Source organism: Petaurus breviceps, unplaced genomic scaffold, assembly GCF_028583685.1.
Source record: "Petaurus breviceps papuanus isolate PSGF00001 unplaced genomic scaffold, PetGlider_PUasm1.0 90977, whole genome shotgun sequence".
NCBI classification, from domain to species: Eukaryota; Metazoa; Chordata; class Mammalia; order Diprotodontia; family Petauridae; genus Petaurus; species Petaurus breviceps.
The window spans coordinates 34,100,066-34,226,125 of record NW_027187391.1 but is presented as its reverse complement, the minus strand read 5'-3'; the positions used below and the strand labels follow the sequence as shown (position 1 = coordinate 34,226,125).

General features: G+C 37.8%; 2 protein-coding genes across 5 annotated transcripts; both read left to right on the top strand.

Moving 5' to 3' along the window:
- Positions 1–26,838: 26,838 nt before the first annotated feature.
- Positions 26,839–94,570, top strand: DSE (dermatan sulfate epimerase). Of its 4 annotated transcripts, XM_069077007.1 has the most exons (6): positions 26,869–27,015; positions 39,324–39,792; positions 81,097–81,350; positions 86,523–86,762; positions 88,314–88,521; positions 91,330–94,570. In XM_069077007.1, the coding sequence occupies exons 2-6, from the start codon at positions 39,377–39,379 to the stop codon at positions 93,095–93,097; spliced, it is 2,886 nt and encodes a 961-aa protein (XP_068933108.1). In that variant the 5' UTR covers positions 26,869–27,015; positions 39,324–39,376; the 3' UTR covers positions 93,098–94,570. The 4 variants fall into 4 exon arrangements, with proteins under 4 accessions (XP_068933109.1, XP_068933108.1, XP_068933111.1 ...); XM_069077008.1 differs by lacking the exon at positions 81,097–81,350 and having other exon boundaries at positions 26,839–27,015; positions 39,324–39,788; XM_069077009.1 differs by lacking the exon at positions 26,869–27,015 and having other exon boundaries at positions 39,651–39,788.
- Positions 94,571–120,067: 25,497 nt separating this feature from the next.
- On the top strand, positions 120,068–123,046 carry LOC138153242 (calcium homeostasis modulator protein 6-like). Its single transcript, XM_069077375.1, has 2 exons — positions 120,068–120,712; positions 122,497–123,046. Exons 1-2 carry the CDS (start codon positions 120,170–120,172, stop codon positions 122,839–122,841), a joined length of 888 nt encoding a protein of 295 aa, XP_068933476.1. The 5' UTR covers positions 120,068–120,169; the 3' UTR covers positions 122,842–123,046.
- The last annotated feature ends 3,014 nt before the right edge of the window (positions 123,047–126,060 follow it).

Here is a 126,060-nt window from a genome sequence, read left to right as displayed (position 1 = left end):
GTGTGTGTGTGTGTGTGTGTGTGTGTGTGTGTGTGTGTGTGTGTGTGAGAGAGAGAGAGAGAGACAGAGAGAGAGAGACAGAGAGAGAGAGACAGAGACAGACTCACTCTGACTTTTCAGGTTCATTTTTCCTTAAAGGAAACAGAGACTACATTCTTGCCCCCCTCTCCCAACCCCCAAGCAGGGAGAGTGTATTTTCAGAGAATTCTTTGTGAAATTAATTTAAGATTGGTTTCATTTCTGAAAAGCATCTTAAAGTCTGGATTTTGTTTATTACTGCTAACACTTTGAACAGGAAATGCCACATTTCAGTTTTTCGGGAGAGGCGGTTAATAAAGTCTTCATTTATTTTTTGGACTGTGACTGCTTCGAAGTAACTAGTTGATGTTGCATTAAATTGGAAAAAGAAAGTTTTCACTTAGAGATTGCTTCAAAAATTGTTTTAAAAATTTGAGTTTATTTTTCAGATTAGCAATTTACTGTGTCAAAAACAAGTCCTTTTCCCCTAGTTTTCTGCTTATCTTTGTTCTCTAAAATTGGAATGCTGAATCTGTGGTGATTAGCATGCTTTAGTACCTCATATTATACTAAAATTTATGCTATTGTACAACCACAGGTCTGCGAAAAAAATTGCTCATGATCCTAGAGGAAAGATAGTGGATCTGTCTTAAGAGTAATTTGGTCCCTTTGTGCTAGCTTTTAATTATATTTTTTAAATTTACCCCATCAACTGAACTTTTAAGGTCACTCCAGTAAAAAGGTGAAGTAAATTAAGGTTGATGTGAATAACCATCACCAAATGTCTAGCTGTAGCTGTTTGTTCAATCAACAAATATTTATTGTTGAATGCCTGCAATGCATAAGGCACTATTCTAGAAATTATAGGAGATATAAAAATGATTAAGACATTCTCTTCATTCAAAAAGCTCAGAGCCTAATAGGAGAAAAATTAAGATAAGATTGAGTTGAATATTTAAGTAAATAGAAACACCCCCCCCCCCAAAAAAAAAAGACCATAGGAAAGGGAAGCTTAATCTTGAATTTTATTAGTTGGTGTCATGACCATTGTAACTAATGTATTAGTTACATTAAGTTTTGGGAATGAGGGTAAGGACTAGGCCTGCAGTTTTCATTGGTCAAGGTTGAATTTGCCCAGAAGAAAAAACTCCTTCTACTGATGAAAGTAGTCACCTTCTCTGCAAGGAGTCTTAGTGACATAGAACTCTTTGAGGTTAAGTGACGCAACCAGGTTACTGTGCCAGTATGTGTCAGTCAGAATGGCATCTGAACCCAGATCTTCCCGACTTTGAGGCTAGCTCATTAACTACTGTGTCACACTGCTTCTCCTTAAATATTAAGTTTAACTAAACTAAATCTGTGATTTTCAAAATTAAGGTTGGCATTCTTTTTAAAAACCATCGATATTTCCCTGAAAGTACAATGGAGTTCCCCAAAAGAGACTTTAAAGGAAGTGGGAACTTAAAGGCAGAACACATCATATGTTCTCATCAACAAAGAAATGAAAGATTCTGTTTTTAGCCTTTTTTTTTCTTAGAACCTATTTCAGGTTCCTCCTTTTTAGGTGGGGGACTAAATATAAAGAAAGCACAATATATTACCAGGTTAGATATTCTGAAAGTCTTTTAGGAATGTAAAATTGCCACATAGTCCAGTTGACCTGACAGTTTGTTTGACAAGTATTCCATGATGAAAGGATTATTGTCCCTGAAGCAATTCTTAAAACACTTTCTTTGATCCCTAATTTTCAGCTAATATTTCAGTCTCAGATATTAAATCATTTATAAAGGAAATCATTAGATAAAAGCTGCACCATACAATCATTAAAAAATAATATATTGTTAATTTTCAGTATTCCTTTAAAAAAACTCCTACTTCTTTATTTAGTATTGTTTTATAATACCTAATTAAGATCATGTTGTATTGCATGAAAATAAATAAATGGCCCTCAGTTCATCATTATGATTTCAACTTAAGAGAAAAAGAGGAAGAAAAAAAAATTGTGAAATACATATCAGTGATACCCAACAGTTCTAAAAAGTGGAAAAGAACTTCTAAAATAGTATTTTATAATTGCAAAATGCAAATAAATATTGGATTCATGATGTCTTGATGCAAATATTTTATCCTTTCTGATTTTTTAAAAAAGAGAAATGAGCAACAAAAATGTTAGTTACAATTAATGTTATTAAAGCTTTTAAAGATTAAGCATTATTAAAGCTATTAAAACTTAAAACTATACTAAGACTTTTGGGACATTCTGTATAAGCTTTATTTATTTATTTATTTTTAGTTTTCAACATTCATTTCCCAAAGATTTTGAGTTACAGATTTTCTTCCCATCTCTCCCCTACCCCCCATCCCAAGATGGCAAGCATACTGAATACTCCTTCCCCCAATCTGCCCTCTCTTAATCCCCCCATCTCCCCCCCTTACTTTCTTGTAGGACGAGATGAATTTCTTGTATAAGCTTTTCTAAGATAGATAGACAATATATTATATAATGTATGTATGTAATCTATATATCCAAGGAATAAAAGTTATATTTTGTGAGAGCTGATGAATTTTAGCATTTTTAAAAACTGAAGGGCCTGATCTAAATGGTGCCTTCCAACTCTATAATTCTATGACCCCAGTTATCTATTTAATGTCATTCTTGGGAGCAAAAGTTTTCATTGGCTGGGCTGTAGAGAGGAGTTGTAGAAACTGGCCAGGCAAAGAAAATGAGATGGAGAGCATGAAAATGTTGGTAGAGGACTGTGACTGTGTGCTAACAAATTCTCCTTCTGTATAATTCACATGTGTCTAGGCATTTGACATAGGGAAAAAGAAAAAAAACCTCTGCTGGCTATATTCTATCATGGAAACTTTCCAGAAATAAATAATATCCAAATGTAGTTACTGAAATGTAAAAGCTATAATACACATTATATGTATGCCTAGGATTTAGTGATTTATATTTGTCAAAGTTCTTTAACATAGCACAGCTTAATTTAAAATGAAAATAACATTCATGGTAGAAGTTGAAATGAGTGGCATTGTCTGCATTTTACACATAAGAAAACCAAGGCAGAGAGAAGTTAGCAGACTTACCCAACCAAGATAACCCAAGTAGTTAGGCCAAACATGAAATTAACTAGTAGAGGACACTTGGTTATGGAATAACTGCTTTAATTTAGAATCTTGGCGTCTTAAATCTGAAAGGGACCTTAGAGTCCATCTAGTCTAATCTCTTCATTTTATTGATTAGGAAACTTTAGCCCAGAGAAATTAAGTGACATGCGTGCACAAGAATGGCTACAAGGCACTGGGTAAATTAGCACCTAGCTTTCTTGACTGCTAGTTGAGTCTGCAGCCTCTATACCAAGCTTCCTTCCTAAGCATGCAACTGTATCACCATGTCGACATTCAAAATCAAATGAATGAATGAATTTTTTTTTATTATTTCTAAGTGTTTACTGTATGGCCAGCACTGGGCTAAACACTGAGGATAAAAACAAAAAAGTAATTCAGACCTTGGTCTCAAGGGGCTCCCACTCTAGAAGGGAGAGACAACACTTTTAGCAGTACCAAAACCTGCAAGTCAAATAGAAAGTCTTCATCATCCTTAGGGCATAACCACAAAGCAGATGGTAACGGATCTTCAGCATCATTTGCACTAAGACCATATCCTTTTCTGATGCTGAACCATTTGACTGTGCCAAGGTCTTTGATGGTGAGAACTTTGTTCCCATGGTCTACACTAGCTGTGTTGGTGGAGATAGGAATTGGCAGGCCTCTTTTCCTTGATGATGCCTGTGTAAACTTAACTATTTTATTGCTGTGATTAAATGGATAACCCTGTGTGAAATCTTTGTTAGTCTATAAATCCAGTAGCTGCAAACTACACTTCATTATTAAGTTGATCACATAGATAGAGAGGATATACCCATAATGCAAGAAACTAACTCCTTAGAGAATTCTGAATTGTTTGCCAAGTTACAGAACTGTATTTAACACTTACTTGTTTTATGTTCCTTAACTATAATAATACCTTTTTTTTTCCTTGAATGCTGTCAAAATACTGAAAATAACTCTAAAAAGTTACTCCATACTAAAGGAAAACTAGAGGAAATATAGTAGAGGACACTATATATTAGAGGAAACTCCATACTAAAATAGAAAGGAAAAACCTCTAGGGAAATTTAATTATGTCAAACAGTAATATACACAGTTATGAAATGTACAGGTAGGTGAATAGAGTACAGGGCATGAAGTCAGGAAGACTCATTTTTTGGAGTTCAAATCTGGCCTCAGACACTAACTAGCTATGTGACACTGGACAAGTCATTTAACCCTGTTTGCCTCAGTTTCCTCATGTGTAAAATGAGCTGGATAAGAGAAATGGCAAACCATCTCAGTATCTTTTTTTTTTTTTGCACCTTTTGGAGGGCAGTTGGGGTTAAGTAACTTGCCCAAGGTTACACGGCTAGTTTTTTTGTGTGGGTGTTAAGTGTCTGAGGCCAGAACCAAATTCAGGTCCTCCTGACTCCAGGCTGGCACTTTACTCTCTACGCCACCTAGCTGCCCCAGCTCAGTATCTTTACCAAGAAAAACCCAAATGGGGTCATAAAGAGTCAGACACAACCAAGAAAGAGTTCTGATGATGTCATGTAGCATATTGACATTCCAGAAACATTTATTTAAATCTGAGTAATGTTTTTTTTTTCCAAATGCAACTGCAGATTCTTTAATTTCAGCTTAATACACATACATTATCTTGCTTTTTCCATATTAAATATTGAATCAGAGTTGGGATAAGAATACAATAAATTCACTGAGATTTTGAAGAAAGCAAATATATTCATGGTCACCGGAAAAAAAAGTTTTTACAACCTTCATTTATTTCATTTCTCAAGAATTCCTGAAGTTGGAATTAAGGGGAAATGAAAAGTTTGAGTTTAATTCCTACAGCTAATTTATAGAATCATAGTATGTTAGAATCACCAGGGACGTCAGATGTCATCTAGTACAACCTATACCTGAAACAAATCCCCTTTTTAGTATCCTACTGAGTGACCATCTAACCTCTTTATGAAGACTTATAATAATGGTAGACTGAGAACTTGTCAAAGAATTTTGGGGCAGCCCTGATATTGAACTAAAATCTTTCCCATTTTTGTCACCCTCCCCTGATGTGCTTTAGGTTATGATGGTCCCTCCTAAAATCTGACACCCATAATTGTATCCTGTGTTTAAGATGTGGGCTAACTAGAATAACTAGTCCTCCTGATTTCCATCTTAGTTTAGCTACACTGAAATTTCTCCAATGGCCAGGCAGTCAAGCATTCTCCAAATTAATTGAGAAGAACTAAGCATTACCTACTTGATACAATAACGATCCCCTGTCCCTTTGTATTTGTTCTATTAATAAAGAATTGACTGATGTAGAAATCACTCATGGCTATTGGCAGCGGACAGTAAAAAAAAAAAATTAGGAAAGACTTCACAAGATTGGTTCATAGAATATCCTTGGGGCATTTTGCTGCTTGAAAATAAATGTAAGTTACGTTCCATCATTACCATCCTTCACCTCCCTTCCCCCAACGTTGCCTGCATCAAAACAGGATATCAACAACTTCATTAACTAAACTTGGTAGAGAAGATGATCGGTAGTGATATTTAGGCATTTTTGCACCCAGGCAAATCCCATATACGTACCAGGTAAAGACTAAAAGATTAGGTACACAAGGAGACCTGAAGCCAGTGAATCTTTTAGTAATAATAAGTTATTATTTTAATAGCTAACATTTATATAAATGCTTTAAATTTTGTAGAGTACTTGACATGTATACTTCAGGCAGGCCCTCACCTCCTCTCTCCTTGATCATTTCACAATAGCCTGCTAACTGGCTCCATGCCCTCCTTTCTCCAATCCATCCTCCAAACAGCTGCCAAATTGCTATTTCTACAGCACAGTTCTGACCATGACACTCCTCTGCTTAGGAAGCTTTGGTGGATCTCTATTGTCTCTGGGTTAAAGTATAAATTCCTGGATTTAGCATTTAAAGCTATCATAATCAGACCCTGACCTGTCTTTTCCAAATGATTTCACATGATACCCCTTGACATGTTTTGCATTCCAGTCAAACAGGCCTAATTGATGTTTTCTCTACCTCACATTCTGTGTTCCACCTCTAATCTTTTGCACAGACTACCCTGCCATGCCTGGAATGCTTTGAATCCTCAGTCTCATTCTACCTCCTCAGTGCCTATCTCCTTGAAGGCTAATCTCAAGCCATTTTCTACATAAGATCTCTCTTCATTCCCCGAGTTTGTTAATGTTCTCCCATCTCCCCATTACTTTTTTAAAAATTTACTTATCTTTGTAGCTGTCATTTATTCCCTGTGGAATATAAGCTCATTGATAAGAACAAGAACTCTACCACATAGTACCTGTAACAGTCATTTCTTTCATTCAATTAATGAATCTCCTTTGAGCCTCACAACAACACAGTGACATTTCTTTGTATACCCTAAACTAGGAAATGTTCACTAATATTATTCTTATTAACATATATTATCTAAGCCCTGAAAATCCAGTCTTTTATTTCCTTGTCCCCCTCCCTATTTCCCTTTACTTATCCTTTGCAATAGACCAACTCTATAGCATTTGTACATTCCTCTTAGGAAAAATATCCTACCTCGCCATTTTCCCAACTTCTCCGCTGATTAATTTACCCTGACCTCCCTTGCCTCCTCCTTTCCTTGCCGTCAAGCTGAATTTCATATTTTGTTTGCTTCTGACAGATACAGGCAAGCGCCAGCCTGTTCATTGTTTAGAATTCATGTTCACTGAAGGCTTCAGCAGAAGCATCTGTTAAATCAGCAGTGAGAAGAGGGGCCCAAGGAGCCTCTGGAAGTTGCTAAGAAGGAATCAGCTGAATTTGGAAACAAACAAACAAAAAAAGCCAAGACAGTCTGCTTATTACATAAAATATAGCAGTTTGTTCCACCCATAAATTCAGGATGACACTAAGAATTTAAACTAGTGTTGATTGTTGCATTGGATTGCCTACCATTTGTTTGGGTTCTTTTTTAAAGTTTCTTAAAGTCTTGTTCATTTTATCATTCATTCTATCAAATTTTTATTTGGGTCTTTTTAAAAAGTTTCTTAAAGTCTTGTTCATTTTGTCATTCTATCAAATTTTTATACACAGTTCTTGAGAGAATATAATTTTCTTCCACAGAGATACTATGAAACTGTGGTGATCATAAAATTGACTTAGTGTGCATCCGCCTGTTATAGTGAGAATGACTTGTAATCATTTGTTGTGATTTTGTCCATTTGCAAGGACATATGAAATGACATGTATGCAGTCCTGCTCCTTATGCCCAAGTGTTATCTGCATTTTGTAGGTGATCTTTGACCACATTGTTTCAATATCAGTGTGGTAGAATATGTGTCTCTGCCCCAAAAGGCCAGATGTGTATTTTGCTCTACCATTAACCATTTGGAATCATCAGACATAGGTTTATATGCTTCTACTTGTTGCTACCAGGGACCTAGGGCAAATCACTGACTTGTTCTGGGTTAGTATCATGGGCAAAATTAGGGGGTTGGACTAAAACGATCCTGACCAGTTCCAAATTCTAAATTCACTGAATTGATTACAGCAATAGCCCCATAAAGTGTGTTCAAGTTATTACTATACTTTATATTCTTTAAGTAATGATTGCATTTAAGCTCTTTTTCAAAAATAAACATGTCATTTAAAAAATGCAAAGTACTTAATAAAACTCAATTCAAAGATTTATTTGTTGAGTAAATGAAGACATTTTAAACATTCTCACATAACTAGCTCAGTAAATTGGATTTTTTTAAGTCTGCCAAACTTATGTCCCCAGAAAAAGCTGCATGTTCTGCCTCTAAAAATGGAATTTTAAAGAAGGATGAAGAAGATAAGGATCTGCTGCTATTGACATGAGATACTCACGAAAGATATTGGATTTACTACCTTAATTGATGACTTTTCAGGAAAAATGTATATATTTGGTTACAAATCCTTTTTAAAAAATGCAACATTACTATCTGTTGATATTGTTTAAATATTGAATTGATATTGTTTAAAATGTAAGCCTGACTGCAAATTCAGAGCCCTAATGTCTAATTTAATCTTTGGAACAGTTTTAAAAAAAAAATCAGGTGTCAGTAGATTCTAATTTACTGATTGGGTACTTTAGTGGCCTAGACGTTTCAAACTGATTCTTGCCAAGGTTTATGTTACATCAAAACAGAATGCGAGCCAGATGTAGAGGTCATAATGCTGTGTGCAACACAACACCTGTGTCAGTAGTTTGCTTACCACAGCTCCAACTGCTAGGTTGTTTTTTTCTTCTCAGATTTAATTTTTTTATTATTATTATTATTTGATTTCATTTACCCAAAATAAAATATAAGTAAATGATTCATAGAATTTTATAAATTGCTAAACTATCAGCCTTCCCTGGAATTTGTGTTTGGATTAAACTAGGCCAGTGAGTATTTTAACTGGTTGTTCCCCATGCCTGGGAATGCTTTCCCTCCTCGTCTGTTTCCTGTCTTCTTTCAAGACCCAGCTAAAATGCCACCTTCTATAAGAAGCCTTTCCTGAATGCCCTTAATTCTAGTGCCTTCTCTCTGTTGATTATTTCTCATTGACCCTATATATAGCTTTCCCTTGTTTAATTTGCATATTGTCTCCCATTAGACTGTTAATCATAGAGAGCAAGAGCTGTCTTTTGCCTGTCTTGTATCCCCAGCATTTAGCAGAGTGTTTGGCACATAGTAGGCACTCAACGAATATTTATTGACTGACAAAGGACCAGTTACTCTGATCATTGCTTGCAAATTGTGTACTGTTACAGGAAGAGCCATAGGGACAGGCAACCTGGGATGTCTTCTCAGTGCAGCTTCATGTGAAGCATGAGAATTTCCTCAGCTTGTGTGAGGAGGGCTGCCTAATCCTAGTTGTAAATAATTTGGAGAACGTCCAGAAGACAAATAGGAATCAAAGGGCTGAAAATAAGACCTGTGAGGACCTGGGAGTATTGTACTTAAAGAAGAGAAAGCTGAGGGATATTAATTTTAAAGCAGTACAAGAATGCAAAGGGCTCTCTCAAAGAAGATGGTGAACAGCTGTTTTTCATCTCTACAGAAGACTGAGCAAGAGGAAGTAGACATGAAGGAGTACTGTGAGGGATTTATGTTAGATACAAAGGAGAATTTTCTGAGCATTATTAATGATTGGAGGGGGTGCCTGAGGGAGACTGTGGAAATCTCATTTCTCTCTCTGGAATGGTTTAAGTGTGATCTTGTTTGAAGGGGACCTGGAGGAATCAGTCCCTCAACATAGATGGTATTGCAAACAAGTAAGTGAAGAGGAATTAAGATATCTTTTGATGAAGGTGAAAAAGGAGAGTGTAAAAACTGACTTGGAACTTAACATCAAAAAGAACTAAGACCTTGGCAACTGGCCCCATCACTTCCTGGCCAAGAGAGGGAGAAGAAATGGAAACTGTCAGATTTTATGTTCTTGGGTTTAAAGATCACTGCAGAAAGCAACTACAGCCATGAAATTAAAAGACTCTTGCTCCTTAGAAGGAAAGCTATGGCAAATCTGGATAGCATTCTAAAAAGCAGAGAAATCACCTTACCAACAAAGGTCCATATAGATTTTTTTTTTTTGACAAAGGTCCATATAGTCAAAGCTATGATTTTTCTAGTAGCAGTGTATGACTGTGAGAGTTGGACCATAAGGAAAGCTGAGGAAGAATCGAGGCTTTCAAATTGTGGTGCTGGAGAAGACATTTGAGAGTCCCTTGGCCAGCAAGGAGTTCAAATCAGTCAATACGTAAAAGAAATTAATTCAGTCTCTTCACTGGGAGGTCAAATACTGAAAAGACAGGACTCATTGGAAAAGACCCTGATGTTGGGAAAGATTGAAAGGCAAAAAGAAAAGGTGATAGCAGAAGATGACATGGATAAATAGTGTCATGGAAACAATGAACATGAGCTTGGATGGACTTCAAGAGGTAATGGAACCTAGAAGGGCCTGATGTGCCATGATCCATGGGGTCACAAAGACTGAACAACCACCAAAACATCTGTATTGTCTACCTTGGGTACCTCAGTCCTCTGCATCCTCAGCATAGCAACTCAGTGGTTCAGTGGGAGATGACTGGGAGCCAGAGAGAAGGTGGAAGCCAGGTTACCAGCTGCAAATGGAAAAAGAATGAATTCAATCAAATCTAACAAGCTTTTAATAATCTCCTATTATGTGCTACTGGAAATCCTAAACCAAAAATAACCATCTCTTCCCTCGAGGAATTTACATTCTACTGGAGAACACAGCTTGTGTAAATGAACAAGTAAGCCATCATTACTGAAGAGGGAGAAAAAGAAATATCAGGGTGTTTGTTTATGTTTAAAGATTTTCAGGGGCGGCCAGGTAGCACAACGAGTAAGAGCACCGGCCCCAGTGTCAGGATGACCTGGGGATCAAATCCGGGCTCAGATACTTAGCACCACAGCCAGAAATAACTGGCCATGTAACCTTGAGCAAGTTACTTAACCCCAATTGCTTTAAAAAAAAGATTTTCAGAAGTAAGGACCTTCAGTACTGAAAGATATGTAGATCAGTAAAAATTTGGCACCCTGTCATTGGTAAATCACTGAGCTAGGCAATTTCACCACATGGCTTCTAATGTTATCTCTTTGGTTCAGAATTGTGAAATAGCTTCATTATGAGAAAGAAGAGAAGGAAGTAGATATTTGGAATTTGAGAGATTTTTTGCTCCAGTTTTAACCTTCTGATATCCAGGATTTCATATAAGTAGAACAGATAGCACGCTGTCTAGCTCACTGTTAATCAGAGGAGTCAGTTGTCTTCGGAGCTTTTCCTTAAGAGCACATTTCAGTAGCTTAAAGTTCGGCAATTTTCCTCTCTGTTAACCTTTTGCCCCCCTCCCCCATTGGAGGGGGATGATTTCATTAGTATAGTAAATTCCCAGTGATGGAACTCCCGTACACTGAAGCAGATCAGCACCAACTCTGACGTTTGTCATCTTAAAGAGGGGCCTAGAACACTGAGAATTTGTTAATTTGCCCAAGATCACACAGACAAAAGCATGAACCTTATTGAACTTTAAAAACCTTTAGCTTCACTGGGCAGCACCAAACTCTGACTATGGCACTCCATTAAGGTTTTACATATAGTCTGTACAGTGATCAGAGTGTTGGAACTGAAGTCTGAAAGGCTCCTCTTCCTGATTTTAAATCTAGCCTCAGATACTTCCTATCTGTGTGACCCTGGTAAGTTACTTAATCCTGTTTGCCTCAGTTTCCTCATCTGTAAAATGAACTAGAGAAGGAAATGATGAGCCACTCCAGTATCTTTGCCACAAAAAACCCAAATAGGATCACAAAGAGTTGGACACGTAAAAAAAATGACTGAACAACAAGACGTTAGATCATGGCCTCTCATATATGGGTGTATTCATCAGTCACATAATTATGTCATAATCTGTGATAGTAAATATTGTTCAGAATGCATGGGACTTCAACTAGAGCTTGAAAATCTTTTTTTTTTAAGAGAATTTCCATTTCTCTATAATTCAATTTGTGGTTATAAGTGGTGGTAGGGTTTCCATAGCAGGAATTGGCCTGTATTGTCACCTTATTCTTGCTTTTTAGCGAAACTATTAACACTACCATGTTATTAATCCTTCTATATTTCTTCTAAGTTCTTTTCAGTTGAAATTCTTCTCTTCCTTCAAGGCCCAGCAACAGTGCAGTGATTCTCTCTTTCTCTCTGTCTCTCTCTTTTTCTCTTTCTCTCACCCTCCTTCTTTCTCCCTACTCTTTCTCTGACTCTCTCTGACTCCCTTTCACTGTCTGTCTCTTCCTCCATCACACTCTACTTTGTACCATACTGATTTATGCACATGTCAATCAATCCATCAATAAATGTTTAAGCACCTATGTGCCAAGAGTTGTACTAGACACTGATACAAATACAATAATGAAACAATCTTCATGTTCAGTCTTCTTGTTATATTCTATTAACTGAAACAACTAGGACATGCATACACAAGTATATGTGTGTGTGTGTGTGTGTGTATATATATATATATATATATATATGTAGAATAAATATAAAAAGAATAAATACAAAATGGTTAAATACAAGGTGGTTTGAGGGAGAGGGTCATACCTCCTCTATTACACTATAATCTACTTGAAGGCACAGCCTGTGTGTCTAATTCATTTCATATCCTTCTCACACATTATTCACCCCCTGGAATGTTACCTTCCTGAAGAGACTGGTCTTCTTCTTCTTTCTTTCTTCTTCCTTCTTCTCCTTCTCCTTCTCCTTCTCCTCCTCCTTCTCCTTCTCCTTCTCCTTCCCCTTCCCCTTCCCCTTCCCCTTCTCCTTCTTCTTCTTCCCCAAAATTCAACATTACACCTAGCACATATAGAAAGTTCTCAACAAATGCATGATTTGTTGATGACATACTGTTAAAAGTATTCTATACTGAGTAGACCCCCTGCATTGTGTATGGAATGCATTTCTGAGAAAGTGAGAGAGATTTCTTCCAGCTGGAATAAACAAAAAGTGTGTCTTAGACCAGGTGACAGTTGATCCAGGTCTTAAAGTGTGAATAGGATTTTGATAGCCTTTGGAGTTGTTTGATAGGTTGGAAGGAAGGGGAGAATAGACCATTCCAGGTAAAAGCAAAGTCATAAACAAAGACATCATTGCTAGGTGAAGATGGGAAAAGTGAGTTATTCACTATCATAGAAATGTAGAGTCTTATTCCCCTTTCTGCACTCAGTTACTCAGCCAAACTGTTGTTCTCTCAGTTCCTCACATATGTCACTCCATCTCCCGTCTCACTGTCTTTGTACTGACCATCCCCATGGCCACAATGATTCAGTTCTCGCCTCTGCCTCATTCACTTTTCTCCTTTATGTGTCATCTACACATGAACCTCTCCTGATTCCCCCCATACTGCTAGTGTCCATCAGTTCCTTATTGTTCATTTGTTTTGGTAGTGTCTTGACTCTTCATGACCCCATTTTCTTGGCAAAGATAATGGAGTGGTTTGCCATTTCTTTTTCCAGCTCATTTTACAGATAAGGAAACTGAGGCAAGCAGAGCTAAATGATTTGCCCAGGGTCACATAGCTAGTAAGTGTCTGAAGCCAGATTTGAAATCATGAAGACAAGACTCCCTGCCTTCAAGTGCACTCTATCCAATGCACCACCTATCTTGTTTTTAAATATGTCTCTCTCTTTTTTGCTTCATATTTGGGGTGTGTGTGTGTGTGTGTGTGTGTGTGCGTGCGTGTGTGCATACTTTTTGTGTCCCCAGATGGACTATAAATACTTTAAAGTAGGTATTGTTTCATATTTTTTGTATTTTATTCCCAGGACCTAGCATAGTCCCTGGCACTTAGTAAGTTCTTAATAAATATTTGTTGCTTGATTGAATGCAAGATTCTTGTAGTAAAATAGTTAGAAAATAAGGCTAAAATTTGGGACTATGGCCACAAAGTTACTAAACTATGTATATTCTTTCACTTCACAATATCTTTACTAGACCTGTATCCCTAGAGAAAGCAAAGAAAGAGGAAAAAGGACCAATATGTACAAGAATTAGCAGCTCTTTTTGTGGTGGCAAAGAAGTGGCTACTGAGGGAGTGCTCATCAATTGGGGGGTGGCTGAACAAATTATAGTATGTGAATGTAAGGGAATTGTTTTATAAGAAATGATAGATGAGATGTTTTCATAGAAACCTGGTTTTCCTGTGGGAAGTGAGTACAACCAGGAGAACAATTATAGAATATCAGCAGCATTGTAAACAACTTGAAAACACTTGAGAACTCTGGTCAGTACTGTGACCAACCAGAATTCCAAGACATCTTACCCATCTCTTCAGGAGAGTGATTAACTCAGGATCAGTCACTGAGGAAAAAAAAATTTTTTGGAGGTGTACAATGAAGGCAATTTTTTTTTTGCTTGACTAGGTATAGTTCAGGGGTGGAGAACCTATGGCCTTGATAATGGCCCTGTAGGTCATTGTGAAGTTTAGATTCAGTCAGAGGCAATGCTTGAGGACCTAGAGGCCTCTAGGCCACAGGCTCTCCAACCCTAGTATAGGATTCACGAGTCAGGGAGAGTGAGGAGGGAGGTGAGAGAGAAAATGGGTTTTTAAATGAGAAAAATATTTTTAAAAAGAAAGAAGAAAATGCCAGGAGAAAAAAAAAAGTAGATGCCAGATTTTTCCAGGCCAAGAAAATTAGATGTTGTCCTTCAATGAAAAGAGCTTTGGGAGTAGAGTTAGAAGCTCTGGGTTCAGATTTCACCTCTGAAACTCTGTGACTTTGAGCAAGTCAGTTAGCCTCCCTAGGCCCCAGTTTTCTCATTTAAAATGAGGGTTTGGGTTAAATGGCTTCTGGCATCATTTCCACTTTGGATCTGTGGTTCCATGATCCCTCCTTGTAGTGAGTGGGAAGCCACTGAAGGTCTTTACATCTTCAAAGATGTCTTTTGGAAAGATTAATCTCATAGAAGTATACAGAATGGATTGGGAAAATAAAATTACTCAAGGAAGCCAGGTGTGGTTACTGTACCCTTAAAATCGCTAGTTTTGTTTTTAATAACCTCTTTTTTTGGGTGTGTGTGTGTGTGTGTGTGTGTGTGTGTGTATATGTGTATGTGTGTACACTAGAGGAAGTTGAGTTTTCTTTGAGTTTTTGAAATTCTAAGCTGTAGTAGAGTTAAGGCTGATGGAGTAGACAATGAGCTCCTGGGACACTAGGCTGACTAAGGCGGGGTGAACTGCCCCAGGTTTTAAACAGTGTAGGTCACAGTTTCCATGTGGAGCAGTAATGGTTTTAGGCTGTATGTCTAGCCTGGGCAAGATAGGGAGACTCAGTCTCAAAAAAAAAAAAATTTGTAAGGGAAAATGGCATCAGGAATAAATTTATAATCAGAACCATCCCTTACTCTCATACTCTTGAGTTTTCCACTGAGCGGATTCAAAAGAGCATTAACAATAGCTGGCATTTATGTAATCCTTTCAGTTTTGCAACATTTTACATCTGTTATCTTATTTGATCCTTACAAGAACCTGGTGACCTAGATAGTTGTTATTATTGTCATTTTACAGATGAAGCCACTGAAACTAAGGTGGGTTATTAAAGTGACTTTTCCAGGATTTTTCCAGGAGAGTAAGACCTGACCAGCATAATCTCACAGTAAAAGAAAACTGTCTTAGAGAAATTCCGTGAAATGTGTTTTTGAAGACTACCACTCCATTTCTTTATTATATATGTGTGTGTGTATTTATATATAAATAAATAAAATATATATTCACATATATATATATATATATATATATATATATATATATATATATATTTTTTTTTTACTTTTGGAGGGCAATAGTGGTTAAGTAACTTGCCCAAGGTTACACGGCTAGTATTTTTGTGTGGGTGTTAAGTGTCTGAGGCCGGAACTGAACTCAGGTCCTCCCAACTCTGGGGCCGGCGCTTTACTCACTGCACCACCTAGCCGCCCCTCTTTATTATTTATATTAATGTCACTTCTACTGATTTCTCCCATCCCAACAGAGTCTTCTCTTATAATAAATGTTTTGTCAAATAAAACCAATCGGCACATTGGCTGTTTCTACCAACATATTCCTCATTCCATGCCTAGTGACTGCTGAGAGGCAGAAAGTGTGCTTCCCCAAACATCTTCTAAAATAATAATTCTACCATTGCCATTCCTAATGTGTTCTCCCTTGTCCCTTGGCTTTTGATTACTGCTGTGAATTCCTCTTTGTACCTTCAGTTTGATTCTTGCATGAACTTGAAAGTGAATCAACACATTTAGTTATTCTTTCAGAGCCACTTTTCTTTCCTTAGAAGGGTTATTTCTCTTAGGCTATACTCGGCCCCATCCTATGTCTAGTAGATAGAGTTTTGCTATGATGCTGGGGAAAGTTGATTGTTGAATTTGGAATAGAAAGAACTGAGTTCAAATGCTAACTTCATCATCTACTACCTGTGTGACCTTGGGTTACCTCTCTCGACCTTCTTAGTTTGCTCATCTGGAAAATGAGGGATTTGAACTAGATGACTCATAATGTTCCTTTTAACTTCAAATCTATAGTATTATGAGCTGTCTCTAACACTCCTGCTTTCATAGTTCTTCCACACTCCACCCCCAGAGAGAACTGGAAAGGATATTTTTTTCCCTTACCACCACTACCAAATTTGACCTCTGGGTAATTTTTTAGTAAATTTTTTGGTCATTTAAGACTAGAGTTCAAAAGACAGGGTAGAAATGGATATATAGACCTGGGAATCATCTGCATAGGGATGATTATTCATCGAAATCATATAGAAAGAGAAGAGTAGGGGGTGGCTAGGTGGCGCTGTAGATAGAGCACCGGCCCTGGAGTCAGGAGGATCTGAGTTCAAATCCAGTCTCAGACACTTAGCACTTACTAGCATGTGACCTTGGGCAAGTCACTTAGCCCCAATTGCCCTGCCTCCCCCCTCCAAAAAAAGATGAGAAGAGTACCTGGGAAAGACCCGTCAGGGATACTCACAGTTAGTGGATGTCACCTGGACGAAGAACTGTCAAAGCAAAAGAGAATTTAGAAGGCTTGCATATTATTCAGGTTGTATAGAAAGGCAGCATCATATAATGTATAAAAGACCAGCCTTAGAGTCAGAGAGATCTGGGTTCAAGTCCCACTTATGATACTGGTGTATGATTCTGTGTTCATTGCTTAATCACTATAAGCAATGCACTAGGCAACTCTTAAGTTGCAGAGACAGTACCAGCCTACATTAGTAGATGGAGTTTCCTTTATCTGGGAATGTTCTATGCCAATGAAATCACAGGATTAATATCTGTCTGTCTCTATGTGTGTATGCATATGGATGTATACATACGTGTACACATATACATACATGTAGTGTGTATATGTATGTGGTGGTGATGGTTGTTGTTTAGTTGTTTTCAGTTGTGTCTAACTCTTCATGGCCCCATGTGGAGTTTTCTTGGCAGAGGTACTGAAATGGTTTGCCATTTCCTTCTCCAGCTCATTTTACAGATTAAGAAACAGGCAAACAGGGTTAAATGACCAGTCATTTTCAGTTATGTCAAACTTTTCGTGATTCCACTTGGGGTTTTCTTCACAAAGATACTGGAATGATTTGCCATTTCCTTCTCCAGCTTCTTTTACAAATGAGGAATCTGAGACAAACATGGTTAAGTGACTCGCCTAGGGTCACATAGCTAGTAAGTGCCTGAGGTCAGATTTGAACTCAGGAAGGTGAGTCTTCCTAACTCCAGGCTCATCATTCTATCCATTGTGTCACCTAGCTGCAAATAAAAGATATGAACTAGGAACTACTGGAGAAAATAAGAGCATTAGGTGATTTGGCACACTTAGGTTCATGTTTCCAGATATTAATAAGCATGATGAGCCTGGAGTCACCTTGTCTCTCTTTATATGTGTATGTTTGTGTGTGTACATACATATACACACATGTATACATACATACAATATATATACACATACACATACATACATATCCGTGTGTGTGTATCTTCAGTGACTCCATGAGGTGGATTGCTTAAGGATTATCAACCTCTTTGTGGAGAAGTAAATTGAGGCTTCAGGTTATTAGTTAATCAACCTACCAAGAGTTACACAACTTGAAGGGAGTAGTGGCAGACCAGCCCAGGCCCTCTGGTTCTAGAGCAGGTGTTCTTCCTGCCTCACCAAACAATTGCCTCTGCCAGGAATAGCTCCCCCTCTCATCTCTACCTATAGAAATCCCATCTATTTATAAAGGCCCATCTAAAATGCCTCCTCTTTCCTGAAGTCTTTATTACTGGTTGCAATTTCTCCTGCCTATACACTCATAATCCTTTATATCCCTCGTATATTGTCTACCTTATTCTGCAATAACTTATGTAGAGGACCGGTGTGGTATATTAGAAAGTGTCACTGGACTTGGATCCTCCTGTCCATGCTCCCATCATTTGCTACTGATGTGACCTCGGGCAGGACAACCTCTCTGGACCTCAATTTCCTCATCTGTACAATGGAGATAATGATACGTGAGCTAGATAACTCATAAGGTTGTGAAAAGCAAAGGAGAATGGATAGAGAAATGCATTGATAAGCAAACAGGGCTTTCTACATCTTAAAACAATAAATAACTGTAAATATTATTCCTTGGGGTCAGAAACTGTATTTTACTAATCTTTATATTCTTGGCAGTATTTAACATAGTAGATACATATGGGTGGCCAGGAAACATTTGTTAAATTTAATGGAGCGCTTTAGGAATATTGTGTCCACCTGCCATAAATATCATGTATCTGGCTTTCCAGATGGTTTCATCGGTGTTATCTATGTAGCATGTTTCATGGAACTATGGAAAGATCTAGGATTATCGGGGTAGAGACTTGTCCCCACCAAAGCAGATCCCAATTGGAATCACAAATGGGTTGACTGTTGAGTGACCACAAGGAGGATTAGTGATTTGCTGGGGATAACATGGCTAGTGTCAGAAATGAGACTTGGAACCCAGGTATTCCTGACACTGACAAGAACTCCATTGTTATTAACCACTGCTACCTCTGTTTAATATAAAATTTCAAATCAAGGAGAATTAGAGTAAGGTTTAGGAACCAATCCAAACACCAAACATAGTGGTGAGGTCATGATGGTGAAGGTATAAGTGAGAACATATTTAACAGTGGTTAAACCAAAGCATCAGCTAAAGGTTGAACTAAAGTATAGGTACTGGTAAGTAAAAGAAATTTCATGGGAATGTGCTTGAGCCACAGTTCCCAGAAATGTGACTTATCTGTGGTGCAGCAAGAAACGACGGGATGTGGTTGATACTCAGTTATCAAAGAAGGAGCATCCCCTCCTCCCTCTTTTTTTTCTTTAGGCAGAAATTCAAAAGCTGTGTGGTCAAAAAGACAGAACCACAACTGGCAACAGGCCCTGTAAATACTGGCTAAAGCCACAAACCAAAGCGTGGTCGTGTGTGGGTGCTATTTAGAACAGACTGATTTACTGAGCCCTTCATTTTGAAATGGACAGCACTCGTACAGCAGCACAGGAGTCATGTTTATATGTGTGCATACTTGGAGGAAAGAGATTATTTGTGGATAGAGCAAGGAATATATTTTGCTACAAGTGTTTGTACCTTCTGTGTGTATTTGCTGTGTCTATAGTAAGTGAGAACAAGCTCATTGATTTGTTTTCTGGGTCATTAGGCTTGTATGAAATGCTGTAAGAAAATCATTGCTTTGAGTCTTGGGGCCTTTAGCTTTACTATTTCCTCATTTCTTTTATCTAATCTTTGTGATCTGTGGATTTTTAAGGGTTTACATTTTTACATACTGTTTTCATGTAAAGATAATATCTTACAGATGAAGCTGTTAAAGACAAAATAGAACCAATAAGCTGAATTCTCAGTTTTGGCAAAATTCTTCTCCCATTTTATCCCCAGCTTAATTTGACAGCAGAAAATTACATTTCTGGGTTACCTATTCTTGGGATATTGAGAGGTCTCTACAAAGTGCCAAAATAGGTAGTGTCCAGCCTTAAAATAATGTCTAAAGTTCCTAATACTGTGAGTCCAACATTTCCTGAAACATGGCATAAGTTTAGACATCAGCATTCTTGGCTAAATTACCATATTGGTCCCAATATAGGCCCACACATATATGATTTGTATAGAACTTGAGTTCAGCCTAAATTCATTTCAGTTTGTAGTACATATAAGATTTAGTGGGGCAGAGGATCGTTATCTCAACTCTCATTTATACCGATGAGTGGTCCCCCAGAACAAGGCTGTCTTCATCCCCTTGTCAAGGTTAAAGGGCACCACTGTGGGACAGCAGGATTTCTTTCTAAACTTTGTCAGCTTGCTTCTGCATTCTGGTGCGTCCTTAGTATAAGTTGCTAGGCAGATACATAGAGCATTGGATGGAGAACAGAACCTGCTCTCCATTCCTATAGTCACAAAGACCTGAGTTCAAATCATTCCTCAGAACTGACTAGTTATATGACCCTGGGTAAGTAATTTCACCTCTCTGTGCCCCAATCTTTTTTTTTTTTTTTTGGAGTAAGAGTTGTAGAAGTGTATTGATACGCTTCTATGAAGCGGGCAAGAGTCCTTTAGGGGACCTGCAAGTAAGAGGGGTACAGGCTTTTACTTTTAAAAGGTAGGGCTGCCATTGTCAGGGCTGACAGGATGGAGGGAAGGGACCTAAGTGCATAGATAAAGGTTAGAGCTGACTGAGAGGAACTTGTGACTTTCGTGCATAGATAGTTTAGATGAGATTTGGGCCAGACGGGAGGAGACATGAAGAGATTAAGTAAGAACAAAGGAGTCACAAGTTGTTGCCTAGGCAGAGTGAGGATGGGGGGGAAGGGGCAGAGTTTGACAATACATATTGCAGTTACAATTGTACAAACTGGTTTTACAAATTGGTGTTACAAATTGATTTAGACCCCAGGTACCCCATCATTCCCCCCTTAAACAGATTGGGCCCAAATTCATTTGGGGCAGGGTGACGGTCTCAGGTCTCATCTTCTTGAACTGCTTCCAGCTGGGAAGGGATGTAGAGCTGTCCCTGCCTCTCAGGGTCCCATCGTTCAAGGGGTGGGGTTGGTGGCCAATGTCAGGAATTTGGCCAATGCCAGATCCAAGGGGTGAGGGATAGTGACTTCGGGTAACGGTTGATATCCAGCCTGTACAATCAACTGCAAATGGAAAGCACTGAGCCTAGAAGAGACAAACTTAGCAAGGAGGTTAAGCAGACAGGGACTATGATTAGGAGTGGGACCAGGAAAGGGGCCAGTATAGGGGAAAGCCAGGACCACCATGAGGAAGAGGAGGAACCTGGTGCACTTAGGGCTTCATGAATTTCTTCCATCCAATTGGCCTTTTCCAGTATATTTTTGGTGTGGAGTCGAGAATTATTGACATACATGCAGCAGGAGGAGGAGGTGTTAGCTAGGGCACAAACACCCCCACTAGAGGCCAGGAGATAATCTAAGGCTATGCGATTGTCCAGGACCACATTGGCCAGGGAATCCAGAGACTACTGGATTTCCCAAAGGCTAAATGCAGTCTCAGTTGCCAAGGCATGAGATATTTTGATCCTTTTTGAAGATACCAAAGAACATTGTCCCAAAAACCCCATTTAACTTGTTTTAAAGAAGAAGTGCTGGGCTTAGTGATGTTATAAATAGTCAGAGCAGGAGCAAGAAATCCCAGGGAGCACATACCTTGTCCCCAGAATTCACACCCTCTGACCCACCATCCCACAAAGAAAGGAATATCCTCGGGGAGCACAAATGGGGCCCATTCGTAGTAGGCCTTGAACATGGAGTCTCCATGGGTTAGATTGCTGTGCCCCAAATTCTTCCTCTATCAAATGGAAGTAATAGTTCTTGTTTCACAGGGTTGTTGTGAGGGTTAAATGAGAGAACATCTGTAAAGCCCTTTTGATATTTTAAAGCTTTGAGTGCTAAGCTGTTGTTAGCAATGAGCACTTACAACGGGATTTTTACTTAGAAAGTACATCAAGAACAGAAGTACAAATGTTTTCCTGCCCACACCCTGTGCATATGCTTCCTCATCAGATTAATTTCTGAGTGTAGTATGGACAAGTTGCTCCCTCTTGGCTGTCATTTCCCTGCTTTGCCAATCAGGTCGCTTGGGGCTTCAGATTCTATCAGGATCCCTGTCACTCCACCTTTAGAGGCTTGCTTTTCTGTCCTTTCACAGGTCACAAGATTGCAACCTATTCTGTTCCTTCTCCAATATTCTTACACTTTTGGCAGATGAGATTAGACACAAAATAAACAGAAGCAAAAGTAGGGCCATGTGCATGTGGCTTTATGTTGACCCAGATGGGGATAGCAGGCCACTGATATTAGCTTTTTCTCCCCACTTATGTCATTGCAATGAGACTTCATATAAATGAATCCAGGACAGAGAGAAAGTGAGAGGTTCCCTTTGGCCAGTGACTGTCTTTTGAATGTACTCCCAACTCTGTCTCTGCAGCTAATCAAAAATCTATTTCTTCATCAAATAGTTAGCAGATAATAAACAGTGATATCTGTGCATGTTTTGTAATGGAGAGCTGGGCTCCTTCATTAAGTGCTATCCAACGCTGTCAGAAGCAGACTCATCAAACATACATGATGCCAGAATTGAGCTCTGGTTGACCAGGCAGTCCCCCATTATAAATTCAACAAACATTTATCAAGATCATTACTGTGTACTAGATGCTAGTGATACAAAAATGTTTCCATCTCTAAAATTCTGTGATTCTTTGAAAAGTGGTATAAGTTCATCAAGGATCAAAAAGTGCGATACAAGGTAAAATGTATGAAGGAGCTATGCAGATTACTAGCAGAACATTTCAGGAAGGGCAGTTAACTCATATGGGGAAAATCAAAAAAGGTTTCATAGAAGACATCCTGAGCCAGGTATTAAAGGAAGAGGGAGGACTTCAGTAGGGGGAGGTATGGAAACCGCCTTCTAAGCATAGGGAATGGCTTTTGTGAACATAAAAAGACAGAAAAGTCCATGATGGCACCAGGTAGCAGCCTGGTTAGAATAAAGCATCATGTACTTGGAGATGTTATATAAAGCTAGAAAGATTGATTGGAGGCAAATTGTGGAGGGCCTCCAATGCCAGGCTAAGGAGTCCTTAATGCCACAGGTAGCTCAGCAGAACCTTTGAACGCCCCACCCCAGCATCTCCAACAATGATAGAGAAGCAGTAACTACAACGTCTGTACCCACTACATATACGATGGACATGAGGAAGCTTGTGGTGGAGTCCCCACTGCTAATATAAGAGTAAAGGAGGTAGATTCTTCCCCCTTGCATGGGCCCTGCTATGAATGTCTGCATCTCTGGCCTAGGGGGATATTTCTGTAAATCCCTTCAACTCCCATCTTTTTCCCCCCCAATTTCAGGGGGTGGAGATTTCTTTTTGTCATTGTTCATCCTCCGTTCTTGAGGAGGACCAATGACATCATGAGGGTGATGTCTTGGTTTGTGAGTAAATTGGATTTAAGTGAGGCAGAGCTCCCCAAAGTCATCAGCCTCACTCTTTCCTCCAGAGTCATTGAAGTACAGTGGCATGATTTTTTTAAGGGGGAGGTCTTAGGACAAAATCTGGACTTCTTTCCTCAAAGAGTTAGTGCCTTGTCCGCAGCCTATTAATTTGTAAATTGCTGACCTTTGGGCTATAACTCACTGAGGCAACTGAAAAATAGGTGGGATACAGACATGGTAGATCCCATGGAATAGTGGGAATTTCAAGCTGTACTACTATCACAGGTAGCTGTTCTAGATATAGTATGTGGGAGAAATAGAACAAATCAGAGTGACCTTACTATGTTAGCCTGTTGCTTACAGTCTCAGAAAGCCTGATGAAATTCTCTAGTTCAAGTATTCTCTCCCCAAATACAGAGCAGTCAGTCATGCAGTGTATTTGTTTTTAGGCTATACAAACATTTTTTTTTTCAAACAGATCTCCTTTGAAAGGTACTAGAGTTACCTATAATACATAGGATATTTTTCATGGTTGTTTTGTTTTATTTTTAATCCATTGTCCAGGAAGAGAAAAACAGAGGTCCGTTTCGTTTGTTTTCCTATCATGAGAAAGTATACAGAGAAAATAATGATTAAACTAAAAAGAGGAAGAAGGATGTTTTCAGAATTGCAAAATGTCAGAAAGGACCTTAAGGTCCAATCTGCTCCAACCCCTTCATTTTATTGATGAGATAACTGAGGCCTGAGAGGTCAGAGGACTTACCAGTCAGGGGGAATGCAGGGTTGTGAACAACAGAGAAATTGGTGTTTTGGTGGATAGTGAGTCCATGAAATTCACTTTGCCAAGATGTAATTGAGAGAGGATGAAAATATAAATGAGATCAGAAGGGCTTTTGATGACTGGTAGTTATGATTGCTGAACTCCTAAAATGGAAGAGATACCAACAAGACTGAAGAAGAATAAATTATATCCTAATTTTCAAAAACATACAAATACGATATGTTTCTACATGCAATACAATGCACATGTGTTTGTACAAATAAAGCATGCATATATGACTGAGAAACATTAAATTTGGAAATTGAAATTTTTAAAGTTTCTTTTTATGCTGAACTTAATCATCACCAAATAAATAGTGAAGATGAGCTTTAAAAAAGGATTATATAAAAAGCTGATTCATAGATATAGTTTTAAAGGATACATATATGTACAGAGAGAGAAAGAGATACACACGCTTTAATTTTCTTCTCAGAAATATTCCATTTCCTGAATGTTGTTGACTAAGAAGCGCTAAATACTTGTTTTGCATTATGTAGCATAAGGATAAGGATAAAGGAAAAGCTATTAATTTCAAGTGACTTATGTTTGCCTGCAATTTAGATTCATCTTTGTTATATTAAGGAACTTGAATAGTGTGGGAGGCTTTGAATAAACAATAGACTATACATGTCCTTAAAATAACTTTCTTTGACTGATAGAAGCCATGTGAAAAACAGGTATAAACAGTTGTCTTTAGTCCTGTTTTTTGCCCATTTCTGACTTTGTCTGGACTTAGTTTGCCCTCACACTATCCTTATTCTTACATGAACAATTGGAGATGTTGGGCAGGAAGAAGAATGCATCTACTTTTTATTTTCATAATTATTCGTAATTTGAATTACTTCATCTGCTATATAAGACAAAACTTTTAAAGCTGGAAAACCAGTACAGGGAAAAAGCTACCTCTTGCATTAGGCCTTTCCTGATAGCTCTTGTTGGTAGCAACATTTTCCTTCTTTGACCTGCATTAAACATAGCACTTAGCATGTTTTATTATGCATCTTAGTGAGGGCAGAAACTAGGCACATGACTTCCAACTTTGAATCTCTTGCACTGATTGCTTTCCTCTCCTCTCACTTTTAGAAAACAAAATTATTAAGTGACAAAGCTGGAATTTTAACTTACATTCTTGTTAGTGGAATCTAAGATCTTCCCCACCCATTAATAGGCCTCAGGTGGAGCCCATTAAGGGAAGTTTGCTTAGGGGAGGCTTGCTTATAAGAAGGCTTTCACACCTTTTGCTAATTTCTAATTAGGCACTGAGTGAGGAGGGTTGTGATGCTTTCTGGCTCTGAGAATTGTATATATACTCTGAGTTGGTATTTTGCTTTGGGGGCTTGCTTATGAGAAGGATCTTGTGATTCCCTGGTTGAGATTCTGAGTGGCTTTATTTATGTTCAGTGCTCCCAGATTGCTCAGATGTAGCAGCTCTCTCAATTCAGGGATGTATGTAAAGTGTATAGTTGATTCAGGCAGTCAGAACCCTGTCTGTTGGTCTTTATTTCTCTGCTTGTATTTTCTCTGAAGTTCAGGGTGCTGACTTTTCCACTGAGCTAGTGAATGTAATTAAAGAAGATTGACCCCTTAAATAGCTCACTTTCCTAGTAAAGCAGATCTAAGAACCTGTACTAGCTGCCATCCTGAGTATGCCAGGGTGGTTGTTGCTACAATCCTCAAACTCCAAATACAGTGCTTTTGCCACTGAGCCCAAATATCTTCTCTAGTTGGAAGTCCTATTGACATCTCAAATTTAACATGAATAAAACTGAGCTTATTATCCTTTCCCTCTAACTCAGCTCCTCCTTATTGATTTCTCTCAGTGATACACCTAGTCAGTCTCCCATGGTTAAAAACTTCACTTCTTTTTCTCTTCCTTCTTCTCTCATATCCCATCCCATCCACATTACCAAGTCCTGTGAATTCTACCTCATCCATTTCTCTCAAATCCACTCCCTTTTCTCTAGTCCAGTTGTCCAAAATTACCATAATATTTAGTATTATCAGTGTTGTAGGGAGCCTGATCCAGGACTCAGATAAAATCTCTACAGCCAGCTCTAAAGGGAATCCTTTGAGATGTGGCTTTCAAAAGCTAGCTCCTGGAAAATCCTTTTATGATGAACTGTATTCAAAAAGATGTTACCTGAATTTTGAGATCCAAGTCTCTACCCTAAGATTTTAGTCACCTAGATGTTAAATCCTTATTAGATTAGAGACACTTTGTGACATCCAGGATATTGGTACATTACCTGAACCTCCTGTTCTAATAGTGATAAGAAAACTAGAGTTACATTTTTTTCTTGTCTCATTGCTTTATAAAAACCTTGTCCAAAGAATCAATAAATGGAGTTCTTCTTGAACTACCCACATGGCCTGGTTCTTTCTTTATCACATCTCCAACCACACTTAGTGCTGGACGTTGAGTGGCTGGTGGCAAATGTAGCCTCAATCTCTCAGTTGCTGGACAGGATTATTTCACCACGTATAATACACATCATTTAACCCTACTTTAATGCTTTATAATCTACAGTAGGATTCTTTAATGCTTTGGGGTTATCACTTCGGCATAGTGATTAGAATTCTGGGCTTGGAGTCAGGAAGGCCTCACATCTTAATTATCTTTGTACTCCAGAATGATGGTTTTCACATAATAGGTGCTCATTGTATGGTTTCTAACAAGTAAGTAATTCAAAGATTCTAGGTTGTAGATAAACAATAGAGAGATTGCTAAATAAACCAGTTGTTAACTGTAGTGGGAGAGAGAGAGAGAATGAATATGAATGGATATTATTGTGAAATTGTACCCATTTACTCCTTTCTGAAACCCTAGAGAAATGAATACTTCAAGTCTTATCCTTGAATTTTGAAGACTTTCCTTACCCTTGTCTTTTTTTGTGGCAGAGGAAGTCATGATCCTGCGATCTCATTTCTAGGGTGTCAGCACCTGGCCGCTAAGCCCTGGTTTCCCTGATAAGCAGTTTACAATTCTGTTTTGATCATACAGACTTGGCTGGAGAGTGAATTTAAGGTAAAATTTACTTATTCTTGCAGGTTAAACTGATGAACACTGATATTTTGTACAAAATAGTTTTATAGAATCACTGAACTAAAAAGTCAGAAGGAACTTTAGAGGTGACTTTCAGGCCACACCCAAGATAGAATGCCCTCTACAGTATGCCCAACAGCCCAAGCGATCATCTGTGTTCTGCTAGAAGCCCTCAGATGCAGAGAACCCACCACCTTCAAGGTGGCTTTTCAACTTTTTAATATGTTGTACTTACTAGAATTTGTCAATTTCGTAAATTCCTCCCCATATAATATGAATTACTTGAGATTTTGCCTTAGTATCCCCAATGTGTAACACTATAGTTGGCACTAGTCAGCACTTAATAAATGCTTGTTGAATTGAAATGAATCATAAACACTGCAGGGTCTTGTATGCTGTTTGTTGAAGAAGTAATTACTTCTTCCAAGTTAATTGGATGGTTGTAAGGATGTGGTCTGATATAAAAAAAATTTATGAAAGTTTGTATATTCTTTTTCATAGCATCAGATACTCATATATTTAGAGCTAGAAGCACCCCTCAAGGTCATCTAGTACACAAGTGTCAAACACATAGCCTGAAACACTCCTGAGTGTTGCCGGAACCAGATTAAAATGTAATTAGGAAATATTTAACAAAATACATTTAAAAAACACAATAAAATATAGATACCACTGCATTTTGAAACTAAATCAACTTTTTACTCGAAGAGATCCTTGTGTGTGGGTCCCCATTCCTATTTATGTTTGATACTATTGATCTATCAGACCCCATTTTTCTCATCTTTTCATCAAGGATCCAATCCAATAACTCCCTAATAAATATTTATTAAGTGCCTATGTGCCAGACACTCTGCTAAGCATTGGGTATACAATTAATAAAAAGAATGACAGTCCCTGCCCTCAAGGAGATTATAGTCTAATGGAAGGAAACAATGAACAAGAGGAGGCAAGAAAGGGGAGGGGGTGTTGATACCAGCATAGGAGTATCTTGTTCCATGGAGGTGAAACCAGGCAGAGCAGCACATACAAAGTAGAGGATAACTTCTATACCTGTATAGACCAGTCTGAAGTGTTTTATATACAGCAGGGAAGGAGGCTTGATGACTGTACAGCTTCTTACTGGGGTTAGCTTCAGATTCCATTTGCCTTGGTCCATGATAAACAAGTCGAGGCCAAAAATCAGAAGTTTTTGCCAACAACAGGACATCCAAGACCAAAGGAAACACTAATTCTCATGAATTTGAGTTCTCGCTGGATCTGGAGTTTCCATACTACTGGTTTGTTCCAAATCCAGAATTTCTGGGGCCTCACCTATGAACTGACCCTACCAGACGTACAATTGATCCAACATCCTAGAGGCCATCTCTTGCTCTTCTATTATCTCGGGAGTACCAAGAATCTGCAAGACAGAGACATTTGACTGAGACAAAGCCAAGAAGACTACCTACATTGCCAAGGCATCTTAATAACCAGAAGGAACTCAGACTTAGATCAAAACAGAACCAGCTAGCCAGCTAAATCTAGTATTTCTTTCTTCCCTGCAACAGATTGATAATGATCCCTCAGAACAGATAAATTGCCTACCATAGGGAAGAGTCTTTCAACCTATTTCTGCCTCTGTCCTGGATGGGCTCACTGTATTTGTTTGTGATTTTATACAAAAGGGCTCTTCAGTTCTATTTTTATTATTGTTCTATTATTGTTTTATTGTTGAAGAAACCATATTGACCACCTGAATTTGTTTCTAAAGTAAAAGCTTTAAAGACTGACGGAAAGACTACTGATTCCTAATGATATCAACCACTTTGAGAATACAAATAAGGCCTTCCTTCTTGGCCTCACTATAGTTTCCATTTGATAGAGATGTGCCTCTTTTTAAATAATGGGTACTCTCTTTGTAGAATATAAGTTCCTTGAAGTCAGAGGGATGGTTTTGTTTTGATTTTGTATCCCCTGAGGCCAGGATGATGCTTGGTACTTAGCTATCCATAAATCTGATAGATAATATTATAAACCGCCGTTTTCAAAGGAAGAGATACAGGCCATTTGAAACAGTCCTACAGTTAGGCGTGAAGGTGATTGAAGCAAGTGCTACAGAATGCTTAGAGCTTGATCAGTCATCAAAGACACCAAGGTCATCCACTGCATCCTGGACCATCACAGGTCATCCTGACTTTTGTCCTAGCACTCAGCTTAAAGGACTCAGGAAAAGAGTGAAGCTGAGGACTTTGCACTTAAATACAATTCATCACAAGTCAAGGTATCACCTGTGATGTCATTGCTCCTCTTTGAAAATGAAGAACCAGGGGTGGCTAGGTTGCACAGTGAATAAAGCACTGGCCCTGAAGTTAGGAGGATGTGAGTTCAAATCCAGCCTCCGACACTTAATGCTTACTAGCCGTGTGACCTTGGGCAAGTCATTTAACCCCAATTGCCCTGCCTTCCCCCTCCAAAAAAAGCAAAAAAAAGAGAAGAAAATGAAGGACCAACAATAACAGGTACTTAATAAATACTGGTTGAATTGAATTGGAAAGAAAACAGGTCCAAGAATCAGTAGTAGCTGATGTCATCTTAGTCCCCCCCTTTTTTTTTTCCAGGGGGCAATGCTAATAATATAGGCTGGTATCATTTTCATTCTGTTGAAACCAACCTCTTTAGGAAACCTTGAAAATCAAGCCAAATGCCTTTATAATTATACAGTCAGCATAGATTACTACAGTGTGCATCTGGGAAGGTATGGCTGATTTCCCAAATCCATCTTAAGTGCCATTTCCTTCTCCTCATACTGCTGTCTGTCACTGAAGAATTAGAATTTAAATTTGGTATAGTTCTTTGTCATCTATAATGAGACTCTGTTGCTCTAGAAATACTGGCAAAGTTCCTATCTGTAGTTTCATCTATAAATGCTTATGATGTGAGTCAAAAATCTTTGTGTACAGATTTCTTATTTCTGGAAAGGATCATTTAACATTGTGTGTTTTTGTTCATAATAACCTTTATTAGGATTTGATTTTTATTTGTTTTGTTTTTTGCTTTATGGAGGGCATTTAGAGTTAAGTGACTTGCCCAAGGTCACACGGCTAGTTTCTGTGTTAAGTGTCTGGGGCCGGATTTGAACTCAGGTCCTCCAGATTCCAGGGCCGGTGCTTTATTCACTGTGCCACCTAGACACCCCAGGATTTGATTTTTAATTGTCCTAAACAATCTTTGTGAAATTTTCCTCTTCACCCTTAGAAAAGCGATAAACTGCACATAAGAAGTACTCGTTTTGATTGAAAGTTGTTTTCTCAAATGTTAATATTAATTCAAATTGGTGTAGCAATTTAAGGTTCACCAAAAGCATTCCTCAGAACAATCCTTCATCCCTATTTTATAGATGGTATACTGAGGTTTTGAAAGGATCAGTGACTTGCCTACATTCACTCAGAGTATCTGAGCCAGGATTTGACTTCACATCTCTTGGGCCACCTCCAGTTACCCCAGCTTTTGTACTGACACTGAGATGACACTAGAAGAGAGAGGCTGAGGACTTTGTTCAACTGCCTCACTTAAATCCAGTTCACACACAAATCAAGACATCATCTTGTGATGTCATTGGTCCTCTTTGAAAAGGAAGGATGAGCAACAAGTATGACCTCATGTCTCTTGTTCAGGGTAGCATCTCACCTTCAGTAATGAAGATATTTCATACACAGGGAGTATTATTTCGTGAAAAGTCGAGTGCCACTTGTATGATGAACGTGATTCATTTGCTCTGGATATGTTAAAACATATAAAAGCAGGATCAGATTATTTTACTATATATTTAATTTATTCCAAAACCATAGTAATAAAAGTCATTGAGCTTTATTTGAGAATGTTGGAAAGAAATGTTTACTTAGAGTCATCATTTGGGATATCAACATTTGAGAAAGGTTGAAGCAGAGGAATAAGAGTAACGTGGGCCTTTCTGAACATCTGCCTTTGATTTGTACTAACTTGTTCTGGAAATAATGAGGTAGTAAGAAGGTGTGACTGATTGGTGATTAGTTAGTAGTGGCCTTGGTAAGCAAATAAACTCAGGAAATACTCTTTTATATTCTGTCTCATCTGTCTGGGGAAGAAAATAGCTGAACTTCTTCAAAGGTCATATGGATTTCCTTTGCAGGGAGAGCTCTGTGTGGTGGACAGAGCAGTGCACTGAGCATCAGTAAAACAAATTCCCATGTGTTTTACTTGCCACTGTACAACTAATTAAATGTATATCTTATAGTGAGTCCCTTCACCTTTCTGAACTCTTTATTTTCTAATTTATAAACAAGTACTGTAAACTAGATTGTTTCCAAGTTCTCTGCCATCTGTAAAATTTCCAAAATCTAATTTAATTTTTTCTCAAACTTTTCTTTTAATTAGTACATAAGCAGGATGGATGCCTCTTAATTTGGAAACCCTCTTCTGAAGATCTTCTCAACATCCCTTCTGCTCTTACATTTTTGTGATTCTGTGATATATTTCACTTTTTAAGTGCCCCCCCCAAAAAAATTGAAGTGATGTTTGTGCTAATGTCCTTTTCATTCTAAAAATGACCACTAAGCATTTGGAAAAGCATAGTCCAGTTATCTTTTCCATATCTCTGGGGTTAGGGGTGTGGCACCCCTATGATCTGGAAAATCCATGTAAAAATTTTTTAGCCCTCCCATTGTACCAGAAAAGAAGTCTAAATTTTTTCTTTTTTGTCCTTTCTTTCTTTTTTATTTTTACTGTACCTTATTGTAAAAATTGGATTAAATATTTGGTCATAGGCTCTGTGTCATCTGCCAGCCATCATAGGTCATCTGTGGCTTCTACAAACTACCCCCAAATTCCCATTTAATTTCTTGTGCTGCCCCATAATATATTGAAACTGTGATGGGAAAAGTCATCCCGTGGAAGGGATGACTGTATTTGAAACATCATGTATGTACTGCCTCTTAGTTCCTTCACATCCTTTTAGTATACTCCTTCCATGTGCTTGCATTACATAAAAGTGGCTGAGACAGATTGTAGAGTATATTTGGTTTAAAAACAAATACGGTCTCATAGAAGGAGCCCTAACATAGGATTTACTATACTTGGATTCTGGTTTTGACTCAGCAGCTGTTTGACTTGGGAATCTATCATGCTAACTTGTTTGTGCTTCTGTTTCTCAATTCATAAAATGGAGTTGAATAATGGTGCCTGCATCTCTCTACTTCACAGAGTTAGTACAAGGATAAAATATTGTCAGAATCTTAAAGAAGAAAAACTGCTAAATCAAATACTGTATTATTAGTGTTGCTTTTATTGGAACAGGGCTTAAAGGCCTGCCTACCTTTTAATGTCCTCTCATAATGCATTGTTAATTCAGCGCCCCAGTGAGTCTGTGATTCCTTGATATGGGCAGATTGCAACCAAACCCTACCTTCTCATACTGCGATGTGGTCTCCTATCAGTCCTCTTCAGAACCAAGTACTTATTTCTCTGGTTTATGCCTCCACCAATGGCTTCATGGTACAGTGGAAAGGAGAACTTGGTTTCTAAAGCTGCCTCCTCCAGGTACTATTTGTATTAACTCAGGCAAGTCACTTAACCTCTCTAGGACTCAGTTTCCTCATTTGTAAAATGAAAAAGTTGAGATAAAGGCCTTTCTAGCTCCAAACCTATTATCCTATGACATTATCAATGCCCCACTTTAAGTAATTATGAATTGTTTCAACTTGTTATGCAATTATTTTTCACATCACGTAAGCAAGAATAAGTCCTGTGCAATGAATATGCTACACAGAGGAAGCAAGGTATACACCCAAGGAAATAACTATTTGGATAAAGCTCCCTGAGATCAGGGAACATCTTTTTTCTTTTTATCCCCAGTGTGGAGGAAAGTATCTGGAACATAGTGTTTAATTAATGCTTATTGATTGACAAAATTTATCAGCATTATCTTGTAGGTCAGAAGAGTCTAACATTTAGTTGACCGTATTTCCTTAGTAGTTCAATGGGTCTGGCATTTTGTCTTTCCAGCTATTTTCTTCATAGACGTAAATTTCCTTTTTGAATGTCAGCTGGTCCTCTAACAACTGGCACATCTTCCTTTGCCAAGGCCATTCATCAAGTCTTTCCTGCTTGGTAGGGCCTGCCAGAACTTTAGTTCCATGTAGCCCTGGAGAACACAGGGACATTTCCACATGATAATTAGTCAATAGAGTATGACTTTAGTGGAGAAAATGACTTTTTTTGTGGCAGAAGGTCTTGGACCTCTGGTTTCTTTGGCTTAGGGAATTCTTAGTGAGGAAACTCCTTTTACCATTGCAGATCAGCAAGTGCTCTACAATGTTTGGTCTTAGAGAGTTGCTTAGGCCACTGAGGGCCTTGCCCAGGGTCACTTGGCTAGTAATATGTCAGAAGTTAGACGATTGCTTCAAGGCTAGCTTTCTATCCAGGATATAATTAAATACAAACCATGTTAAACAATTGTTATTCTTTGTGCTATGTTATAATGAGAGAGGAAAAGAGATGTAAGGCCATATAAAACTAGAGAATCAAGAGAATTATCATTGCATCATTTGAGGAATTGGAAGAAAGAATTTTTTTGATACGCTATGTCTGAGGATTATTGAGCCCCATAGACTTTAGGAGAGTTGGATTATGGAAAGAAAATCTATCACATTTATATTAACAGATTTTACAGCCTTCTATGGTATAGGGCCCCGGGGTGGAGAACCTGTGGCCTCCAGGCCATATGTGGCCCTCTAAGTCCTCAAGTGTGGCCCTTTGACTGAATTCCAACTTCACAGAACAAATCAAAGGGCTGCACTTGAGGATCTAGAGGGCCACATGTGGTCTTGAGGCCATAGGTTCTCCACCCCTGGTCACTATACGCCATAATTTTACCATTCTGAAAAGGCCTGTCCGTGAACATTTGGTCAAAATGCCACAGCCCAGAAAGGCTTAACAATTTGACAGATGCCTTTGCTGTTGAATATCTCTTTTCAATGATCAGTGACCAAATGGAGATTGTAGGGAAATGACCCCTGACTCTCCACGAGACAGGAAGAAATACCTGCTTTGCATGGTACTAATGTGACTGGGTGTAACTCTAATATGTCTTTATTTCTCTAGAATAAAGGGAGAGAATTGGGAGGGTATAGACCTATTAGATTTAAGCAGTTTATTATCTCATCTGACTTGGACTAGTCTCTTGGGGATGGGAAGTGGTACTCAGTGAGGAAGCCGAAGGAGGAAATGCCCAAGTTCTAAACACAGGGACTTTAGGAATAGTATGATTTAGTTGAAGAGAGGGAGAGAAACTAGAGAATAACTGAATGTCCTATAAATCATACAGTCCAAATCATCCGTGGCTAGAATTCAGTGAAGTGTGAATCAAAAATCTGTGCTCTGAAAAATGCATTTGTGTTTATGTTTTGGTTTAGGTAGAGGAAGGTTTAGGTTTTTTATGGGGTATTTTTTCGGATTTAGGTTTTAGGAAGGAGACAGAAGAAGAGGTTTCTTCTTTGGTTTCTTGGTCAAAGTTTCTTGTGAAAAACTCCAAATAATTTCTCAGCTAAACTAAGGAGGGTAACAGTTTATTTCCTAATATAGGAAAAGTTGGTTCCCATTCAACTTATGGTTGAAAAAGTACCTCCACACCCTACCCCTCAAAAACCCTAAGAGGTAGGTAATACAAGTATTGTGAGGAAACTGAAGTTCAGAGAGCTGAATTCACTTACCTAGGGTCACACAGGCAGTAAGTGAGGGAGCCAGGAATCAAATTCTGGGCTTCCAATGGTGCTCTTTCCATTCTGTCACTAGGATCAGTAAACTGGAGTTAGATGTGGTAGTGATGTTGACCCTTCCCTCTCTAGAGTCCAGGAAGAACTAATGGAACTGGGGACATAGAGAAAGTGGAAGTAGTGACATAGAGAGAGAGAGAGAGAGACAGGGGCAGACCTAGGGTGAGCTGTGGAAGCTGGTTGGCATTATGCCTACCTCAGTGAATTATGACACAGGTAACTCTTCTACCCTAGCCAGCTGAAATAATAATCAGGGAACTGGCCCAGCCTATCATACTTATATCCAAAACAACAGTTGTCAGGTTTTAGAGGAGGCTTTCAAACTATGAGAACTGGCAGCTCTCATGGGAAGAAATACATTTACATTATGTGTAACTGGAAACATTCTTGGCAGAGATGGTTAAGCTCTGATGTTAATTAGTTAAGGTTAATATCAATGATTCCACAGTTTTAAGGATACTCTGTAGGAAAAGAGTTTTTAACCTGTGGTCTATGAACTTGTCTTTTAAAAATATTTTGATAACTATATTTCTATATAATTAGTTTCATTTGTATTCCTCTGGATTTTATTTTGTGTATTTAAAAATTTTATAAGAAGGGGTCCAAGAACTTCACCAGGCTACTAAAGGGATCCATGACACAAAATAGGTAAAGAAACTAATCTAGAGACATACCCATTGGATCTCACAATGCTTCTGTAGGAATGATATGGAAGGATCATAGGACCTCAAGGGACCTCAGAGGCCATCTAGTCCTATTCTAACCTCTTATTTCTTTTATTTTTTTATTTTTTAAGCAATCCGGGTTAAGTAACTTGCTCAAGGTTACACGGCCAGTTATTTCTGGGTGTGGTGCTGAGTATCTGAGCCCAGATTTGATCCCCAGGTCATCCCGACACTGGAGCTGGTACTCTTACTCACTGAGCCACCTGGCTCAGGCCGCCCCTGAGCAATTGGGGTTAAATAACTTGGTCAAGGTTACACGGCCAGGTGTTTCTGGGTGGATGCTAAGTGTCTGAGCCCGGGATTCGATCTCCAGGTCATCCCAATACTGGAGCCGGTGCTCTTACTCGCTGTGCTACCTGGCCGCCCCTCAAAACCTCTTATTTCTAAAAGAAAGAAACTGAGTCCCAGGAAGAGTAAGTGCACTGCCCAAAGATGAAGGAAATAAGTCATTTCCCTTTGTTACAAAATTTTCATGGACCGTTCAGTGTTTAAGTTAGGGAGGAGTTCACTTTCATCAGGATAACCTTTTCCCCAAATACTTACCACTGGTCCAGATGTTGAACTGTTACATTTTTTAAAAAAATTAGTTCCAAGAACTACAGTAGAGAACAGAAGAGCCCTGCTTTTCCTTTCAAGTCCCAAGCAGTCAACTGAACCAGGAGTATAGGCAACACAAAGAGACACACCACAATCTCCTTCGTCCTCTTCATTCGTCTTTTCCTTTGTTTTTTTCTTCATCTTTTGTCTTATCCTTCCTTCTCTTTCACTTGTTCTTTATTTTCACCTTTACCTTCTTCCACTTCTTTGTTCCTTTTTAGACATCTAAATTCACTCTAGGCATCATGGGCCTAAGATGGCCATAGACTAGGTAGGTTTAGGTCTGAGAGTTTTCAGGACTTCATTTCATTATTCATATCTGTGTAAGTACTTTCTTTTATCATTAGCACCATTTTCTGGTAAAAATGGCCATACGGGGTGGCCAAGTAGTACAGCAAGTAGGAGCACCGGCCCCAGTGTCGGGATGACCTGGGGATCGAATCTGGGCTCAGACACTTAGCACCCACCCAGAAACACCTGGCCGTGTAACCTTGAGCAAGTTACTTAACCCTGATTGCTTTAAAAAAAAAAATGGCCATACAGATAACTAGACATAACTAGATGTAAGCCAAATCTTTTTTATTTCTGGAGACCATAACCCTTTTCTCTACTCCCACCCCCATTCCACTAGACTTAGCATAAGGTACGATTTCTTTTGCCGTATGACTTTGGGACAGCCAGCCATATTGAAGCTTTGGATGCTAGAAACAATAGGGGTTGCATCTAGGATTTAAATTCTATTTAGTACAGTTATCCCAAATTTTGTTCATTAAGTGAATCACCGATTCCAATGATTTTTATTTTCTTTTTAATCTCCAATATTCAAAAATGTAGCAAAATATTATATATTTGTAATGTATAATTTATATACACATATGATTTAGCAGAATTTAATCTAACATCCTTGTATGATTTTAATTGCTTTGATCTTAGAAATAAGCCGAAAGGAAGATGTGGATTAGGCTACATTGTATATTTAATTCTTAGTGTTCTTTCTGATTATGAAAACCATTTTTCCTTACTCCATCAGCCTCTCTTTTTTAATAATTGAAAACTACTGTTCATTATTTACACAAAACTGTCTCTCTGGTCTGCTTTCTATAACCTTTCCCCTCTTAGGAATTTTAGGAATTCTCTGACTTTCCTCTGGGGAGATTGCATGCCTGTTTTATCCCAGATGTGGGGCATAGTAGTATGAGATTTTTTTTAAATGTTACTACATTTGAACAGACTCTCTTTTAACCAAAAGTAAATCCACCATTAAAAGCAATTTTTAGAATATCAAATATTTAAGAATATATATGGGTTGGTTTAAATTTTTGCCTTATTAAATTGCACTCAAACTCTGTGTGCAAAATGTAAATTACTATAAAGTAATCAGAAAAAAATGCTTGTATATTCTTTGGCCAGTGTTTTCATATATATTAATATATATATATACACATGTATGTATGTGTGTTTATCTATTTCTACATCTAGATATCTATCTATCCTTTTCAAAGATCTTTTGGAATAAGAAGTAAGTAATGACAATTACCCTAGGACAAAACCCCAGTATTCCAAATCCTTTATTGCATTGATTCTATTATCTGCCACTGGGAAAAAGTTTTGAGAGATGTTGATACCCTTTTTGTTAATAAACATTTGTTAATTGCCTTCTGTGTGCCAGGCACTTTGTTAAGTACTGGGGATACAAAAAGATGCAAAAAACAGCCCCAGCCCTCAAGCAGCTTATAATCTAAAGGGGGAGAAAATATACAAACAAATATATATAAAGAAAATTATCTGCACAGTAAATAGGAAATGATTAGTGGAAAGGCACTAGAATTAAGCAGGCTTGGGGAAGGATTCCAGTAAAAGATAGGATTTTTGTTGGGACTTAAAGAAACCCAGGGAGGACATTTGGATGGAGAGAGGTTGCAGGCATGGGGAAACAGCCAGAGAGAAGAGTGAGAATGAAGAGATGGAGTATCTTGTTAATGTAATAGCCGGGAAGTCAGGGTTACTAGATCAGAAAGTACATGTCAGGAAGCAAGATGTTAGAAGACTGGAAAGTTTTCTTTCTTTTTTTGTCCCTTTTGCTCCTTCTTCTCAACTGGTCCTGCTGCTGCTTCACTTCAAGTGTCATAACACTTCTGCCTATTTAAATTTTTAAAGATTTATTCCATTCATACACTTAGTATAGGAAAAAAAAAAGTGAATTGGAGAAGGGTCACTTAAAAAAATATTTCCCACTTTTTCTTCTTAGTCATTTCTATTCCCATTGAAATAGCATAATATTTTATCATAGGAAAAAACCCAATATTATGTGATGACCAACTTTAATAGGCTTAGCTTTTCTCAGCAGTGCAATGATCTAAGACGATTCCAAAAGACTCATGATGGAAAATGCTATCCACATCCAGAGGAAGAATTATGGAGTCTGAATGAAGATCAAAGCATACTATTTTCTTTTTTGTTGTTTGTGTTTTTTCTCTCTTTTTTTTTCTTTTGTTCTGATTCTTCTTTCACAACATGACTAATGTGGAAATATGTTTAATATTTATATCAGATTGCATGCCATCTTGGAGAGGGAAAGGAGGGGGAAACATTTAGAACTCAGTCTCATAAAAGTGAATCTTGAAAACTAAAAATAAATATTTTTAAAAAGGAAAAAAAAAACCTGTGTGAGAAATTATCGAAGGGAAAACAGGATTACCTTTCCTCTTTTTGTTTGTGCTTTGTTTTCCTTATTATAGATTGTGATGTCTTGAATGAAAATACCTGCATATGGTTAGTGTGTTTGCTTGACTCTAGTTTTTAGAAACAGGATTCATCAGTAAACTTCCTAAATATTCTTTATTTCTAATATGATTTTTATAAATATTAGCGAAATCTATATTCATAAAATTTTCTATTCAAAACTCAGAACCAAGAAGTACTACTTTTTTTTTTTTATAAAGCAATAGGGGTTAAGTAACTTGCTCAAGGTTACACGACCAGTTATTTCTGGGTGTGGTGCTGAGCATCTGAGCCTGGATTTGATCCAGGTCATCCCAACACTGGAGCCGGTGCTCTTACTCGCTGAGCCACCTGGCCACCCCTAAGAAGTACTACTTTTAAAAAGTATATAAAGCCCTGTCTTCTGTTATGCTTCCTACCACACCATGCTGATTTATCCTTTTTTTTTTTCTCCCTTCAGGACATTTCAAAGATGGTTTGGCTGCCTTTGCGACTTGGAGATCTGATGCCATAATGAGGACTCACACACGGGGGGCTCCCAGTGTGTTTTTCATACATCTGTGTTATTTTGTAGCAGCCTACATCACTGACGAGAACCCCAAAGTTATGATTCCCTTCATCAATGCCAACTATGACAGCCACCCCATGCTGTATTTTTCCAAGGGGGAAGTGGAAGAGCTGCAGCGGAGGGCAGCCAGTACACATCGGCACATTGCCACACGGTTGACAGAAGCTGTGCAGACCATGCTGTCTAGTCCTCTGGAGTATCTTCCTCCTTGGGATCCCAAGGATTACAGTGCAAGGTGGAATGAAATCTATGGCAACAACCTGGGTGCCTTGGCAATGTTCTGTGTGCTGTATCCTGAGAACATCGAAGCCCAAAATATGGCCAAGGACTACATGGAGAGGATGGCTGCTCAGCCTAGTTGGTAGATTTTTGTCCTTTTTTTGTCCTTTTTGTATAAATGCTGATACTTGCAAAGGAATGAATGAATTTGGGCTCTAGTGAAAGCACTATAAACTGGATTCTCACATGTCTTTTGCCAACCCTCAAAGCTGGTACCTAACATTTATAACCCTAAGCAGAGTTTGAAAATTGCACCCTGGCCCTAGTATGTTTCACTCTGACGTAATAAATAATGTTTAGTAATTCCACTTATGCTCCCACTATTGCTCCCTGAATGGATAGCTGCTCCATTCACTACTGGTTGCAGCCCTTCCTGCCATGTGAGTTCATCAATGTTCCTTGAGCTGTTAACAAGCTTGAGACAGTTTGACATTTTAGAAGTTTTTCTTATTCTTATTTTTGTGATTAAAATTAACAATCTAGCCAAGTGGAGCTGTATGATGGGGTTTAAGCACCAAATGTATATGATCTCATTTGATTTTCACAACAACCCTGTGAAGTAGGTGCTATTATTATCCTCATTCTATCGCTGAGGAAACAGGCTGAGAGAGAAGGAAGGGACTTGCCTAGGGCATTTCAAATGCCCTCAGGCGGGATTTGAAATCACATCTTCCTTACTCCAAGTCCCACTTCTATCCACTCCTTACCTCCCTGCCTCTGAAGACAGTTGGCTTGTAGTCAGGAAGACCACACTCCCATTTCTTATACATATTTGCTATGTGATCCTAGGTCAGTCACTTAATCTTCCCGACAGACAGAGCATTTATTAAGCACTTACTACTTATCCAGGCACTGTACTAAGCTTTACATATACAAATAAAAGCAAATAAGATAGTCCTTGCTCTCAGGGAGCTTTGATTCTCACTGGAGAAGACAACACATAAAGAGGTGTTGGGGTAAGGGTACCTCTGCATGGAGAAGAGACTGCAGAAGCAGCCCCAAGGCCCAGTTCCCTGTAAAATAAGGCAAAAAGGCTCATCTATTAGAGTCAGGAATGCCAGGGGTAGAGGCCAAGTTTCCTGTGGAGTAGAGAGAATCAGAGAGTAGGGTCATGTTGAAGGGACTTCAGGAAATGTTGTGGAAGCTTGGATCCTGGCAAGAGACCAGGCAAAAGGCTTTCTTTATCAGAGACTCAGGCAGCACTTACTGTGAGTTGCAGATGAAATAGCCATCTGCATTGATGGAGGCAGTTTCCAGTCGGCTGTTAACCAAGAAAATCACAGTTTGGAGAAAAAAAAGGAAAGACAGAATGACAGGAAGGAAGGAAGAAGGAAAGAGAGAAAGAAAGGAAGGAAGAGAAAGAAAGAAAGAAAGAAAGAAAGGGAGGAAATGAAGGAAGGGCCATGTAGGAGGAACATGGACAAAATTTTCAGAATTAAATATATAAATATTGTAATATTTAACTAGAATACTTTCGCTTTTTTGGTAACAGGCATATTTTAGGATATCATGGATCTCATTTGACTCAATATATATTCCATCTGGAATACTTGAGGATCATTTTGTTAGTAGGGAAGGCTGACAAGTCTTATTTAGCTTTTCTGAAATTAGCAATGAGGAATTGAAAGTCACTATGACTCAACAGACTGTTGCTTTATCATTAAAGGATTAAACAGTAATATAAAAACTATCTAAGCATATACATGCACTCATGTATGTGTATGCTTCAAAAGATGGATCCCTATTATGTAATTTACCTTCTAAAATTCATAATTATGAATGAACAGCTTCTCCCTTGTTTGACTCAATTAAGAATGGCATAGATTGCTTTAAAAAGTACTAAAATGACTTCACTTAAGCACCAGTGTTAGTAGTTCAACCAATCAATCAACCAACAGGCATTTTTAAGCACTTTCTATGTACTAGACACTAAAGATACAAATCTAAAATAGTGAAATAAACCCCACTCAATGACTGTTGTAGGGAATATGACATTTCCCTTTAGTGATGAAATTATATCTTGTCACTTGATAGTACCAGGAATGTGGACTATTTTTTTTAAACATTTTTTAAAAGCCAGCAATACATTTAGGTTTGTGACAAAAAAACATCTTGCCAGATGTCAGAAAGGTGAAGGGGAGTATTATGCAAGTTTCCTGACTAATTTCTGCCAATATCTGGTTAAGAGCCGTGTTTGCCCATAAATCTGGAAGGGTTTCCTGGAACTTTATGAGGAGGAAAAAACTTATGGTAAGATTAACTTGAAATTCAGATCAGAGACAAATAGTTTAGACTGTTTTGTTCATTAAAAGCAAGACTATTTTGAAGGGTAGAGTTATTTTAGGCCTCAAACATATGATTTGGTTGAATTCAATGCTTATGGACAGGTTTTTTGGTTCTGCAACATTCTAGTACTTCCCTGAGAAGAAAGAAAGAATATACTTTCAATCTGGATTTGGAGCAAACACTTAAAATATACAACTTAGTAGAAGCTATTTCCACTTGGGGAAGTCAGTTAATCAAAAATGGCAACCAAATTTACTCTTGCCGTGAAAGAAGCATTTGTCATTCTTAACTGTCTGTAGCCTTTTTTTCAGGCTCCATTTTACACAGATATTAACTTTCAGAGAGTTTATAAAAATAAATAATTTAGCGGATGACTGACTTCTTAAAGACAACAATGAAAACATTACAAAGTAATAGTTGCAATAGAATGTTTTTTTTAATTTCAGCTAGTAAAAAGAGAAGACTGATGTGAAAGATGTTTTTTAAAGCATTTTTTATCAGTACAGCAAAGTCAAGACCATTTTATAAAGCAATGTGGTTTTATAATATAGCACAAAAACATGAAAGTATATAAACATTTACTTCGAATGTATGTTCTCATTAGAGGAGTAGATACTTCCTATAGTATGAGTGAAAGCAAATAATTTGACATAAAAAGTGCAAGTTTTAACCTAATTGCTAAAAGTTGATACTAGAGGTACATTGCAGTTCACTTATGAATAAGAAACAGGGTTGGTGACCTGCTTAAGGAAGACTAATGAAAGTAGAAATCATAAGGAACTTCCATGGCCAGCTGATCCAGGCCATACCCTTCCCCTCACCTAGAAAAAAAAAAAGCCAAAAGCAACAAATGGTCGTCCAACCTTTGTTTGAAAACTCCCAGTAAGGGAACTCACTATTTTCCAAGGAAGCCCATTCCACATGGGGCAAACTCCAATTGTTAAGGAAGGAGTTTTTGGTTTGTTTGTTTTCCGATCTCAAACCCAATTCCTGGTCTGGTTCTGTCCTTTGGAGCAAAGCAGAGTAAGCCTGTTCCCTTGTAGAATGTAGATGTGACTTTATGCTTTTATCCTTTGTTTTAAAAACAAAGCAATGGCATGTTAGTATCAAGTTAGTACTCTTTTCCTTGACCTTCCTTGTGAAAGTTCTCTGTCCTTGGCTTGTGTCAGAAATTAATATTATCCTCACGGAAGGTGGTGTGCTTATGGATGGATAATCAGCTCTCATTTCCAGCTTGGGAAATGATTGAAGTACACAGAATGTTGTTTACTAACCATTTTGCCTTGGTTAGCACTGCTATGGGGTTGTATTTTTAATAACATCATGGAAATTTTAGAGAAGCATATGGCGTAATAATAGAACACCTTCTTTGGAGTCAGGGAGAACTAACCTCTGACTCATACTAGTTTTGTGACCCAGGACAAGTCACTTAATCTATCTGTGTCCCCAGTAGGTTTCTAAGCTCTTAAGTCATAGTGTATTTGTTTGTCTACTTTGATAAAAAGAGTTTCCTCACCAGGAGTTACAGATGCCTGTGAAATGACAATTCTGTAGAAAATAAAACAGGCAATTTTTTTAAATTACCATGTCTATAATTCTTTTATATCCTATTTTGCAATTAAGACCTTTTATTGAATAATCTTTTATCATCCCAATAGATGCTATTGCTTATGTTTTTAAAAGATAAAAAGATGAATAAGTGACTCACCATGACTAAAATATAAATTTTTATATGCTTTTGGTCTAATTCACCATGGGCATATATTAACTTTCTCAGTCTATAGCACAGGTGCATACAGGTGCTGCCTGTCTCCTTTGATGCTAGTTGTAGGATATGGTTCTATAAGATTTGACTCCAGAATGATAAATATGAAGCCCTACTTCCCTAAGAGAAAATCAATTCTCTATTTTGGAGCAAGAGCATAAATAATTTATATTAGAAATGCAGGATGTTCCAAAAGTCTTAGTGCAATCTTAAGCTTGCTGAAGCTTAAAACTGCACTAAGTCTTTTGGGGCATATATTGCCAGGTATGGTGGTACAAGACCATAATTCCCTCTGAGGAGGGAGTTGTGGGAGTCAAGAGCTGAGGCTGGCAAATCTCCTGGGCTTAGTTCTTGATTGCATAGAGTAAGCCCATCAGACAGGCAGCTAAGTCACCCAGTGGATAGAGCACTGGAGTCAGGAAGACCTGAGTTCAAATGTGTGACTTCAGACATTTATTAGCTGTGTGACTTTGAGCAAGGCATTTAGCCTCTATTTGCCTTAATCTGCTGGTGAAGGAATGACAAACCACTCCAGTATCTTTGCCAAGAAAATCCCATGGACGGTATTGACATTTTGTTGTCCATGGGGATCACAAAGAGTTGAACACAACTGAACAAAAACAGTAACAAAGCCAGTCAGGTGTCCACACTAAGTTAAGCATTGGTAATGGTGAACCCCTGGGAGCAGGGACCAGCATAGTGCCTAAGAAGAAGCAAACTGGCCCAGAGTGAAAACAGAGTAGATCAAAGGCTAATTAGTAGTGGGATGTGGGGAGTAACCCCTACATTTCCAGTCTGGGCAAGAAAGAGACACCTAACCTAAAAATAAATAAAAAATAGAAGTAAATAAATGGATAAGTAGACAAATCCATAAGAAAATAAATAAATGGATGGATAAATAAGCCAATAAATCGGTGGATAGATGAAACTAGCAAATGAATGAATGGATACTTAAATAAGCAGATAAATGCATTAGTATTACTACTGAATTATGGTGACAAACTTGCCTCAAAAAGTTGAATTGAGTTGTTGAATTGAAAGATCCAACCCACTATTTCCAAAACCTAAGACCTCCTCTGTGTTTCTGCAAATGGTCATTTGGGTGGGAAGTACTGGAGTGTAACATGCAAGGCAAGGAATACCTACTCTCATTAGACATAACTGAAGTGTCAGATGAGGGATGTCTAGTTTTGCCATGTATTCTCCTATAAAAAGTCACTTTCATCATACATATAACACTTTCACCCACAGCAGAATACCATTTTGTACATGATTTGATCTATGTATTTTTTTATTTTGTTTTGCTCCAAGTACAAGAATGATTTCATTAGTATGGAGAAGTCCAATTCAGAAACTTTTGATAGTGTTTCAGGTCAGGCACTCCTCTTTCCCTTGTGATCTTAGAGCTTCCTGGCATACTGAGAGGTTAGATGCCTTGCACATTCTCACATAGTCAGTATGTGTCAGAGGCAAAATTGGAGCCCAGGTCCTTCCAACTGCAGAGCCATCCCTACTGGCTTGTGTGCTCAAAGGAGATGAGAATATCTGGTTTGGGAGTATGTATTTTTCTTTGGGAAGTGGAGTCATTTCTTGTCTCATTGTTCAAACATCTGTTCAGCACATAAAAGTTTCACACTGGCTTGGTTTTCTTCAAATTTCCACTAGCGATCCTCTGGGCATTTTCTTTATGAGTATATCGTAATGCCAGCAAGGGAGACAAAGGGGATATACAATGATTTGCATTCTTGACAGGCAAAAAAAAATCCCACCCCACTGCCCCAAAAATACATCTGGTAAATGCATATACAAAAAAAATCTATGAATATGTTATATTTCATTTGGCATTTTGTAATTCCAAAGCTAAAAGGTCATTTCATTTTAGTTGTCATTTTTAAAATCCTCTTTTTAAACACATGCTTTAAAAAGAATTTGAAAGACTGCTGTCTTATTTTTTTATGACCTTTTTATGTATCCAGCTGATAAAACATACACTATAAAGGAAAAAAAGGAATTTATTCTAATAATTATGAAGGTGATAATGATGATTTAAGAAACTACCCTTTCTTACTTGTGTCATAAATGGAAGTGGCTCTTTGTGAATCTGTAAAAGTCTTTGTAATAGGCTATTACAAGCACAAATTATCACTATTTTCCAGAATGATGTCAACAAGCCAGTGGCATCTCTATGTTTTAATCACTGTTTCAAATAGGCTTACTTCCAACTGAACTCACTCTTTCCAAGGATTGCAGTCTTCTCTGTTCCTTTCACTTTATAAGTCCTAATTCACAGAGCTGCTTTATCAGTTAAGGGGAGATGCTACAGAACCCAGTGTAATTAAAAATACAGTATCTCCCTTTTATTTTTTGGAGGGAGTCCAACATTCCTGACACTGTATTCTTTGATATTTTAATGGATTGGTGGTTTCATCCCTGTGAGTACTTCTTTTACCTATGAAAATCAAAACCCCTTCTCAAAGCTTCATACCTATGTAATTCTTATCCTTGTCTTTCCATAAATCCTCCATAGAAGATCCTTCCAACTTTCCAGAGGTCTTCCTCTAGTTCTTTAATGCCAATAGAGTACAACCTATTTTTGCCACATGACTTATCTACCATCTTTGCTGGTCATGCATTCCCTTGGTAATGTCATATGCCATTTCTCCCATACTAACGTAATGGGACCTACTAAGATGCATTCAAAGATAACATGGCTCTCTGTTTCTTTTAGATTCTGTCTTTCTAATCAGGGGTATGTTGGCGCCAGCACCAACTGCCTCACCATTTGTTGAATGTTCAGTGTGAATATTTACGCCTTGGAAATCAGCAAAACCTACAAATCAGGCCTTTGTTTGTTGTCTTGTTGATGGATTAGCCTTAAGAAAGTGATAGAGAAAATGTTAACACTGCAAATTAAACTTAAAATCGTGTTGTGTGCATACTTGTCCACCCCTTCCCAGAGGGTCAGGTAAACAAACATTTGCCAGCATATCAGTGCTTGGAATTTAAGTTTTTAACTAAATAAAAAATGTGTCATATCATTTTGATTTTGTTACCCCCTCCTTTCCAAGTGATTTCATGATGTTTTTGAGGGCTAAATTAAAATTTTAATTTCCTTTCAATTCTTGTCTGTAAAATCATAGATAGGTTGACTAGATTACATTTGAACTGGGAAATAGCATGGTTCAGAGGAAAGACTACTAGCTGTGGTGTCAGAGTTCAAATCCTACCTGTGTCACTTTGGGCAAGTTACTTCAATGCTTTAGGCCCTTGTGTCTAAAATGAGAATGAACTATGTTCTGTTCCTTTCCAACTCTACAACTATAATCCTGAGTAACCATTCTCCTCTGAACTTGAATATACATGTTGAAGCCCATGAGAGAAACCGAGTGCTGAAAAAGAACTGAATTAAGACTTTACAGAAAAAGAAATGAAATGATGACAGAGACTCAAACAGATCTGTGATCTCCATTTCTGATGATGAAAATTATGACTCATACATGCATACTCATCCTTATAAACCCTTGTCCATGCCCTCCCATCAATTTACCAAAGGGAGTCCATTGAAAATGATGAAGATCCTCCTTACTTTCTCCTTACATCATGAGAACACCAGTCAAATGCATATGTCCCCACCAGTAGCCCTACACTCTTACTGCCTAACCTTTTCTTCTTTTTCCATCATGCACGTATGTCTCTGACGATGTGCTTTCCAGTATCAACTATCTTCACATAAAAAAAAGACCTCCTGTGCTCCTGATATAAAGGCACAAGACTTTATAAGTCTTTGATCTCTGTGGGCCTCTGAGCCTCTCTTGTTCCTAATTCCTTATTCACATTTTTCAGTATATTTCTCTTCCTCCTCTCCTCCTTCCCCCCTTGGGATTGAAGTCACCAAGATTCAAAGTACACATTGATTTAATTTAAAGAGGTTAACCATGTTCTTCATAGAATTTCTCTCTCCAGTCTCAAAACCAGGTATTGGTGAATAAGTGGCAATTATTTTCATGGTGGTCTTTTTGCAAATATTTTTCATGAGCATTACAATACAAGATGACTAAATATCCCATGAAATGATGTTTCTTGTTATTTTGGGAAGGGTCTGGAGTGCATGGTAAAACCATCCCAAGCCCCTTTATTTGCCTTGACATCTTTTAGAAAACCTTTAAACCATATTACATTTATCTGCAATTTCTTTCACTCTTCTGGTTTAATTTATAGTGGTAATGCCAAAATTCGATAATTCTTTTTCACCAGTAGTATGTCCCCATTCGGTCATGGAGCAAGAATTTTACAATTAAGAGTACCAACAACTAAGTTAAAGCCCACAGATATTTTAAAAACTCTGATTCTTATCCCCCTCTCTCCCTATTCTGCCACATTCCCTGTAGTAGCAAAAAGAGACTGGACAGGATTGAGGGCTGTTTTTTAATTTTCATTGTATTACAGGTTACCATTTACAATGTTTTTACTAGATTGGTGAATGATGAATTCTGTGCAGTGAGGTTCCAAAAGAAAGTTTAAATTGCGTGTTTAAAAAAAGTTATGCCATTTCATTAAATTTGGTTTTATGTGATCTCCCTTGAGATTTTCTTAGCACTGTCTTCTAGTTTGTTGGTGGGCTAGCTTTAATTTATAAATGTATTTTGTTTTGCTTTTTCACATGTGGTCCTTAATACATACACCAAAGCTCTTAATTGATGAGATTCCACGGAACTGGAGCCTTCCATTAGCTTTTGTTTTCAGCACTTGTGTTTTAGGAGAAGAATAACAATAAAATAAAGTGAACACAGGAATTTATTCCAAAACATAATTTTCAGTGTATGCCCCAGAGTCAGTTCAGTTTAGCCCAATCCCTAACATCTTCCACACCCAAAATATTAGACAGTTTTAGCTGATGTTCAAAATGATAATGCTAACATTTTCCATTCACAAAGTACTTTCCTTACATTATGCCGGTTGATCTTCCCAATAAGTGTGCAGGCAGAGGTGAAGAGAGGGAGGCGAATAATTTTTCTGATTTCATCAATAAGGAAATTAAAACCCAGAGAAACTGAATAGTTTTCTCAGTGCAGCTACATTTGGAGATAAGAAACCCCTGAGTCAAATTAAGTTTCTGACTGAGTAACCTTGAACAAGTCTCTTGTGAGCCTCAGTTTCCTCAATCTATGAAGTTGGAAAAATAAAATCTGTACCTATTCAATAGGATGGCTATGGCTAAGTGTGATAAATACTTGGCCTTGCAAACCATAAGCCCTATAAATGTCAGCTATTAGAACTCTATCTAATTCTTTCATCCCTATAATGCACATCTTAAGGCCCTAGAAGATTCTGAATCATTAGCTATATATTATAAACCATTACAAAGCAATGAAATTGAAGGGGCAGCTAGGTGGGACAGTGGAGAAACCATTAGGCCTGGAGCAGGGAATACCTGAGGAACTCTGGACAGAGAAATCATGTAACTTCTTAATCTCCACTTTCTTCAACTGTAAAATAGGAATAATGACAGCACCTTCCTCAAAGGGTTATTATGAGGATCAGAAGAAATGGTATTTATAAGAAGCACTTAGCACCGTGCCTGGCATATACTAGCCTCTGTATAAATGATTATTCCCTTTTCGTTTTATCTAAAGTTATATAATAATAATAATAAATAACGTTTACGTAGTGCTTTAAGTTTTGCAAAACATTTTACATATAATATCTCATTTGATCCTGACAAGAGTCCCATGAAGGAGATGCTGCTATTTGTTCCCACTTTTTTTTTTTGGAGGGGAGAAGGTAGGTCAATTAGGGTTAAATGACTTGCCCGAGATCACATTGCTAGTTTTGTGTTAAGTGTCTGAAGTTGGATTTGAACTCAGATCCTCCTGACTCCAGGGTCGGTGCTCTATTCACTGTGCCATCTAGCCACCCTTGTCCCCACTTTTTAATGAAAGAATTATCACAGAGTTTAAGTGACTTGCCCAGGATCACATAACTAGTAAATATCTGTAATAGAATTCAAATTTAGATCTTCCTGAATCCATGTTCATCTTCCACTAGACATGTTGTCTCTCCTGCCTATTGTCTCACCTGGCCTAGAGAAAATATATAATTTCATCTACACTAAATTCCCCCCCCCAACCATGACTTCAGTGATGTGTGGTTGAAAAACATGGTTCAAGCCATTAGTTTTCTAGCAGTTTTATCATCAAACAGAATATAAATCACAGAGAAAAGAAATTACTTCTGCTTTAGAGCCAGTCAGCAACAGGAAACCAGAAAAACTGATTTAGGCAAATAAATTAAGTTAGAGAAGTAACTAGCTTTTATTCCCAATAGATTTAGAGCTTATTAAATCCTTGTTATGAATTGTAAGCCTTGGGGGTGAATGTTGAGTGTATCAAAAAATAATCATTGGCATATTGGAAAGGACAAATTAGTGACAGTATTGTATCAAGACGAGGAATACAGCTCGCCTCCCTCTCTGTCTCTCTCTCTCTCTCTCTCTCTCTCTCTCTCTCTCTGTCTGTCTCTCTTTCTCTCTCTGTCTCTCTCTATCTCTGTCTCTCATATTGACAACTGGAGCTCTGAATAAAATCCCAGACAGCTCTTTCATGGGTTTTCTCTTCTCTAGGACTTAGGCTTCAATTAAGTCTAAGATTTAGGGAGAGATTTATGTCAGACAATCTGAAATTTGTAACTGTATAACTTTAAGTAGAAAGACCATATTTTCCTCTTGTCACATTATAGCAAAGTAGTCTTGACCTGTTTCCATATGGGAGCCATAAAAACAAGACTCATAAATCTCTCCCCCCCCCCCAACAAAAAAAAAGATTTAGAAACTTAGACTCAACATTGAGTTTGGTCATTATTATTATTTTTAAAAGGATATTGAGTATGGTCAGCAAGAAGACTCAAAACCTTGTTGTAGGAGGATGTAGTAGGGATGCTTATCCGGAAGAAGAAAATACTCAAGTGGTTAGGATGTCTTCTTATGATGTGGTATATGTTATCACATGTCTATGATGTGATGTCTTCAAGTATTAGAAGGTATTTCATGTCAAAGAGGAATTGAATCTATTTTCCTTGACCTCAGAGGGCATCAATTTGTAGGACTTACAATGCAGCAAATTAAAGAAGAATATTCTAACAATTTTGTCCAAGGTCAGAATGGGCTGACCCAGGAAGTCAAAGAATTATAAAATCAGGGGTAAGGTGAACCTCAGAGATCATCTAGCCCTATTCATTCATGTTATATATGGGCAAGGCCACTGACACTCAGTTTAAATGGCTTGTCCAAGGTTGCACAGGTGGCAGATGGGAATAAATGCTTATTGAGTTGATGTATCAGGATTTAAGACCAGATCATCTGTCTCCAAAATGACCATGCTTCTCACTGCATGGGGCTGAGTTCTCTCTCACTAGAGATCTTCAAACAAAGGCTAAATGTCCACTTAGGCAGAGATTGGATTAGATGGTTTCAGAGGTTCCTTCTAAGAAATGCTGAGATCTTGTTAAAAGTTTCAGTTCTGCCATCCTTTTCTCTCTGTCTCTGTTTCTGTCTCTGTCTCTCCATCTGTCTTCCTTTATATCTGTAATTATGACTGTGCTTAAGTCATCTATTACAGCTTTTGACACACAGTAATGTACTGACACTAATTAATCATTATATCCAAAGCATTTCACAACATTAAATTCTATGAAATTTCTGAATATGAAATTAGGAGTTTGGTAAGAATGATTTTTCTTTATTTGAGCCACTTAAGGAGGGAGGCTGTTGGCCACAGAAATAAGAAGGAAGAGACTTCTGGCAGCCTTCGTTGAAGACACGTGAAGTATAACAAAGTAAGAAAGAAAATAAACTGTGATAAAGAGAAAAGTAGACTGACAGGTAGCAGCTCCCATAAATGGTGGCATTTAATTTTCTATCCACTGGGTTTAGGTTCTAAGAGGCAATAATGATACTGGCTATAATATTGTTTTATACCTGCTCCTTCAAGCATTTTGATAGCAAGAAAGATTAGAGAGAATTCCACATAGGATTCACTATGTTGGACATGTCAGAAAATAAGCTTTAAGATCAGTAATACTCTCTGATGACCTCTCAGGTAAAATAAGTTTTTCATCTGATTTTCTCTACTATTGTAATATATTTTGCATTCTAAAAAAAACCTGTACATTAACATATGTTAGTAAGATCATAGATTTAAAGCTGCAGCATCCATATTTTTTAGATGAGAAAGCTCAGGAATAGAGAGACAAGAAATAGCTTCCCACAGGTCACTGAGGTAGTATGCAGAAGTGATGTGATTTGAACCCAGTCCCTTCTAATCCATCGTTCTTTCTATTTTGCTGTGCCACTTACCTTTTGAACATTAGAGTTTTGAATATACATGTATAAATATACATACATACACACATATGTGTATACATACTTACACATATATATCTGTCTATCTTGATGACTGGCTGGCTTTTAAGAATTAACATCATACCTAGAATGCTTTTCTTCTTCACATTCTACTTTTGGCTTCCCCTGCCAACTTTCAAGAATAGTTCAAATTGGGGTGGCCAGGTGGTGCAGTGAGTAAGAGTGTTGGCCCCGGCGTTAGGAGACCCGGGATCGGTTCCGGCCTCAGATACTCAGCACCCACACAAAAATAACTGGCCATGTAACCTTGAGCAAGTTACTTAACCCCAATTGCTTAAAAAAAAAATAATTCAAATCAGGGAGGCTAGGCGGCGCAGTGAATAGAGCACCAACCCTGGAGTCAGGAGGAGCTGAGTTCAAATTCAGCCTCAGACACTTAACACAAACAAAAAAAACAAGCCATGTGACCTTGGGCAAGTCATTTAACCCCAATTGCCCTCCAAAAAAGGCAAAAAGTAGTTCAAATCCCCCAGAACAGAAGGCCTTTCCCAGCTCCCCTCCCCCAACTCCCTTCCCTCAGAAATTACCTCCCATTGATATATCTTAGATGCATGTAATTATTTGCATGTTATCTCTCCCATTAGAATGTGAGCTTCTTAAGGTCAGGGACCGTATTTTTGTTCTTTGTATATTCACTGCTTAGCATAATACCAGGCACACAAGCATTTAATAAATGCCAGTAGACTGATTGATTTAATAAATATTTGTCCAATTTAATTTAATTATATTTGCTATAAGGAAGGTATTATATTAATATCACCATTCTTCAGATGAGGAAATTGTTGACAGATTAGTAAATTGGCAAGATCTTTGCAATTTCAATATTAAATATTATATTACCATTAAAAATGACAAGCTCATTTAAACTTCACATATTACTTCACCCAAAGACCCAAGGCAAAGGATTTATCCGTTTTAGTCATTTTGTTGTGTATATTTGGTTTCTTAAGTAAAGTCTGGGCATTTGCATTGTTTTATTTTTACCTGCCTTTATCCATTAAATACAATAATTCTTTTATCTGGTGGCTTTTAAAATGTGTTGGATTGCTGATTTTCAGTTCTTGCTTAGACTGAGCTATAACAAAAACTGACTGAGTGAGATGTGGTGAGTAAGCCTCTTTTGATGCTTGTGATTTCTTTGATTTTAGGAAAGGTCAGGGTGGTTAATATCCTCAGATGCCTTTTTCCAGTTTAATTCATTTTCAGTGTCAGGGTGGTTAATATCCTCAGATGCCTTTTTTCAATTTAATTCATTTTCAATTCAATTTAATTCAAGTGCTTATTAACCACTTTATTCTTATGAAAGATGTTTTGCCACCTCTGCATGAGGTACAAAGATGAATAAGTTCTTGCCTCTAAGGAGCTGACATTGTAATACCTGGATTAATACAATTTAACAAACAAAAAAACTATAGAACAAAGTAAATAAAATATGTGTGAACAAAATGCTATGGGGATTCATAGGAGGAAGAGATCATATCCACTGGGAATGATTCTTTTGAGATAGGCCTTTAGCTATCTTACTTGTATTTTCTTATTTTTAGAGCTTGGGACAGAGTGCTTAACTAGGCCTTTAGCTATCTCACTTGTATTTTCTTATTTTTAGAGCTTGGGACAGAGTGCTTAACTTTCCTTTCTTAATTTCTAAAACACTGATTATTCCTTAGCTGTGCATTCAAGGCCCTCTATAATCTGACACCTATATATCTTTCCAGGTGTATTGCCTGCTGTTCTGCTAACCAAGATCTCTGCTCTAGCCAAAGTGGTCTTGAGAACATGGTTTATACTTTTCTTCTTCCAAGTATTCACTCAAAGAGTCTGCAGGCTTCAGAAATGCTACTTCCCTCTTATACTTTTATCAAAATGCTCCTTGTTCTTTAAGGCCCAATTTACCTTCTCTGAGAAGTTTTCCTCCACCACCTCAACTCACCATGACCTTTTCTCTAAGATCCTGTGATCCTTATTATATGTCCCACTCGGTGCTTATTGTGCCTTGCCTTATTTTGTTATTCAAATCAACAAGCATTTATTAAGCACCTGTTATATGCCAGGCAATATTCTAGGTGCTGAAGATACAGAAAGAAAACAAATGGTATCTGATGTCAAGGAACATGCATTCTTCTGGGGAGACAGACAAAGGGAGGTCATATGGTACATTGGAAAGAGCACTGGATCACAATTAGTTCCCTTAACCTCTCCAGGCCTCAGTTTCCTCATCTAGAAAATGGATGATCTCTGAGGTTCCTTTCCAGCTCTAGATTTTTTTATTTTATGGTCCTAAGTACAGTAAATGCAAGTTATATACAAAATAAATACAATTGGGGATTTTTTTTTGGAGGAGAGAAGGGAGAAAAGAAGAGATACAAATAATAGAGAATCAAGGAGAGCCTCTTGTAGGAGGTGGCTGTTAGACTGAGCCTTACTAGGAAGCCAGTGATTCCAAAGGTGAAGAGAGAGAGCATTCCAGTTGTATGAGACAGTCTGTGCAACATTACGTAAAACAAGAGATGGAAAGTAATGTTCTCAGAACCTAAAGCAGGCCAATCTGATTGGAACACTGAGTGTGTGTGTGTGTGTGTGTGTGTGTGTGTGTGTGTGTGTGTGTAGGGTTTGGCCAGGGGTGGGGTGGGGGTAGGTGGGTCTCCAAGGGATGTGTAATCGGCCTGGAAAGGAAGGCATAGAGCCAGACCAGATTCCAAAGGGCTTCCAAACAGAGGAGTTTGCATTTTATTTTAGGGAAAATAGAGCCATTTTTGTTTCTCAGTCAGAGAAGTAACATGTTTGTTGCTGTGCTTTGGCAGTATCAATTTGGCAGCTTTGTAGAAGAACAAAGAGGGGAAAAGCCTAGGTCCTGAGATACACTGTGAGGAGAGTATTGCAATAGTTTGTGTCTGAGGTGATGAAAGCCTAGGCTAGGGAAGCCAAGATGAGAGTATAAGTGCCTCATGTCTCTTACCAGCCTACAAAACTCCTTAAGAGCAAGGACTCTGCTTCTGATTAGGGGTTTACACATGCAGGTGCTATACAAATACTTGTTGACCAAGCCTTTGGGGCTACAGGCCCCAAATATATGTATATTTGTATGTACTTGAAAATAATCAAGAGTCTGGCTGTTGGATCTGTGTACATCTTGTAGCATGTGGTTTGCATGTTCTCACCTCAATTAGAATATGAACACCTTGAGGATAGGACAATGTTTGCCTTTCTTTGCATTAAAGTTGTTGATGTCGAGTCGTTTAAGTAGTGTCTGACTCTTCACGATCTTATTTGGAATTTTCTTGGCAGAGATACTGGAGTGATTTGCCATTTCCTTTCCCAGATCATTTTGCAGATGAGGAACTGGGGCAAATAGAGTTAAATGATTTGCCCAGGGTCACATATTGTCCAAGGCCAAATTTAAACTTAGGTCCTCCTGAGGAGCGCCAGGACTCTGATAAAAGCCTCATTTCTTGAATATTTTAGGGAACTGAGTCAAATTTATAATATAAATCATTTCCCATTTAATAAATGGTCAAAGGATATGAACAGACAGTTTTCAGAAGAAGAAATTAAAGCTATCTATAGTCATATAAAAATGTTCTAAATCACTTTTGATTAGAGAAATGAAAATTAAAACAACTCTGAGGTACCATCTCACATCTATCAGATTAGCTAGTATGACAAAAGAGGAAATGATAAATGTTGGAGAAGAGGTGGGAAAATTGGGACACTGTTGGTGGACTTGTGAACTGATCTAGCCATTCTGAAGGGCCAGCATTCTATTCACTGTGCCACCTAGCTGCCCTTTGCATCAACAGCTAATATTTGTGTAGAGCTTACTATATGCCAGACATTGGGCTAAGGGCACATATTATCGTATTTGGTCCTCACAACAACCCTGGAAAACAGGTGCTATTATTATCCCTATTTTATAGATGAGGAAACTGGGGCAAGCAAGTTAGTGACTTGTCCAGGTTCACACAGCTAGCAAGCATCTGCGGCTATATTTGGTCTATCCAACTCCAGGTCTAGGACTCTACTATGCTACCTAATTTGGCACACAGGACTAAATAAATACTTACTGATTTGATTATCCATCTATCTTGTAATGTGAGTAGCCACTACTCTATAACCCACTCTTGCTACGGAAATTCTTCTCTAGGAATTCTAGAACTTTGGCATCTTCTATAGAACCTTTGACTTTGAAAAAGTTAGGGGCAAAGTAACATAGTATATCAATATCATAGTGTACCAACTGCTTGACCAGGGATAGAATTCTTTCCTTTCTAGTTCCCACATTCATTCAGGTAGTAATTACATTCTGTGAATTCTCCCTAAGAAATTTTCCTCTTCCTTTCTGCTTCCACTGATCTAAGTTCAGATTCTCCCCTCTCTAGTCCATAATTTCTATATAGCTGCTAAAAAAATCTCCCTAATGTACAGGTCTGACAATATAATTTCCTTCCTCAAACATGTTTCGTGCTTGGACATTTCATTATAGAATAAAATATAAACTTCTTAGTTTGGCATTTAATGACTCCTGCAATCTGGCTCCAGATTATTTTTACCAGCTTTTTTTACAACACTCATTCACACTGGACTGCTTACTGTTTCTACCATCTCATTCAGCCCTCTCCTGACTACACATTTGTATACACTATGTTTCAAACCACCACTGCCTCTGCTTATCAAAATCTTCTTATTTCATTACCCTGATATGAATCCACACATTCTGTGCAGCCTTGCTTGATATCTCCTGTCCTTGAATCTCTCATACCATTCTGTTTATCTCTCAGATGTCCCTAATCATTTTTAAATCATATGATAATTCTTTGTATATACAGCTCTCATCACCATTGTTTTGCCTTACATGGAGAAACTAGGTGGCACAGTGGATAGTTCCAGGCCTGGAATCAGAAAGACCTGAGATCAAATGTGACCTCAGATACTTATTAGCTCCGTGACCTTGAACAAATAACTAAACCCTGTTTGCCTCAGTTTCTTCATTTATAAAATTACCTGGAGAAGGAAATGGCAACCACTTCAGTATCTTTGCCAAAAAATCAACAACAACAAAACAAAAAGGGAACATAGAGTTGGACACAACTGAAATGACTAAACAAAAATGCTGCATACCTTCCTTGTATGTCCAACACATAGAATACCTAGGAAATGGTGCTTAATGAATGTTTACTGAATTGCTTTGAACTCTCCCATCTTTTTCTTTTTTTAATAGCATTTTTTCCCCAATTACATGTCAAAATAATTTTTGGTATTCATTTTTACAAGTTTTTGAGTTCCAGATTTTTCTCCCTTGCTTTCTTCCCTCCCCTCTTCCAAAACTGGTAGGCAATTTGGTATAGGTTATACATGTACTATCATGTAAAACATTTCCAGATTAATCACAGTTGTGAAAGAAGAAACAGATCAAAAGGAAAAATAAACATTAAAAAGAATAAAGTGGGAAAAAATATGCTTTGATCTGCATTGAGTACATCAGTTGTATCTGTATGTGGATAGCATTTTCCTTCCTACATCTTTTGTACTTGTCTTGAATCATTGTGTTGCTGAGAAGAGCTAAGTCATTCATAGTTGGTCATTATACAATGTTGCTGATACTGTGTACAATATTCTCCTGGTTCTGTTCATTTCACTTTGCATCAGTTCATATAAGTCTTTCCAGGTTTTTTTGAAATCTGTCAGTTCATCATTTCTTATTGCACAGGTGTATTCCATTACATTCATATACCACAGTTAGTTTAGACCTTCCCCAATTGATGGGCATCCCCTCAGTTTCCAATATTTTGCCATCACAAAAAGGGCTGCTATAGATATAGTTGCACATGTATGTCCTTTTCCTTTTTCTTTGATCTCTTTGGAATACAGGCCTAGTAAATCAAAGGGTATGCAGAGTTTGGTTGCCCTTTGGGCACAGTTCCAAATTGCTCTCCAGAATGATTGGATCAGTTCACAAGTCCACCAACAGTGAATTAGTGTCCCAATTTTCCCACATCCTCTCCAACATTTATCATTTCCTTTTTTTGTCATATCAGCTAATCTGATAGGTGTGAGGTGATACCTCAGAGTTGTTTTAATTTGCATTTCTCTAATTAAAAGTGATTTAGAGCACTTATTCATATGCCTATAGGTAGCTTTGATTTCTTCATCTGAAAACTACTTGTTAGTAACCTTTGACCATTTATCAATTGGGGAATGACTTGTATTATAAATTTGACTCAGTTCTTTATATTGAGAAATGAGGCCTTTATCAGAGATACTTGCTATGAAGATTATTTCCCAGATTCCTGTTTTCCTTCTAATCTTGGTTACATTGGGTTTATTTATACAAAAGCTTTTTATTTTAATGTAATCTAAATTATATATTTTACATTTGGTCATGGATTCTTCTCTTCCCCATAGATCTGACAGGCAGACTATTCCTTGCTCTTCTAATTTGCTTACGTTGTCATTCTTTTTATCTAAATCATGCACCCATTTTGACCTTATCTTGGTATATTGTGTGAGATGATGGTCTATACCTAGTTTGTGTTCTGTTGATTTTTTTTTAGGTTTCCTAATAGTTTTTGTCAAATTGTGAGTTCTAATCCCAAAGACTGGGGTCTTTGGGTTTATCAAACACTAGGTTACTATGATCATTGACTATTGTGTCTCATGAACCTAATCTATTCTACTAATATATTTATTTCTTAGCCAGTATCAGATAGTTTTGATGATTACTGCTGATCTGGTGTTGGTAAGCCACCTTACTTGGCAACTTTTTTCATTAATTCCCTTGATATTCTTGACCTTGTTTCTACCAAATGAATTTTCTTGTTATTTTTTCTATCAAAGAATTTTTTGGTAGTTTGATTGATATGGAACTAAATAAGTAAATTAGCTTAGGCAGAATTGTCATTTTTATTGTATTGGCTCAGCCTACCCATGGACAATTGATATTTTTCCAGTTTTTTAGATCTGACTTTGTGTGAAAAGTGTTTCATAATTGTGTTCATATACTCCCTAGATTCCCAAGTATTTGAGGTTGTTTACAATTCTTTTAAATGGAATTTCTCTTTCTATTTCTTGCTGCTGGTCTTTGTCGGTCATATAAAGAAATTGAGATGATTTATGTGGGTTATATCCTCCTTGAACCAGAACCAATGAGAATGAAGTCCATATGATGTTCATCTCCCTCCCTTCTTTCCCTCTACTATAGTATGTTTTTATGCCTCTTCGTGTGGCATAATTTACCCTTTTCTGCCTCCTCCTTTCCTTTTTCTCCCATTACAGTCCCTTTGTACCTCTAAATAAGGTATTTTTATCATCATATTAGTTCATTTATACCCACACCCTCTATGTATATCCCTTTTAAATGTCACGATAATTATATAAATCTCAATGATGACAGGTATCAGCTTCCCATATAGGGATGTAAACAGTTTACTCAAGTTCTATATGTGTGTGCATGCATGCATGTGTGTGTGTGTGTGTGTGTGTGTGTGTGTTGTCCTTGTTTACCTTTTTATGTCTCTCTTGAGTCTTGTATTTGGAGATCACATTTTCCATTGAGCTCTGGCTTTTTCATCAGGAAAGCCTGGAAGGCCCTTATTTCATCAAATGACCATCTTCTTGCTTGAAAGGTTATGCTCAGTTTTGGTAGGTAGTTGATCCTTGGTTGCAGTCTGAGCTCTTTTGCCTTACAAAATATCAAATTCCAATCCCTCCAGTCTTTTAATGTAGAAGCTGCTAGGTCCTGTGTAATCCTGACTTTAGTTCCATGATATTTGAATTGTTCCTTTTGGGCTGCTTGCAGTATTTTCTCCTTGACCTTATAATTCTGGAATTTGACTAATATATTTCTTGGAGTTTTCTATTTGGGATCTCTTTCAGGAGGAGTCTAGTGAATTCTTTCCACAACTATTTTACCCTTTGATTCTAGGACCTCAGGACAGTTTTCTTTAACAATCTCTTAGAGGATGTTGTGCAGGCTGTTTTTTGTTTTTTTTTTTCATTATGGCTTTCCAGTAGACTAATAATTCTTAGGTTATCTCTCCTGAATCTGTTCTCCAGATTGTTTTTCCAATGAGATATATTACACTTTCTTCTAATTTTTCAATCTTTATGTTTTGTTTGACTGATTCTTGATGCATCATAGAGTCATTAGCTTTGATTTGACTTATTTTGTTTTCCTCATAAATCTCCTTTTCCATATGTTCAGATTTCACTTTTAGGGAGATGTTTTCTCCAGTTATATTTTGAAACTCCCATCCCAGTTCACAAATTTTACTTTTTAAGGATTTGTTTTCTTCAGTGAGATTTTGTTCCATTTTGGTCAATGTAATTTTAAAAGAATTGGTCGATTTATCTTCTACCTCTCTAACTTGGCTTTTAAAATCTCTCTTGAGCTCTTCCAAGAATGCTTTTTGGACTTGAAACCAGTTCATACTTCCTTCTCTGGTTTCAGGTACAGAGTCAGTGTTGTTCTCTGAATTTGGTTCTTGATCGCTATAATGGGATTGAATAATTTTTGTTCTTGATTTCTCAGCTTTCTTCTTGTGCATTGTGATCACCTATTTCCTGACTTTTAAAGTGGATTTCTGTTTCAGGGGTACAGAGGGCTCTGACCCATGCTTCTCAGGCAGGGAGCTAGGGGCCTGGTTGTTGACTTTATGTGCTATAGCCTCTGGGTGTCTAGACTGAAGCCAAGGCTAGAACTCTCAGTGTTTCCCCTGAGTTACCCTGAGATTCACAGAGTAACATGTGGGGGAGCGATGGTCTGACCACTTCAGTTTTCTGCCTCTGTGCCCCTAGGCTACAGCTCAGGCAGACTCAGCAGCTGGTGGCCTGCCACGCTGGGGTCTGCAGATGTCCTTGATTGTGCTAAGGCACACCTGGGTTTCTGGTGTTAGGGCTTGTTGGCTTTACCCCCCTGGGCTTCAGATCTCCTGCTGGTCAGCCCAGATGGGGCTTGTTGGGACACCTCCTGCCCTTCACTTCAGGCTCAGCACAGCTTCAGTCACTCCCTTCCTCTGGGACTCCCAAGCCTGCCACTGCTTCCACTATTTCAGGATTTTACACGGGGTAGGGCAATAATCTCTGGGTTTTCATGGGGAGGGGAGTGGGGATTAGAGCAGCTAAGGTTTACTCCACCATCTTGGCTCCTGGAAGTTCAGGTAGGTGAATTTTTAAACATCCAAGCTGTGGACTGATAGCCCCAGGAGAAGCTGATGTTGCTGCTGGAGGCCCTGTGCTTTTTCTTACCCAGCTCCAATCTATCCTCTGTCCTGCAGTGAGACATCTGCAAATCACCCTTGTGGTGGGTGGATCCACTGGAGGGGGGTTCAGCTCTCACTCTGCTGTTGTCTGCTCTTAGGTCCATGCTGGTGCAGTCCCTGTGTGCTCCATGTTCCCCCTTCCCAGTTCTTTGTGGGCACTTTCCTGGACTGGGAATCTGCCATGCCCCATCTCCCAGTGGATTCCGTCACTCTAAAATCTGTTCGGATTCACTTTTTAGAGGTTAGTGACAGAATTCACTGAGGAACTCAGATAAGTTCTTGCTTAAGTTCTGCCATTTTGGCTGTTGCCCTATCCTCAACTTTGCTAAAGTTAATTATTTCAAATGGGTTTTTTTTTTACTCTCTAGGGTTCTCTTAAGTGTTTCATCATATCATCTGCAAAGAGTGATAGTTTTGTTTTCTCACTGCCTATTCTAATTCCTCATGTTTCTTTTTCTTCTCATTTCTATAGTGAACATTTCTAGTACAGTATTAAATAATAGAGGTGATAATGGGCATCCTTCCTTCACCCCTGATTGTATTGGGAAGGCTTCTAGATTATCCCCATTGCAATAATGCTTGTTGATATTTAGAGATATACTGCTTATCATTTTAAGGAATGCTCCCTTTATTCCTGTGTTCTTTTTGTTTTTAATAGAAATGGTTGCTCTATTTTGTCAAAAGCTTTTTCAGCACTTATTGATATAACTTTAATTTCTGTGATTTTGTTATTGATATGGTCAATTATATTGATAGTTTTCCTAATATTGAACCAATCCAGCATTCATCCTCCTGGTCATAGTGTACAGTCCTTGTGATATATTGCTGTAATCACCTTGTTAGTATTTTGTTCAAAATTTTTGCATTTTATTCATTAGGGAAATCGGTCTATAATTTTCTTTCTCTGTTTTAGCTCTTCCTGGTTTAGGTATCAGCACCATATTTGTGTTATAAAAGGAGTTTGGTAGGACTCCACCTATTTTCCAAATAGTTTACATAGTATTAGAATTAAATATTCTTTAAATTTTTAGTAGAACTCACTTGTAAACCCTTCTGGCCCTGAGGATTTTTTCTTAGGGAGTTCATTGATGGCTTTTTTTTTCCTTTTCTAAAATGGGATTATTTAGGCATTCTATTTCCTGGTCTGTTCATTTATATTTTCATAAACATTCTTCAATTTTCCTAAGATTGTAAGATTTATTGACATATAATTGAACAAAATATTTCCTAATGGTTGCTTTAATTTCTTCTTCATTGGTGGTGATTTTTTGATACTGGATATTTGGCCCTTCATTTTTGATACTGGATATTTGTTTTCCCTCTCTCTCTCTCTCTTTCTCTCATCAAATTAACCAATGACTTATCAGTCTTATTGTTTGTTTGTTTTTTCATAAAACCAGCTCCTAGATTTATTTATTAGCTCAATAGTTTTTTGCTGTTGTTTTTTACTTTCAGTCTTACTAATCTCGTCTTTGATTTTCAGGTTTTCCAGTTTGGTGCTCAAGTGGGGATTTTTAATTTGTTCTTTTTCTAGTTATTTTAGTTGCATGCCCCATTCATTGATCTATTCTTTTTCTGTTTTGTTGATGTAAGAATTTAGATAAAGTTTCCCTCAAGTATTTCTTTGGTGTATATTTTTGTATTCTGTCTCATGTGCTATTCTCTTTAATGAAATTATTATTTGTTTCTATGATTTGTTCTCTGACCCACTTATTCTTTAGAATTAGGTTATTCCAATTAATATTTAATCTATCTTTCCACTGCCCTTTATTGAATGTGATTTTATTGCATTATGATCCAAAAAAAATACATTTAATATTTCTGCCTTTCTACATTTGATTTTGAGGTTTTTCCTCTAATTCATGGATTTTTGTGTAGATGCCATGTTCTGCTGTGGAAAAAAAAAAGTTTGTTTCTTTCTATTCCCATTCAGTTTTCTCCAAAGGTCTGTCATACCTAACTTTTCTAATATTCTATTTACCTCCTTGGTTTCCTTCTTGTTTAATTTCTGTTTGGATTTATCAGGTTCTGAAAGGGGATAGTTGAGATCCCCCACTAATATAGTTTTGCTTTCTATTTCTTACCATAACTCACTTAACTTCTCCTTTAAGAATGTGGATGCTCTACTACTTGGTACATATATATTTAGTATTGATATTGCTTCAGTGTCTATGGTACCTTTTAGCAAGATGTAGTTTCCTACCTTATCTCTTTTAGTTAGGTCTGGTTTTGCTTTTGCTTTGTTTAGGATCAGGATTGCTACCCCTGCTTTTTTTACTTCAGCTGAAGTAAAAGCTCCCGTCCCTTACCTTTACTCTACGCTCTGTGTCTCTCTGCTTCAAGTGTATTTCTTATAAACAACATAGTATAAGATTCTAGTTTTTTGATCTGCTGTGCTTTCTGCTTCTGTTTTATGGGAGAGTTCATCCCATTCACATTCATATTTGTACTTCTCTCCATCCTATTTTTCCTCCTGTTTGTCCTTTCTCTCTTTTCCCTCCTCACCAGTGTTTTGCTTATGTCTGTTGCCTCTCTCAGTCTGCCTTCTTTTCTGTCAGTCCCCTGGCCCTTCACTTAATCTCCTCCCTCCTAGTTTCCTGTTGGGTAAGATAGATTTCTATATTTGACAGATTGTGTACATTATTCCCTCTTTGAGCTGATACTAATGAGATGTGATGCCCATTGCCCACCCTTCCATCTTCTCCTCCACTAAAATAGGTCTTTTGCGCCTCTTCATGTGAAATAGTTTACTCCATTCTACCTCTCCCTTCCTTATGTACCCAGTGTACCCCTCTTTCTCATCCCTTAGTTATTTTTATGTCATTCCCTTAAATTCATTTATACATGCACCCTCTGTCTATGTATATTCCCTCTAGGTATACTATTAGTGACATGATTTTTAAGAATTACAGTATCATCTTCCCATGTAGGAATGTAAGCAGCTTAGCTCTATTAGTCCTTATGTTTTCTTTTCTCTTTTTACCTGCTTATCTTTTGGGTCTTGATATTGGAAGTCAAATTTTTTTGGTTTGATTCTGACCTTCTCCTTATGAAAGTTTGAAATTCTTCTATTTCAATTAATGACCTTTTTTTTCCCTTGATGTGTTATGCTTAATTTTACCTGGTAAGTGATTCTTGGTTGTAGTCCTAGTTCCTTTGCCTTCCAGAATATGTTCCATGACCTATGATTCTTTAATGTTACAGCTGCTAAATCCTGGGAAATCCTGATTACAAGCCTTGTGGCTTCCTGATATTTGAATTGTTTCTTTCTGACCATTTGCACTATTTCTTCCTTGACCTGATGATTCTGAAATTTAACTATACTGTTCCTTGGGTTTATTGTTTTGGGATCTCTTTCCTGAGGTGATTGGTGGATTCTTTCAAGGCTTACTTTGCCCTGTGGTTCCAAGTAGTTTTCCTTGATAATTTCTTGAAAGAGACTGTCAAGTCATAATCCTTTTGATTATTGCTTTCAGGTAGTCCAGTGATTCTGTCATTGTCTCTCTTGGGGCTATTTTCCAAATCAGTTGTTTTTCCAATGAGATATTTTACATTTCTTCAGTTTTTTTGTTCTTTTGAATTTGATTAATTTTTGGTATCTCATAGAGTCATTAACTTCTACTTGCCCAATTCTGATTTTTGAAGGAGTTGTTTTCCTCAGTGGATTTTTGTATCTCCTTTTCCATTTGACCAATTTTAAGCAGTTGTTTTCTTTTTCTAAGCTCTTGACTCTTTTTTCATAATTCTCTTGCAAAATTCTAATTTCCTTTCCCAGTTTTTCTTCTGCCTCTCTTATATGGTTTTAAGCTCTTTTTTGAGCTCTTCCATGAGTTTTTTCTGGGCTTGAGACCACTCCCCATTTGTCTTTGGTATTTTGCCCATAGGTGTTTTGACATTGTTGTTCTCTTCTAAGTTTGTGTCTTGATCTTCTCTGTCACCATAATAAGTTTCTATGGTCAGATTCTTTTTTGTGTTGTTTTTTGCTCATCATTTTTGTACTTTTTCCTTTCTTTTAAATATTAGCTCTGCTCTTGAGGTGGAAGGGGCACTGTGTCAGGCTTCTTGTGCCAGGGACTGCAGGCCCTGGCTATTTAACTGGTGCTGCAGTGAGGAGTGACTGGTGCTGCTATAGGGGTCTGACATGTTACCTGGTGCTGAGCCAGTGTCCTAGTGCTGGTATCTGGGTTGTGCTGAGGCTGGTGGGCTGTTTCTGTGTTTCCCCAGGGCTACAGTGAAGCATGTGGTGTTCTGGCTGCTAGAGGTTGCCTGTTTGCCCAGAGATATGCTGAAGCATGTGGTGGGTCTCAGAGCTGGAGACTGCCTGGAGTTCCCCTGGCTATATTGAAGCACATGGGAGGCAGGGGGCCTCCCACTGCTTTGCTGAGGTGAAGCTTGCTGCTGACTTACTGGGTTGCTTCCAATCCTGGACTTATCCAAGTGAGACAGACCTTTCCTGCCAGTCTTCCAAGTTTCTTGGGCTCAAAGATAGTTTTAACCCTTCTTATTGCTGGTTATGCTATTCTAGGATTTGTTTTGGGTGGAATTTATGGTTGTTTGGAATTGAACATGGGAGAGTTACATGGCAATTTACTACTTACTCCACCAGCATGGTTCCTGGAAATATGACCTCCCCCATCTTTTTCCCTAATAGCTTCTCTCCTGAAATCATTCTGTAACCAATCCATCCTAATTTTACCCAGACCTCCAGAGCACTGTCAAAACATGACTTTGGTTAGTCAATCCTTGTTCTCACATGTGTTTATTAAATCTATTAAAATATTTAACCTCTTCCAGGTAACAACAACAGTACCTTTTTCTTTTTCCACAAATCACAGAAGTGTCCCATTGAAATCTTTTCAAGGGAATATAATGCTTATATGTTTTACACATATTACATTAATTACATTTGTAACCCTTCTTACTTATGTAATTTCATAAAATTACATATGATATTACAAGTTGTCCTTCATAGATTCATTCATTAATTCAACGAGGATTTATTGAATATGCTATACCATGCAGTTTTCTAGGTGCTACATATACAGAGATTAAAATTAAATACTCCCTTTTAGCAGGGAATTTATAATCTATTTGATAGATAGATGGTAACCAAAACCAACATTTTGTTCATATATTGTTGTGGCTACTTTACTATAGGATCTGACAACTTTCTCCTGCAAAAATACTACAAATCAGAATCTTCTCTTTTCTGGTCATGTATACTTACTGTTTTTCAGAGTAATTTTCAAATTATCTATATTAATGAACCTTTCTTAAGCCGAATGACTTGCCATTACTTTTTTTTGTCTAGCCATGATTTATTTTCAGATACTTCCTCTTAGACAGAGGGAATTTAAAACAATAATCTATGGTCATCAGAAAAATTTCCTGCCCAGGAATAAAGTACTTTTAAAACCAGAAATAGAAATTGTCTTTCAATTAAATAAAAAAATAGAAAGATGTGAAAATTAAGGCAAGATTTAATCCAAGAATTGTTACAAGAGGAAATAAAGAAAAATAAGAAAAGGAGAGATGTCAGTAATTTATAGAGGCCAGATGGGTATCCTTGAATTCCATCCTAAAATATTAGCCAAAATTACACATCGTTCAGTAAAAGGTCATCCAAAAGAAGAATATCCACGTGGGCAAATCTTGTTTCTTCCCAGAACTAAAAGCCATTCTATTGAACACATGTATTCATTTTTTTTTATGGAAAGGAACTTCATTTTGCAGATAGGAAACACCCAGAGAACTCAAATGATTTGCCCAAAGTCACACAGTTAGTAAGTGACTGAGCCCAGACCTAAACCCCATTCTTGATTCTTCAATTCCAAATACACTAGTTGATGATTATCAACATTTTAATAGTCTAAGAAAAACAAAGTAATGTTCTTTCCATTGTGCCATAGCAGATCCTATTTTCCCCTTAACTTCTGTTATAAAATCATTTCAGTGGGAAAAAATAGTGCCTCCACAATATAATGAAACTATTCTCAGAAGTAGAGACAGCAGGGTGTACTAGAAAGCACACAGATAGTGAGAATCAGGGGTGGGTAGGTGGTGCAGTGAATAGAGCACTGGCCTGGAGTCAGGAGGACCTGAATTCAGTTCTGGCCTCAGAAACTTAACACTTACTAGCCTTGTGACCTTGGGCAAGTCACTTAACCCCAATTGCTCTGTCGTCCTCTCTCCAAAAACACACACACAAAAAAAGAAAGTGGGAGTCAGAAGGTATGAGCTCTGCTAGTAATAAGCTATGTGATCTTCAGAAAGTCTTTTCTAATCCTATTAATGCTAATAACAACAGAAGAAAGGTTACAGGGTTCAGATTCTGCAAATTCAAATGATGATATTACCTTGAAAGAACCTGTGAACCAGCATTCTGAACCTAGTTGATCAACAAATTCAATTAATTTTTGTTGAGTAAGCAAGTACCCTCTCCAAATTCAGCTCAATTCAGGACTCATATTAAGCCTATGATGTTCCGGGTGGTGTAGGTGGTGGGGGGTGGGGTGGAGAATACAAAACCAAAACAAAATATTCCCTGTCCCTTCTCTACATTTTCCACTATTCAGTTACTATTTAAAATTTTTTCTCTGCTGTTCTATCCAACTGCTTCTACATCATAGCAAAATAATGTATTTTAGAGGATAGACTTAGAAGATCTCAGTTGAAAAGTAAAACCTTATAAAACTTACATTTGATCTTGCTTTGATTTTACCCAAGAGACTTGAACTAGAGTTTTAGCTAAAGAATCTTAGAGAGGCACAGTTTCCTCAAGGAGAATCTGCACAAAGTTTTGGCCTCTCTTTATCTTTAAAAAGGCACAATTCTTAATTTCATTTTTGAAGTGAACTGGAAATCATCGCATAAGTATTCTACTTGGCATCAATCCATAGTTAGCTAAACCTAACTTAGAAAACAGGGAGGGTTCCAAACCCCCAAAAATGCTCCCCAGCTCCCTCAAATTTCCCAGAGTAATTTTTGACTGAGAAATAGTTATCTCAAAGTGTTGTTGTTCTGACAGAGCAAATAAAATATATATGTTTTTAATTTGGGAAAAAAGATAATAGCTTAGGTCTCTGTAGGACTTTAATCTCTGGGAGCCATAACTGTCTGAGTTATAAAAATAGGTAAACTTTTCTTGGCAGTAAGGAAGATCTTTGATGGTGATCATTTAATTTTGGTACCTCAGCAGTGTTCACCAAGTACAATAAAGAACTGCATTTGCATGCGTATGAGGGTCTCTGCCTTAGTAGGTCTGTTCCACATATTTGGGCCCTGAGCTAGTATTAATATAGCACTTTATGCATGTTATTTCATTTAGTATTCCCAACTACCCTGTGAGGAAGGTGCTACTATTATTCCCATTTTAAAGTTGAGGAAACTGAATTGAGGAGCAGTTAGATGATTTGCCCAGAGTCACATAGCACCAACATGAAATATTCATAGCACCTACTGCAGCTATGAAAATGCCAGCATAATTCTGAATCGCAAAATATAACAGACTCTCCACATGGAAGACAGAATCAAACCATTTATTCAAATGCCAGAAAGCCAATTCCATCATAGCAACAAAGAAATCTATACACAATAACAATGCAGGGGGTACCACCATAACCAAGCCTTCCCCTGCATGGGCCTTCCCACAAATGAACACTTACAGCTTGCTGCCTGCTTCCTCTTTCTCCCTCAACTCTACCTGCTCTCACCAACTTCTTCTGGGCTCTGCTCCACCTTTCTTGCTCCAAGCATTCAGGAAGCTACTCCTACCATAGGCTCAAGCAGGTCACATGGGCCTATTAATGGATGGGAAAGATCTTCCCATTTACATTACCATTAGAGCCACTCAATTAGTAAGTGTTTGAGGTAGAATTTGAATTCAGATCTTCCAAATTCTAAGATTATTACTCAACCCATTCTATCGTTTTTGCCACTGTTCTGTGCCACAGATCAGGTTATCCACCAAGTACTTTTCCAGCTACTCTAGGAACCTCCCAATGAGTGATTTTTGTAAGTGGTCCAAAGCTGCAGAGTCACCTGGGAGATCACTTACATATTCATTTGCTCTGTGAATTGTAAAATTAATACCTTATCAGGCACTTCTAGATTTTACTGAAGATTTATGTCACCCCAGGAAAACCAAGGAACAGAGAGGAGAAAACTTTCAAATAGACCCCATATACTTTACACTTATTTGCAGGGCAATTAAGCTATTTGAAATGATGTGTATTTCTGAGTTATAAAAAGTTTTCAGGGGCGGCTAGATGGCACAGTGAGTAAGATCACCAGCCCCAGAGTTGGGAGAACCTGGGATCAGTTCCGGCCTCAGATACTTAACACCCATACAAAATAACTGGCTGTGTAACCTTGGGCAAGTTACTTAACCCCGATTGCTTTAAAAAAAAAAAAGGTTTTCAGAAACCAGTGGTAGAAGAGGGGAAATAGCTATGAAACAACAGCACTAAAGATATATATGTAAGGCATTTGAGGTTTATTTAGCATTTTAAGCTCAGAAGACACTCCATTACTTTTGAAACGTTCATTTTTTCATAAGCATTCATGAGCAATAGTGAGATTTCGGTTTTTCATACCCAGACTGTCATATCTCAGCAATTCTTTATTCCAGTGATCCTCTCTAGTTTTGTAGTCAGAATTTGAAATGCAAGCCTGTTCTTAACCCTAGACCTTGGAACTTTGCCATTACAATGAAACAGCTACTTGTTATCAAAGTTGGGTATATTTCAATCATCTTGCTTAGCGGCTTTTTCTTTTTTTCTGCTTGGAGAGTAGCCAAAAGTGCATTTCTTCAGCCAAAAAGGATTATGGTTCTCAATGCAGTATGATTCTATTCCAATAGGATATGCTTGGATAGGTACTGTATATGCATCAGCTACTGTGTCAACTCAAGCTTTCTTGGGTCATAAGGCTTCATGTCAAATGAGTGAAACATTGGATTAATGACATAGTTATGCCCTTTGCCCTTTTAAAACTGCAACTCTGCATTTCATTCACATTAGGTCAATAAGATTTGCTGTTTGGATTAGCTCATTTTTCATACAGATAGAATTCTACTTTAAGTGAAAAAAAAAAACAATTACCCTTCCATAGTTGGTTCTTTCACCTACTGGGCCTTCAGAACTGTCTTTGAGCTAGTCTGTATTAGAGGAATACTTAGAACATACATGGATTTTTTTATTTTGAAGTATTTAGCCCTGAATAACCCATCTTCACATCTATAAAATGAGGAACAATAGCAAAACTCTGTTCCACTTAGTCCAGTAATTCAGTGAACATAGGCTCAACATGTGTGAAAGATGGCCTTTTATCTATTTCTCTTTGAACAAACCATAAAACAAGTTGAGGCCTCATTCTACCATACTGTTAATCTTCTGGAGACCACCCTGGGACAGCCTTAGTCAGAATCATTTAAAGGCAAAAGCATAAACGTGAAGTAGGCATTGATAAGAAAAGTCATACATATCTACTGCCCTGCGTACACCGTCTTTTGCCCAACATTCAATAATTATTGTTGCTTCAGTAGTTTTTTTTTTCAGTTATGTCAGGCCCTTCATGACAATTTAGGGTTTTCTTGGTAAATATGCTGTAGGAGTTTGCCATTTTCTTCTCCAGTTCATTTTACAGATGAGGAAACTGAGGCAAATGGGGTTAAGTGATGCCCAGGGTCACAGAGCTAGCAAGTGTCTGAGGCCAGATTTGAACTCAGGAAGAGAAGTCTTCCAGATTCCAGGCCTGGCACTTTTTTCACTGCACCACCTAGCTTCCCATCAATAGTTATTACTCACTGTATTTACATTTCATCTGATATTTTGCAGGAATAGTAAATTTTAGTTTGTATTTGTTTGGAGGGAAATGAGCAATTACTGAATGCACTGTATGTAGCACTGTAACTAAATGCTAAAATAGAAAGGAATGTTGAAACTGAATGAATAGACTGGGCAATGCCCTTCCTCCATTTTGTAGACAATTGGCAAATATATGTTCTATTTTGAAAAGTCAACTAATTATGTTACTAATGTGTGAAAATATATTTCCTATATGAGATAACAGGTAGTGATGTCAGAGCAGGTGTTGAATTTGGGAACTTTGGAGATATACAATTGAAAACCTCGTGAAATAAATTTTCTACTCCCTGGCTTCCAGCTAATTCTAATTATGTAACAGGTAATCTGTTCTATGCAGTGCAATAGAGAGAATACTGGGCTTCTGGTCAGGATGACCTAAGTTCAAATCCAGCCTCAAGACACTTGCTGGCAGTGACTCTAAGCAAGTCAATTAACCTTTGTCTGCTTCAGTTCCATCATCTGTAAAATGGTAATAATGATAACTACTTCTTAGGACTACTGTGAGGATAAAATGAAATAATATTTTAAAGTACTTTCCTAGCCTTAAAACACTATATGAATGTTGTAATTATGATTTTTGTTTGAAAGGCATAAAGCATTTAGAATAGGAGTTTATACAATGGTACAATTTTTTAAAAGTACTAGATATGAATTTGGAGGATCTGGGTTCAAACCTTGACTGTTTCCACTTACTATCTGTATTCTGAGCCTTAATTAATCATCTGAAATGAAGGGGTTGGATTCAATGATTCCTAAGGTTCCTTCCAGTTTGAAATCTATTTTCCCAGCATCCTATAATTTCACAGTGAGATAATCAATGAAGTCTTCATGGGGGAGATAACATTGGCAATAGTCCTTGAAGCATGGGTAGGATTTCAGTAGGTAGAGGTGGGAAGTGGTGTGGTTAGTAGACATTGAAGCATAAATGCAGATGGTGTGTTTGAGTAACGATGAATAAACCAGTTTGGCTAGAGAGTATGGTTCATGAATGGAATGCCATGTGTAAGGCGTAGATCACAGCACAAGGCATGCTTTAAAAAAAAACTGTCAACTTTGTTCATTGTTAAGTCATTGGCAGAGCAGGTCTACACCATTTTCTTCTTTGCATGGATCCCATTCCGCAGATTTTGGCATTTTTCTATCTCTTGGATCTCAGTATAACTTAAGAGCTATAGGATTCGAAGATCTCCAATGTAGAGCTAAAAAGGACCTAAGAGACCATCCAGCCTAATCCCCTTATTTTTACAAATGAGGAAATTGGGGCCTAGAGAAATCATTGAGAAGGCAGAGCTGAAATTTTAATTTGTGGTTTTGTGATTCCAAATCCAGCTTTCTTTCTGCTGTACCATTAAAGATTCCGCTGTCTGAGGAATCTTTTTTTTCCCCACTACGTATTGATTCTTAACCAGGTCAATAAAAACTCGGAAATATCACTTTCTTTTTTTTTTTAATTGTATTTTAGACTCAAACACCAGAACACAAATACAGAATTGAGAAAAGAAACAAAAACATATCATAAACTTAAATATTGGAACTTAAATACAAAGTAAGAAAAGGGGAAAAAAGCATGTCTTGTGCATAGCAGAACATGAGAGGATTCAAAATATGTAACAATAAATTTTCATTTCAAGAAAGCCTGTATGATAAGTAATACACTTTGTATTGAGAACTGTCCATTTTTTCTTTGCTTCTTTGTAAGTTTTTTTTTTATTCTCTGCTGTGTGCTTTTTTGCTTTGTTCTGTTTTTTCCTTCCCCTGCCCCAAATGGCCAGAATTAAGTTTCTCTATTTTTCTCTATAGCCATAGATATATACATACATATAAACATCCATATATAGAGATATACTTTCCCAAATTCTACTTCTGATCTTTGTTTTTATAATTGTGCATATCTCTTGTTTCCTATTCCTCCTGTGTCTACTACTTTTCTTCTATCCGCTACCTTGCACTCCTATGACTTGCCTACCCCCCCTCCAAGAATCCCTCCCCTATCCTCCCATTCCCATTAATCTAAACACCCTTCTCTACCCCTTTACCTATTTCCTCACCATCCTCTCTAAAGATCCCTCCATTATCCTCTCCTCCCTTCTTATGCCCCTATTTCTTCTATTATTTCTTCTGAATTTAGAAGACTTTTATAATAGATACGTCTCTGTGTGTGTGTATTGTTCCCTCTTAAACCCATTCCTGATGAAAGTAGGTTACCAGAGCTATCCATCCTCCTCCATCTAAATCCTCTGTATAGATTCTTCCTCTTGCACCTCATTTGTATAAAATAATTAGTCTTTTTAGCTGTTCCTAAATAATTTTACTTTTTAAATTCATAACATACTCTGGTTTTTCCCAATCTTTTTTTATGAGCTACCCAACTATTAATAAGAATGTTAGACATACATTTTACACATATAAAAAGTAAATGGTCTATCCTTATCAGATCCCTTATAATTAGTCGTTGGTATTTACCTTATGTTTCTCTTGGCTCTTGTATGTCAAATCTTCTAGTAAGTTCATGCTTTTTAGTTGTTGTTTTTTTTAACAAAGTCTTGAAAGTCTGAAATTTGATCAAAAGTCTATTTTTTTTTCATTCAGTATGATGCTTAACTTTGCTGGGTATGATATTTTCAGCCAGAGCCCCGGAAGTATCACTTTCAACTGAACTTTCTAACCTCTTTCTTACTTCTATAATAGCAGTTTTAACTTTTAAGTAGATATTGCAGTAGATAACAAATTGATTTGATCTCTAGAACTTAGCTGCCTTGTTCTTTTGGCAAGGACTGCAAAAAACCTGAGATAAGGTTGGGAAATGGTGCAAATGTTTCCCATTATAGGAGTTGACTCTAAGCCAAGACCACAAAATGTAGTGATAAGATGAGAGGTTCATTGTAGCATCCTTTAATCACGGTAACACTATGCTTTAACTTAGAAGCCTCAGCCACCCCTGCATAGATTCTCTTCTGGTGTCTACAAACCTATCCTCAGGTAGCCTTATTCAACCAATCTACTACCAAGGCTTTCCATATCTGGATACACGTTGTACTCACCCATCTCTATGCTTTAAACCTTGCTGTGCTCTATACCTGGAAGGTTTTTTTTCCTACCTTTCTTTTATAAAGTTCACCTCAAAAGCTACCCTCTATCAGTAATAACCTTCCCCTTGGACCTCACATTTTGTTGTTTAAGTCATTTCATTTGTGTCTGACTCTTTGTGACCCTATTTGGGATTTTTTTAACAAAGATACTGGAGAGGTTTGCCATTTCCTTCCCCAGCTCATTTGACAGATGAATAAACTGTGAAAAGAGTTAAGTGAATTGCCCAGTGTCACACAGCTAATAAATGTCTCAGGCCAAATTTGAACTCAAGAAGATGAGTCTTCTTGTCCCCCAGACCTGCACTCTATCCACTGTGCCATCTGGCTGCCCTTGGACCTCACATAGCATTTCATTTATACCTCTCTTATGAATTTACCACTTAACATTTTGCATTATAGTTATCTTCCTTATAGACAGAAAGCCCTATGAGGGCAAGGACTTTGGTCCATATAAACTTTCTACTTTCCTAAGTTCAGTGCTGTGTACATTGTAGGTGTTAAATAAATGTTTGTTGAAATTAATGGATATTTTTTCTTTCAAGAACATATTGATTCATTGATTTTTCAGATATGATTGTCTTTAAGTAATTTACATTTTTTTACAAATAATTGCAGTTGACTTATTTCCCTTCAAGTTAAAAATGACTATTTCATTTTCATCTGTAATAGCACATTTTATTTTTATTATTATTATTGAGTATGCATATTCCCCTTTCCTCTACCACCCACTTAACCCATTTAACTTTGCTATCTGTCAAAGTTAAGAAAAGTCCTTGAAAGTTCCTTAGGGATATGAAATATTCTATTTTTCTCTTTGTCTCTCCAACACTTAGCACAATGTCTGGAACACTATAAGTACTTAAGGAATTGAATTAATTAATACACACATTTGTAAACTTAGCCTGTAGAAAAACTTTGTGATTCTATCATTAATTGATCTTTTCATGTCTAATTAGCCTTTTACAGGATTTTTTATATTGGCTAAAAATAATGGATACTTCTCATTTTAAAAAAGCACATCTTGATCACTCCTGGTATAAATTGGCACCAATGAAATTGCCAAAGGAGAGTATCAACACTAGATCCTTGGATTTACATCTTACAAACAGTGCTGCCAGTTTTCAATCATGGAAATCTCCTGAGATATTAAAAGTTTTCTATCTGTGATCATGATGGGAATGTTCTATTCATTTAAATAAGCTGGTGCCAAAATAAGGTTGACAGGAGCTTTTGACAGTAGCTAAAAGTAATTTGGACCCAAATTTCTGTATTCATACCTGAAACTTAGGGGACTTTGTTGCCATGGTTTATTTGTTATTTCTCAATTTTCTTTCCACAAAGTGGACCTAATTTGAGTTTTATAGTCATGGAAAGGTAGGGACTGATCTATGATATCAGTAGTATAGGGAATTCACTGGTGGGGAACATTCTCCACCAATTCAGGTTGGCACATTCTCTGAATCTTTAAACTTTAGACAGTTGCTTTTAGAAGACACTAGGTGATTCAGGGTCATATAGTCAATATATGTCAGAAGTGGGACTTGAATCTTCATCTTCCTGCCTCCATATCCAGCTCTTCCTCTACTGCACCAGTGGTGTCAAAATCAAAATGAAAATGGGGCCACTAAATCAGATGACCTGCATATTAACTTAGAAAAACACATATTAACCATACCTCTGTTATATTGGATTATTTTCTATTTTGTTAATATTGTGGGCTACATATTGACTTAGAAAACCACATATTAACGTCATTTCCATTCTACTATATTTTTACTAATTTTGTTAAATATTGTGGGCTACATATTGACTTAGAAAACATTAATATTAACTACATTCTACTACATTTTTGCTTATTTTGTTAAGTATTTCCAATTATATTTTAATCTGGTTCAGGCCTCTTTCAGGAGATTGCTGCCAGGTCCCATGTTTGATCCATCTGTATACCTTTCGTATGGTCATAGAAACAACTGCTATTAGACCTTAAGTTTCAGGACTTGAATAACTTTATCTACCATATTAATTTTATACCTAGTGTTATCTGAAGGAAACTGAGCTTTTTTCTGTATCTGAAGTCTTGTATTACGTCTTCCACTTTAAATTCATTCTTTTAAAGCATGTGTGAGATAGGTGGGCATATAACCTGTGTTTTCCATCATCAGCGCACAGAGAACTTAAGACATTTGTTCAAATTTCAACTCTGCAACTTGGTATCACAGGTTTAGAGCTGTAAGGAATCTTAAATGTCCTCTAGTCCAATCTCCTCATTTTATAGATGGGGAAGCTAAGACTCATAAAACTTAAGTGACTTGCCAAAGAGGAAAGGGGCAGAAATGAGCTTTAAAACTCAGGTTCTCTGACTCCAAATCTGCCAGGCACCTCTTCTACTGTTCTACCATATATGTATGGCCATGAGGAAGTCACTTAACCTAGTTGGCCTGAACTTCCTCTCCTATAATGTAAGGGGGTTAAACTACATGATTTTAAAGAATCCTTCCAATCCTAAATCCTGTGATGCTCTGAATGAGCTAGGAGCAAGATTATTGCCTTGGTATCCTGAGAATTGGGGTCAGCAAAATGGTTCAGTGGATAGGGCACCAGGCTTGGATTCAGGGAGAAATACACTTACCAGCTGTGTGACCTTGGGCAAGTCACTTAATCCCTATTTGCCTCAGTTCCTCATATGTAAAATGGGGACACACTGGAGAAAGAAATGGCAAGCCACAAAAGCATCTTTGCCAGTGTAGAATCAGACACGACTGAATGACTAAACAACAACATCTTGACATATAACAGTTTTATCTTCAGTGTTTTACATACTGATTTCCAATTTGAAGGTGTATATGCTATTGTTTTCAGAGAGCTCATATGTACTTTTTAAAAGCTTATTATTAATTGAGAACCTATAATTATATCTATTATATTTGGTAACACTGACAGGGAAGATCCTAGCACAACAAACAATGGAACTGTCCAAATTTTTCTGTTATATTATCAGTTTATTGTATTGCAAGAAGTTTCTGTCACCATGTGGAGGCTTTGAAGCAATGTGGTTATAAAACGTAGTTTCGTATAATAATTTTTGTATATATTGCATATGCCTATAATTGCATTATTACTTTTAAATAGTTTACAGTAGAAATACTAAAATAACTACTTTGGTTAGTCAAAAGTAATATGCATTTATTGGATTGACAAAGTTCAATCTACATTATATATAAATGGGTGTATATTATACACATATGGATAGGCATGGTATATGGTAAGAGACAAACAGGAGGTCAGGCAACATGATATAATGTATAGAATATTGACCTTGAATCTTGGCCAGGAAGACCTGGTTTCAGATGCTGCCTCAGACTCATTCTGCCTTTGTAACCTTGGGTGAATCATTTAAACTTTCAGAGCTCTAGGACTATCAAATGCAGAAAAGGTACCAACCCAATTTTGTAGAGGGACTTTCCTTTTCTGAGATCCTTAAGATCATGAAGTCACAGATTCAGAGTTCACACACACACATATACACATATATGTCGATATGAGATATAACATTCCTTCTTTATATATTATTTTCCATATAAAATGTATAATGTTATGTCCATTATGTATGGGTGTATGTATATGTCCATATATGTATATGGAATACAGCACAGTATAGTACAAAGTTAACTGTATAGGGAATCAGGTGTCCTGGTTTCCAGTCTTGACTCAATTAAATTGAACAAACATTTATTAAGCCTTTACTATGTACTAGGCACTGTGCTAGACATTGAGGATAGAGGAACAAAAATAAAACTGCCTTTACTGTCAAGGAGCTTAGACAAATCATCGTATCACTCTGGACCTCACTATATGGGTATCAAGATTTCCTAATCTTTTCAGCATCATGGACTCCTTTGGCAAACTGCTGAAGCCTCTGGACTCCTTCCTCAGAATAGTATTCTTAATGCATAAGATAAAATACATGAAATTTCAAAGGAAACCAATTATTGTAATATAATTGTCATAATATTTTTTAAAATCAAATTCATGAACTGCAGGTTAAGAACCTCAGGGCCAGAGGGATTCTAACTGTGCTCTTAAATGCTATGATGTTTTAAAGATGGTGCTACTTACCCATTGATGGTAAGGTGTGTGCTCCAAAATGTTTCTTTCCAAGAGGCTGGAATTAATGTATCATTCTCTTATACCTAGTCCCTCTTATGACTAATAGCAAACACTGGAAAAACAGCTAAGTAGAGTTGATTGGTTCAGCTGTGACCACGAAACAGAGTGAAACTTATTGGTATATGTGGTAATTCCACTCACAAACCTTAGCCTTATTAGCCCCAACGTCCCACAGAAGTGCTAACCAGCTATTGACAATATGGATAGACATATGGGAAATTCCTGAGTTAAGGTTCTTTGCTCTAGCCACCCCATACAGAGAGTGAGGAGACTGTCTTGTACGTCCCCTTGTACCTTTGTTCTCGGTCCTGTACAGTTCCTTATATGGTGCTTTGCATGTAGTAGGCATCCTTCAAGTGCTTGTGGGAGAAAGAAAGGAAAGGATAGAGGGACCAAGTTAAATACCATTCCTAGGAACTCAAAATTTTCACAGAAAGGATGTTTTTTAAAATGTTCCTGAATGGGTTTTAAAGATCTTTGTTGCTTACGACTATTTATGTAAAGCAATTACAGAAATTACTGCTCTGAATTAAGTAACTTACTAGCCTTTCAGCTATTAACCAGTAATACTGACCATGGTAAATACAGCTTGATCAGAATTGGTAGGTCACTAGCAGCAGAAAGTCATTGCTCTCATCTTGATTACAATTGTTGAAAATTATCTATTTAGCAATAATGGTAGATTAGGGACTTGAAACTCTCAGGCTCACTAAATATTGCTCTCCATACACACTGTATGTTGGCCAAACTGGCCCTCTTGAATGAATGAATGAATGAATGATTTAAGTTCCTATTATGTGTTACTAAGTATTGGGGATACTGGTAAAAAACGGAGACAGTCCCTGATCCCAAGGAGTTCACATCCTAATTTAGAGAAATAGCACAAAAAAAAGAAGGTTCAGATGCAGAGTGAATGGAAAGGTCTAATGAATTTTAGGGTATATTGACAAATAATATAGCAACAACTTTGGAAGTCCAGAGAGTAGTGACTAAATGTAAGGTAAGGTCTGGAGGGCATAGAATAAAAGAAAGCCCCCCCACCCCCTCACCTCCCCTCTTACCCCCCCTGAGCCCAGCCACTAAAAAAATTTTTTGAACTTAACAAACATGAACCAAAATGAGAACTTTCATATACATGGTGGAATGTATCCTTTCATATAAAGAGAGGATTGTACTTGAAATTCTGCATATCCATAAAACTCAGGCTGCTTTTCTTTTTAAGTACATGATAGATTCAACATGTAACTTTCAAAGCTGTCTGCTTATAATTTCTTTCTAGCCTTCTCTTTTCATTTCATTTAAAAAATATGTTTCAATGACCCCCTTTTCTTTTTCTGTTTTTTTTTTCTTTTGGCAGCTTTATCACATTTCCCTCTTACTACAGAACCCCTCCTCCTACCCCCACCCCTACCTCAACTGAGGAAAAAAAAAACCCTTCGTAACAAATTATGGACTGTGTCTCAATCTGGCTGGGCAGATGGTAAAGCCTCACAGTTCCTCACACGTGACATTCTGTATTCCATCTCCCAGGCATTTGCACAGCTTGACTGGCCCCATGTCTCAAATGACCTCCTCACCTCTGCCTCTTAGCAAACTTAGCTTCCTCCAGAGCTAAACTTAAGAGCTACCTTGTACAAGAATCCCATTGTGATTCTCCCACTTTCTTTGCAAAAATTACTTTGTATATATTATTACGTTAATATATATCATATTCTACTATGTTAACTATTATGTTATATTAATACATATCATATGTTATGTTAATATTATTTTAATTTTCTATGTACATATTGTGTGCTCCCCTATAAAATATATAAGCTTTTTGAAGACAGAGACAGTTCCCCTTTAGTCTTTGATTCTTGACTCTTAGCATAGTACCTGGCATATATAGTAAACGCTTCATACATACTTTTTGAATGCTAAACATTTATTACATTTATTACACATATAGAATAATCCAACAAGCAAATCATCTGAGTAAACAATAATTTTTTATTTCTCAAAGACAGCTCTCCAAGAGGAAGAGTGAAAACCCACAGAAGGTACATTAGGGCAATTTTGAATAGCATCTGCATGTTCTACACACACACACACGAAACTGATTCCTCTATCTCACTAAAAAATAACCTAGAAGTCCAAGGACTGAAAGTGTTCACTGTGGTCACATTAGATATTCATTTTCAACACTTTCTGTTTAAAGAAGTATCATGGGGTGGCTAGGTGGCTCAGTAAATAGAGCACCGGCCCTGGAGTTAGGAGGACCTGAGTCCTCCTAACTCAAATCTGGCCTCAGACACTTAACACTAAAACTAGTCATGTGACCTCGGGCAAGTCACATAACCCCAATTGCCCCTCCAAAAAAAAGCAAAAAAGAAAATAAAGAAATAGCATTTGGCTGCATGTTCCTAAACCCTTTACATAAAATATTGATTTAGAATTCTATAATTTTATAAACTTTTATAACTTTTATAAAATTCTATAACAATATGATGAAATCTTTTGGGAATTAGGCCTTTACAATTACCCTGCTTTCTCTTTTGCAGGCTAGTGAAAGATGCTCCTTGGGACGAGGTTCCCCTTGCTCACTCTCTGGTTGGTTTTGCCACTGCCTATGACTTCCTGTTCAACTACCTGAGCAAGGCCCAACAGGAGAGGTTTCTTGAAGTGATTGCCAATGCCTCAGGATATATGTATGAAACATCCTACCGCCGAGGATGGGGGTTTCAATACCTGCACAATCACCAGCCTACCAATTGTATGGCCCTGCTGACGGGAAGCCTGGTTCTGATGAATCAAGGTGGGTGGTAGATTCAGAGAAGGGCATAGATTGATGATGCCTGGACTCATCCTATTTGCCATTTCCTAAGCAGGAATGATTCTGACTGCTTACTGTAATCTTTATGCTACACTTTGGTACTCAGATCCTAACCAAGCTTGTGACCTGGGGTCATCATGAGACATGTCCTAGCTAATTCAAAGTTTTATTTTTCTCATTTTTTGGTTAATTAGACTAACTTTAATCCACTGAATATGGTATTATTGTGATTTCCCTAGGCTACATAGTCAGAACAAAGGAAGATTTGGCAATTATCCAACGAATTCTGGCAGTGAAGACAGCTGCCTGGGGTTAAAAAGTTCATTTAGAAGTGATTTAAATTGGCTGTCCAGGCTACTCAGGCTCACTAGATAATTATCAACATACCACTTCACTTTTCCTTTGTAGACATACAACCTGAGCTTACAGTATGACTGCCAGACTTTCATTCCCCTTTGTTCTAGGGAGGACTCATTGAACCAACAAGAAGATCATAGATTTAGAACCGGCAGTTACCTTAGAGACCATTGACTCCAGCCTCTTTTTATGGATGAGGAAACTAAGTCCCAGAGTGGTTAAGTGGCTTGCCCATGGTCACACAGCTAGTAAGTATCTGAGGCAGGATTTGAACTTTAGGTCTTCATGACAAATTCAGTGCCTGGGATCCATTATGGAGTTCTGTAAATGACTCTCTTTTTGTTTCGATTATTATTAAAGTAATGAAGTCACAATCCTATGAAACTGTTAAACTATTAAAAGAACACTTAGGAAAAAAGTCAATGTGTTAAGATCTTGGATATTCTCAAGGACAATATTCATACTGAGGATTTTATCTCAGTCCAACTTACCTTTTTGTCCCTTATCTACAGTGTGTGTCCTGGGAATGGAAATTAATTTTAATATTCAGGAAATATTATAAATAATAATAAATATTTATTAAATATAAAAATAATAATCAGGAAAATACAAATAGGGAGGGCTGCTCTTTCTTTTTCTGTCTCTTGATGAATACAATAAATTTCAAGGTCCAGCATAAAAGGAGCAACATGATATAGCAGAAATACCGCTGGAATGCAATGCTAGGTTAGGGGGCAGCTGGGTGACACAGTGGGTAGAATGCTGGCCCTGGGGTCAGGAAGATCCGAGTTCAAATCCAGCTTCAGATGCTTAGTAGCTGTGTGACCCTAGGCAAATCACAACTCCTGCCTCAGTTTCCCCATCTATAAAATGGGGATGATAATAGTACTACCTACCTCCCAGGGTTGTGTGGAAGATCAAATGAGCTAATAATTGTAAAGCACTCAGCACAGTGCCTGGAGCATAGTAGGCTGTTGTTATTATTCTTAGTCCTCTCTCTGGCACTAAGTAGCTGTGCAGCCTTAGCTAAATTACTTCACTTCTCTGACCATCATTTTTCTCCTCAATAGAAAAAATAGGGATAGATTTGATATAAAAAATGTTTTTTGAATCTTTAAAAAAAAAAAAGCATCACCTGATGCTATTGCTTTTAGAACAGAAGCTGCTTGCTGAATTGCCTTTAGTATATAATGCAAATACAGCTCTATATGCTCATATGGAGAATTACCAGCTCTTTTGGACATTTTGATCTCTGTGTGCTTTTTCTTTCTCCCTTACTAGATTATTAGCTTCTTCAGGGCAAAGGACATACAATATACTAATATATTGACTATAGCACTAGTTCCTGAATATGGCACATGCAGCAATAGGAGAAACTGAGGACACGGTCAGAAGTAATCGCCCTCTCCAGAAAAAAAAAAAAGCCATTGAGAATCAATGTGAACTGGAAGTGATTAGCTAAATATAGAAGTGATCCAACCTAAATAATGAAGTATAGAAGTATTGCTTCTGAAACTAGGGCCTCCGCAAATCTCAGGAGTGTAGAATGTGTCCTAAGTCTCCATCAGGAAGACTGGGGTATCCATCTAATCTCATATAGGAATACAGTGCCTCCCAATCAAGCTAGCATTTATTAACCACCTACTCTTTTTTTTTTGGAGGGGGGAAGGCAGGGCAATTGGGATTAAGTGACTTGCCCAAGGTCACACAGCTAGTTTTGTGTGTGTTGAGTGTCTGAGGTCAGATTTGAAATCAGGTCCCCCTGACTCCAGGGCCAGTGCTCTATTCACTGCACCACCCAGCTGCCCCAACCACCTACTCTTTTCTAGGCACCATGCTAGGTGCTGGGAATAGAAATACAAAGAATGAAACAATTGCTACTCTCAAGAAGCTTGCATTCTAAATCTCACTAAGCTAAGGTAATTAGTCATAATCTTAGAAATTGTTGTATATGAAAATATATTTTTAAAATCATAATATAAGAAAATTTTACTAGTAGAGTTAGTAGCTTATATGGATCCTAGAAAAATAAGTAAGACATTTTGTTTGTCACCACCATTGTCCAAAGAGGAAGGTAATGTTTTCATCATTACTACCTTTTGAAGGTAGAAGCTTTAAAAAACAGATGAGATTTTCAGAAATGATCAACTGGTTAAGAGACAATGGTTTCTGAGAAAGGGATTTGGATTTCTCGATCATAGTTTAAATATAAGTATAATAGATTTGGACAAGTGAAGAGGGCACCTAACAAAGGCTCATTAAAAATACAATTTCCTTGGAATTTTATGAATCCAATCACATTGAGATGTTACACTGAAAAGAGAGAAAGCAAACCAGCCACATAAATGTTCCAATCCAGATGCTAAGAAGAATATGGTAGTTACAATATAAAAAGAAAAACAATACTGAGTTCTTGTATGAAAATGAACCGAGGATGGGTAATACAGTGAAGTAGAGAGCCTAATCGAAAAAGGCAAATTTAATCCTCGGAAGTATCACTGAGAATTGGAGTGATGGAATTCATAATTGAAATATGAGTATTTCATTAGTATAAGAAACTTTCAGGAAGGAAACCTCTCTATCTATGTAGTCCAATGCTCTGGGGAGATTGGGGGGAAGTAAAAATGAGGAATTATGTGATTTACCCAAGGTCAAACAGCCTACATGTATCAGAGATGGAACTTGAACCTTCTTTCAGTCACTAACTAGCTTTCCTCCTGACTCAGGCAGGTACTCTCTTCCCCTATGCTGCCTTTCCTCTATTGGTATATACATTAGTCAAAATGAACAAAATAGATAAAGGTTGTAGAGTAGCATATTATGTTAAGAGAAAAAAAAAGAAATACATATGTTATATATTCATTTATATGGTAAAATCCAAGAAGGGATGAAGCATGATGAAAAAATATTTGAATGAAGAGCAACAGAAGAAGATAACATTGGAGTGAGAATATATAATAGACCATCTAGGAGGAAGGAGGAAATAGATGAAGTAACTGGTACACAAATCTGAACCAGTCCAAGAGACATGATATTGTAGGAATGTGGAACTTAAATTATCCAACTGGAACTTGCTTTTAAGTGGTAATTTCATTCTACACTAAAGTAGAGAAAGCAACAAGGGGGGAATGACTGTCATGGATCTGATTCTGACCAATAAACAGGAACCAAGTGGTCTGCTGGGAATAATCTACTTAAACCTCAAGGGGAAAGGGATTACATCATCTCAAAGTTTGTGATAGAGATGAGAGTAGTCTGAACTACACCTTGGCATTAAGAAAAGCAGATTTCAGAAGGCTCACAGAAAAGACAGGTAGAATCCCATTTCAAGAAGCCAATTTAGGTTTAGTATTATCATAGTGAAGTCCCTTCTTTGATACTTTGATGTCTTTCTACCTTAGTCTAGGTAGAAAGTCTATGACTCCTTTGATATAAATACTCTCCCTGTCTGGAAAAATCACAACTCCTCCATCTCCATGCTTCCTCATCTTGTGTGATTCTGAGGTACACCCAGTATGCCAGGGGAAATCTTCTTGATCTCTTGATATTGCTTGGATACCTGTGGAACATACCATCTGTCTGTCAATTCCCTTACTCTCACTACATGACAAATCTTTCTCCTTTTTCAGTTATATATCACTCTGATAACATTCTTTAACAGTGTTTCTCCTATATAGATCTTTGTTGGTAATATGTTGCATCATTATTACACTAGCCATGTACCTCTCCATTTCCACTGTCAATGCAAGTGAATTGTCATTAAGTTTGTAAAATTAACAACATGATTGATTTTTGTATGATATGGTAAAAAAAAAAAAAGGTTGGGCGGTGGTATTTTCAGTTACTGTTACTAATTTAGTGAAATTTAGGGCAATAATTGCTTAATATATGACTATTTTCTCATAAGTGTAAAGCCACATACTGCTCATGACCATATATTATCAGTGGAAATAGTAGTATTCTCAATTAAGGGCTTTCTGGGATGTCACATTATGATGTATTGGTGACCCTGGTTTCTTGAAGGCTATGCATTGAAATACATTTGCATAAGCTGGAAAGGCTTCAGGGTGTTATTGTTTGTTGTTGTTATTTTGAAGAAGACCAATGACATCACAAATGATGTTTTGCCTCAGGTATGAGCCTGATAAAAGAGTGTGTGTTTATAGCCAAAGGACCAACCTAAGTTCAGAGAGATTTCTTATTGAGTTGACAGTCAATTTGAGTTTATTCCAGCTACAACAGCTCGTGTTGACTATAAATTAAGGTACAGAGGGATTGTGAAAGAAGTCCCCAAATTGAATCACAGATTCTAAGAGTTAGAAGGGACTTCAGGAAGCAACTAATATAATCCATACATTGAAGGAATCTTGACTGTAACGTACACAACAAATGATAATTTGGGCTCTGCTTGTCACTGATAGAACCACAGAAATCTTCATTTTCTGAATATTCCTCATAAATATTTGTTGTTATAAATTATAAAATCCTACTTAAATTCTCAGAAATTCAAAAAACAATGAGGAATATTTACAATACTGTGGGAATGGTGTTAGAATTTTGCTTTGTATCTCTAGTACTAAGCAGAGTGTCTGCCATACAGTAGGCGTTTAAATGATTGTTAGACTCAGTTGGCATAAGAAATTTACAAAATGCAAATAGCATAGATTAGTCCATTTAACTCATTTAGCAGAAGCAGTAAGTTTTTCTCCCACTTGATGCCTTAAGTGTGGTTTTGTTGTTGTTCTTAAATTTTTCTTTGTCAATTAATTATCATTGCCATGCATCTTTCTGGTTTAGGTTATCTTCAGGAAGCCTATTTGTGGACCAAACAAGTTTTGGCCATCATGGAGAAGTCTATGGTCTTACTTAGAGAAGTCACAGATGGCTCCCTCTATGAAGGAGTCGCCTATGGCAGCTATACAACCAGGTCCCTCTTTCAGTACATGTTCCTGGTACAGAGGCATTTTGATATCAACCACTTCAGTCACCCTTGGCTTAAGCAACACTTTGCCTTCATGTACAGAACAGTCCTTCCAGGTGAGTTTCACAAAGGAGGTGAGAAATGAGTAACAGTAATGACTATTAGCTAAAGAATTCCATTTTTCTCCATTAAAACAAATTCTTTACTTACACATACTGGGGAAGGATGAAGCCCTAGGGTTATGGGGACATACTCTTCCAGGATGTTTGCCTTCTTAAGCAAAAGTGGTACATTCAAGAATAAATGCATTTTATATATAAGCACAGGATGTTTTTAAAGTTGATGTATGTGTGTTCATGACAAGTGCAAAATTACAATAATGGTATGACCTTTCAAAGCACAGATTAAATGAAGGTTAAAAGGCAAGTTAAAAGAAAAAAATTTAACCAAGAACATCTTTTCTCTCTGTGTATACCATCTTGGTTTTCTATACCCAAGGTAATTTTCATATATATACATATATACACATATACATATATATACATATACATATACATACATACACACACACACACATATATATGAAAAACAAGCACTTAAACTGATGGGTTCATTTTCTTGCACATGTATATAATCCTTAATCTATTCTACTTTGTTTTTTATTCCTTCTCCCAATCTCTTAGAAATGCCCACATTTGCAATTCAAAGGAAAAATTCCAACTGCATTTAGCAGTCGGACCCATGGGATTAAGGGCAGAAAGCTAAAGAACACATACCAGTGAGCACAGGTCTTCCTTCTAGGTTCTGGTTACTGACTGGTCAATTTTTGTATTGAGATAGTTTTTTAAGATTGTATCTTTGAGAGATATAATGCTTGATGAAAGTCTATCAGTCAGTTCTTTCATCTTATCATTTAGGAGAATTGATCTGTTTAGTAACAGTATAATTTTAGTGGGTGATTGCAAGGTGTGCCTGCAATTTGTGGTACAGAATGATCCACGTCAAAATCCCTTGCTTTGGTCAATTTTAGCGACAGGACAATAATAACTGACATTTTCACAGTACTTTAAAGTTTGTCAGGCACTTTTCAATACATTAACTCATTCAAGCCTTGCAACAACCCTGTGTGGCAGATATTATTACCCCCATTTTACAGATGAGGAAATGAAGCACAGAAAAATGGAAGAGCTCGGGTAGGTTCACATTTCCTATTTCTCACTTCACATCTATTAGTCTTCCTTTCTTTAGAGAAAGGTAAACAGAAGCACAATCATCAGTTAACATGTTGCCAAAAGATAGGTAGATTGACTTGGTAGCAATTTTTAAAAAAGCAAAAACAAACTTCAAAGCCTTAATTTCTTAACTTTTAATAAAGTAGATAAGTTCCTGGGCTTTATGTAAACAAAATATTTACATAGCATTCATGTAGCCATGTCAGCAAATAGAACCTGTGTATATGTATATGTGTGTGTGTATGTGTGTATATATATATATATATATATATATATGTATGTATAAAGGTAATTTCATAAATCTTTTTTTTAGACTAATGTGGCTCCCAGAGAATTAAATAATAAATGCAGCAGGAAATATTTATTTTCTACATATAGGTTTCTTTTAATATTTATTGATTTACTCTTTCAATCTTTCCCTCCCCACCCTTTCAGGTTTTCAAAGAACAGTGGCAATTGCAGACTCAAATTACAACTGGTTTTATGGGCCAGAGAGTCAGTTGGTGTTTCTAGATAAATTTGTCATGCGTAATGGCAGTGGCAATTGGCTGGCAGATCAGATTCGACAGAACCGAGTGATAGAAGGTCCAGGAACAGCATCCAAAGGGCAGCGCTGGTGTACTTTGCACACTGAATTTCTCTGGTATGACACATTGAATTGTCTTCAAAGAGATATGGTTTTGGCAATCAATCAGTCAATCAATAAACATTTATTAAGTACCTGCAATATTCCAGGCGCCGTACTGAAAGCTGGGGACGCAAAGAGGCAAAAGACTATCCCTAACATCAAGGAGCTTACAATCTAATGGAGGAAACAGCATGCAAACAACTATATACAAAGCAAGCTATATAAATAAATAGGAAATAAGCAAGATAAAATAGAAAATAAGAGGGTAATATAATATGTAATATGCAAGTTACATTTTTTTAAAAACCAACTAATCTTACTGATATCTCCATGTTTCACAGCATATGCAGCATCTCTATGATTGATATCATACAGTACCCTATCTTAAAACCAACATCTCTTCAGATAGTTCTAATTTTTGTGTTAAAAGCCCTTTCAATGGGGCGGCCAGGTGGCTCTGTGAGTAAGAGCCCCGGCTCCAGTGTTGGGATGACCTGGAGATCAAATCCGGGCTCAGACACTTAGCACCACACCCAGAAACACCTGGCCGTGTAGCCTTGAGCAAGTTAACCCCAGTTGCTTTAAAAAAAAAAAAAAGCCCTTTCAAGTTTGCTTTCCTCTCTTTTGAGGGAGGAGATCTCTCCCTAGTTCACATTATCAGAGAGAAAAGCACACTCTTATGATTTACATCCATTTGGATATGGGTACAAAAAGGAAAAAATAAGTTTTGGGCTGGAGGTACCTTTTTTTGTATAATATCACAAATTTCATATGGTAACATGTTTTGACAAATGGAGTATGAGAATTTCCTAACTCTGAAGAACTTGTTTCTAAGTATGTTTTTAGGGTTAAGAAAAAGTATACAACAGTGTTACTTTGCTATAAGAGCCATTCATCATTGATTTGCCTTGATTTCAGGAAATAACCTGTTAAGCCTCCAGGTAAACACTACATCACCATCTGTTTTATGGATTGCCAAGTACATTGTTGTCATCCAATACTTTTTTTTTAAGTACAATGAATTGGTTTAATTATTAACCCATTACATCTTTTTCCATCATTTGGGTAGTGAGCTTCTCTCTATCAAAGTTTCACAAATACATTAAACCATTAATGAGAAAAATAAAGACATTAGTGGTACTGCCAATTGACTTACATTTTCAGTGTTAATTTGCAATGTGAAGAAAATTCTTGATACTTATAGGTAGTATGTTAAATTGTTCAATAATGTCTCCCACTTACCAAAGTTGTAAGAACTAATCAAGGAGGATTTGAAGTGAAGACATATGGAGAAATAGATCAATGATAACTATGAGCCATTTTCTCTCCACTGGCACACACATGAATTCCAATGGCTTGAGAAATATACAGGAAGATGGAAGAAAGTCTTTAGTTTTGAATAGTTTTGACTGGTGCTGTGAATTTGCATTGATTCGGCATACATGGTGTTCTGGATGCGTGAGAAAAAATGTGGAAAGGCTGAATTGTCTTGAAACTCAAAAATCCCAAAACAACAAACAGATCCAGAATCAAATAAGCATAAAACCAATTCCGCCCAAAGTTGCTTCAGTTTAGAAGGAAAAATAAGAACAGCTGATGATATGTGTCAGCCCTTCTTCCCTGGGGCAACAAATCCCAGGAACGTCATTCATAGGTACTTGAGCAAAAGTTAGCAAGTATTGGTGAACCCATAAAAAGCAATGTGATGCAATGGAAAGAAAGCGAAATTTAGAATCAGGGGACCTTGGTTTTGAATCCTAGCTCTGCACTTTACTCTCTGTAACCATGTCATTTAACTTCCATAGGCCTCCATGTCACCCATTTGTAAAATGAGACAGTGGAACTAGATGACTTTGAAAGTCCCTTCCAGACCTAAATCTATGATCCTAAGAAGTTTTTTTTTCCCCCAGCTATGTAACAACTTGAAAATATTTACATGCAGCTTAAATGGATCATAGAAGGTTAGGCCTGGAAAGGACATTAGAGGCCATTAAGGCCAACCCCTCACTTAATATAAAAGGAAACTGAAGCCCAGAAAATGAAGCGATTTGCCCAATGTCCCACAGGTAATAAGGGGCAGAATTGGGACCATAACATGGGTCTCCTAGTTTGCAAGGTAGTGCTCCTTCTTCTTCAGCATGCTGCTTCCTCTGGGGCTTTAGATTCAGACTAAGAAGTGGAATCTAAAGGGAAAAAAAAATCTAAAACGTTTAAGTAGTTCCCCTGAAATTTCATCTTTGTGTAGTGCGCTTTGGCCATTTAGCAATACACTTTCTTCCTAAGTTCTACCTTTGTTTTGAGAAAAAAAATCAGACAAGAGAGAAGTATGATGGAACCTCATCATGACATTATTCATTGTAATTCAGGTGCTAATAGTTCCTATCCTAGCATTTCCACCAAACTACAAACCCTAACTAAAGGTCTAGGGAATATACTCAGACCCAAAAGTTCTGACTGGATTCAGTATTAGTAGGAGCAGCTCTCAAGTTTCTGGGAAAGAAGCTGAGATTTACTGGACTGCCTTGCTGCCTGTTTGGCCTTAGGATTGCTAGGGGATCCCCAAAGAATTCTGAGCTTCTGCTACTTTGGCATCTGCTCTACGTTACTCCCCTAAAGACTGCTGTGGCTTACTGTACCATAGTGTTCCTAGAGCTGTGCCCAGGACAGTGCCAGGCACATTTTGTTTGTAGATTGTTCTACCAATAATTGCATACTCACTTTATATTTGTATATTATTCTCCCACCAGTTACATGTGCTTTGATGTGTCATCGGTTTGACTTTGAAGTTGATGTTTTTCTTTTTTTAAATATTCATTTCTATAGGTATGAAGCCAGCCTGGGTTCTGTACCTCCACCGGATTATGGCACCCCTACACTGCATTATTTTGAGGACTGGGGTGTTGTGACTTATGGAAGTGCCCTACCTGCAGAGATCAATAGACCTTTCCTTTCCTTCAAGTCAGGAAAACTTGGAGGACGTGCAATTTATGACATTGTCCATAGAAACAAGTACAAAGAGTGGATCAAAGGATGGAGAAATTTTAATGCTGGCCATGAGCATCCTGACCAAAACTCATTTACCTTTGCTCCCAATGGCGTGCCTTTCATCACTGAGGCTCTCTATGGGCCCAAGTACACCTTCTTCAACAATGTGCTCATGTTTTCCCCAGGTGTATCAAAGAGCTGCTTCTCTCCCTGGGAGGGTCAGGTCACAGAAGACTGTTCGTCAAAGTGGTCCAAGTACAAACATGACTTGGCTGCGCACTGTCAGGGGAGAGTGGTCGCTGCTCTGGAGAAGGAGGGGGTGGTTTTTATACGAGGGGAAGGAGTTGGGGCCTACAACCCTCAGCTGAGGCTGAAGAATTTTCAGAGAAACCTAATTCTGTTACACCCTCAGCTCCTCCTCCTTGTCGACCAAATCCACCTAGAAGAAGATAGTCCCCTAGAGGCAGCAGCCAGCTTTTTTCACAATGTGGATGTCCCTTTTGAGGAGACTGTGGTGGATGGTGTCCATGGGGCTTCCATTAAGCAGAGAGACGGTACATATAAGATGTATTGGATGGATGATACTGGCTATAGTGAGAAAGCAACCATTGCTTCAGTGATGTACCCCCGGGGATATCCATACAATGGAACAAACTATGTGAATGTCACCACGCACCTCCGGAGTCCCATCACCAGGGTAGCCTACCTTTTCATAGGACCCTCTGTAGATGTTCAGAGTTTCAACCTCCATGGGGATGCTCAACAATTAGATGTGTTTATAGCCACTAGTGACCACGCTTACGCAGTATACCTTTGGACAGGTGAGGCTGCTGGACAGACGCCCTTTGTACATGTCATTGCAGATCGCCAAAAGATCCTGTTTGATCAGTCTGCCATCATTAAGAGCTCCCCTGTGTCTGAGGTGAAGGACTATGCTGGAATTGTAGAACACAGTCTTCAGCATTTCAAGCCAGTTTTCCAGCAGCTGGAGAAGCAGATCCTGTCCCGTGTCCGTAACACAGCTAGCTTTCGGAAGACTGCTGAGCGCCTGCTGAGGTTTTCAGATAAGAGACAGACGGAGGAAGCCATTGATAGGATATTTGCAATCTCGCAGCAGCAAAGAAAACAGCAGCTACAAGGCAAGGCAAAGAAGAACCGAAGGGCAGGCAGACATTACAAATTCATTGATGCTGTCCCTGACATTTTTGCACAGATTGAAGTAAATGAGAAGAAGATCCGACAGAAAGCTCAGATTTTGGCACAGAAAGAATCGCCTATAGATGAAGATGAAGAAATGAAAGACCTTTTAGATTTTGCTGATGTCTCCTATGTGAAACATAAAATTGGGGTACCATTCAGAGGCCAGTTTGGGCAGGCCCAAATGGTGACAACTGCCCGAAGTAGGGCCCCCTCAATATCTGCTTCCTATACCAGGCTTTTCCTCATCCTGAACATTGCTATTTTCTTTGTCATGCTGGCAATGCAACTGACTTACTTTCAGAGGGCCCAGAGCCTGCATGGGCAAAGATGTGTCTATGCCATCCTTCTGGCTGATAGCTGCATCTTACTGTGGTTGTACTCTTCTTGTTCCCAGTCTCAGTGCTAGCCACGTTCCTTACTATGAACTGCTCAGCCGTTCTATGATCCCTGGAATCTATGCAAAACTCAAAAAGCTCTAAGAGGGCATGCATTTTTTTTTTGGTGGATTTAGTTTTCTCAGATGCATTCCAGGAAATCTGAGAGCAGGAGAAAGAGAAGGATCTTTTCAGGAAGAGGGGAGAGAGAAACAATAAGGCTTTTAGGGCATGCATAACTTCTTTCAGAAAATGAAGACTCACTTGATGATCCCCTAGCATTTGGAAAAGTGTTTTGCTTTGCTGATGACAATATTCAAAGCATGATTACTTTGAGCTGAAACAAAAAATTCAGAATTAAGCAGTTATACTTTTCTTAACCATGGCATAAAAAAGAGGAAGGGGATAATTAGTAGAACTGAATTTGTATCATGAACTTGATATTCAACTCAGACACTGTTCCATGAATTTGTATCATGAACTTGATATTCAACTCAGACACTGTTCCATGACTAAAAGAGAATTTTTAACTCTTGAAACATAATCTGTGTTGTAGTACAAAATTCTTTCCCCTGGAGGTAGTCTCAATAGTGCTTTAATTAGATCACTTTATTGAATCATACCTCTAAAGCTGGAAGAGACCTTAGAGCCCATTTAATCCAAATCCCTTCCTTTCTTTTTTGTAGAAATCAAGGCCCAGAGGAAGAAAGTGACATATCCAAGGTCACCTAGGTAGTTAGTGGCAGAACTGGGATTCAAACTCAGGTTTTCTGATTCTGAATTCAACATTCTCTCCACTACAACCACTTCAGCCAATATTAGCAAGCACTTATGATGTGCAAGGCACTGATCTATGCAGTGGAGAAAGAAAAAGAGAAACAAAAGTCCCTGTTTTCAATTAGGTCATATTCCACAGGGGATATAATACGTAAATGTATATGTCTACACACACATATATACATATGTGTATATATGCTATATATGTATACATGTGTAGGAATATACACACAAATAAGTAAATACAAATATTTGCATCTTGGGTTAATATTCAGATGTGCAAAAGAGAGAGTGCCACAGTACCATGCAAAACAAACGATATTTTTCCTCCCAGGAAGCAAAAAAATTTTCTTGGCAGTACAAATCCACACATTCATATGTACATAGAAACACACGCATACATACACACACACACACACATCTGACAAACACTTCCCAAACTTCCAACTGTAATTTGAGATGAATTCTCTTCTCTTATTTACCATCAGGATAGGAGATTTAATTGTGACTGAAAGTCATGTTTGATTTTGCTATCCTTTGTATGGGGGGGGGGGAAGCTATCAGCCAAAAGGATAAACAGAAAGGTCATTTGTGTGACTTTGAGGTAGATTTCCACACCAAAGAAGATAAGAAGCAAAATATTACATATGATGGTTAAGTTTTTAATAAGGGAAGAAATGCTTTCCTTCAAGTTTATTTTGCTAAATAAACAGATGATTATTGTCTCAGTTTTTATAGTCTTGTCTTTATTATGTAGAAAGGTCATATAGGATGTCCTTCTTTTCCCCCCATTCGTCAAAAACTTGCATTCTAGGGGTGGCTAGGTGGCGCAGTGAATAGAGCACCGGCCCTGGAGTCAGGAGGACCTGAGTTCAAATTCGACCTCAGACACTTAACACAAAAACTAGCCATGTGACCTTGGGCAAGTCACTTAACCCCAATTGCCCTCCAAAAAGCAAAAAATAAAATAAGAAACTTGTATTCTACTGGCATTACATTTACAGATAGGTCCTAATTAGTGCAAATGATGAAGTAGGTGAATGTGATTAGATTCACACTATTTGGAGTTATAATTTTGTAAACGGTGGTAATTGGGATCAGCCTAGTGGAACTATACAGTGCAAATTCAAATAATGCTTAACAGGATCCAATATTTGAGCTAATTGGGATCTGGCGGCTAAGAGCTAACATTTCATGTAATATAGCTATGACAGAATTAAACCAAATTTTCTATTTCCCTTTGACACAAATATTCAGAATTGTGATCTTTGGCCCTTAATATGAACATCAAGGAATGAGATTAGTTGATAAGTAATGCCAGACATTAAAATTAATATGAAATATAAATACATATGGATTTTGTGTCTTCCATTTGTCTGGGAAGGAAAAGGTAGGTTTAATTGCTTGTTATTTTTGCAAACCAGTCCAGAAATAAGCCAAATCTTTTAGGAAAAAAAAATTTCCCCAAGTTGTAGCTGTTATATTTAAGCACATTTGAATGGCTCCCATTGGAAAATGTGCAAATTATTTTCAGCTTGATTTTCAGGAAAATAAGAAGTTCATGAATTTATAAACCTCAAGTAATGACAGTGTTTTCCTTTTTATTGGTAAGAGTGACAGTTTTTAATAAGGTTTGGTGGGGGAGAAACGGGGTTAAGCATAGGAAAAGATGGATATCATCTCCTTTATTTTTTCCTTTTGGGATGTGATGGTCTTTTACTGCAAGTTGTCAGTTCTAAACTTGGCCATTCCTACATAAGATAACCACAAGTTTTACTTTTAACAGTTCTTTACTCACCCACCACATGTGGACTCTAGAAAGCAAGAAGAGGAATATTTCCCCCTTTCATGTAAAAGGCCCCTAGGGAGGATGTCATTATGTACTTTGTTTCCAAGACTATTGCTTCCAAAAGAACAATACTTCTGTCTGCCTTGAATAGATACACTTATTGGGATTTAGGCTGGCTTTATATAAGACTCAACATGTACTTAATTTCATTAGTTATTCCTTCACCCTTTACATCACTCTATTCATCTAAAAAAGATTGTTTGTTGGAGATATTCCAAGGGAAATTGGGGAGAAAAGGAAACATTTTGCTGCTATAATGCAACTCAACCTCGCACCTGAAAGAAAGACTGAATACACAAATAATCTAAAAATTCAACTTTCCTCTTTTTCCCTGTTTGTTGATGCTGGTTAACAAAGGCATCTTTACATATGACGTATTTTTCCAGTTACTTAAACTTGAATGAAATGTGCCACTAAAATTAAATTTATGCTAACATTTCATATGCTGACGTTTCATATCCTCTAATGGTCCTGATATTCCTTTCACTAGAGAAGAAAGATAAAACTCAAGCTCAGTGGCTTGTGAAACTGGTTCAGTGCTGAAATATAAATCACATTTCTTCATAATAAGGCCTGTTTTATCAGGTTGGTAGTGCCTATTCAATAAAAACCAAGTAACTCTTTATGCTGAAGCCAAGCAATGTTAAAGTCCATTAAAAAAAAATGGAGTGCCAATTTTGGCATCAGTCTCTGCTGTTCACTATCAAAGAAATGTTTTGAGTCCATTGAATAAAATTTGAGCTATTGTTCAAGAGATTGGTTGAACTTGGGTTCCTAGCCCTCTAAAAAAAAACTTTAAGAATTATTAGCATAAAAAATCTTTCTTGGGTCAGGAATAAAGATAGCAACAAATTCTCTTACCTGGGGCCTATTAGCTAATGATGATTGACAATATATGTCACCCTCCATTTGAGAACACATTCCTTTGAGATTGACAGTGAACTATTAATGAAATTGGGTGGAATAACCTATAATGTAATTGCTCATATAACTGAAAAGTACCCAGTTGTAATTTGCTGTCCTGCATCTGTGACTTAATTGGTATAGGAGACTCCCAGTATGAAACTCCATTCACCAATGCAGTTTGGTAACTGGTACATAAATGTTTAGTCTTCTTTGAAAATTACCTGGGAATTACAAAATTACAAACACAACTACCTGGAAGACAGATTGAGGTGAGAAATTTTAAGAATCACTGGACTCCCCAAAAGCCATAACAAAAAGTCTAGATATCCTATTTCAAGAAATATTAAAATTTAATATTAAAATATTTTAATATGTTAAGAAATATTGAAAGAAAACTGCACATATCTTTTTAAAACAGAGGACAAAGGGAAATACAAAGAATCCACCAGTCAGTTCCTGAAAAAAACTCCAAAATAAAAGCTTCCAGGTCAAAGAAAAAAATATTGAAAGCATTTGTAAAGAAAGAATTAAAATTCTGAGGAGTCATAGTTAGGAACACCACACAATTTAGCAGTCACTTCTATAAAGAAAAAGAACTTTTGAACAGGATATTCCTAAGGGCAAAGAATAGTCTTTCAGCCAAGAATTATTTATCCAGGAAGCCTAAGTATAATCCTATAAGGGGAAAAATATTTTACTCTTTAATGAAATAGAGGACTGCCAATCATTGTCTGATAGTTCAGAGCTGCATAGAAACTTGGAAATAAAAATGTAGAAGAGAGAAACATAAAAAGGTAACCATGAATGAATAAGCTACTAAGCAAGAATCAACTGCTTACATTCTAATATGGGGAGATGATAGTTATCTTTCTGAACTCTTATGGGGAAAAGAGAGAGGAAGTTTAGGAAAATCTACATAATCAGGGTGTGGAAGTACCCTGTCTCCATAAACAATGAGGAAGGGGGTAGGGCAAGTGGCTAACATGTGAACCTCATTTACAGCTAAATTTGTCAAAGGAGGGAAGAATACACACATAGTTTGATACACAAATACATTTCCCTCAATAGAAACACAGAAGGGTAAATGGAAAAGAGAAGAGAAGGGAGAATAGATTAGGGAGGAATTTGTCCTAAGAAAAACAGACTAAACATTACCAAAAAAAAAAAAAAATTACAGATCTTTCTGTGGCAAATAATTGAAAACTGTAGGGGTGCCTGTCAACCCCTGACCAAGTTATATAAGCCTAATAGAATAATATTTTGTTCTAAGAAGTTGTGAAGTGAATGTTCCAGAGAAACATGGGAAGACTTGTATGAACTGATACAGAGTGAAGTGAGCAGAACCAAGAGAATTTATATAACAACAATATTGTAAAGACAATAGTAATTTTGATTGGCGTAATAACCAGCCAAGATTCCATAGTGTCACAGTTTAAAAATGTTGCCTACCTTCTGATGGAGAAGTGAAGGACTAAGAGTGCAGAATGAGACATTATTTTTGGATATGGCCAAAGTCAAAATTTGTTCTGCTCAGCTATACACATGTGAAACAGGGATTCTATTTTTCCTTCTTTCTCAATTTGGGGAAGGGGTCAGGTAGGATGAGAGGGAGAGAAAATGAAGTTTTGCTAATTGAAAAAAATATAATAAAAAAAGAAAAGAGAAAAAGTTAGGTAGAATTATATGGTTTCATATGCAATCCTTTTTGCTGTTCTACCATATATGCAAAAATTTCTCTTTTATTTGATGCTTCTTAGGTTTATTTATAAAAATAAGTAAAATATAATTTAAAAAGAAGAAAGATTATATTTGTTCTGTTTTCCACAAATAGTATACCAGGATAATGGGTGAATATTTCAAAGAGACTAATTAAACCAAATGTTAGAAAATCTTCCTAACAATTTCATCTATCCAACAGAGGAATGGACTCTCCTTAGAAGTCTTGAAGCTGAAACTAGATGGCCACTTACCAAGCATGTTCTAATAAAGATATGTTTTGGGGTATGGGTTGAACTAGATAACAGCAAAGATCCCTTCCAAATCTCAACTTCTATGTTTCACCATATCCCTATATAAACTTCTGGAGGGCAAGGACTGTTTCGATTGTGTCTTTTAATCCACATCACATAGTATAGGTGCTTACAGTAATTAGTCCTTTTAAAATTGTTTCAACTATCTGCTAAATGGAAGGCTACAATCTGATTTTGTAAAGGATGAAGATGTTAATGATAAAGATGAAAGCATGGAACCTGGGGATGTTAAAAACATGTGAAAGCATTCTCTAAGTAGATATTACTGAAATAATGTATATAACTTTGCAGTACATAATACGAATGCTTCAGAGTGCTATACAATATGAGTTTGATATCATTGCCAAATACTTATCAAGTACTACGTTTTTCCTGTATGGCTCATATTAAACTGCTGATAAAATATCACTAGACTTTCAGCATTTTTCATTCTGTTAATGCAAACAGTTGGTCACATTTTGTGCTCTTTGTCTTTAATTTACTTAAGGAGAATGTGGAAAAGTAGATATAGAATCCACCAGTAAAGATTTATTATCTACTATGTGCCAGGAACTGTGAGGAAGTTAATTTGGGAGGGTGTAGAAGGTAGAAAGGGAAAGCTGTAACAATTGGGAAAAGGCCTCAAGTAGGTGTTTTAGGGAAACTTTGAAGGCAGTCAATGTTTCTCTGGCATATTTTAGGATCAAATGCATTCTGAATATGGGGTCAACCAGGGAAAAGGCAAGGAGATAGGAAATTGAATGTTGTGTGAGGATCAGCAAGAAGGCAGTTCAGCTAGACTGTAGAGTGAGGATTTCTTTTTCTTTCTTCCTTCCTTTCTTTTTTCCTTCCCTCCTCCTTCCTTTCTCTCTCTTTCTTTTGGTCATATTCATTTCTTTCTTCTTGAAGTGACTATATATACATATAAAAATATATAGTATCAGTGTGCAACCCTGTTGTACAACTATTAATATAATTCAAGATATAGCCTCATTGCACATGGTGTAGTAAAACATGACAGCACAGTGATATACATTCAGCTTCTGCTTTTTGTATCTTAAGTCTCTGATTGAAAAATGCAATCTTTTTGTACAGTGTCTTTGGATCATTTTTTGCTCACAATTGTAAATACATTTTTTTCACAGACTTTTCTCTGTTTTCCTGGAATGTTAGTTTTAGAGCCAAATTTTAAGTAACAGTGAAATCACTGTCAAATTAAGAAAGCTTTCCATTTTCTTAACCAATACTTTAAAAGGCACTCCCTTCAGCTTATTCTTCTAAAATCAAGTTGAATAATTTTAGACAAATGGTAAATATTCTTGGAAACTTGCAAAATTAAACATGCTAGGCTCTATGCCCCAAATAATTGTAAACTGTGGGTGTAGTAGATATAAAAGTTGTTAGAACATTCACCAAGATGAATAAAACTTTCAAATAATTGCTTACAAATAATTCAAATTCTGCTCCAGCTGACATTAACATCTTTTTCTTTCCTCTGAATTTTTCCCTACTCTACAATTAGCACCTTATCATAACAATGTACATGTATGCATTTATATACACACTGTCCTTTGTTCTAACTGCTGGCATCACATAATTCATCACTTTAAAGTATTAATTATTTGGTGCCCAAATATAAATTTTCTCCTTTGCTGCTTCATGACATGAATCCAAATTACAAAAGATAAAAAGGCATTGATCATTATGGTAGGATTGTGTCTCCAATGAGAACATGGATCTCTTGAAATATTAAAATTTATATGTCTGGCTCACAGTAGGTGCTTAATAAATGTTTATTCATTTCTTATTCATACTCATCAAGAGTATCAGGGAGAAAATCTTACATTTTTTGGTGCTATTTATTAGTACCTAACATGATTCCAGGCATGCTGCAAGCAATCACTGAGTCAGAGGCAAAATTCAGGTTAGAGCTCAGCTCTCAATGTGATTTCATTCAACAATCATTATTTAACCATCATTATATACAAGACATTATGCTAGGCTTTGGGGAATCCAGTGATTAACAATGATGCATTTCTTACTCTCAAGGACCTTATAATAGAACATATAATGTGACATGCTTACTAATAAGGATAATAGAGAGACGGTTGTAATAAGGGCAAAGGAGAAAGTTGGACAACATTTGAAGAAGAGATCACTTTTAAGTGGTCATGGAGAACTTAGTTTAGACTTGATGATGGAAGTGACACAAGACCTAGATTTTGAAGGAAGAGAATTTCAGTCTAAAGAAATTTGGGAGAGAGTGAGTGTCAGGCCTGGGGGAAGTGGGTCACATGTATTAATGGCATACAAGTAGGAGATGGAATAGTGAATTCAAGGAAGTGATAGTAGCCTTCTTATCTGGAAATAATGAGCATATGAATGGGAGAAATGTGAAACAATTCTGTTAATGTAGGTGGGCACCATAACATAAAGGGCTTTAAATGCCAAGCTGAGGATTTAATATTTTATCTTAGAGGCAATAGGGAGCCACAGACAGTTTTGGGGTTTTTTGTTTCTGAAAAGAAGAATTATACAGTCAGACTGAACACTGGGAAAATTATTTTGGCAACTCTGTGTATGATAGATTTCAGAAAGGAGAATAGAGTAAAAAATATCAGTAAGAAGGCTTTAGTAATGACTCCAAGTAAGAGTCAGCGAGGGCATACACTAGAGTTATAGTAGTGTGAGACAAGATGTATGCAAGAGATATTTCAGAATCAGTAAGACTTGGAAGTTGAGTGAATATGGGCTAATGAAGGAGAGGGAAGAGTCAAAGAGGATTCTGAGGTTTTGAGACCAGGGAAGAGGGAAGAATTTTAGAAATAGGTGAGCCGAAAGAAATTGAAAACAGGTTGTAAGGGGAAGATAATTGCAATATGGGTCATGTTTGAATTTGAAGTACTAATGGGTCATCCCTCATTTGGAGATGTCTAGTGGGAAGCTAGGCAGCTAGTCTTTGGAAAGTTGGGGCAGTTAGGTGGTGTAGTAGATAAAATGACAGACCTGGAATCAGGACGACCTGAGGTTAAACCTGGTCTCACTCACTTACTAGCTGTGTGACTATGGACAAGTCATTTAACTCTATTTGCCTCAATTTCCACATCTGTAAAATGAGCTGGAGAAGGAAATGCCAAATCACTCCAGTTCCATTGCCAAGAAAACCCCAGATGAGGTCACTGAGAGTTGGACAGGACTGAAATGATTGAACAACAAAAAAAAAAAACTAGAAAACTAGAGATAGAGTACTGGATTTCAGGAAAGTGATTGGGACTAGATCAGTCAGTTAGTCAAAAATTATTTAGCCTTTATAATGTGTCAGGCACTATTCTAGTCCATAAAGATTTAAAAAAAAAGTCAAAACATGGTCCCAGCTCTCAAGGAGCTTATATTCTAATGAAAAACATACATATGATGTGTTTATACATAGATATGTTATGAATGGGAATTAAAGTCAGAAGGAAAGCATGGGGGGGGGGGCTGTTAGGGGGAGAACAACAAAAGGCATATTGTAGAAGGTGGAATTTGAGCTGAGACTTGAAAAAAGCCAGGAAGAAAGGAAGGGAGGAAGAGAATTCCAGCTGTGGGAAAGTATGACAAGGCACTGAGTGTCAACAGTGAAGAATAGTGTCACTTTGTCATAGAGTATTTAGAGAAGAATGAAGTGTAAAAAAACTACAAATGAAATCAATCAATAAACATTTAATAAATGGTTGCTATGTGCCAGGCATTGTCAACAGATAGTGCCCTGCCATTACAGACTAATGGAAGAATAGAGAGAGATTATGAAGAGCTTTAAGAGCCAAATGGGATTTTATCTTTGATCTTGGAACCAATACGAAAAATCAGATTTTATTAAGTTGGGGAGTCATCTGATTAGACCTACCTTTTCGTAAGATCACTCTGACCAATGAGTGGAAGATTAGCTAGAGTAGGGAGAAATGAATCAGGAAGACCAAGCAGGAGGGTATTGTAATAGTCCAGATGTGAGGAAATAAGGACTGGTAACAGAGTGATGATTGTATTAGTGACCAGGAGTGGATATATACCTGAGATGTTGTGCAGGAAAAATGACAAGACTTGGCAGAAGATTGGAGATAGTGGGGTGAATATAAATGAGGAGCTGAAGATGGCACCTACATTGTGAGCCTGAGTGACAGGGAGAATAGTGGTGTCTTCAATAACAACAGGGACTTTCAGAAGGAGGAGATGGCTTGTTTGAGAATCATCTGCAAAAAGATAATAATTGAATCCATGGAAGTAATGTAAATAACTAGAGAGAATACCAAAAGAGAAGCTGGGGTGAGCCTTGGGCCACAAAGATTTGGGGAATTTCCTGACTTACAGCCCTCTAATATTTCCTAGAGATAGAAATCTGCCCTCAACTAATACAGAATATGTAAACAGATATACTATATATCTGTGAGTATTCTTTATTAAATTACTTTTGATTTTTTAACATTCTTTTCTTTTTAAATCATATTCCAAATTCTCTTCCTCCCTCCCCATCCCACGAAGAAGGCAAGCAAAATGATATCAGTTTTACATATGAAATCATGCAAAACCTATTTCTATGTTAGCCATATTAGCCAATTAATAATAATAAAGAAAGTGAGAAGATTATGCTTCAATTGGCACTGAAGTCAATTCTCTCTTTGGAAGCAGAGGGCACTTTTTCTTCATGAGATCTCTGGAATTGTTTTGGATCATTGTATTTATTGATCACAGTTGTCATATCTTTCACAGTTGATCATCATTAACTGTGCACAATGATCTCCCAATTCCTCTCACCTCATTTAGCTTTGGTTCATACAGGTCTTGCCACATTTGGTTTTGTTTTGTTGTTGTTGTTTTTTTCTCTGAAACAACACCCTTCATCATTTCTTACAGCACAACATTATTCCAGGACACTCATATACTACAACTTATTCAGACATTCCTCAAAGGTGCTTTGACAATTTTCTCATTAATTATTATTATTTTTTTAATCAAATGCTTTATTAACTTCTAGTTTACATCATTCATTGAGGCAAGATTTTGAGTTACAAATTTTCTCCCCATTTTTCCCCTAGCCAGAGCCCCAAAATAGCGTTCCCACTGGAAATCACCTCCTCCAATCTGCTCTTTCCCATATCTTCTCCCATCCCCCCTCCAACTTTCCAGTAGGGCAAGGTGGATCTCTATGCCCCAGTGCCTCTATATATTATTTCCCATTTACATGTAAAATAATATTGATAATAGTAGATACATAGATAGATGGATAGATAGATGATAGATAGATAGATAGATAGATAGATAGATAGATAGATAGATAGATAGATAGATAGATAGATAGATTTTAAACATTTGATTTTAAAACTTTGAATACCAGATTCATTCCCTTCCTCCTTTGTCACCCACCCTTACTGGGAAGATAAGCAATTCAATATAGGTTGTGCATGTGTAGCTATGCAAAACATTTCCATAGTGGATATATTGTAAAATATTGACTATGTTTCCCTCCCTCCTATCCCACCTCTCACTTGTTCTATTCTCTACTTTGATTCTGTCCTTTTTCAAAAGTGGGTGCTTCCAACTTCCCTCTCCTCTAGCCTGTCCTCCCTTCCATCATCCCCCGTCTCCTCCCCTTCCCCCCTACTCTCCTGTAGGGTGAGATACCCTATTTAGTGTGTATCTCATTCCCTCCCTAAGCCAAATTCAATGAGAATAAGGTTGACCCATTCCCTTTTGCCTTCCTGTTCTTCCCCTCCATTGTGACCATTTTCCCTTGCCTCTTCTATATGAGATAGTTTACCTCATTCTGTCTCTCTCCATCTCCTCTCATTATATTCCTCTCTCACCTCTTAATTTCACCTTTTAAGTATCATCCCTTCCCATTAAATTGGTCCTGTGCCCTCTATGTATACTATACACATATATACACACATTCACATATGTATTCATATGTCCATATACCCTCCTACATAGACATATGTGTGTATGTATACATTTCTATTCCCTTCAATTATTCTCATACTGAGAAAAGTTTCATAGCTTACAACTATCATTTGTTCATGTAGGAACTTTGATAAGTTCCTTATGATTTCTTTTCCCTGTTTAACTTCTCATGCTTGTCTTGCTTCTTGTATCTGAATGTCACATTTTCTATTCAACTCTTGTTTTTCCATCAAGAATGCTTGAAAGTCTTCTATTCCTTTGTATGACCATATTTTCCCCTGAAACATGATACTCAGTTTTGCTGAGTAGGTGATTCTTGGTTTTAATCCCAACTCCTTTGACGTCTGGAATATCATATTCAGAGCCCTTTGATCCCTCAATGTAGAAGCTGCCAGGTCCTGTGTTATCCTGATTGTGTTTCCACAAGATTTAAATTTGTTTCTTCCTGGCTGCTTGTAATATTTTCTCCTTGATCTGGGAATTCCGGAACCTGGCTATAATATTCCTAGTTTTCTTTTTGGGATCTTTTTCAGGAGGTAATCAGTGGATTCTTTTAACATCAGGGCAATTTTCCTTAAGAATTTCTTGAAGGATGAATTCTAGGTTTTTTTTTGATCATGACTTTCAGGTAGTCCAATAATTTTTAGATTATCTCTCCTGGATCTATTTTCCAGGTCAGTCATTTTCCCAATGAGATATTTCACTTCTCTTTTTTCATTTGTTTGGATCTGTTTAATAGTATCTTGATTTCTCATAAAGTCACTAGCTTCCATTTGCTCCAATCTAATTCTGAAGGAATGATTCTCTTCAGTGAGCTTTTGAGATTCTTTTTCCATCTGGCAAATTCAGCTTCTTAAAGCATTCTTTTCCTCATTGCCTTTTTGAGCCTCTTTTGCCATCTGAGTTAGTCTATTTTTTAAGGTGTTATTTTCTTCGGTCAGGTTGTTGACTCTCATTTCATAATTTTTCTTGCCTCGTTCTCATTTCTCCTCCCAATTTTTCCTCCACTTCTCTTATTTGGTTTTCAAAATCCTTCTTAAGGTCCTCTATGACCTGTAACCAGCTCATGTTTTTCTTGGAAGCTTTTGGTGCAGGAGTTCTGACTTCACTGTCTTCCTCCTATTCCATGCTTTGATACTTTTTGTCCCCAAAATAGGAGTGTAAGGTTGGGTTACTCTGCTTGGTTTGTTTTCTTTGCCTGCTTATATTGCCACTCAATTACTTGACTTTTGAGCTTTTTGCCACAGTAGAACTTTGCTACCAGACAGGGGAGCTTTGTCCCAAATGCAGGAGTTTTCTAAGCTGCTGAAGGTATTAGTTGGGTGCCCTCTCTGAATCCTCAACACACTCTGGCAAGGTGGTCACACACCCCAGAACCTCCACCCTAGACTGCAATCCAGATCCAAGCAGATTAAAGCAAGAGTGATTGCCCCTCAGACTGGTTGCTTGGTTCCCCTACAGTCTGCAGGCCAGGAGCTGAAGCTGCCATGTGGTGGTGGCTGCATGGCTGAGGAGCCTCAGCAGCTTCTCCCTCCAGGGGATAAAGGCTGACCGCATTCCCAAACTACCAGATCCCAAAGTCCACACTGAACTGACCTCTCACTTTGTCCTTGGCATCTATGGGTTGATAATTCTGGAAACCGCCACAGCTGCTGGTGATCTGAAGTCCCTCCAGACAGCGGCTGGTTAGCCTGCCCTGTGGCTAAAACCTCCAGCTAGAGTGGGGCTAGGCTCGGCTCCCAGAGAGCTGAGCTGGCTGATTCCTGCCGGCCTGCCAGGCTGTCCTCTGTGGCAGGTTAGCTTCTTTGAGTCATTTAGTGGGTTCTGTAGCTCCAAAGTTTGTTCAGAGTCACCTTTTACATGAATTGAAGTTGGTAAGAGCCAGAGCCATGTGGAAGTCCTTCTTCTACTCTACCATCTTGATCCTGCCCCCCTCATTAATTATTAAAATTGCAACCTCTCAATCAATTTTCTCTGAACTCCCATCCCATGTTATTAGCATTTATTTATTAAACAACATGGAGAAAACTCTTTCTCTATAAGTTTTGCTCAACTTTCTCTAAATCCTCATCCTCAACAATCATTTATTTAGATTTTACTATGTATCAGGCACTATACTAATTCCCAGGGATACAAAGAAAGCTCACAGTCTCAAATCCCTTCTTCAGCTAGCTTAAATAAACATCAAGGGTGCTGGTTATACAACTTGTTATTAGTATAACAAACAATAAGACAAATATGTACAATTATAATCACCTCTAATTATTTCAATGACTTGTCTTCTCAATTCTTGGGAGGCCCACTGTTCAATCTGCTCAAAATGCCAATTAAAGTCTCTTTTCTATAATTGTCTTAATGTTCCTTTATTAGATATAAATCTGTTCCCTTTAGGAAAGAATTTTCACCTTTCTTTCTGTCTTTTTATTCTTTTTTCCAATCATCAATCAATAGTCTCCCATGAATGACAGTTCAAACCATTCCCAAGATTCCATTGTTTTTTTTAATAGTATTTTATTTTTCCTCCAATTACATGTCAAGACAATTTTTTGCATTCATTTTCACAAGATTTTAAGTTCCCAAATGGCTACAAAACTGTACCTACCTTTTGATCCAGTAATATCACTTCTAGGACTGTATTCCAAAGAGACCATAAAAAAGGGAAAAGGTCTGACATACAAAAATATTTATAGCAGTTCTTTTTGTGGTGGCAAAGAATTGCAAATTGAGGATATGTCCATCGATTGAGGACTGACTGAACAAGTTGTGGTATATGAATGTAAAGGAATGCTATTGTTCTATAAGAAATGATGAGCAGGTGGATTATAGAAAAGCCTGGAAAGACTTACATGAACCGATGCTGAGTGATGTGAGCAAAACTAGGAGAACATTGTACACAATAAGAGCAGCATTGTGCAATAATCAACTTTGATAGATACAGCTTTTCTCAACAATGCAATGATCTAAGACAATTCCAAAAGAACCCTGATGGAAAATGCTATCCACATCCAGAAAAAGAACTATTGAGTCTGAATGCAGATGAAAGTACATTTTTTTCATTTTTTTGTTTTTTCTTTCTTAAGATTTTGCCCTTTTGTTCTGATTCTTCTTTCACAACATGACTAATGTGGAAATATTTTTAATATAATTGTACATATATAGCCTACATCAAATTGCTTGCCATCTTGGGGAGGAGGGAAGGGAGGGAAGTAGAAAAAAATTTGGAACTCAAAATCTTATAAAAGTGAATATTGAAAACTAAATGATAAGTATGTAAATAAATATATATTTTAAAAAATATTTTTAGTTTCAAGTTTTTCTCCCTCCCTCCCTCCCATCCCTCTTCTGAAAACAGTAGGCAATTTGGTATAGGATATACATGTACTATCATGTAAAACATCTACATATTAGTTATAGTTGTGAAAGAAGAAACAGATCAAAAAGAAAAACCCACTAAAAAGAATAAAATAAGAGAAAAAAATATTCTTTGATCTGCATTAAGAGTGCATCAGTAGGGGCGGCCAGGTGGCTCAGTGAGTAAGAGCAGAGGGCTCCAGTGTCGGGATGACCTGGATCAAATCCCAGGCTCAGATACTTAGCACCACAACCAGAAATAACTGGCCGTGTAACCTTGAGCAAGTTACTTAACCCCGATTGCTTTAAAAAAAAAAAAAAAGAGTGCATCAGTAGGGACGCCTAGATGGCGCAGTGAATAGAGCACCAGCCCTGGAGTCAGGAGGACCTGAGTTCAAATCTGACCTCAGACACTTAACACAAAAACTAGCCGTATGACCTCGGGCAAGTCACTTAACCCCAATTGCCCTACCTTCTCCTTTCCAAAAAAAAAAAAAAAGCAAGAGTACATCAGTTCTTTATCTGGATGTGGATAGCATTTTCCTTTGTACTTGTCTTGAATCATCATGTTGCTGAGAAGAACTGAGTCATTCACAGTTGTTCATCACACAATGTTGCTGACACTGTGTACAATATTTTCCTGGTTCTTCTCATTCACTTTGCATCAATTCAATGTCTTTCTAGGTTTTTCTGAAATCTGTCTATTCTTATTACACGGTAGTATTCCATTACATTCATATGCCACAGCTTGTTTAGCCATTCCCCAATTGATGGGCATCCTCTCAATTTCCAATATTTTGCCACAACAAAAAGGGAAGCTATAGATATATTTGCACATATATGTCCTTTTCTCTTTTTTATGATCTCTTTGGAATACAGACCTAGTAGTGGTATTGCTGAATCAAAGGGCATGCGCAGTTTGGTTGCCCTTTGGACATAATTCCAAATTGCTCTCCAGAATTGTTAGATCAGTTCACAAGGCCACCAACAGCGAATTAGTGTCCCAATTTTCCCATATCTTCTCCAATATTTATCAGTTTCCTTTTTTGTTCTATTAGCCATCTGACAATTGTGAAGTGGTACCTCAGAGCTGTTTTAATTTGCATTTCTCTAATCAAAAGTGATTCAGAGCACTTCTTCATATGCCTATAGATAGCTTTGATTTCTTCATCTGAAAACTGCCTGCTAATATCTTTTGACCTTTTATCAGTTGGGGAATGAGTTGTATTATAAATTTGACTCAGTTATCTATATATTTGAGAAATGAGGCCTTTAGCAGAGACACCTACTGTAAAGATTGTTTCCTAGCTTCCTGCTTTTCTTCTAATCTTGGTTGCATTGGTTTTGCTTGTACAAAGGCTTTTTAATTTAATATAATCAAAATTATCTATTTTACATTTTGTAATGTCCTCTGTCTCTTCTTTGGTGATGAACCTATAACTCACTTAATTTTTCCTTTAATAATTTGGATGCTATACAACTTGGTCATATATATTTAGTATTGATCTTGCTTCATTGTCTATGTATTTCAGCAAGATGTAGTTTCCTTCCTTATCTCTTTTAATTAGGTCTATTTTTGCTTTTGTTTTGTCTGAGATCAGGATTGCTACCCCTGATTTTTTTTTCACTTCAACCAAAGCATAATAGATTCTGCTCTAGCCCCTTACCTTTATTCTGTGTGTCTCTCTCTGCTTCAAATGTGTATCTTGTAAACAATATATTGTAGGATTCTGTTTTTTTTATCAACTCTGCTATCTACTTTTGTTTTATGAGAGAGTTCATTCCATTTACATTCACAGTTGTGATTACTCACTGTGTATTTCCCTCCATCCCATTTTTCCTCCTGTTTGTCCACTCTCCTTTCCCCCTTTTCCTCCTCACCACTGTTTTGCTTCTGTCTATTTTCTCCCCCAGTCTTCCCTCTTTTCTGTCAGTCCCCTACCCATTTCCTTAATCTCCTCCTCTCCTACTTTCCTGTTGGGTAAGATAGATTTCTATGTTCGACTGATTGTCTATATTACTCCCTCTTTGAGGCAATACTGATGAGAGTAAGGTTCAAGAAATGCCCATTGGGGGCGGCCAGGTAGCACAGAGAGTAAGAGCACCGGCTCCAGTGTTGGGATGACCTGGAGATCGAATCCCGGGCTCAGACACTTAGCACCCACCCAGAAACACCTGGCCGTGTAACCTTGAGCAAGTTACTTAACCCCAATTGCTTAGGGGCAGCCAGGTGGCTCAGCGAGTAAGAGCACCGGCTCCAGTGTAGGGAACGACCCGGGGATCAAATCTGGGCTCAGATAATACCCAGAAATAACTGGCCATGTAACCTTGAGCAAGTTACTTAACCCCGATTGCTTAAAAAAAATAAAAAAAAGAAATGCCCATTGTTCTCCCTTCCATTTTTCCCTCCACTGTAACAGGTTTTTCACACCTCTTCATGTGAAATAATTTATACCATTCTATGTCACCCTCCCTTCTGTGCTCAGTGCACTCTTCTTTGTAATCCCATAATAACTTTTTATGTCAGTCCCTCCAATTCACCTTATTCCTGTACCCTCTGTCTATGTATGTTCCTTCTAACTATACTATTAGTGATTCAATTTTTAAGAATTACAAGTAACACCTTCCCATGTAGGGATGTAAATAGTTCCGCTCTATTGAATTCCTTATGTTTTCTTTTCTCTTTTATCTATCGATGTTTCTCTTTGATCTTGATGTTGGAGATCAATTTTTTTTTTTGTTCACTTCTGGTCTTTCCTTATAAAATCTTGACATCCTTCAATTTCTTTGAATGACCATTTTTCCCCTTGAAGTATTATGCTTAATTTCACCAGATAGGTGAATCTTGGTTGTAGTCCTTAGTCTTCCAGAATATTATGTTCCATGTCTCTGATCCTTTAATGTTGCTGCTGTTAAGTCCTATGTGATCCTGATTGCATCTCCCCAATATTTAAATTGGTTTTTTTTCTGACCATTTGGAGTATTTTTTCCTTGATGTGATAGTTTTGTAATTTGGCTATAACCTTACTTGACGTTTTTCTTTTGAGATCTCTTTCCTGAGGTGACTGGTAGATTTTTTCAATGCCTATTTTGCCCTCTGATTGCTGGATATCAACACAGTTTTCCTTGATAATTTCTTGAAAGATGCTGTACAGATCCTCCTTTTGATTATTACTTTCAAATAGTCCAATGATTCTGACATTGTCTCTCCTGGGTCTTCCTCCTCCTCCTCCTCCACCTCTGACTACAATTTAAAATTGACAAATATTAGCTCTTCTTGTATTCTAGATGATATTTCTATGATTGTTTTCAAATCCAGATTCACAGATTTAGAGATGAAAAGAATTTTAGGGGTCATATAGTCCCTCCATCCCTTCATTTTAAAGGGAAGGAGACTGAGTTGGCTGGGCATTTATTTCTCTATATAAGGATGTGGTGCACTGGATAGTGTCAGGCCTGGAGTCAGAAAGATCTGAGTTCAAACCTGGTCTCAGACATTTACTAGCTATACGACCCTGGGCAAATCACATAACCCTTATTTGCCTCAATTTCTCATCTGTAAAATGGGGACACACTGGAGAAGGAAATGTCAAACCACTCTGGTATCTTTGCCAAGAAACCCCCATGGATAAAGTGGGAGTTTGACATGGGAGTCAGATAGGGTTTGACATGACCAAAAAACTACAACCATTGAATGTGTTTCTTTCCCCTGTTTGTTAGAACTTTGCACAGCTCTCCCTCACTTAAATTCAATTCGTCTTTCTGATGCCATGGTCCTCTTTGAGAATGAAGGACAAACATCAACAATAGACCAGCATTAATCTACTACTCACTAGAATTTCACCCAGGACAACAGGCTGAATCTAGTCTAACGCCCCTGGTTATTCTACTTTTCCATCGGGACTATCTTTCCTATTAAGATTTGAATTATATGTTATTATAGTAAGTTGTTATAGTGATAAGTTATAAGATCAATTATACTCATGAAAGAGAGAGAAAGGAAGAAAATAGTGTTCACCAAACATCTGACTCTTTATCCAACTGCTAATTATATAACTAGTAAAATGATTCATTTTGAGTATAAAAGCTTATTTTGGTACTACTAATGCACTAGTGCCCTCTAGCAGGTTTTCTAAGCCACTACTTTTGAAAAAATTTCCATTTGTTAATTCAGACAAATTTGATTCAAAATTTAAATCTGAAATTTGAAACGTTAATCCTAAAATGAAAACAACATTTTAGAAGCTTCAAGGGACAGAAAATAATTTAAAATATTAAAATCATTTGAATGAGTTCTCAAATTTGTCCAAGTTCTAAGTTTATTAAGAGGGATGACTGACAACCTAGAGAAAAATAGGCTTTGTAATCCTCTTGAGAAGCAGCATGTTATAGTAAAAAAAAAAAAAAAGTAGTGATCACAGTATTAGAGGATCCAGGTGCAAATCCTGATTCTGATATTGCATGACAAGTCATATAACCAACTTGGTCTTCAATTTCCTAATTTGTAAAATAAAAAACTAGCTGACTTCTGAAATGCCTTCCAGTTCTATGATCATATGATCCCTTATCATTGTTTCTACAAAAGTATTCTGGGAAATTGAAAGAAGACAGAATTTTAAATGTCAGCAGAGAGAGGTTTGAAACAATTGGTCAGGTGGCAAACAACATCAATCAAATCTGCTGTGTTCCACCTCTGTAAAGAAGCAACTGTTCTCAGTTCTTCTTTGGGGTCAAATTTGATTATTATAATTATGCAATGCTCAATTTCAATTATTGTTGTCTTTTCCACTTACATTGTTATATTATATATTACATTTTCCTGATTCTTTTTACTTTATTTTGCATGACAACAGTGGATAGAACATTGAATTCAAATCCAGTCTTACTAGCTGTGAGACTTGACCTCATTTGCCTCAGTTTCCTTAATTGTAAAATAAAGAGATCTCTCTAGACTTCCATCTCTTATGCTATATCTATATCTATCTCTTTCTCTCTCTTTTTTAGAAGCAATCAGGTATAAGTAACTTGCCCAGGGTTATACAACTAGTAAGTGTCTGAGGTCAGATTTTAACTCAGATTTTCCTGACTCCAGGAATGGTGCCTTCTCCACCATACCACTTAGCTGCCCCCATATCCACCTCTTTTGCACATGATAAGTGTGATATTTCACAAGTAACCTGAAAACCCTTTCCATTACAAAGTGTGAACATAGCCATTCAGATAACTGAGGATATTTCCTTGATAGGGTATGAATGAAGCCTACTTTACCTGATCAGGTTAAAGGATCATGTCTTTGTTTGACTCTGAACAAACCTCCCCATGGTACTTGTGGGCATTTCTTTCCATTGTTAGCTCATTGAGGATTATTGATTTTATTTGGGAAACTGTAAATTTGACAGCTCACCTCTACAAAATGGCATAGATAGAAATTGCCAGAGTTCAAAGATCCTAAAAGAACTGATTAGTGTTCCTGAGAAGGGAGATCCATGCAGCCCTCCGTGGAGAACTGACCAGCCTCATAGATGGTCACTATGGAGAAGCGATGGCAAAGTGGCAAAAGGGAACTAACATGTCCCTAGGAGAGGGGGAGCCACACTGCCTAGGAGATGGACACAGCTAGAGGCAGTATATAGTGATGAGAATCCCTGGACTTAACTTTCTAGAGAGAAGTAGAGAAAGTATATGCCTTCAGAGTTGCATGCCTAGCAAGTAATTAATACACAAGGTGGTAGAACAAACCCAGACTTTGCCTCTCACGACTAGCATGAGTTATGGAGACCAGTATGATGGGACTCTTTTGGGTCTCCAAATAAAAACGTCCCTTAAGGCAGCACTCTAAGTCTGGACAGTTGTGTAGGCCCATAGGGCAGAGAGGGAAGCACAGGTGGAAGAAGGTGTCTTTTTTAATGATCTCAAGTGTGTTTTCTTTCTAGTGGAGTCTAAAACTCAGAGTGAAACTCTAAGTCTGGAAGACTGTTGTAGGTTCCCTGGAAGATAGAGAAGGAGGCAATATGGTACCAATCAGAAAAGAAAAATTGTCCTTGACTATTTATAGGCTCTTATATATCCTTTGTGCTTTGTATATACCATGACATAAAATAAAGGCTGTTCTCCAGCTGGTACAGTTATTTAGTTAATGTGCTTGTGTAGATACTGAAGACCTTTATATTTATTGTAGACCAAAATGGAGTCACAAAGAGTAAGATACAATTGAAATGACTCAAGAACAACAAAGAGACCTGGGCTTATGCTATATTCCTGTGTTCAAAGGCAGACCTTGGATGGTGGCAAAATAAGACAAATTCTGAGGTTCCCAGTGGAAGTCCTAGATTGGAGCATAAGCTGATGAGTTATTGTTGAGAGATTTCCAAGCTTTAATGTCATCTTTGTAAACCCTGAGCTGGGGTTCTGGGTCACAGGGTATATTCTCTTAGCCCAATCTCATTTTATTTTATTGCTTTTTGGAGGGGGAAAGGCAGGGCAGTTGTGGTTAAGTGACTTGCCCAAAGTAACATAACTAGTAAGTATTAAGTGTCTGAGGTCTGATTTGAACTCAGGTCCTCCTGACTCCAAGGCTGGTGCTCTATTCACAACGCCACCTAGCTGCCCCAATCCAATCTTACTTGATATTGAAACTATTGGTATATAAATCTCATTCCTGAACTAGCCACCTTACACCCACACCCAAATGCAGCAAAATAAGTTTCTTGAGGACAGGGACTCTGTGTTATGCATCTTTTAAATCTCTTAATGGAACTAAATAAATATTTGCTAAAGGAATAAATTTGTCTAGGACCTATCAGAAACGATAGGGAAAGCCACCCACACTTTTCCCTCCCAGAGAAGCAAAGAATTCAGCAGGGAAATGGATTTCCTTCATGTCAGAGTTTTCAAGTTCTAGGATCAAAGGCAGTCTGTGCCTATGAGTATGGAAAAAGAGACCCAATGGTTATTTTCCTAGACCTCTGAGTGTTGATTCAAAACCCAGAGAGATTTTCATTAGTTGTAAATGAGAAAGTGAAATCCTACAAGTCTTATAAGGGCCTATTAGGTTTTGGCTGCTCTCCTGAAAAAACAAGTTGAAAGAGTGAGGGGCAAGAAAATGAGTGGAATCAAATAAGCAACATTTCTTGAAGGACTGACTGACTGACAGACTGAACTAATAAGGAACTGGAAGTTGGAATTTTCCAGCTGGGTGGGAAGGGTGAAAAGTGAGCAAGTGGGCCTAAGAGGAAAAACTGTTGGGCCTAGGCCCATACCTAAATCAAGCACCCTACATATTATTGTAGTGGAATCTCAAACACAGGGTGAAACTGTAAGTATGGGGGGCTGTTCTACCCCGAAGGTGAGGTAGGGCAGGGAGTGGTGGGGTACTAACCAGAAAGGAAAAAGAATTTGTTTTTGACTATGGTTTGGTATTGGTGCTAATAGAAAAGAGTGGAACATCTCTCTCCTCCTTACTGTCTACTGTCTCCAAAGTACAACCTGGTATCTGCCCTTTATATTCATCATGCCATCAACAATACAAGTCTCAGTTCTTCATCTGTGAAATCAGAACAAAATTATCTCCAGTTTTCTTCTAATGCTAAACATGATTTAGAATTTAGTAATATAGCAGATAGAATGCACAGCTGAGTCTGAAAGACTTGAGTTTAAATACCACAATTTGTTCAGCCACGCCCCAATTGATAGACTTAACATGAATTTTCAGGTTTTTTTGTTTTTGTTTTTTTGCTTTTGGAGGGCAATTGGGGTTAAGTGACTTGCCCAAAGTCACACAGCTAGTGTGTCAAGTGTCTGAGGCTGCATTTTTGAACTCAGGTCCTCCTGGCTCCAGGGCCAGTGCTCTATTCACTGCACCACCTATCTGCCCTAACATGAATTTTTGAAGCACCAAAAGATTACAGACTTAGAGCTGGAAGCAATCTTAGAAGTTGTATAGTCTAAATCTCCTTCCTCCACCCACTCCCTTTTGGTGAGCAAAGGTTAAGTGACTTGCCTGAGGTCACATAGTATTTGAACTTGAATCCTTTGGTTTTAAATCCATCACTCTTCTATACCATGCTGCGACTGATTTTATTCTGATCAGCATTTTTTTTAATTTACATTTATTTCGCCTTATTTACATAGGCTGAATCATTGTCTATTCTGAATTTCAGCTTTCTTCAATCTATATTATTTTGTGTTTTCCCATTTTTTGTGTATTTAGATTCTTCATTCCTTGTGGTTCTATGATATTTAAATATATTAATATCCTACAATTAATTCAGTCACTTTATAATCTACAGATACCTTATTTCTAGTTCTTCTTTGCAATTACAAGTAGTCCTGCAAAGACTTTTTTGCACAAATATGTATTTTCTTCCTGTTAATGCCTCAAAATAATTAATATAATATTAGCATAATTAATATAATTATGGAATCACTAGTTCCAGGTTCTCTCTATATACGTATGTATATGTATATTTGTGTGTATACATACATACATACATATATACAACACAGAGAGACAGTTAAGCATATAATTAATTCATAAATGTACTCAATTACTGAAACTCAAGATGTACACAAAGTATCTGCTTTGAAATAATTCCCCCCATTTCTTCTACTTCTTTCATGAGAGTGAGTCAACTAAAACAGTTGAAACATCAGATCTTAGGTTTGTGCCTTTCTTGGCCTGTTCTTGCCACTCTATAGCAATGTATCCTAAGAGAGGGAGATTAGATTTGTGCAGAGTGCTCTTTGAGTCTTATTCTCTTTCATATCTCCACTATTTCTCTCTCATGAGCACAATCTGTGCTGTCATATACCATAAAATGATCTTCATTTAGAGTCTCTATTGCCTTTGCCATGCTTTATTTACAGAGCTTGATGTATATCTACATAACTTTTAGACTAAAATTCAAAAAGGAATTGCATCAATAGCAATATCAAGAAAAAATAACTGGGCAGTGACTATCATGGAGCTGGGGCAGCAGGAGGAAGAAGAGGAAGACGCTTAGCAGCAACTCACATTCATCCAGAACCTGAAGGCAGTGGTCTACCATGCAGTGGACTTGATGTGCCAGGAGAGTGCCAAAGCCAAAAGGGTCAAGTTCAACAAGCTGAAGATGGCCATCACCCATCAGGCCATTTCCGAGATCACGTTTTGACACTGAACATTTTTGCCAAAGACCTTGAGATGTTTGTCAAACACGCAAAAAAAAAAAAAAAAGCACAGTTAACATGGAGGATATGAAGCTCTTAGCCAGGAGGAGTAACTCGTTGCTGAATTATACCACACAGAAAAGTGAGGACATTTCTTGGGTTAACCAGGAACAAAAGATTAAGAAGAAAAAGAAGACAGGAGGAAGCAAAAAATCCAGTAAATGGGCAGTAACAAAAATGGACATTGACAATTGCGATGGCCTCCTGCCACCTCTGGACACTTCCTTCTCCAGATGCTCTGAGTGGCATGGGGATGAAGAGTGGACAACAGTAGCAACTGCCACCCCACAAGCTCTACTCTTTAGCACAGCCAACATAGATGCTGGTGGATATTTTTGTGCTAATATTGTTCCTACTCTAAATAGGTGACTAATAATATTAATACATAAGAAAGCTGGAAATGCTTAAGGAAGATATTCTGATGCCTTTATTGAACGCTGAGAAAAAAGTGTTTCTTTTGAGTAGTGTGGTTTTGGTATTTTTTTTAATTAATAAAATGTTTTGTAGCTAACAAGGAAGGAAGGAAGGAAAAAACAAGGAAAGGAAAAAAGAAACAAACAAATGATGACTCTTTGGTGTGTATTAAAGACTGAGGCTACAGTAAGGCCCAATGAGATGAAGTGATCTGCCCAAGGTTTCACTGGCACCTTTACTCACCAACCCCCTTGAGAAGAATAAAGAAATTAACCCCTTATTACGTCTCCAGTTCTGACCTTCTGGTTGCCCAGATCGAGTGAACCTGCTAGAGGCCAGAGCCCAGAAGCTCCTATGTGCACTGTCTTACACACACTATCCTATGAATACACACAGTGTCAGCAGGAATAATGGACATAATTTTGAGGTACAATAGTAATAAGGCACAGATGTAGAATTCATCACAAGGGAACTCATTATTAAGGTATTGAAGGGTCTGGAATTTGCTTTTCCTTGAAGAGAAATGCTTTTGATCTGATTCACATAAGAAATGTTGACTATGAAGGATTCATAGAAACCTTGGGAGACTTGCATGAACTGATGCAGAAAGAAATGAACAGAGCCTGGACATTAATGTATGTGATGATGACAATGAGGTAATAGAAAATAATTATGAAAGACTTTAGAACTTTGATCCGTACAGTGATACAGCATTCTATCCCTTCCTTCTGCTAGCACATGGATTCTATCACCTTTTGTGTTAGAATTTAAAGTGGGGATTATAGATTATTTATCTCAGTGTCCTCTCTAAAATGAGGTCATCATCAAAGTGCTGGCCAGCAGCAAATCTTAAAATTTAGTTCAACTTTCTCATTTTACAAAGGAGAGGCTCAGAGAGGTGATGACTTTGTCATTTGGAATGAAGGACAAGTTGTTTGTTTGTTTGTTGTCCTTCATTCTCAAAGAGGACCATGACTTCAAGGAGGTGATGCTTTGACATACAAGTGAATTGGATTTAAGTGAGGGAGGGCTGTGCAAAGTCACCAGTCTCACTTTCTCCTCCAGAGCCATGTGGGTCCAGTGGTAAGATACAGATCAGGATAACTGGAGATGGCTCCACAGAATCTTGCTTCAAGGAAGAGGTGGAAGATGGATAGACTATGGTTTCTAGGAGGTACTATACCTGTAGTCAAATATTTACTACAGATATTATTATGGCCAGTGGTCACCTGTTTCAATGGCTTCTCTCCCTCCCCAGTTATCACTGGTTTACCAGTGAAGGGGAAGGAGAGCCTGGTAGCTAGAAGTTGAGAGCCTGGGATCAAATGCTGGACCTGCCACTTACCTTTGTAAAAACACAAGTGTCTAAGAGTTTCCTCAATGGTAAAATGTGTGGGTTAGGGGTCCACTGGCCTCTAAGGACCCTTTTGGTTTAAAATCTCTGAACCTATTTTGTCTTCCTCAGGTAGAACTGAAACTCCCAGAGGGCAGCAATTCACTTTTTTTTTTTTTGTATCTCTAGCACCTAGCAGGGTATCTCGAGGTTTAAATGGATACTCATTTTACAAATCAGGCTACTGAGGTTTAGCAAGGTGAGTACACAGCTGGCAGGTGATGAGAACAGGAGAGAAATCCCCATGCCCCAGGTGGGCCTTTAGTAAGCAAATAACCTTTCGATCCCTTTCTTCCTCCCATCTTTGGGAAAGGAGCTGGAGCCAGCAGCAGGCAGGGCCTCCCTGTCTCCCTCCTTCCAGCCCTGGGGAGATTGAAGGCTACAACCGGGGCTACCAAGGGCTGATGTCAGCAGCATGGAAACGATACCTGAACTGAGCCCAAGAAATGAAGAGGGATCCATGGCAGCCTCAAAATGCAGCACTTGAGCCCAGCACCCTGCTCTGACCCTATCCCCCCCTGCCCCGAGGGCACCTGGAATGCTAAAAGTGCCCTCAGCCTCACCTCACCATGGCAGGTACCTAGGCAGCTGCCAGCTGTAGTAGTAGCAGCAGCTTCTTTCTTCTCACCCTTGTTATCCTAAAAGGCTACCCCAGCCTCAACCGCCTGACTCCCGCCCTTCCCAGGTCTTCGACTGCAGGGAGATGGGGCCCCAAATCAGCCACGGGCCCCCAGGAGAAGTAGAAGTGAGTCACTGATTGCAACCAGCAATGCTTCTGGAAGGCCTTGGTTCCTCGATTTTCAAGTCAAGTAATGGTGATTGGGGGGAAAGTATCATGCGGGAGTAGCTGAAGCATCAGGTAAGATTATTTATACTAAATTATCTTCACTTTTCTAGAAGAACAAATGGTCTAGTTTCTTCAGTTGCAGTGTTTTTCGTCTCATTTTTAAAAAGTGGGTAGTCTGTACCTCTATTAAAGAAGGGACAATAAGAGGGTTGCTTCTGTTCTCTTGGGTCAGTGTGAATTTAAACTGGGTTACCATATAAGAAAGTGAAACTTTAAAACTTCTGTAATAATCCACTTCCCCTATGTACAGATTACAAAAACTGGAAAATCCCTCTCTCTATTTCTCATTCCGGTTTAGATCCTCCCTTGCCTTCCCTTGACCTACTAAAGAGAGTAGCCGAGAAAACTAAGCAGGGGCAGTAGGTGCCAGGTCTAGTAGTGGGGAGAAGAAAGGCAAGAGAAGGAAGGAGGCCCATGGAGAAGTTTAAGCTTCTGTTGAACCTGCTGATTAAATACCACACTGTTTTAGGCTATAGCTTCTTGAGCCTGCTGACAGCTGGAGGGGAGAGCATCTTCTCCAACGCAGTGTTCCAATGCCCCTGCAGCTCTACCTGGAACCTGCCCTATTCCCTTGTCTTCCTCTTGGTTCCGGCCCTGATCCTCTTCCTGCTGGGCTGCCTGTTGAGCACCCGGGCCAAGTGGCTCATGACAGGTTGCTGTGCGCGGGGTGGAGGGCAAGAAGAACTCAGTGAAGCTGGCCAGGACGTGTGCGCGGGGATGGTGACCTGCTGTCACTTCACGTTGGCCGCTGCCGTGGCGCCCATCACCTGGATCGCAGTGGCGCTCCTCTGGGGAGATTACTACGAGTGTGCAGCCAGTGGGAGCACGTGGGTATCTCGGCTGTTGTGCCCCGATCGGGGGGTCAGTTGTTCCAAGGAGCTGCCAAAGGTGCCCTGCCAGAAAGGGAAGACGGAGGAAATTCGGGAGCTCTTGAAGGAATTAAAGGCCCATTCCCAGGTACAGGCACCTCATAGTTTCAGCTCAGTGACAAGAAAGTAGAGCGATCCTAGTCACAAAAGCTAGGGTTGGGGAAGGGCTGGAGAGAGAGAGGAGATGGGAAGATAGAAGAGAGGAAGGAGGTAGTTTAGCAAATGGAAATTAGAATCTGTAACCTTTCACACAGTCCAACTCAAATGCCATCATTTTCAAGAAGGCTACCTGGCACACTGTGGGCTTATTAAATGTTTATTGAATGAACGGAATGATTTCTTTATCAGAAAGGAACCTTCCCCCAAGCTTTGTTTTCCTATCCTCAAACTCATGTTTCATGTATTCTTTTGTGTCTTATAGTCATTTGTGTTTGTGTTTTATTCCCTCACTAGACTGAGCTGCATGAGAACACAGCCAGTCTCTAATCGAATCTTTGTAGTGTACTTCCTCAGTGCTTATTAGTGCTATTGATTCAATAAGTCTGCATAAATGGTTGGTGAATAAGTGAATTTTCATTTCTCTTTGCAAAAAAGATGAAAGAATTATTTTCTCTCATATCTAGAATCTTCCAACACACAAAGAATGATCTCATGAAATAGCAGGAAGAGCAATACTAATGTTTTATGTAGGGCAATGTCTGGGTTGTAATGTGAGAAACATGGAATTTACATTTTCAACCAATAAGTAATTTACCAGTTAACATTTGCTAAGTGACTTCTATGTGCCAGTCATTGTGTTAAACACTGGGGATACAAGAGAGGCAAAAGATAGTCCCTGCCCTAAAGGAGCTCACAGTCTAATAGAGGAGACAGTAAGTAAACAACTATGTACAAAGCAAGCTATATAAAGGATAATTAGGAAATGATGAATACTGAAAAGTCTTACTAGCTGTGTGACCTTGGGCAAGTCACTTAATCCCAATTGCCCAAATCCCTTCCAAAAGAGAGAGACATTGAGAGAGAGAGAGAGAGAGAGAGAGAGAGAGAGAGAGCAATGGAATTAGGACAGTTTAGGGGAAGCTTCCTGTATAAGGTGGGATTCTAGTTGGCACTTGAAGGAAGCTTCCCTTTAAGGGTGTATGGTTGGGGTTCTTTCCCCCAGTGCCCTGACATTCCTGGAGATATGAATAATTTATTAAGGATTTGCTATGTGTCAGGTACTGTAGTGCTGGAGAGGAACACAGATTTGTCCTGCCAGAGCTTACACCTTCAAAGGGGAAACAATATTTATACGAATAGATAATTTGTTCAAAGTAAATGCCAGGCATTTGTGGGGAGGGGGGCAGACTATCAACTGAGTGAATCCAGAAAGATCTCTTGCAGAAGATGACACATGAGTTGAGCCTGGAATAGGGAATTAGGAATGGTTTTGTTGAAGGGTGGAATTTGAGTGAGATTTATAAGGCTTGGTAGAGATTCCAGCAGGCAGAGCTGAGGAAGAACATTCTAGGCACAGAGGTGAGAGACAGAATGTCTTGTATAGAGAACATTGATTTGTCCAGATAGGCTGGAACAAAAGTTAGGCTGATAAGATAGGCTGAATTTTGATGGTCTAAATTATTTGCTCCATCAAGAGGTAATTCCACCTGTATTAAATTCCTAAGACTTGTCTCCTGTATAAATTGTCTGATATCAAGTTAGCTGTTACATATGGCCAAAAATCTTACCACAATCCTTCTGTTCATAAAGTTTCTTTCCAGCAAAAATTCCCCATCCCTGTGAACATTAAACTTTTCAGAAGGGATTAATTTTTTATTTCTTTTAAAATGAAATTGTAACCCAGCTGATGTCATTTTGGTTTATGTCCTGCAGGTGGCAGGTTGGACCCTGATAGCTCTTGTTGTGATTGCTCTTGTGATTTTCACGTCCATCACTAGATGCCGATCTCCAGTTAATTTTCTTCATCTTAAGTTCTGGAAACAATATGGTCAAAAGGAAGAAGAGATATTGATGAATGAAGCTAAGAAGCATGCTACTGAATTGGCAGAAGAGAATGTCAAATGTTTCTTTGATGGCTCCCAGCCAAAAGACTTCAGAATACCAAATTGCAAAGACTGGGAGAAGATTTCATTGCACTATACATTTAGTCCTGAGAGTCAATATTACAGTATATTACACAAGTATGTTAACAAGCAGAAGGATGACTGTAATATTTAACTATCCAGCAAGGATTTTGTGAATCCTCTTCTAAGTTTTGTGGATTCACTTGATCTTACCAATTCTGTCAATATAAAATTTTATGATACAGCATAATGTTATATGTAGAACAACATAACTACATGTAGAAGCTGTTTCTTATTTCTACTTCCTTTTTTGTTTGGTATTAATTTTGCTAATAAACAGGTTTGCAATTCTACCATAATTTGCTTTTTGGTGGTGATACCTTTGTGTTTCATTGAATCATAAAACATTAAAGCTGAAAAGGATACTAGAAGTTATTTACTCTTACCCCTTTATTTTACAGGTTAGGAAATTCAGGGCTGGAGGTTCAAAATCTGATTCTAAAATTTACTAGCTGTGCTACCTTCAGCAAATCACCTAAATTCCCTTGGATATAGTTTACTTGACTTCAAAATGAGTGAAAATAATACTTGTGCTATATACCACACAGGGTAATTAGGAAAACGTTTGAATTCAGTCAATTGAAACTAATTAAATACCATGCAAGGCAGTTAAGTGGCACAGTGGATAGAGTGCTGGAGTCACCAGGAAGACTCATCTTCCTGGGTTCAAACCCCATTTCATACACTTACTAGCTGTATGACCCTAGACAAGTCACTTAACCCTGTTTGTTTCAGTTCCTTCATAAGTAAAATGAACTAGAAAACCATTCTAGTATCTTTGCCAAGAAAATCTCAAATGTGGTCAAGAAGAGTTGGATACGAGTAAAAATGACTGAACAACAAAAATAAATTACCATGCAACAATCACAGTGCTAAGCATTGGGGATATCAAGAAAAGGGGGGAAGGGACCCCTTTTCCTAAAGGAAATTATATTCCAATGTAAATAACCAGGTACATACAAGATACGTGCAGAATGGCTGGTAGAGGAAACAGCATTAGCAACAGGGGAGACAGAAATGCCTCCTGCAAACCTGGGATTTGAGGTTAGTGTTATAGGAATCCAGGGAAATAAGAATTGGAGGTAAGGTAAAAGAATATTTTTCTCAAGTAGAGGTGTGACTATGTCACTCTCATACACACACGCCAATTTAATAAACTCCAGTGGCTGCATTTCAGTCAGAGGGGATAGCCAGCCAGTGTAAAAGGCAAAGAGACAGGAGATGGAGTACCATGAGGAATGGCAAGCAAGCCAGGATTGCTGGATGGCAGAATGAATGTAAGATGAGTGAGAAGTAAGGTGATTAAAAGGGTAGGAAGTGACTACGTTATTATGAGCTTTAAATGCCAAATTGTTGTTGTTATTGTTGTTTAGTTATATTCTAACCCTTTTGGGAGTTTTTCTTGGCAGTGATACTGGAGTGGTTTGTCATTTTTTTTCTCCACCTCATTTTACAGATGAAGAAACTGTGGCAAATAAGGTTAAGTGACTCGCCCAGGGTCAGACAATTAGTAAGTTTCTGAGGCCACATTTAAACTTGGGTCTTCCTGAGCACCCTGGCACCACTTCCTACCATAAATGCCAAATAGCAGCCTTCATATTGATCCTGTAAATGATAGGAGCCCACTGGAGTTCATTGAGTTGGGTGTGTGTGGTATGTGTGTAAAGCCAAGCACAGGTAACTTTCCAGAGGACTGCTGCTGTGAACAGTTTTCAAGGTTCTGATTATTTAGTATAGTGAACTCTATTTATTCAGTAACAAATCAGAGCAAAACACTCACAGAAAATCAAAATACAGCATTTACCTATCACAATTCAACAACTTATCACTAAAATGGCCACATAGTTTTCACCAAAGTGGTCACATAGTTTAAACAAAGTATAGTCATTTAGTAACTTAATCATTTAGTAACTCAATAGTTCAATCATCCTTAAGGAGGGAACACAAAGTACAAAAGTCAAAGTTCTCTACCCATGGGGTGCAACTTCATCAGTTACTACTCAGTACCCTCTTTTTTTTGTTTGTTTTGCCTTTTGGAGGGCAATTAGGGTTAAGTAACTTGGCCAAGTTTACAAGTCTAATTTTTATTTGTGTTAAGTGTCTGAGGCTGGATCCAAACTCGGGTCCTCCTGACACCAGGGTGCTTTACTCACTGTACCACCTAGCTGCCCCTACTCAGTACTCTCTCAAGGGGTAGTAGAAAGTACAAAAGCCATCCACCCCTAGGTCACAAGTAAATCACAATTTCATCAGTCACTACTCAGTACCCTATTTCATCAATCACTGCTCAAACAATTTCATCAGCCACTACTCAGTATCCATGGAGAGGTCTTTTCATATTGACTCAAGACAGGTAGCTCCTACCTGAATCCACCAAACTGTCACCTGTGTTCAAAGGCAGACAGGTCCCAGTTCCTTGTCTAGCTCTCTGTGCAGTTCCTGCTCCACATTGGAGCTCACAGTGTCCAGTCCATCTCAAATCCTTCACAGTCTCTGTTCCTGGGAAGACAAGGTTTAATGAAGCCACAATAACATTCATGCACATTAACAAAGCCACAACATTTGTACAAAGTACCAGCACCACAGTCATGCTTCCTCAGTCTTCAGCAGCTCCAGCTGTCCCTTGGAAGTCTTGTCACCACAAGTCTGAGTTTTGTATCAGTTCTTAGTTCTCATTTCTCTTCTCAGTTCTTCTCAATTCTCAGTTCAGTCCAGCAGTAGCAGCCCAGTCTCCAGATTCCAGATGCTCGCTGAGAAAATTTCTCTCTCTCTCTCTCTGTCTCTCTCTCTGTCTCTCTCTGTCTGTCTCTCTCTGTCTGTCTCTCTCTCTGTCTGTCTCTCTCTCTCTCTCTGTCTCTCTGTCTCTCTGTCTCTCTCTGTCTCTCTCTCTCTCTGTCTCTCTCTGTCTCTCTCTCTGTCTCTCTCTCTCTCTCTCTCTCTCTCTCTCTCTCTCTCTCTCTCTCTCTCTCTCTCTCTCTCTCTCTCTCTCTCTCTCTCTCTCTCTCTCTCTCTCTCTCTCTCTGTCTCTCTCTCTCTCTCTCTCTCTCTCCCCTCTCTCTCCAGCAGCAGCTGCCCTGCCTCCACAATGCTTATCCCAAGAAGTTCTAACTGTCCAGCTTGTGCTCTTCCTTATATACGATATTAGCTCCTTCCTGTTACATCAGCAACAGGGATTCATACCTCCTGTTTCTTTACAGAGGCTTAATTTGAAACTAGGTGCTAAGTACCTGTTAGCTTAGCAATACAAAGGGATCTTCAAATTTCATTACTATTACTGTGTGTGTGTGTGTGTGTGTGTGTGTGTGTGTGTGTG

Coding starts and splice junctions, on each gene's coding strand:
- DSE (XM_069077007.1), top strand. CDS start 39,377: ATGAGGACTCACACACGGGGGGCTCCCAGTGTGTTTTTCATACATCTG. Junction 81,351..86,522: donor CCTGGTTCTGATGAATCAAG/GTGGGTGGTAGA, acceptor TTTCTGGTTTAG/GTTATCTTCAGGAAGCCTAT. Junction 86,763..88,313: donor GTACAGAACAGTCCTTCCAG/GTGAGTTTCACA, acceptor CCACCCTTTCAG/GTTTTCAAAGAACAGTGGCA.
- LOC138153242 (XM_069077375.1), top strand. CDS start 120,170: ATGGAGAAGTTTAAGCTTCTGTTGAACCTGCTGATTAAATACCACACT. Junction 120,713..122,496: donor AATTAAAGGCCCATTCCCAG/GTACAGGCACCT, acceptor TATGTCCTGCAG/GTGGCAGGTTGGACCCTGAT.